Source organism: Drosophila nasuta, chromosome 2R (genome assembly GCF_023558535.2).
Source record: "Drosophila nasuta strain 15112-1781.00 chromosome 2R, ASM2355853v1, whole genome shotgun sequence".
NCBI lineage: Eukaryota > Metazoa > Arthropoda > Insecta > Diptera > Drosophilidae > Drosophila > Drosophila nasuta.
The window spans coordinates 30,522,703-30,666,881 of NC_083456.1; the positions used below are offsets into that span (position 1 = coordinate 30,522,703).

The window sequence follows — 144,179 nt, forward strand, 5'->3', positions numbered from 1 at the left end:
ATAAGCGTTGTTATTAACGCTCGGCTTACCAGCACCAGCAGCAGCATCAGCAACAGCAGCAGCTTCAGAGTCCTCCTAGTTCCCTTCTTCTCCTCCTGTTTGCCTTTTGTCTTCGCTTAAAAGCAACAACAGCAGCAGAACAACAACGACAACAGCAACGACGACGTCGACGACGAATGAATAAATGTAAAATATGTACCGTGCATTTCTTTTGGCATTTCAACATTTTTACTTTATTTGCAATTTTATTTACTTGTCTGCGTCCCATTCAAGCTCTGCCTGTGCGCTTACCCAAGGCTTTAAGCGACAGTGCCAGAGCAGCAGCCAGCAGAGGAAAGAGAGAAAACGACAGAGAGAGAGAGCGAGAGGCGAAAGTGTAAGAGCGAAAGCAAGTCTTCAATTGAATCTAACTTTTAATGTAGCTGTAGATAGATTTGCACTTACTTCGATTATATTCGATACGTTATTCCAGTTGTCGGTGCAGGTATTCAGCAGTCGGTGCCTGGAACCATGCGCTGCCAACCACTTCGCATTGAGTGCATTGTAAATGGAGAATAATTGCATTGAGCATGAAGAAAATACAAGAAAAAAAGTGCAGATTTGCAAGAGCAACGCGAATTGAATTTGAAATTCGCTTTATTATAAAATAATAATAATAATGAAATATATGTAATAATAATTGGAAATGATTTAAGCAGAAAGCTGATTTCAAGAGTTTACATTTAGATTTAAGCCAGCTGTTGCGAAATAAAACGTTGAAAATGTCCGAAATTGAAGCGTTGTGTTTGTGTTTTGATTTCCACCAGAGGAAGACAGCGAACAAAAGAATTGTGCACGTCATGTCCTTGGCATAGATACGCGAACAGTTGTCGCTCGAGCTGATTGCTCCCTTAGCAGTCAGCAGGCAGAGAGCAGACACAGCTGCCAGGCTCAACAACGTTTGTGGCTTGTCAAATTTAAGCTGTCGACCCCGGCCAGGATGTCTACGTTGCAACAACGGGCCATTGATGTGATGATGATTGTGATTGCGATTGTTATGACTCTGCAGCCTGGACTTCTGTTTGGTTCTCTTGGTTCGTTGCTGTTCGCTTCGTGGGCGTTACAACTCCATTGGCGAGCTTGTCAACAAGAGAGCCCAATAATTGCTGCACTGCATCAATGCTGTTATGGCTTTTCCAGCCCCGTTCTGCCAATTGCACCAGACTTCTGCTCAGCTCTGCTCTGCTGTCCTGTCCTACGCTAATTGAATTCAAAGCTGACGTTTATGGTCTCTGGTCCTTCGTTGGTTCTCGTTGGGGGAGCGATGTCAGCCATTTAGTTGGCGCATTAATATTTCAGCAGTTGTGTCCTCAACTAAGCACGCCTTTGTGTATTGTGAACGCCAAAAGATTTGGCCAGCCGACAGTCCTCTAATTTGCCTGTGCTTGTGCTTCTCCTGCTGCTTGTGTGCTTTAAGGTTAAGCATCGACTGTCACATTAAGGCACGCCAGCAACTGCTCAATGCGCCTTCCTCACCCTGGACAGCACTTCAATGGACTCTCTCACTCGCTCTCTCTTTGTGCAAATCTGTGGATTTATGTGGCATTAGTTTTGGCTTTTACTCGGTAGTACTTTTTCCACATGAAGAGCATGCGACTTCACTCTCAACTTGACTGCAGATGCCACAAAAAACAGTTAAAAATTAACAAAAAATGTGTACAACGAATAATCCTCTTAAGGATTATATCTGAAATTAAAAACATTTTCCATTTGTATTTCAAAAGAGGCAAACAATAATCTTAAAATAGCCATCGATTTGCTGAAGTTTTTTTTTGTAGTGTAATATTTAATCTGTTGCTTAACATAGTTATTGAAAATAATTACCAAATATGTTGTGATTTATGCTTAAAATAAGTTTTAAGTTTTGTGTTCAATATTTAACTTTATGCCACATCAGAACTTCACTTTTGCAGAACTTTGTGCCTAGAGTAATGTAACAGGCCGAAAGAGCCAATTTCTACCGATTTGCTTGCGATCAGAAATAAGTGTAGGTTATTAAAGATACATAGAATCAATCTGGTATATTTTGAATTCCATGGTATATTTCAAATGTATTACTATATCAATATACCAAATATAGCCTTCGGTATATTATAGTATTTATTTACAGTATATTAATTTGCTATATTTTAAATGTGATAATAACTTAATCGAAATACCAAATATAGCCTTCAGTACACTTTAGTATTTTTGTTAGTATATTAATTTAGTATATTTTAGATGTGTTATTTTATGAATATACCAAATATAGCGTTCGATATGATATAGTATTTATTGATAGTATATTTCTACCGATTTGGTTGCGATCCGATATAAATGTAGGTTATTAAAGATAGAATCAATCTGATACATTTTGAACTCTATGGTATATTTAAAGTGTAGTACTACATCAATATACCAACTAAAGCCTTCGGCATATTATAGTATATATGGACAATATATTAATTTGCTATGTTTTAAATGTATTAATAACTTAATCGAAATACCAAATACAGCCTTCAGTGTACTTTTGTATTTTTGTTAGTATATTAATTTAGTATATTTTAGATGTGTTATTTTAAGGATATATCAAATATAACCTTCGATATGCTATAGTATTTATTGGCAGTATATTAATTTGGTATATTTTAAATGTATGAATAACTTAATCGAAATACCAAATATAGCCTTCAGTATACCTTAGTATTTTTGTTAGTGTATTAATTTAGTATTTTTTAGATGTGTTACTTTATGGATATACCAAATATAGCCTTCGATATGCTATAGTATTTGTTGACAGTATATTAATTTGCTATATTTTAAATGTATTAATAACTTAATCGAAATACCAAATATAGACTTTAGTATACTTTAGTATTTTTGTTAGTATATTAATTTAGTATATTTTAGATGTGTTACTTTATGGATATACCAAATATAGCCAAATATATGCTATATTATTTATTGTCAGTAAATTAATTTTGTATATTTTATTTTTATACTAAATCGATATACCAAATACAGCCTTATTTACTGTTTCATGATTTTTGTTAGTATATTGATTTGGCCAATTTGTACAAATGTACTGTTATACCGATATACCAATTCTATACTATTTGGTATATTAACTTATTTTTCAGTATGTTAATTTTATTCAAAATGGGAAGCGAGCACAGTCGACTGTAGCTTTCTTACTCGTTTTGTATAGAACTAGAGAAGCATTCCAACAAAATAAATAAATAGTTACTTACACTTTATAAAGATGACACTGAGTAGAGTAATTCGTGTCCACTTCAAACTTGCAAGAATATTGAGTAGTTAATCTTCTAAACTGGGCAGCGATAATTACAAACCTCTCGAAGTGCTTTAGAAAGAGGGGAGAATCTCTAGTGTAACCCATTGAAGGGGCAGCCAAGTTGGATGTGAAAGTTTCGGGACTAATAAATATGCTTTGCAATTCAGCAAACTGGTATTAAATGGTATAAACTGCAGTTGAAAAGTTTGCCAAGAGTTTGCTTCAAATTTCATTGACTTCCATCGGCAGCAGGCAGCAACAGCATTGGTGGGAAGTGTTTTACGAGTAATCCGGAATGCAAGTCAAGTTGCAGAAAGGGGGAAAATTAGAGGAGGGTTGCCGTGTAAATTAATGAAAGCCGACTTAGCTGACCGCCTTTCTGTTGTTTCGATTACACGCTCTGCTCTCAGCGAATGCAGTTAATGGAAGCAAATTTCATTCCTTAGGGGTTTCACTTTTTTTTTCTGCTAGCATTAATATCACTTAATCCTTGGGTAAAAGTTTTTGGCGTTTCATTTGCTGCTGCTGTGGGTGTAATTGAAATTGATGAAAATACTTGTGTTTGGTTTTTTAATTCAGTTTATTTATTTTTAAGTATTCATTAATATTATTAACACACTCAGTAGTTTCGGCTTAATTGTAAAATATATTTACCATTTAATTTAAATTTAAATATAAATTTAAGTTTAAGTTTGTTTTTGTTTTCGATTTTGTTTGCATTTTTGTTTTGGTTTGTAAATCTAACTTTTGCCTTAAAAACAATCAGTTTAGTTTTAGAGAGACAGAATTAGAGTGAGAGTGAGACCGAAACTCATCGATAGCGACAGCGATAGCGACTGTGAAGGAAAGAGACAGAGAGAGAAAGGGAGGAGAATACTTGGATACTCCTAGGAGACAGTTCAATTCTCTGTCTGTGTCTTTGGTTTGCCAACAATTCATTGCGACTCGTTTCGGTTCGGTTCCTGCTCTATTTTTGGTATAATTTTAATTTATTTTATTACGCATACGCAATGTATATTTTGCTAGGCTGCCATTTGGTTTTTCATGTGTGTTTGTGTATTTGATATTCACATTCATATACCAAATGCATGTTTTGTGTATATGAATTATATTTTATTTAAGATTTCATGTCGTTTTTCGTTAGTCGCTCGGTTACTTTAGTTATTTATTTATAACATGTACATACAATGAATTAATTCGTATTATTGTTGTTGCTTCTGCTTCGGTTTCGGTTTCTGCTGCCTTAGTTTTGTATTTTTGGGCCTGTAATTTATTTAACATTTATTCATTATGCACTTGCGAAGAGTTTTGTGCTCACTTTTTCCAGCCCAGCCAGGCTTTTGTTATGGTAATGGAATATTCATGAATTCATATATAAATAGTTGCTAACTTGGCCAGCACTTTGCCTATGCACAAATCTATTATGAAAATTGCATAAATTCAATTGCAAATAGACCCCGCTTCTCTTGGCCAGTTAACTGAGTATTGGCTAATCAATATTGATATCAGTTTTGCAGTAATAAATTCTTGAATATTACACATACGCACACATCCGTGAACAAATTTACTCCTTTCTCTCCACCTCCTTCTTCTATCATATATACTATTTATTTATAGTCTACTTGCTATTTGCAATTATGCTCTTGTCCTGGTTTTACGCTCTTTGAGTCTAAATTTAGTTTTGCCTAGCGACTAAACTTGTTTTACGCCTATCCAACTAGCTTACAAACTAAAATGGTTCATTAATTAAATTTTATTTCAACATTTAAATGCAGTTTGATTAATGGTTGCCCGGTTATCTTCATTCCTCTTTCTTTTTAGTATGTACATTTTGATGTCGAGGCTATTTCATCTTTTTGATTCTCAACTGTTCGCAGATGGGTGTTAATGTATATATATATAAATGTGTGTATGTGTGTATGTGTAATGATATTTACAAAATTCACTTTTTGATTTCAGTTATTTTTTCGATTAGAGCACGGCAAAGGCAGACTTATTTTTTTTCATTGCTATTTTTCCCTTTTACCATTTCCACTTTGATTTCAATTTGCTGTGTTGTATATATATAAATTTTTGGTTGTTTCGGCGCACGCAGACAAGGATATATGCATAGAGGATGCACTTATGTTATACCTTTCGACATTAATACATTTAAATTTATGCTAAAAATTTACAGCTATGTACGATAAAATGAAACGCCCGTGAATTACGATGATGCTCTGTTGTTCTTGTTCGTAGTGCATCAGCGTGAACCAGGGCTGCGAATTCCAGATCCAGGGATGAAGGGATTATGTGTGTGTGTGTGTGTGGTAGATATTATTACTTTTTACAATTACTTGAGCGTGGGATCCAGAGTCGTAAATTCCAATTCGCCGCGCGGTAATATCAGATCCGGGTCTGCAATATACACTTTGGTTGGTTGGCATAAAACAAAATCAACAACAATGGCAAGCAGATGAGAGCGTGTGTATGTGTGTATGTGAGTGTGTTAGTGTAGAAGTGTGTGTGTTAGATGCGGGAAGAAAAATCAAAAGTACAATTTGTGTTTACCGATTAGTTTTGTTTTGCTTATTTCAATGTTTGTTTATGTTTCGATTTGTTTTTTGTTCACAACACTTGCAAAATGACATCATATTTAAAGCAGTTGTAAATTGTTTTGGCAGCAAATAAAACGACAAAATAGAAATGTAGAAAGCAAATGGAAATTGTAACTATTAGCCAAATATCAAAAAAGCGTGACCAACTGTGCGCCGACAAGAGCAACAACAACAACAACGACATCGAGAACAACAAGTTAACAAATGGACAAACGATAACACACATAAACAATAATAAAATGAACAACAAGAAGAACAACAACAATGAAATTGTCAGCAGCATATAAATATTAATATTTTGGCGAGGCAACCCTCGTGTCTGGATCGTAAACATAAAATAATTCAACAATTTCTTAATTTTTATCGCACATTTATGTCCAAGAATTCATTTCACGATTGTATTAGTTTCCGAGTGAAACTTAAGCGCCATCTAGCGTTCGTTTGCCATACTTCTCTCTCTCTGTGTCGCCATTTGTTGTTTACGATTTTGCAGTTTGTTATTTGACGCTCTCTTTCTGTGTGTGTTATATTTTATTATTATCGCCTTTTATGTCACATTTGTGTGGCGTCTTTGAGTCATAAAGACGCACAAACTAAAGCAACTGGCGTCAGGCTGTATCTCACACACACTCACACACACACACACACACTCACGCATACTTTCACGCCATGCCTGGCAGCATTAAAAATGTCAAAAGTCGCAAAAATGTTGCAAAGCCTTCGGGTGCCAAAGGCAACGAAAATAGGGCAAAGAGGTGGAAGGCGGAAGCGTCACGACAAATGAATGAACGTTGCCTCTGACATTGAAGTGCCACACAGAGAGTGTAACCTATGAGAGTGTGCGAGCGTGTGTGTGCGTGTGGCAGCATAGGCCGCATCAACAATGTTGCCAAAGCAAATTGTGCGGCACTTCATGTGGTTCTGCCACAGACATCAAAGTAGATGCCAGGCCAAAGGTCTAAAGCTGAAGCTCAATCTCTAGCTGATGTTGCCATCATTTTTATGGCACGCTTTAAGACGCCTTTAAGTAAACGCTTCAGCCGCAACAACAAATGATGTCTCCTCTCCCTGAAGAAGACGCCGGCTATGCGGACTCTGTCTTAACTCTGTCTAATTAGACGAGTGCCGCTGAAGTGCGCAAGAAACCAACACACACACACATTCAACACTCACGCATAGACAATATGTGTAGCATACATCTTGCGGCACAAGGACGACTACACAAATGTTACCCAGTTGGCGTCCCGACTCTTGACGCGGCGCAGACAAACAAAACAGAACAAGACAAGACAAACAACATCGGCAAGAGACGCAGCAGCAACAATAAGACAAAAAGTCGAGCAAAATGAATGGTGCAACATGAAATGAAACAAATGTGCACGAAAAAAAAGAGAGAAGAGAAAAAAAAGCATACGCAAAAAAGCAAACAAATACACATTCACACACACACACACACCACTCTACATACATTAATAAGCAGAGCTGAAAAAGTCAAACGCATTTTCTCGACTCGACGACAGTAACTCATGAAGAGGCCAACAACAGCAACAGTAGCAGTAACAGGCATCACCTGCCTTTCAATTTACCAGCTTGGGCCACCTTTTTGAGGCACTGTATGCAATTAAAATTGTTGGCTAATGACAACAGCAACAGCAGCAGCAACAGCAGCCATCAGCAATGTCAGCCAGCAATGAGCTCTGACAGGGCGTTGTCAGCCAACTTACAAGTTTTGCTCTCTTATACTTATGCGTTTGCTATACGAGAGTAGCTTACTTGCTGGCCCCCAAATTACGGCGCTAAAAGCGTGCTGAGCTGCTGTCTGAATAATGCTCAAAGCGAGTCCATTACTTCTCATATGAAGAAGAGCAGAGAATTGCCGAAGAAAGCCAAGCAAGATAAGACTTCAAAAGTAAATAAGCAAAGCACAAACAAAGCAGCAAAACTAAAATAAGCGGTATAGAAAAAGAAAGAAGTAAGTAATATAAAATTTAAGAAATAATATTAAAGTAAAAACTAGTTTCTTTTCGAAATGAAAAACAATGTCATCAAATAAAAAAAAAATAGTAAGAAAAGAAAAGAAGTAAATCCTCAAAATTTTAAGAACAAAAATTAAAGTAAAAACTAGTTTCGAAATGGAAAGCAGAATGACAAATGCAGTTTGTGCTGCAGAGCAAAAGATAATCAAAAGTGAGAAGAACAAGTGAAGTGAAAGCGCCGCAAAATGAGAGAACGAAGAAAAAAAAAACGGAGAAGAAACAGTTTAAGCAGCAGCAAGTCAAATGAGAACTGAAGTGAAGTGAAAGTGCAAAGTTAAATGAGAAGACAAACCAAAGACAAACTTGACCAAAAGTGGAAAGTAAAGTGAAGTGAAGTAAAGAAATGAATACAAAAAGCAAATTCATTGTTTGCCACCTTTTGGCAGAGTATTCCCCAGTCGATCACACTTATTTTTTTTGCCTGTGGAAGCAACAGTTTCAGTAAGCAAGGCGCACTTTAGTCTCGACTTCAGCAGTTGTTAGTGTCTTGTAAGCAAGTCCAAGTCAACTTGCTTTATGTACCAACTGAGACTGAGAATGAGTACAAGGGTGTGTGCGTGCATGTGTGTGTGTGTGTGTGTGTGTCAGAGGGCAACTTTGGAGAGGCTTTTGCGAGTAAATACAGACATAAGAAGAGCGTTTGACAGTCAAATGTGTGTGAGTTTGCGTGGGAGCAGATGTCAGGCTCCCTCGTACATAAATTAAAAGTTGTCAGAGAGGAACGCCAAAGAGGAGTAAAAGAAGTGGAGGAGGAGGGGGCGGAAAACGTACAAATACATGAATAAAGCGAATTAAAACGCTGACAAAATCAAATGTGGCTAATTTGTGACTTTTGAGTTAGGCTGAAATTCCCATTAAGCGCAGATGGAAAATGAGAGGTGAGCTGTGCACATATAATATTTGAAATAATATCACGTATACATCACGTCACATGTGCACATTAAATAATATTTGCATTTGCCAGGCACAGGAAACGAAGCGAGACGCGTGCGTATACGTTATTTTTGCTTTTCGCTTCCTTTTTTTTTTAATTTAGTTGCTTCGCAATACATAAATGAAATTTATGCAATTCAAAGTTAAAACAAAGTCTACATACAGAGCACACAAAATAAACAGAGCGCGGAGCAAATTTGTTGCAGTCTCGCAATCTGAGCACACACACACTAATGTGCCTGTTATATTTGCATATGCGAGTGTGTGTTGAGTACTCGTAATATGTAGCTAACTTTGTGCTAAAGAGCTTTACCAGGCAACGAGAGAGCAACACAGATAAATACCAATACAAACCAGAGCTCAACTCAGTATTTGTGATTTTTAAATGCAATATTTAGCAAAGTATAGAATAAAAGGGTGATTGCAATTACAGGGAATTCCATAAAAGCTATAGGAGTCGATAAAGGCGCCTGAGTGTCCTTTAATTGTTAGAAAAAATCTTCTTATTGCCTAGAGGTAAAAGAGCAGAAATCTGCAAACAAAAACTGAGAGGATTTAAATTTGCAAATGCCACACATGCAATAGCAAGCTTTGGTTGCAACAGAAATCCCATCAACAATTAGCAAAATGCCCCAAATTAAAAGAAATTTGTGGCTTTGTTGGCCGAATAAAAGACAGACAGAGAGAGAGAGCAAAATGGCAAACGCATATGCCAAATGTCCAGAGAAAGCCAAAAACTCAACAAAAGACAAAAGCGTTGTCAATAGAGCAAGAGAGGAGAAGAGTGAAAGAGAGAGGGAAGGCAGCAGCACAGACAAAGCATGACAATTGCGATAAATTAAAATGTGAAATCAAGTAAATTCTTGTGTTTTATTGCATCAGTTTTCAAGCACGACAACTCTTTTGCCTTAATTGAAAAGCTGGTAAAAGCTGTGCCAGGTGCCGGTGCTTAAAACGTGTTCTTCCTCTTCTTTTTCTATACATTTTTGTTGTTGTTGCAGTTGTTGTAGTTTGTTGATTTTGTAATTGTTGTTGTTATGCTGCTGCTCTTGTGGCACAGTGCACAGATTTTGTGTTATATAAAATTGAGTTTGCATACATTTGGGTGGCCAGGCGGCGGCGGAGACGGCGACGGCGGATGCATCGGCCGCATTGGCAGCTGTTGCACAAAGCTTGGCTGCAACTGGCTGTGGCATGGCCACGACCACGTCCGACATTGTGGCAGCTGAGGCAGCACTACGATGGTAACGACGATGGCTGCTCGGCTGACTCGCTGTGGCTGTAACAAGCAAAGGTAGCAGCACATCGCCTACGAGTATACGAAGCGGGGGAAGTAACTTCGTTAGATGGTAAATAAGAGGGGGCAAGAGGGGGTTACTAAGTGGAGAGAGAGAGAGAGAGAGACAGAGTTGGGAAACTTGAAAGTTTTACTAAAGTATTTTGGGTGCACTAGGCTTGCCACTAAATATTACTCGTACTTGTATTTACAGCCTGTAGTTTGATGATTAGTTAAGAGCAACCAACAAAGTCAATACAGAGTCAGAGGCAGACAGAATGTAGAGAGAGAGAGAGGGGTGAAAAGGGGAGCTGGTCATGTCAACTAATGGGGGGGAGGTAAACAGGTGAGCTAATCTGTGTGCACACACATTACACATACGCACTGTGTGCACTTCAAGTGCGGTGCGTCCTACTGCCAGGATACTAAAAATAAATCAATTTACGAGTAAATCGAAACTCTTTATAGATCAAAGCTAATTGCAAAATAGATAGACAGAGAGAGGGGAAAAGGCAGTGTGAGAACTACTTTACAAAATGAAATGAGAGCCAATTAGTTGACGCACTAAACGATGACATTTATTCCGAGTTGGCACTCCACAGTTGGCCCCATCCAATCACATTTTCCAGTCGATTTCTACTTTTTGAAAACATGCACTTGACAAAATGAAAAGATAAAACTACAAACTGAATATAATTTTATTAATTTGCTGTGAGTATTTAACTAATCTACATAATAAGTACTCTTTATACTCTAAATATATGTATATACACTGGGCAGGCAATTCATATTGATGATGATGTTTCGCTAAAGTATTTACAGTCGACAAGTTTCAATTCAAATTCAATTCAATTTACGTTTCGTTTCGTTTCGTTTCGTTGCGATTCAATCAACTTAAACTATGAATACAAATTAATATTAAGTGCGTACTCGAAACAGAACTCAAGAGCTAAAAAGCAAACCAAGTGGGATGCAAGAAAAACATAGACATAGACAGAGCAATAGATAGAGAGAGAGAGAGAGATAGGGAAAAGAAAGATAACTAGTAAATACTTTAAACTACATTATATGCTAAGGACAGTCAACGACTACAGTTTGTTGAGTATAGATTTTGGAATAGTACCGTTTAGACTGGGCTGCGCGTACTGTATGAAGCTCTCGGAGATGTAATGATGCGGCCCGGCCACGCCCACAATAGCACCTGGACCGCCCAGCGGGGCAACGCCGCCCGGACCAACGCCACCGCCACACAGATGCGATGTTGCCTGATGCGGAGTGATGCGCGCTCGAATCTCCGCCGCTCTTCCGCCGCCCTCCTCCAGCTCATTCAGCTCGTCCTCCTCAATGTACATCGAGGGCACATCGTTGCGCGCCGGCCTGTGGGAGAGCAATAGAAACAGAAAAAAAAAGAGATCGAGATGAAAAACAAGTCTTACAAATCTATTAAAACTTTTCACACACACACACGCACAGAGCAGAGAGTCAGAGACACGCCCTCACTTTGTTGATGCCAGCAAGTTGTTAATAGTTCCCTGGACGATGTCCACATTCATTTTTTTCTGTTTTGTTTTGTTTTTGCATAGATAGTAAAAAAAACAAGTATGTAAGCTGCAGTCGAGTGTGCTCGACTGTGAGATACCAATGCAAAATAATGCGGTATTAACTTGAAAATATACCAAAATTTACATACCGAAAATATACTGAAAATATAACAAGGGATATTGAATAAAACTAAAAAAGTGCGGTATTAATTTTAAAATATTCCAAATGAATATACCGAAAAAATACTAAAAATATACCGAAGGCTATGTTGTAAGGGATATTGAATAAAAGAAAAATAGTTTGGTATTAATTTAAAATATATCAAATTATTATACCACAAAATTACTAAAAATATACCAATGACTATGTTTGGTATATTATTATTCTGTAAATATACCAAGTTAATATACCACAAAAATTCTAAAAATATATCAACGGTTATATTTGGTATATTAATATGTTTTAAAATATACCGCAAAAATACTGAAATATACCAACGGATATATTTGGTATATTTGTATAGTACTACATTCAAAATATACCATAGAATGAAAAAATACCATAAAAAAGTATTTCCTCAATAACTTCACAAGTTTTCTATGAGTGAGAAAAAAGTTATGTATGTATATCATTATCTTTTATAGTCTCTGAGATCTTGGTATTAATACAGACGGACAGATAGTTGCCTGATTCTGCCTGTTACACTCATTTCCTGGAGGCACAAAGTTATAATACCCTTTTACTGGGTAGCGGGTATAAAAATAAACAGGCTAAGCGATGGCAAAGCTCACCTCAGCTCGCAAGTCAAAGTTGATGTCTTTGGGGAGCAACTGCTTGTGCAACTTTTTCCGAGGGCATTTTTTCAATTTAATCGCGTATACGCAGCGTGCACCTTGGCACATTCAATAAACTATTGCTTATGAGAGCAAACTCTCTTCCCCGGAGAATGCTAATTAAAGCAAACTCTTATCAGTTGCAACTTTGCCACACACACATACACACACACAAACATGCACAGAGTATGTGCAAATATTTGCACTAATACTTTTGCCACAAAAGGCAAATCATTAAAATTTATGCACTGGCGCACCTGAAAATGTAGCGAACGCGAGAAGGGAAACAGTTGCCAGACAGATAGACGGTCAGCTGTTTAAAATGTTGCAAAATTCTCTGTGTATGTAACATATTTATATGTGTGTGTGTGTGGCATGCCACGAGCTGACATAATGTGCTTATGTTTGGCAATGGTCAAAGCCAAAGCCGAAGCTCACAATTTGCAGTGGCAGCATTTAATGACCCGCATTTTCGGGTCGCGCTTTGATGTGACGCCCAATCAACTGACTGTCGCAATTTTAATTAATATTTGGCCAAGCGCACAGTGGGGCAAAAATGAAAGAAAAGTCGAAGGTGCCAAAAAGGCCAGCGCATGAATCAGATAATCTCAGATACGATTAAGTGGCAGCATCAATATGAAGTACAGCTAAATAGGGGAGAGAAGGGAGAAGGTAAAAAGAAGTAGAAAGAGGGGAAGAGGTAGATAGAGGGGAAGAGGTAGGAAGCGGGTAAGAGAGGTAGGAAGAGAGGTGGAAAGAGCGACACACACAAAGTGCGTTGTGGCTGCGACAGCAAGTGCAAGTTTGTCTTTCATTAGCCTCAACTGGCACCTGGCCGCAGACGACAGTTGACAGAGTCCGCAGAGAGGAAGAGACAAGAGAGGTGAGTAAAGAGGAAAGAAGGGAAATGTAGCTGGGACAGGCTAAGCAGCTGCTTAATTATCTACTCGTTGCTGGTGCGACCTTTTCAAAGTAAACGCTGATTTCTTATCTTAAATGAAACTCACTTGGCACTGCGGCAAGCGGGAAAGCGGGAAAGCGGCTTCCGTTTCCGCTGCAGAGACACAGCAGGAATATATGTGTAGCTGTGTAGGTGTGTGTGTGTGAGGAGGATAAAAGGGTGTCGTTCATTTTGATTCTTTTGCCAGCTCTTTTGTGGGTCGTAGTCAGGTGCAGGTTTAATTAATTTAATTACAGTCTAAGCATAATTTAGTGGGCAGTTGCGTGAACTTCGTTTAGCCTTCGTTCGTTCGTTTGTTCGCTGCTGCGGGCTAATCGATTCGACCATTCCAGCCCGGTTGCCTAATGAACCCAGACACCCGTCTCAGCCTCTTTCGATTTCGCTTTCGCTTTGATTAAAGCGTAGAAAACTTTAAAGACATTGATTATGCATGCATTTCGTCTTTACTTTAATTACATTGTATGAGCGCAGAAAAGTATGCTACAATTATTTCCACTTTACTTTGCCTTCTGCTTTTGCCTGCGTTCTACACGTGCGCCACATAAATAATGCTGTAATTATTTCTGCACACACACACACGGAGTAGCAGCCACAGCACGGCACAACAATTTCATTATTAGTTTTTATATACGCTCCACTGAAAACAATAACAGCAAGACAACAAAGGCGGTCGAGAGTGAACATTACGTATACGACTAGCAGACACGCTATGAACTATATTTTATATGCATTCACAAGGAAGTTAAGCAACCCTTTTCAACCACCTCTTACTGGGTATTTAGTGGCACTTACCGCATGCTCTTGCGCACTTCCTGCGGCTCAGGTGGCCGCGGCCGATGCCGACAGACAACAACGATGCCGGCCACGATAATTGACGTCACAATGACGACGCCTATCGCCACAACGGCGGCGAGTATCAGCAGCGTCGATTGCTTCTCCGGTCCGCTGCCAATGCTGGCGCCAGCGCCGACGCCAACCGACGAAAGACCGCCACCGCCGCCCCCAACGCCGCCTCCCTTGCCGTTGCCACCAACGATGCCACCGCCCACATGATGCGTGGTTTCCGCGGGCGTTGGATCCTCCGAGAGTATGGATTCATCTGTAAGAGAGAAGACGAAAGAAAGTGGGTCGCACGTTAGCCATCAAATAGTAGTTTTATATAAAGGAAGAAAGAGGGGGGAAAGGGGAGAGAGAGTCTGCACAATGATTTGTTATTTGCTCGAAATTAGTTTGATACGAGGTTTGCTTTTTCCTTTTGCCATTTTATTTATTTGTTTTGTTTCAAACGCTGTTCGCCGTGCTTTTTTGCTTAACTGATTGCTTTAACTGTGTTTGTGTTTGTACGTGGGGATTTTGTGTCGTTGTGTTGTGTTGCCATGGCAAATTGTGTTGAAAATTGAAATTAGCCAAATTGGGCAATCGACGTGAGGGTCGAGCGACGACCTTGACTCAAGGCGCAAGCTTTAATTGCTGCCGCTTTGCTACTGTTGTTGGCCAATCAAGCATCTTATTGGCAGAAAAGCTTTTGCCAATTATTATGAACATGTGAGAGGCATTGTTTATATTTATTAGATTTGCCAGGCTAAAGATGAGACAGCGGAAATTGCAACTGTTTGCGAGATGATGATCCCTGTGGCAAGATTTATGCGATACATTCGTTTATGTCAGCCCAATCCAAGCGAGTCCAGCAACAGCAGAAGAAGCAGCTGCCTCACCTGCCTCTGTTGTGCAGCATTTCCGTTCCATTTGCGAGTTGAAACAGTGCCAAGAGTGTGTGGCATGTGGCAAGTGGCAGAGCGAGCATTTAAGTGGAAATTGCCTACACCTGCGGCTCAATTTCAGTTTTTTTCCCGTTTCGTTTCAATTTCGCTTAACCAGTTACCAGTTGCTTAGCAAATGAGCGTTTTGGCTTTTGTTGATTGTAATTTTCGGGCAACGTCTTTTGTTTTCCATCTAATAAATGCTCTTGTTATTTTTTGCCATTTTCTCAATTTGATTTTTTTTCGTAAACTGATTTCAAAATCAGCAGCAGCAAAAATCAGCGTCAAGCGTCGACGGATTTGCTATTATTCACACGTAAATATTGTTACTTCACCTTCGTTCCTGTCTTGAGAATTTATTACCACACACAGCGAGAGAGCGTGAATAGAACGAGGAGGGGAGGAGGAGGGGAAAGAAATCCCAGGCAATGTGTAAATAATAGAAATTGCGTAGGCGCCACAGCGCTGCCACTGTTAAAATTTCGCATAAATTATTTGCGCTCGCCTTCGGGGGATCCTTTTGCGTAGTCCTTGGCCTCGACGTTGTTCGTTCGCTTCGCTCTCTCTGTGTGTGTCTATGGCTCTTTGGTAATTACAGTTATTGTGTCGACGCGCACAGTTTCTGGCCTTAATGCGACCGCATAATGCTGACAGACTGACACAGAGACAGAGAGAGTGGCAACTAACCCATTCGATGCTGAACTTTGCCACTGACCTGGCATATAATTGAACATTTGCGTATCAAATACAATTAGGTGCATTAAATTGGGTAATACGTATGTGTGATTTATGGCCGAAGATGGCAGCGTTAAGGCAAATGGAAAACGGCGAAACCGAATGGCCAAACAATGCGGTAGGCGACGCTGAGCGCAACGCAACGCAAAATGAAAATGAAAACGGTAATGGAAATGCAGATAAAAATAAAAATCAGCATGAAAATAATGACAACGTAGTGTTCGTTGTTGCTGCTGTTGTTGTGGTTGTTGTTGTTGTTATTGTTACGCGCTGAGTGCGAATGCCGAATGTTGAATGCGAGGCGAACAATAAAAGCAAAGTGTCTACGGCGTCTGCCGTTAAGCAAAACGAAAATTGAAGCAATTTCGCTTTTGCCTTTGCTCGATGGGTATGAAATAAAGAAAGGCATTGCCAATGACACACACACACACACACACACTGAGACATACACATACACAGCTGTCGTTATGTCGTTAAGCATGGGTAAAATGAAGAGGCTGAAGCGGCACGCCCTTGCGTATACGTAATATGCTCACTCTCTCTCTCTGTCTCTCTGTCTGTGTGCCTTCGCATTGATGGAAAATGCTGAAATGCTTTACGCATCGCTGCATAACTCAGTCAGTGGATTAGAAAAGGGCGGCCTCAACGCCCACACACATACGGCAGTCAGGACATCAGGTTGCCTTTTTCCTTGTTTCCAGCAAGCAGCACACACATAGAAAGTTTTCGCGGCGGCTGATTGAAGACGATTTCCTTGAACTTGCGTTGATTTGAAAATGCACTGAAGCGTTGAATTAGACACAGCCAACAACAGTTGAACTACAAGCAACGGGAGCATCAGCTTCAACTACCCAACTCAGTCAAGTTTATTGGCTCTGGCCAGTGGCAAGTGACCCACAGCAGCCAAGCAGGCAAATTCAGGCTCTGGCAATTGGCGAATATTTTGGCACACTTTACTGCCATGTTTGTGCTCTCTCTTTGGGTTATTCGTTTAGTCGGTTAGTCGGTTACTTGGGCTATACTATACTCACCATATGGTCCCAGTTGTGCAGCCACGCGCACACGTTCAATCACCACCGGCGGCTCGCTGCGTCCCTTGGCGTTAACGGCATAAACTAAAAATTGATATTCACGTCCCGGCTCTAAATTATTCAAACGAAATTGTGGACTGTTCTCCTGCATTCGAAAGATGGGTGCAGATGTAGCCTGGAAAAAAAAAGAGCATATACAAAAGATAAAGTTGAAAACAAAAAACAGGCCATAAACAGAGAATTCTCTTTTTTGCTTGCGAGATAACCAGTTGACAGTCGAAGCGATACACGTATCTCGTGTGTGCTTAATAATATGCTGGACATATGGCCGAGCGCTGTAAAGTATGCTATGTTTATTTGTTGCCAACTTTTGTCGTTGCCCCAAACTTTGGGCACAACACACACAGCAGAGCTGAGCAACACAGCCCATAAATAATTATTCATGCCTAAAAATGTGCGTGTGTGCGAGAAAGAGAGAGAAAGAGATAGAGACACTCGGCTGCTGCAGTGGGACACATTGTTCTGTTCTGTCTGGGAAATTTTAAACTGAATATCCGTTTGCCGTAATGGGACACAATCGAGTGAGCTTCGTTGGTTACGCACAAATTCCCACTCAAGTAAGCGTAAGTAATTTATGTTGTCCTTGCGGCGCATTTGCCACTCGCCTTCGTCCCCTTCTCCTTCTCTTCCTTCCAAGCTGCTGTCAATGTGTCTCCTCTCGCTCTCTCTCGCTCTCTGTCACTGTCTCTGCTTGCCATTTTTATCTAGCGTAAAACTTTAAAGCTGCAAACGTTCAACATTGGTCAACGTTCATGTCCTGCTCGTCATTTCTCTCCCCCTCTCTTTCTCTCCCCCTCTCTCTCTCAGCATCTGCATCTCTGTCGCTTCTTTGCGCTTGGCTACTTTGCTAATAAACTCGACTCGCCTCGCCTCGCCTCGACTGGCTAACGCTGCATGAACAAAACCAAGCTGAAGCCCAAGTTGCCTCACTCCTCAGGCACTTCTCCTCTGCCCCTCTTCCCCCTTCCACACTCCCTGCTTGCTGCTGCTGAAAGCAACCAAACGAAATGAAATGAAATTTTCATATGATATTCTCTTTTACGAGTGACAGAGATAATTTAATAACTCAGCATGTGTTTGGCTTATGGATGAGTCCATGCCTTGCCTTCCCTCCCCTCCCTCTCTCATCCATTCAGTTGGTTAAACTGTGTGCCTTCAACTTGGCAACTTATAGCATTAATTACGTTGTCCTTTTTACGCTTGAGCTGAGCGCCTGCTCCAAAATCATATTTATTAATAATTCAAGCGGAAAAGTCAGAAAGGACAAGCGCACACTAATTGACCAACGTTCACTTCCTCACTCCATATGCGAATATCTCAAGGCAACAATTCAATTGAATCCTTTTCACTCACCTGATCATTCAACGTGGATATCTCATTGTCCGCATTGCCAAGCGTTTCACCGAATTGCCCGCCTCGGTTGCCAGCCGATGATGATTCGCTGGCATAAAGCAAATCGCCGCCCACAACCTCGAGCATAAAGTACTGCGAGAGTCCGCCATCGCTGCCAGCGACACAGACCACCTCGAGGACGGTATCGTTGCGGAGTTCACAGGCCTTGGGTGCCTCGGGTGCATCTGCAAATGGTAGGGATTGATAGTCGCAGTCATAATGATAGTCAGCTGCATTTTGGGGCCAGGGTAAATAAAGGTGTGGCTTGAGGCATGGCCACAGTTTGCATTAATGATGCCGTTGCACTCCAATTATGTAAGTAGATCCTTAGGTGTGCATAATAGATACCCACATCGACACCAGACAACGTCTTGTTTAAATTGCACACAATGTGAGGGAGAGAAGGGATACAGAAGGAGGAGAATTTACTGTACTTACTTGCTGGCAATATGTGGACGAGACATGGCGCCGTCTGTCTGCCAACCACATTGCTGGCCCAGCAGGCTAGAGTTATTAGCTCGGAGTCGGTTTGCGGCAGATACGTCATAGTGCTGGTGAGGCCATTCGATTGTATCCTCGAGTTGAGCACCTGCAACCGAAAAAAGGATTACTCAAAATCAAATCGGGTTTTATCGGGCAATGCAAACATTGTGTGTTCAGTTGGGATTTTCGAAATAACTTTTGCGGTAAATGAATTACTTTATTTATAGTTCAAGCTTTGCACTTTCAGTCTGTATCTCTCTCCGGCTTCTTTGCATTTCAAATGAAAAGTTGCCTAGCAGAAACCACAAACTTCTTTTTCGGCCAGCTGATGCTGCTCGACCAAAGCACAATTTATACATTTTGATTAAATTTTAATTCAGTCACGTACAAAGTTGCCAGTCCCCGAATCTGAGTTGCTGTCCCCAAGTATTTAACACAAGTTTTGCTAATAGCTCTGCACCCTTTTTCTTTCCACAACTAAATCAATAATTTCAACTCAGTCCCCGTTTCTTTGTCCTTTAATTACAGTTCAACTCGAAGTTTTTCGGTATGCAATTGTGAGTTGTAACTTACCGGCGACACGTTGCGTGTATTGTTGTAGGTCCAACTGAATCTCACCGACTCGGGCGGATCGGCGTCCACCTCGCATTTGACCTGTATCGAGTGCATGTTGATGGCTCCAATCGAGGTTTGCTCTGTGCCTGGTTTACAACGCGGCGAGACTGAAAAACAAAGCACAAAAAAAAAAATGAAAACACAAATCGCAAAGGCTCAAAAATGTGAGGGAGATGAGAAAAAAAGAAATCGTTAAGCCGCATAAAAAAGTTTTTCATTTTTTTTTTAAATTTGCTTTTAGCTTTCAAATATGAAAGGAGCGAGCAGGAAAACAGTCTGCACGTCTCTGGAGCTTAGCAGCACACTGAACAGCCGGAGAATACACAAAAAGAGGCTAAATCCAAGAAGGAAGTCGAGCCTGATACATAGCCTTGGGCATAGTAATTAACATGTTTCCGTTTCATGAACGTGAGGACTTTCCAAGCCCGTTGTTGTTGTTGTCGTTGTGCCCCAGCACATGCATAAAAGAGCGCAGAGTCTGTGAGTGTGAGTTTGAGCAGGTATTGAAGAAGATGTTGTCGAGTTTACTTTCACTTGCAAGCTGCCTCTGTAAAATGAGACCAGATACGATACAAGTACACACGGAAGTTGTGCTCTAGCCCAGGGCCAAGTCTGTCTCTGGAAATTACACACACACTCATATATGTTATATCTATATACTTCAGTGCGCCTTTAAAATGTAAGTCACGCCAAGACTGATAAGTATTTGAAGCTTTATTACTTCTCCTCGCTGTTATCGCAGCTCAACGTCTGCAGCATATTGTGCTTCACTTCCTGTTGCACTTGTTGCTCGTGAAACTTTCATAATTTCACAAAATATAAACTACTTAAACTGTCGTACTGCATTTCCGTTTGAAAAATGCAGCAGTTTCCTTTCTAGATATCCGGCCAGGCAACATTTCTTTTTCGCAAAGGTAAAACGAGAATTGATTTCAATTTGCTGCTACTCTGATTTATTTAGTTCAATCGCCGCTTTATGCAATGCACATTAATCACGAGATGAAAAATTTGCCAAGCGCTTGGCCCAAAGGCTCAAAAGGCAGCACAACACACTTCACACTCAAAGCGAGTTGACTTTGCTTCGACTCAGCTCAGCGACTCGACGTGAGGTTTATGAAAAAGTTGGCAGGGCAAAAATTGCCAGTTAAATTTATAGGCAAAAGTTTTGCGTGTAAATCAATGGCGGTTATTTAGACTGGGGGCAACAACAATTTTACAATTGTAAACAAGCACGCGCACGCACACTCTCTCACACACACATACATATACACACTCAGTTATGGGTTTGGCCATGCATCATTTCTAAGCAATTTCCTCATCCGCTGCAAAAGTTGGCAACTTTAATATTTTTTGTCGTTGTTGCTGCAGCAGTTGATTTTATTTTGCAACTTCCGTTTCCGTTCCGCCATGTTATTTCATCATATTGTATTCGCAGTGCTCTGCTGTTGCTCTCCTCTCTCTCTCTCTCTCTATTACAATAAACTTGCAACTATATTGTGGCACATATACGTAGTTGTTGTGTGGCAGCTGGCAAAAGCTGCTTACTTACACTGCACTTTTAGTGTGAGACTCGAGCTGCGCGTCTCCCCCTCGGTGTTCGTTGCCCCGCAAGCATACGCTCCTGCGCTCTCCCGCTCCAGCTGTGTCAAGTGCATGATTTCCGTGCTCTCGCCAGACATACGCATGCCCTGCAAAGAAACAAAAACGAGAAAAACAAACAACCACATCAGCATAAAATATAATATTCGAAACGAAAAGAAACAAATAAGAAAGTTACTGTTGAGTGTGCTCGACTGTGAAATATCTGCTACACATTTTGAATAATGCGGTATTCATTTTAAAATATACCAAATTAACATACTGCAAAAATACTGAAAATCTACCATATGCTGTATTTCCTATATTGATATATTTCTTCATTCAAAGCAAAATTGTGCGGTATTCGTTTTAAAATATACAAATTAATATACTGCAAAAATACTGAAAATATACCAGTATAGTATAATTGGTATATTCATATAGTACTCAATTCAACCCAAAATTGTAGTATTAATTTTAATATATACTAAATTAATATACCGCAAAAATACTAAGAATATACCATATGCTATAATTGGTATATTTATATATTAATTTATTCAAATCAAAGCAGAGCGGCATTTATCTTAAAATATACCAAATTAATATACCACAAAAATACTGAAAATATACCAAAGTCTGTATTTGGTATATTGATATAATATTTCATTCAAAGCAAAACTGTGTGATATTCGTTTTAAAATATACCAAATTAATATACTGCAAAAATACTGAAAATATACTAACGGGAGTAGCTGATATCTCGATATAGTACTTCATTGAAAGCAAAACTGTGCGGTATTATTTTAAAACATACCAAATGTATATACCGTGAAAATACTAAAAATATACCATAGCCCATATTTGGTATATTGATATATTACTCCATTCAAAATATAACTGCGGTATAAATTTTAAAATATATCAAATTCATACACCACAAAAATACTAAAAATATACCAAAGGCTATCTTTGGTATATTGACATAGTACTTCTTTCACATATACCTTCTACCCTATGGATACCGGGTATACAAAGTTGTCAGAGAAAGAGCGAAATATATTGTATAGAAGACGCTGCGAGTTCATTTGCAAATTGTAAATTGTTTTTCTGTCAAAGGCTTTTGATTAAAGTTTTCGAATAAAGACAAAAATTATTGCAGCACAAGCCTCTTATTAGTATAAAATATATTGTAGATAAAGCACTCAATTATTAAACAATTTAAATTGAACACGAAACCAGATTTAACCACATTGAAGATGGGAATTATTTGATATATTTATTTCAGTAGTGTCACAGTAAATTCACACTCGAGTCCAAGCCATTAATTAAACATATTTGTAATGTATTAAATATGGTATATTTAAAATTACCTTGGCTCTGTTTTCAATTGCTCTCAATAACTATTTATTTCTATAAATTTAATGAATATTTTTAAACAGAAAAAAAGAGGCTGCTTCTGTGATATTTTTTTGCCATCATTTATTTAAACATTCCTGCTTTTGTGTCATTAACATACAACATCAGAAGCTAGTAATATTATGATGATACTTGGTAATAATATGCTGCATGCAAAACACTGTCAAGTGTTTCAAATATTCAATTGCAAATCGCATTATGGTCGCTCTGCATTTGAGTGCAGCTTTTACCTCTCATTCAATTGTTGAAATTGTATTTTGCAAGCTCTGCTTGATTTTATTTTTGCTCTCCCACTCTCCCTTCACATTTCTTGTGCCACCCACTCAATTAACTGAAATGCAATGTGGCTTTGCATAAAATAAAATTTCCAAATTAATTTTCCATAATTTTTTCGTTCAACGATGAAAATGAAGTGTCATTTGTGCAGCTGTCAAAACTTGAATTGAATATCGTAAATTCACACGCATTCATATGTATTTAAAATATTTGTAAGTTGCATTTCAATTGTCTGATAAAATACTCTATAAAAAGCATAAATTATTTACGAGTAGCTACATTTCATTTAATATTCAGTAATATTTAAACGCTTATGTTAGAGGGTATCAATTAGTCTAACATTCTCTTTCTGACTTTTTTTTGCTTGGGGAAATATTGAATACAATTTTCATAATATGTTAATTTGCAAAATGAATTAAAATGCAATGTTGTTAACCATCAGAGGCATAGAGAGAAAGCTAATTGCCGATGCATTACATAATGTATTTTTAATGCATTTACTGCCGTCTACTTAACAGCAACATGCACAGCACAACGCACAGCAACTGACAACTGACAACCGTCAACAGGCCGCAGCTATTAAATAAATATAGAAAATATTGTTTATAATCATATTAAAAGTGCTGCCAGCTTAGTTGACATTAAGTATATATTTTTATACGTGAAGTGTCCTTCAGCTTGCAAAAGCAGAAATGTCAAGGGAACAACTCAACTTTGAATTGCATAACTTGATATGAAGGCTCTTGATTGAGCTACACAATTGATAAATTTGTTGTATACATTGAGAAAAATATCTAGATTGAAAAGTAGATTGCAAATTTTCATTCATGATTTTATCTTTTCAAAATTTTTCCATTCTTGAAACCATATTAAACTCTAATTGTATAATTTTGATCTTGATTTAAGAATAAACCTTTAATTTTCAAATGTTAAAATCTTCATTTAAGTTTTTGTTCTTGATCTTAGCACGCTTTTTCTTTTTATGTAGTGGTTGCATATTAAAAAAAGAATTTGTTTAGCTAACAAATTGAATTGTTCGATAATAATATAAAAATCATATGCCGTATTTCATTCTGAAAAGTTTACGGGTTAAAAAACAAATCTCAGCTGCTGCCGGAATTGCGAAAGTAAACTGGCAACAACCAAAGTTGTTCAGTTGTTGCTCTTTTTGCAGCCCTTTTGTGCACATTTGGCGCATCGTTTTTCATAATTTTTGCGAATGTTTTATTTGTGAATGGACGAAAGGTCGAAAAGTCGCATTGCCTTAAATATTGCAAAGTTTTTCTCTTTTTTTTTGATTTTTAGTCACAATGGCTTCAAGTAATTTGTTAAATGTGAAGCGAGAGAGCGAACGCTGGCTGAATAAAGCCAAAAGAAATATGATTTTGTGGTGTGCCATGAAAAATGATGATGTGTTCATGTGAACAAAACTGTCAAAGGATGTCAAAACCTTGACTGTTTAGTTATAACAACGGCACAATACATCTTTTTGGGGGCCGAACAATGATGGTCAAGCTTTGTGGCTTTAATGCGATTATGAATGAAAGACGAATGCCACATGGCCAGAAAGGTTGCTCAGTAGGGGGTGACTGAAATCTGGCTTACATGTCGTATGATTAATGCTTAAATAATTTGTAATACGAACTGGGCTTCAATTAAAGGCATCATGAAGCAATTATGTGCATTCAATCTCATATATCAAGTATACGTTGAAATAGTGCAGAAACTTTTCCCTTCTACCATAGAAGGCATTTTGAGGGCGTGGCCGGCCCACTTGGTAACCCAATAGGCCACATATTTTGCGCCTGGCCGAGTGTTTGTCGAGGGTTGCCCGCAGCGTTTGGAAATTTTGGCGTTGTAAACAATTTCGGTAAATTAAATTAAACCGCAAAGTGTCTGCTTAAGTTGCCACAAGAATGTCGACAGCTTCTCAAACATTCCCCCTAAACCAAAACAATTGATAATAAAAATTGCCAAAGTGTCTGGCTACTTGATAGGCGTCAGCAGTTGTTCGCTCGCTACTTACGTTCTTGAACCAGGAGTAGCTGGTGACCGGAGGCCTCGCATCAGCACGGCACTTGAACGTGACATTTTGGCCCTCGGCACGTGTAACCATACGACTGGGATCCTCGTTGGCCAAATGCACCGACACGGTGGGCGGATCTGTAAGAGAGAGTGAGTATAGAATAGAAATAAAGTATGTAAGTGGAGGAGGCGGCGCGTCAAATCTAATGAGCGCTACAAATAGCCGGATAAAAGTCCAAATAATAAACGCAAATGGCTCATAAGGTGAGGCCCCACAACACAGCCGGTCAGTCAGCCTCTTTGGCCATTGCGTAATGTAGTTAACTCAAGCTGCTGCCGCTGCTGCTGCCGTTGCTGCTTCTCTTGGTCAGTCTGGTGTTGCCTTGGGGGCAGCCTTTCTTTATATTTTCTGCTTTCTTTGCAGTGCCGCTTGGCTGCACATCCTTTACGGGACACACGGCCTGCTCTTGGCCATAAGCCAAATGGGTCTATTAGTTACGGTTGTAAAAATCTAATACGCGGCCCACCGAGAGCGTGAGAGAGAGAGAGTGAGGGAGGAGGCGAGGGCGGAGACTGGCGCCAGCAGCGCGTCATATCCGGCCGCCATCTTGTGTGGGGACAAAACTATGGCGGCGCGTCTCTCGCTGTCGGAGTCGTCAGCAAAAATTGCTGACGTTTATGGTGAATTATTAAAAATGCCGCACAAAATTAAACTGAAATGAAGTTCGGCCTGAGGTCGAGCTTGAGCAAGGAGCAAGCTCCTTCTTGAGCTTCTTCTGAGTGCAGGTAATTTAATTTCGTTGTTGCTCTTTGCCTCTTGCTCATGGCTCGGTGGCACGACTGATTGTTGCCTGTTGCCATGCGACTGAGTGACTGAGTTGCGGACTCGCAGGCAGGAGTAATGTAAATCGGAAGCCGGAAGCGGATGTTGCCAATATTATGGGCGGGCTAGGCGAAAAATGAGTGCAGGAAACATAACAGTGAAAATTTAATCAAGCCAAGTCGAAGCAGTCCGCAATGCAAAAGGCCAACAGCCAACATCCAACGAGCAACAAGCACCAACAACCACAACGAACAATCATGACGACGATGATGATGATGCTGCTTCTGTATGTGTTCGTTTGTGTGGCTGTTGGTTGTGGATGCTGATGACAACATGACTGCATTTCATAAGCCGCTTAGAGCGTACCAACAGGTGAATCTGTTGGCCTTGGGGTCAAGCTAGGCCTATGGGGTGTGTGTGTGCTCAGTTGCCCTAATCAAATTATGTTGCTCTGGCCCTAATACGCTTCTAATTGGACTTGCCTCGGCGGAAAGTGCTTTCAGCAACACGCACACACCAAGACAAAGCTAAAGCCAGCAGCATGCTGACACATAAGCCTCTCACTCTCTCTCTCTCTCTCTATATAGATCTCTTCTGTGTGTGTTGCGTATTGTTGACATAATTGAAAGTATGACCAGAGTTCATTCAGCAGCAGCATCAGCAGCAGCATCAGCAGCAGCAACAGTTCTTCTATGGTTGGTACTTACATGCCACACGTATGATACGTTTGTCCTCGATGGCGCCGCCAGAGAACCAGGGATTCGTAGCGCGACACGTCAGCTCCGCATTGTCGTTCTCCGAAGTCACCTTCAGCGTGAGAATGCTCGTCGTGATATTCGCATCCTGTAGGGGAAAAAATATAACAATAGCAGACATTAGTTGAAGCAGAAGCTGATACAAAATAGTTCCACATAAAAGGAAGCAAATAGTTCAGCCTAAAAGTAGGCAACACCATTGTGTATGGGGCAAACAGCAAATAGTTCAGCTTAAAAGTAGGCAACACATTGTGTACAAGTTGCGTATTGGGAAAACAGCACAAAAGTAGGCAACACATTGTGCACAGCACGAGTATTGGGTAACTTGAGAGCCGACCACAGTTGGAACAAAAGCCATGTGTACTCGTATAATGATGTCTCTCTCTCTTTCTCTCTCTCTCTTTCTCTCTCTCTCTCTCGCTCTATCGTTTTATCTATCTCTATGATTGCGTAAGTCTCTGTGTTATGCACGAGTTGTCCGAGTTGGCCGCCTCGTCGGATTCACGTGTCCTCAGCAGGCAGCATCGAGGAGCATTGAGTTCGAGTTGCAATCTCCAGCCATTTACATGGCATAATTAGAAAGCTAAAAAGGCAGCTCGGCTCCGGCTCGGCCACTGGCAAAGTCGGTATAACTAATGGAAACCGAAAACCGACCAAAAACCCAGAGAGCTGTCCTTGCGGTCGAGTGTCTTTTGCTAATGTCTGCCGACTGGCAAATGAAGTCGGGCCTGATAAATTTGAGGCTGCTGACACACACAAAAAAATAAGAAGAAAAAAAAAAAAAAAGAAAATTGGTCGAGCAGCGTTCACATAAATTCAAATAAAAATTCGCACATTAGTCGAGCCAATGTCCTGGCGTCCACTGCAAATTTGTATAGCTCCTCGACTCGAAACTTTTCGGCAGTGCACTTCATCAAAGTATTCTACAGAAATAGAGCAGCAAAGCGATGGCGGAAGGGAAGGGAACGGGAGGCAGGGAGCCAGCCAGGCGGACGGCCACTTGAAGTCAACTTGTCTGCAAGCTTTTGGCTGGCTGTAAAACTTTGCCCGGAGCTCACGTCGCCTTTTAGGGTCAGCCAGTGGTTGGACTATGTTGCTGTTGCTGTTTGCTTTGGCTGCTCTTGCTCCTGCTGTTGTTGTTGTTGTTGTAGCTGCACTTCAGAGGTTATTAAAGCGTCGCAAAGTTGTCTCTTCTCTCTGCTGCAGCTATCAAATGTCAAACGTAAAAAGCTAAATTTGCCAGGCAGAAAAAGTTGCCGTTGACGTTGCTGCTGGGCTGAGAGTTGTCGTTTGCTTTTGGCTTTTATTGTTCCCCAAATTCATTTGACAATTTGCAGCAATTTGATATGGCAGCTGGTCAGAGTTTTCTACTACTTTTTTTCTTTTTTTTTTGGGTGGGGGCTTTGGTCACTCACCTCTTTGTCACTGTGTAGCGTGACCTCAGCATTGCGGATGGGCTCACCATCCAAGAGCCAGGCAATTTTGGCCGCTGGATACGAACCCCACGATTCGCAGCGAATGGCCATCGGATGTCCAGCTGTGAGTAGATCGTTGGGCGTCAATATCTTCACTCGAATGGGTTTCACTATAAACAAATTAAAAGCATTTCAATGGCATTGCTGTCTAGGTCAGTCACCATCACTGTCACTTTCAATGGCAACACTTACGATGCACCTGCACGGTCACATCCTTGACAACAGGCTCCAGCAGTCGCGTGCCTTGTGCTCGGCACTCGATGCGCGCCCCATAATAGTCTCGTGTTGTGGTGCCAATGAGCAGCTGATTCACCATGACCGTGGCACCCTCCTCGACGGACGTGTGGCTGGTGCCGATGAGCTCGTTGCCATCTCGCCACCAGGTGACCTTGGGCGGGGGTCGACCTGCAAGTGACAACAAGTAATAATGTTAGAGTAGGGTATACTAGACTGTGAGATACCCGCTTCCCATTTTCAATAGAAGCAAAATAATAAAGCACTTAAAATATACCAAATTAATATACTGAAAAATACTAAAATATACTGAAATCTGCATTTGGTACTTCGGTATACTTTTACATTCAATATATACCACTGATAGAAAATAAACTTTGAGATAAAATATACCAAATTAATATACCAAAAAATACTAAAATATTTCAAATTTATATTCGGTATATGGATATGCTTTGACATTCAAGACATACCATAGATAGAATATATACCTTTGGTAAAATATACCAAATTAATTTACCAAAAACTTACACTAAAATATACTAAAAAACTATATTTGGTGCTTTGATATACTTTTGCATTCGAGATATAGCATAAGTAGCAAATATACCTGTGGTAATATATACCAAATGAATATACCAAAATATACTAAAACATACTAAAAGTATTTTTAGTTTTACGACATACTTTTCCCCTCGAGATATACCATAAATTAAAGATATACCTATGGTAATATATACCAAATTATTATATCTAGACAATATTTAGAAATACCAAAAGCTACACTTAGTATAACGATACACTTTCACATTTAAGACATATCATAGATACGCTTTATGGGTTGCGGATATAAACATATTCATAAAGTAAATTCAAGCTTTAATGTTCAAAGCTTCAAAAATACCTCACTATTAAAGTTTCTGATATAAAAATGTTCTTTCTTGCGGACAGACTGACTTTATAGTCCAAGCAACTATGAATACTATTTCATATTATTAGTCTACATCATATGCTACTGAATTAATATACCCTTCTTAACTATAACTTCCGGATATAAAAAGCAAGCCATGTGTGCGAAGGTCAGCTGGGTGCTCAATTGACACAATAGCTGGTTAAATAAAGACTGCGTGGGTCAACAACAACAGCACAGCAGTTGTCTCGCCTGTTTACACAGTTGTCCAGTTGTCCAATTGTCACCCACACAACCAGGCACACACACACACACTCACACACCCACTCAGGTGTGGTAGTGTACTTACCGCCCCGCACTTGACAGCAAAGAAAGAGCTCGTAACCCTCGCGGAATGGTCCCGCCATCTGTGAGATTTCCTTGCCCTGCGCATCAAAGATACGCGGCTCCTCAGGCGGCACTGCAAAAAAAGAAATAGAAAAAAAAACAGTTGAAGGGGGAAATCAATGAAATTCCTGTGCGCTTGCAACTCACCGACTAAAGTCAGATTGTGCCTGAAGTTGCGAGTGGGCGAGTTGAAGAAATCGATGCGACAGCGATAGACGCCGCCATCCTCGGGCTTGACATCCTTAATCTGTAGGCGCGAATCCTTGGGATTGTCGCCGATGCTAAAGAACAAACGTTGACCCAGATCGCTAGCTATGGCCGCATGTGGCGCCAACTTTACGTTGCCACCTCGTGAGTCCAGACTGCAGAAAACAAATGAGAAAAGAATGGTTAAGTGTGAATTTAGTGTGTGGGCGTGGCACAGAGGGAGAAGGGAGAAGAGAAGGGAGGTAGGTGAGCGCTTATTATACATCATAAATAAACATATGCAGGCATCTCTTGGCCATTAGTTTGCGCCCAGGCGCCCAGGTTATCCTGCTGCCGCCCATAATTTACGTCCATAAAAAATGGCGCTCAATTTGCTCGAGTGTGTGTATGTGTGTGTGTCTGTCTCCCTCTCCACTCCCCTCTCTTTGGTTCGTGCCACGTCGCGACTTTGGCAGCTTTGGCGCAAATTGCAGCAATTTGTTGCTGTTTTAGCAAATTACTCTGTTTATTTCGTACGTACGAGTGTCGAAAGTACGAGCTATATACAGCTGAATTGCTGCAGTTGTTTATGATTATCGAGTGGTGGCCAGTAGTTTATACCTGCAGTCAGCAGAGACCGACCCCAACTTTGAGTTTCGAGTCTCGGTCTCCGTTTCGTTGATAGTTTGTTGTGGCACGCAAAAGTTGATGGCGCTCCACTTGAAATGCGTGCGCCACATTGAAAAATTTATCAACTGAAATTTATAAAGCAACTGCTGACCCTCTCTCTTTCCCTCTCCCTCTCTTTCCCTCTGTCTCTGTCGTTCGCTGTGTGAAAATTTGCTACACTTTAGCGATGGCAACTGTAATCGGATGTGCTTTACATTTATTATAACAAAGTGGATTATGACGGCGTGGATGGGCGCATCCTTGCTACACACACACACACTCACATACGTATATATGTCTTCCGGGTCCTGCGCTAAAATGCTGTCGCCGGAATTCAGGCAAACGCACAACACAACAGCAAGAAGTGGAAAAAAAGAAACGATGTGAAAAATGCGCCAAATGTGATGGCAGCAAAGGATGTTGACGATTACTTCACGTTTTTGATGGATGGCTGTCGCCTGCAGGATGTGTGTGAGTGCACACACACACTAACACACACATCTAACACACACGCACACTCGGGTGTAACATTTCCGGTTGTCGGCAACACCTAAAAACAGCGCTTAGACTCTTTCCCTCCCTCCCTTCAGCTAAATAGTTTGGCCAGTCTTTGCAATTGATTTGCGACCTCTCTCGTTTTTTTTTTATTTCTGCTTTTAGCACACTTACCTGTATAACGGTATGCCGGTGGTATCCTTGAACCAAAGCAGCAACTTCACCGAATCCTGCGGCGTTGGCGGCGTCAAATCGCAGGGCAGATCGACGGTCTTCCCAGTTGCGGCCCAAACCAGACGTGCGGGTACTGCAAATAAAAAAAGGAGAAGGAGAAAAGTGTAAGCAAACGGTTCGGTTTTTTTTTTATTAGCAAAGCAGTAATGTAGCTTGTGGAATGGAAGGGGAAGGGGAGGGAGACGGCAATTGAAGTTGTCAGGTAGGAAGCTGGCGCCGTTGATAAAATATATTTATTTCTTATTTGCACATCCTGCATGATTCGGCTGATTGTTTGTTATTTTAACACAATGCTTCCGCTTTTGCGAATCGCGAACAGATACAGGTTGGAGTGTGAGGGTGAGGGGGAGGAGGTGAAGGACACCCACACTGCTCCCTTCCTCCCTCTCCCTCTCCCCTTCCTCTCACTGCTGTCATTGTCTGTTCGACTCTTCCGTTTGCCGGTTGTCGTTGTCGTTTTTCTTGTTGCTGTTGTTCTTTGTCGAGTTTTGTTATTTCCAGCAAAACGCAAACGCAAAACAAAAAATAAACGAGAAAAACTGAAGAAACTTGTACATATAAAAACAAAATATTTCTCTTTATGCTAGGCTGACTGCGGCCTCTGCTTTTGCTGCTGCTTTGGAGTTTTTCGGGGCTCGTGTTTTGTGTTATTTCATTTCGACAGAGGGCAACCTGTAAAATTGTGACATTGCTTCCGCCCGAATGGCTTCTTTTCTTTTTATAAGAGAGCAAACCATATTGGTGTTCAATACACACACACAACACTAACAACAAACAACATTATCCTGGGGCCAACTTACTCACACTTCATTCGCTTACTCATATTCAAACGTGGGCGAACAACGTCTGCTTTAAAAATGTTGCCCAGAAATAATTTAAGAATTAAGTTTTTCTCTTTTAATGGAATTTTGTTGCTTGGCTTGAATCCCACAAAAATTCACTCCAGAGCGAGAGTCGAGCACTGAATTTTAACGACTTGCCCGAACCTTGGACACTGCAAAGCAAAAATGTCAGCAACATCAACATCAACAGCAGCAGCAGCCACAACAGCAGCAGCAGCCAAAGCAGCAGCAGCAGCAGCAGCAAGCACAGCGTTAAAATAGCGTCGCATTTATTTTGCAAACAATTTTAAAAGGCATTTTCAAGCGGCTTTTTTTGTTGTTGCGTTATTTTTATACCCCGCAAACAAAGCATGTGGGTTAGAGGGTTGTTAGGTGAGATAAAAGCAAAGCAATTTCAAATGTTGCTTATATACTTTGTGAGGTAGTTGTCTAAATTAAAGTTGCAAAAAAAAAAAATAAACATCTGATTGTCACAAATCAAAGCATCAGCTGATGCGCCAAAGCCTTAATTAAGTTGGCAACTCCACTTAGCATAGTTCAACTGTTGAGTTTATCGAACGGGTAGTAAGTATCGCCTTGATCCACACAGAGATGCTTTGAGTACTCACTAAGGGCAGCCATCTTCACTTATGCACTTTTTTTTCACTGAGAGCATTATTACATCAGACCAAAAATTTGCAAAGAAAAATTGCAAAAATAAATTTAAAATAATACTGCAACCAAGAAAGGAAAGCCAACAATTTTGGCATCCAAGGTTTTCTTTTGTCGCCAACTTGGATTGGCCGGCTCTAATAGAGAATTTAGAATTGCTAAATTTTCTCTTTGCCACTGATTGGTAAGTAGTGTCCATCTGATTAGACCTTGCAGTAAAATGCTATTTTATGCAGCTTATTGGCCATACCTCTGGCAATTGCACCCGCTAGACCCTCCTTAGAGTGGAATAGGTGTTGCACATTGCGATCCTCGTCTCCCCCCCCTTTTGTTGAACAAGTGCAACTAGTGAAGCGCACGCGGATATTCACCCTAACCTGCAAGCCTAAGGGAGTTTTGGGTGAAGGCGGCGAACCTCGCTGCAAACAACCGGCTAGAGTGGGAATAAGGCGATAATCTTGCGGCAGCGAATCTTCGCTGCAGATTATCAAACGGTATTCGATAGCGGCTAAGCGAAGGCGATACTAGAGACGTTCAAAGGAGCGTAGATCTTCCGGCGAGATCTACGGCTCCACACAAAACCCGCCAGCACCATCTGCATTGGATTGTTTTCGTTCGTAAAATGCACTAAAAGTGCCAACATGGTTTGAATACTTGAAAAATTAAATTGAATTTGTAAATAGTACTTGTCAGATCAACTAACTCATTTTTTCGACTTTTCACACAGCCAACATGGGTACATAGGGATTGATAGCCTGATAACCATAACCTTTTATCATCTTTAACAGCTATCATCAACAATCATATATGCTACGACGGATTCATCGGTTATCAGGCCTGCTAACTTCGATGGAAAGTGCGTAAGTACGGCATAGCCGTGACTGTATTTATAGTTGATTGGGGTTGTGATTGTGAGGCTTTCAATTCCGTGTGTTCCGTGTTGGTATATTTTTCGTATTATTAAGTCATGAAGACAAATATTTAAACAAAACAGATTAACGTAACGATAAATAATAGCTCGATAAATCAAGCACTATTGTTAATTAGAGATAATTTTTATAAACAAAATGAAGTATGTGTATTAAAATACTGAATATTATGGAGAAGAAAACAATGAGGCGTTAAACTTTTAATTTTGATTGGGCACTAGATGTGCGAGCGTTTGAGATAATGCGAAATGAGTACTGTCCCTCTCCCTGGTATTACACTCTGTCTACACTTTAATTTATGATGACTTACTACCCAGTCGAAGCCAAAGACCCACCCCAGCCCTGAACTGAGCCGGCAAGTTAGCTAGACAGAGTAGGCTTAGATGAGTAGAACCTCGTGGTGTTCGTCACATAATTAAATGGCGCCCAACTCGTGAGGCCTATGGAAAATGTGCCCCAAAATAAACATTTCCTCATCAAACTATTCATTCTTTTATTGAAAACATAGATGTATGAATTTTCTGCCTTCTGGATTGGCTGTTTACTGATGAGAACGTCGGAAGCAGACCAGGCGAAAAGAACATACATAGCGGATTCATTAATTGATAGTGTTATCAATGAATTAAACCTGTTAAATGCAATTTTCTGGCCAATAATGTGATTAAGGAAATTTTTTGTAGAATTGGATGAATTTCGATTCTCTACCGAATCATTGTTAGGCCCAGTACACAATATTGTGTTGTGGTATTGAAATCGAGAATTGTTCAGTATTGGTTAATATCGATCTGTTCCTCTTTCAATCACAAACACTCATCAAATACGTTACTAATCAAAGTAGATTCAGACTCTCAGTACACACTTCGCATTGTCTTAAAATCGCATTGAAGGGTAAGTCCCAAACTTAAAAACTTAAAACTTGAACACTATATTATCGCATATCGTAAACTTATTTTTGTCAATTACCTTGTCAATATCGAATACCGTACTAGTTCACATTCATATTTTAATTCATTATGCCGGTTACTCGCAGCGACGAAAACCTCGCATCAGCTAGTTCACTAATTCTTTGCAAAATTTGCAATGATTTAAAATCGTCTGAATTTGAATTAGTAAAACCCCTTGTAGTCATAACTTTCACTCGAATGTATATCCAATTGGCTCAATACTAGCGAAACTTGTCCAACTTGCAAAAAGCCGTGCAGGATAGGAGATATTTTTGGCTCAGAACAATCTGAAGGGTTAAGCATGCTTCATACAGTTGCAGCACCCCCAGTTTCACGCGAAGCCTCGGGAGCCGCTGGTACTAAACCACGAGATCGACCAAAAACAAGAGCTAATCAGAGAGAGAATCTCATGAGAAATGCCGCACAATCTCCTTCTTGGCAACACAGGGCAAGCTTAGAACAAAATGTACCTACTTCCAGGCAGCATCAAAATGCTGCGCGAGAAAGTCGCTTACCCCGAGCATCAACAGGAAGTACAACCACACCCGTTCCAGCTGTGTCTGAACAACGAGTTCAAGGACTTATCACTTCTTCACTCGATAACTTTCGAGCGGAACTAGTCGCTACTATCGCTGATCAGGTTGAATTTGCCTTTAGAAACTTAAATATTGCCGCCCAACCGCCAATAGTTCGTTCCGAGGAACCGCAATTGGAATGGGATAACGAAATTCCAGATCAGAATAACGAAGGATTGGGGCAATCAGGAAATATATCTGGTAGTCTCGATCGGCCTGACCGAATTTCCAGTACCATTGTTAATTGGCATCTTAAGTTCAGTGGTACACCAACTGATATACCAATCGATGACTTTATATATCGAATAAATTGCTTGACCTCTCGTTGTTTGAGCGGAAACTTTAATACGTTGTATCAGTTTGCGCACTTACTATTCTCAGGTCCAGCGTTAACATTCTATTGGAGGTTTCATCGTAGCTCTCATCATAGGAATTGGTATAATCTTTGTTCTCGTTTATGCGAAAGATACCAAAATCAAAGAACCGATGAAGACATAAAAGATAGCTTAAGACGCAGGAAACAAAAGTTTAATGAACCTTTTGATGAATATCTGGATGCGATGTTAAACATAGCAGATACGCTTAATTCTCGTCTATCCGATACCGAATTGGTCTCTTATGTTAAACATAATTTGAAACCAGATCTTCGACATGAACTATTACATGTCCCAATTTCAAATTTAGCTATCCTTCGTAGAGAATGTCACAAACATGAAGAATTCTACTCACAACTGCCTAAACATCAAAATCGATCGAATAACCCCAACCGAGTTATTCATGAGATTGCTTTAGAAAAAGACCTGAGTCAGGCTCGGAAGATGAAGACTCAGAATCAGCAGATGTAAATGCTATGAAGTACTCTGATAATTTCAAATGCTGGAATTGCGATGAAATTGGTCATCGTTACCAGGATTGCCTGAAATCACGTCGTATATTTTGTTATGGCTGTGGAAAACTTGACACATATAAACCAAATTGTACAAAATGTAAAACCAAACAGGAAAACTCGCAGAAGGGTATTCGCTTACCACCAAAAGCGGATATCCGCAATTAAAAATAGAACCAAATTCTCTAGAGTATTCTCAACCACCTGCTATATCGAATAACTTACCTGACTTACAAATTCATCGACATTTTATACCTTATCATTTGCGATTAAGAAAAATACACACATCTCCGAAATCGCGTGCTGCTCATCGTATGCATACATTTTGGTCGAAAAAGCGTGTACTAAATTCTTATAGGATATCAGCTATCGTAAATAAAGACAACGATATACGACCCTTTACTTACCTCAACATTCTCGATCAGCGTTGTTTGGCCTTGCTCGATAGCGGAGCAAATAAAAGCGTGATCGGAGGAAACTTAGCAAAGTACATTCTTGAAAATAATATTAACTATCTTAAATCCAAAGGATTTGTTAAAACTGCTGATGGACAACCTCAAAAGGTCGCTGGTACCATTAATCTTCCAATCGAATATAATTCGACAAAGCAATCGTTTGAGTTCCTAATTGTTAGCGCCATCACGCAAGATGTTATTTGCGGAATTGACTTTTGGAATAAATTTGGAATTTCTGTTAGTTATGTTAATGCAGTAACTGAATCTGAAATTGAAAATGAAACGATACCCAAATTGTCTCTTACAGTAATGCAAAAACGCAGATTACAAGCAGTTGTTGATTTTTTTCCGTCATGCGAAAGGGACGGCTTAGGAAAAACAACACTTCTTGAACATTCTATAGACACAGGAGATAGTACTCCCATTAAACAAAGATACTATCCCATATCTCCAGCTAAAGAAAAGCGACTTTGTGCCGAGATTGACCGCATGTTACGTTTAGGAGTAATAGAAGAAGCTTCGAACTCTGCATGGTCCTCGCCTGTGGTTTTGATTGTTAAACCTGGCAAAGATCGTCTATGTCTTGATTCTCGAAAGCTAAATGCAGTGACGAAGAAGGACGCATATCCCATGCCTAGCTTAGAAGGTCTTCTAAGTCGATTGCCATCTGTTAAGTGCATTTCCAAAATCGATTTAAAAGATGCCTTTTGGCAAATTTCTCTAGACAAAGAAGCGCGACCAAAAACTGCTTTTACGGTACCAAATAGACCCTTGTATCAGTTTACTCGGATGCCATTTGGCTTGTGTAACTCACCTCATACAATGTGTCGTCTTATGGATCAAGTAATTCCCTATGACATGAAGGAACACGTATTCGTTTACCTAGATGATCTATTGGTCATGTCCTCTAACTTTGAAGACCACTTACTGCATCTGACCGAAGTGGCAAATAGATTACGAAAAGCAGGACTAACAATAAATGTTACCAAAAGTCAGTTTGGAATACGAGAAGTAGATTACTTAGGCCATGTAGTAGGAGAAGGCACACTTCGAGTAAATCCAATGAAAGTGCAAGCCGTTTCCGAATTTCCGGTGCCACAGTCCAGACGCCAACTGAGACGATTCCTGGGCATGACTGGTTGGTACCAGCGTTTTATTCCCCAGTACTCAACGGTCATCTTTGAACTAACAGAGCTGCTAAAAGGAAAGAAATTTGAATGGAATGAAGAGGCCCAACATGCGTTCGAAGCAATAAAACATAGACTATGTGCTGCCCGTTTTTGCGTCATCCCAACTATGAGTTGCCATTCATAGTGCAATGTGACGCTTCAACATATGGCATCGGCGCCGTATTAGCTCAACTTGATGCAGAAGGCAACGAACTACCCATTGCATATATGTCGAAAAAGTTGAACAAAGCACAACGAAATTATTCTACAACGGAATTAGAATGCTTGGCAGTTGTATTAGCCATTAAGCGATTCCGTATGTATATAGAAGGCCAATCATTCAAAGTTATAACCGATCATGCAAGTCTGAAATGGTTGATGAATCAAACAGACCTTCATGGCAGACTTGCTCGGTGGGCGTTAAAGCTACAAGGAATGGATTTTCAGATCGAACATCGAAAGGGCAGTCAAAATGTAGTCGCTGACACTCTTTCCAGAGCATTCGAAGAAAATGTAGATGTTGTTGAGCTCGAAATACTACCAGAGATAGATTTAAACTCGGATGCATTTCTCGAAAGTGATTATGTCGAGTTAAAAGAGAAGATGAGCAAATCCAATCTTCCGGATTTCAAAATCATAGACGGATATTTATATTACAGAGCAGTATTGCCTTCCGACGTCAGCGAAGATATTGGCGATGGCTGGAAACTGTACGTCCCTACATCTCTCAGAAATTCGGTGATAGTTTCAGCTCATTGTACCCCAACGTCAGCACATTGCGGCACAGCGAAGTGTCTAGAACGCATTCGTAGGCATTTTTATTGGCCACGAATGGTAGTGGAAGTGCGAGACTTTATTAGCAAATGCGAAATATGTCAAACCTCAAAATACCCGACACAAAATCTAAAGCCGCCAATGGGTATTCAAACAATTAGTGAGCGAGTATTTCAAAGACTCTACATAGATTTCATAGGACCGTTTCCACGCTCAAAACTTGGTAATATTGGAATTTTTATCATCCTGGATCATCTTTCAAAATTCACATTTCTTATACCAGTTAAGAAATTTTCGACTTTAATAATCATTGATCACTTGCGCAACACTGTATTTAACTGTTTTGGCACACCAGAGTTCATAATCAGCGACAACGGCACTCAGTTTAAAAGCCGAGAATTCGCTGCATTTTTGTCTTCGTATGGTATCAAACACATGTTCACTGGAGCATATTCCCTCAAAGTAATGCAGCTGAAAGAGTCAATAGATCCATTAATGCGGCGTTAAGATCATTTATTCGATCAGACCAGCGAGAATGGGATATATATGTTAGCAGTATCAATTGTGCTCTACGCAATAACATACATCAATCGATAGGCGCGTCACCGTACTATGTTGTATTTGGACAACATATGATGACGCATGGTAAAGACTACACAGTACTTAAAAATTTGAATCTCTTAAGTGAAGGAACTGCTCGACTCGATCGTGCTGACAAATTTTCTAAAATCCGTGCTGATATTCACAAATATCTGAAAAAGGCATATGAAAAGAATCAGAGATCGTATAACTTTCGTACTAAAGAACGAACCTTTGAAGTTGGCCAGACAGTAATTAAGCGTAACTGGGCACTGAGCAATATGGCAAACAATTTCAACGCTAAGCTTGCACCAGTCGGCCTTAAGGCACGAGTAAAGCGAAAAATTGGACAGGCCTTATACCTATTAGAAAATTTAGAGGGCAAGGAAATTGGTCAATTTCATGCTAAAGACTTGTGGAATTCAAAGAGTAACTACCTTCTTTCAGATTTTACGTCTTCGATTGAACTCTCGATTAAAATCTGCTGTTGTGAGGTAGTTGTCTAAATTAAAGTTGCAAAAAATAAACATCTGATTGTCACAAATCAAAGCATCAGCTGATGCGCCAAAGCCTTAATTAAGTTGGCAACTCCACTTAGCATAGTTCAACTGTTGAGTTTATCGAACGGGTAGTAAGTATCGCCTTGATCCACACAGAGATGCTTTGAGTACTCACTAAGGGCAGCCATCTTCACTTATGCACTTTTTTCACTGAGAGCATTATTACATCAGACCAAAAATTTGCAAAGAAAAATTGCAAAAATAAATTTAAAATAATACTGCAACCAAGAAAGGAAAGCCAACAATTTTGGCATCCAAGGTTTTCTTTTGTCGCCAACTTGATTGGCCGGCTCTAATAGAGAATTTAGAATTGCTAAATTTTCTCTTTGCCACTGATTGGTAAGTAGTGTCCATCTGATTAGACCTTGCAGTAAAATGCTATTTTATGCAGCTTATTGGCCATACCTCTGGCAATTGCACCCGCTAGACCCTCCTTAGAGTGGAATAGGTGTTGCACATTGCGATCCTCGTCTCCCCCCCCTTTTGTTGAACAAGTGCAACTAGTGAAGCGCACGCGGATATTCACCCTAACCTGCAAGCCTAAGGGAGTTTTGGGTGAAGGCGGCGAACCTCGCTGCAAACAACCGGCTAGAGTGGGAATAAGGCGATAATCTTGCGGCAGCGAATCTTCGCTGCAGATTATCAAACGGTATTCGATAGCGGCTAAGCGAAGGCGATACTAGAGACGTTCAAAGGAGCGTAGATCTTCCGGCGAGAGATCTACGGCTCCACACAAAACCCGCCAGCACCATCTGCATTGGATTGTTTTCGTTCGTAAAATGCACTAAAAGTGCCAACATGGTTTGAATACTTGAAAAATTAAATTGAATTTGTAAATAGTACTTGTCAGATCAACTAACTCATTTTTTCGACTTTTCACACAGCCAACATGGGTACATAGGGATTGATAGCCTGATAACCATAACCTTTTATCATCTTTAACAGCTATCATCAACAATCATATATGCTACGACGGATTCATCGGTTATCAGGCCTGCTAACTTCGATGGAAAGTGCGTAAGTACGGCATAGCCGTGACTGTATTTATAGTTGATTGGGGTTGTGATTGTGAGGCTTTCAATTCCGTGTGTTCCGTGTTGGTATATTTTTCGTATTATTAAGTCATGAAGACAAATATTTAAACAAAACAGATTAACGTAACGATAAATAATAGCTCGATAAATCAAGCACTATTGTTAATTAGAGATAATTTTTATAAACAAAATGAAGTATGTGTATTAAAATACTGAATATTATGGAGAAGAAAACAATGAGGCGTTAAACTTTTAATTTTGATTGGGCACTAGATGTGCGAGCGTTTGAGATAATGCGAAATGAGTACTGTCCCTCTCCCCTGGTATTACACTCTGTCTACACTTTAATTTATGATGACTTACTACCCAGTCGAAGCCAAAGACCCACCCCAGCCCTGAACTGAGCCGGCAAGTTAGCTAGACAGAGTAGGCTTAGATGAGTAGAACCTCGTGGTGTTCGTCACAACTTTTTATAGAATGTAGTGAGTATCATTTGAAAAGTATTTTAAAAGAACTTGACATCTCTCATCATGATGTCTAATCACAACTTTTTGCATTTACATTTTTCAAAAGAATATTTTAAGTCTGTTAAACATATTTATATAATTTTAGCTTACTAAGTAGTCAATAAATTTCTGAACAATTGACTATATTCTACAGTTTAATTTGATTAGTAATCATGATGTTTAATCTCTAAATTTTCCGTTTGAATTTGTCAAAAGAATACTTAAAGACTATCATGTTAGTTTTGATCAAGAGGTTCAGAAAGTTACGATTGTAGTAAAGGCATCACAAAATATATAATATATAAACATGTATATCTCACATCCTATTCATATCTTATAAAGCATATCTTTATATTATTATATTATATTATATTATATTAAATTTCTAAACAACTGACTTATATTCTACAGTTCAATTTGATTAGTAATCATGATGTTTAATCACTAAATTTTCCGTTCAGATTTGTCAAAAGAATACTTAAAAACTAGAGAGTTACAATTGTAGTATCACAAAATATATATAAACATGTATATCTAACATCCTATTCATATCTTAATTACAGCACAACTCTCAGTCGTTCACAGCTTCCCTTAAAACTCAGCTGTCTGTCGTCTTTTTGATGGGGTTATGCGTTGTCTTGCCGGCACTTTGATGTTCAAATGTTTTTGCCAGCGCCGAAAGTGAAGTACAAATTTTATCGTTTCCCCTTTCCTACCCGGTTTTGACCCTCCTCCTCCTCCTACTCTTCTTCCTCCTTTTGCCCATTGGCAGCACGTGCCATTTACCTGCACAAGCAAAAGGATTAGCGAAGCGGCAGCCGCAGCTTCATGCATAAATTTATGCAGCACTCCACGACGCCAGCAACGAAAGTATTAGAAAATTATTGAAATGCCACCTCAGCAAAAAGAGAAGAGAGAAGAGAACAGAGCAAAGAGGCAGCCGCAAAGCCGCAGGCCATTTGTTATATTGCATTGCATACTTTCCGGCGCGCATTCGTTGACAGCTTGAGCAAAATGGCAAACATGGCGGCGACGCTGCTTCCGCTGCGCCACAGCAATTTGTCAACGCTTTGGCTTCGGCTTGTGGCAAGGCTAAGCAAATGTGCAACTGCAAAGATCGTAAATCCTTATGAATGTGCAGAAGCTGGCAGAAGCTTCTCCCCGAGTCGTAAGTTCATATTTGCACAGTCGCAGCTCGCTGTTTATTCCTCTAATTAGAGGCCAATCAAGCAAATTGCAGCCAGCTACAACTTTGATGTTGTCCAGCAATCGCAGCAGCTTTGTGACGCACGTGTGCCCCTTCAGCATGCGCCCCCATTTTACTATCTATTTATAATTGCCTGCGGCAATATTCCCAACTTCCCCAGCTCCCAACACAGAGAGCAACACAAGCGACAATCGTCTGCCCATTTTTAATGATTTACGCATTCGTTTAATTCTTTTATTGGCAGCCCAAGGGACACAGTTGTGGATGACTTTGATGTCTATCGCCCAAATACAGTCTCCGTCTCCGTCTCTTGAGTTTTGAGTTCTCTTGTACTACCTGCCCTTCTTCCACTCTCATTTCCATTTCCCATTTCCCATTTCGTTTTGATGTTTTGTTTTGACACATCACATTATTTGCGTTTATTTTTAGTCCGTGTGTAAATTACTTAACACAAGGGGCGCTGATGCACAATTGATGGAATTCTCGACTACTTCCTGCAGTGGTTTATTATTATTTGAGCATCCGAGGAGCATCGAAGCATCGGTGTGCATTTGACAGCCTCTCAACATGGATCAATTAATATCCATCGAATGTGTTGAGTGCTCTAAGAGTTTATGCCTTCATTTGGAATTTTTCAATCTAATTAAGAAACTTTCGGGAAAACAGACTATAAATAAATAATATAAGCACACATAATATTTGAAATGAAATAAACCATATTTTGTGCTGCGTCTTTTCAGTCGAATCCCTTTTTATGTGTGTCTGTCTTCGGCTTAAATTCGACCCCAATTTTTTTGTGATGTTATCGCAAATATTACGCATACGCAGCGTGTGACTTTGCATGCATAAAAGAGCAGTTGGGAGAAAACATTTTGCCTAGCCAAACAATATGCTTCCCTCGTGGGGTTTTACATGCCACGTGGCGAGGTGGCATGCCCCCTAAACAACCCATTAATTATGCAGACATCGGGCAACTGGCAGCTTCGCACTTTAAACACTTTAAACACACAAACGAGATTGCACTTTAAATTTAATTTAATTAATTTCAAATGGTGTCACTGCAATCCTAAAACTGACCATTGTGCGCGAGTTTAATGAACTCGGCGAAACAAAAAGAAATTGTAAAACAACAAAAAATATTTCGGGGGGAAAAATACAATAATAGAAAATCAACAAAACGTGTCGCAAAATAAACTAGATATCAACGACAGCGTGCCAAATGTAGCACGCAATGTAAACAGCAATAACAACAACAACAACAATAGCAACAACACCGACATCCAAATACAAAATAAATGGCAAGCAAAACAAAATAAAACAAATAACTTGGCAGCCTTTCAATAACAGCGCATTTCAGTGACTTGTTTTAGTTTTCTCTCGCTTCTTTTTTTTCCGTTTTTGTGTTTTTCAATTTCATCAAATCGCTCTTATTGCACAATTTTTCAATAGATTATTTTATTTAAAAGTTTTTCGGTTTATTCCCGCGACAGTCAGACAGATGGACAGACAGATTAAGGGCGTGGCACAGCGTGTTGCGTGATTCTAGCTTACGCCACATTGGCTGTGCTGTGGTTGCTGTTTGTTGTGGTTGCGGTTTCGCCTTCCATGAATACAAATTTTATCTGCTTGTTGCATATTATATGTTAGAGCATAAAAATAGCCAAAAGGTTTAGTTGCACAGGTGCAGAAGCTTAGATGCTCTCTCAATTGTGGGATAAACTCACATGTTTGCTTTTCCGATTGGGATTACATTCATACCGAGCAGAAGGTGCTTAATTGAGAGAGAGGGAGCTTAGAGAAATAAAGTTGTTGAGCTATTCTTTTAAGAATGAATTTATTCTTTAAAGGACAGTTGCTGTTGAGTTGTTCATTTTGAAATGTCAGAAATCTTTAGCTGTTGACTAATGCTTTTTAAATGAACAATAATATTTAAACAAATATATTTCACAAAATATTGTAGAATTACTTTTTTTCAAAGAAACAACTAATTTAAAGAATAATTATGGAATATAACTCTCTCATAGATAGGAAGTGTGCAAAGTAAAGATTTTTTATGAGCAATTACACAAGGCATTCATTAGTCGAAAACTGAATTAGAAGTTGACTAAATAATTTATTAGTTAAGTGCCAGTAAATTCAAGAAATTATAAGTTGAAAAGAGGTTGTAAGAAAAAAAAAAAACAAGAGAATGTTAAGTTGACTGCTTAACGAATAAACTGCATAAATATTAATTTGAAGTGCCGAACATTATATAAATTGAATATTAAAATGAACTGCCAGCAAATTAAAACAAATTGAATTACAAATTGATTAACTATTTGGAGAACAAAATAAAAAACAAGAAAATTGTAATATTCTATAAGTTGATTAACTGTTCAGAGAATTAACTATAGTAAATAAATATTAAGTTGAAGTGTCAACAAATATTAAAGTACTCTTTTTTTTCTCATTTCTCATTGTGAGTAAGGCAAATTTAAGACCATATTTTGAAAGATTCTATCAAGCATAACAGAAACAACTCCACTTCTATATCAACTCACAAAGAACAGACACAATTCATGGCAGAATGATAATACCCTTTGACAGCGCATAATGAGCAAGTCTATTGGCATGTGATTATGTTTGTTAGAGTGTGCGTGTATATGAGTGTGTGTGTGTGCGTGTGTGTGTGCTTGTGTGTGGGCGTGTGTTGTGTGGCTTTTTATGTGGTTGAAGTTTGATTGAAACATTTGCCAATGCGCATAAAAGTCAATTACAAAAAATACGCAAAATAAAAAAAAAAGAAAGTTAATTAAATGAAATTACTATAACTTATGCTTTCAAGGGGGTAACTGTATCTGTATCTATATCCGCATGTGTGTGTAATGTTTGTGTGTAATGGTGTGTGTATCTATGAGCTGCTGCTAATGAAAAGTTTGTTTAGAGCGCTGGCAACTTTGAACTAAATTAGAGGCAATTGCCAAGATAAATATTTAAGTTTCACTATTCACAGCTGCCGCATCTGGAAACTGGAAACTGGCAACTCGCATCTACAGTTGATGCTGTTGCCTCGCTGCCTTTTAAATATTTTATGTAGCTGCCTTTGTCCTGTTACATTTTTTGCCACGCTGCGCCACATTGGGGCAAATTGTTTACATTTAAATTGTACATTATGGCAAACACACACACAGCGAAGTGGAGGAAGGAGGGAAGGAAGGGCTCGACATGGCCACAAAATGTTGCAAGTTGAGAGCGAAAGTGGTTGGCAGCAGTATCAGCATCAGCAGCAGCAACATAAGCAGAGGCAGGCGTAAGTAGTCAAAGTCGTCAGTGACCCTAATGTACTTTCTCACACTTTTGCCATGCATTACGGTCTAACTAACAACAGCAGTAGCAGCAGCCTTTTTATACAGTAAATACACACACACAAATGTGTGTAAGTGTAAGTGTGTGTGTGTGTGTTGGTACAAAGAACTTTTTAAAGTGCTTACTCACACACTTGCACACATTGCTAATATACATGCATGTACAGCAGAGTCAGGCAGTATTTACTTATAATTAGAAATGCCAGCTTGTTTTTAACCTCCTCTTCTCTTCTTCTCTTCTTCTACTCTTCTGCTCTCTCTGTCTCCTTTTTAAGTGCGCTGTTTGTGTTGCTTTCTGTGCATTTCCGGTTGGCAGCCAAATAAAGCTAACAACTTTTAACGGACAACTAAACACACAACTTGTTTTTCCGCCTCCTCTCTGCATTCGGCTTTTGACCGAAAAAAAACTCAAAAATATGTTAGAAATCATTTAACATCACAGGCAAATAGCCAGCACATTTCTCCTCTGCATTTTTATACCCGCTAATCATTTGATAGAAGGGTATTTTAGCTCTGTGTGCCTCCAGCAAAAATCAAAGGCAGAAAGCGTCATCTCGGACCCAATAAGGTATATATATTCTTGATCAGTTGCTTTAGTTAAAAGTCTCGCATATTTCTTACTCAATAGTATATTTGAAATTTATTAGTATTTAATTATACCAAATGGTGATTTATCAGTATATTAATTTTGGTATATTTTAATACGGATTTTAACAACTTTGGTTGACAATCTGGCATATTTCTTACCCAATAGTATATTTTAAATGTATTAGTATGTTGATATACCGAATGGTATTATTTCAGTATATTCATTTTTGGTATATTCGATCGATATTGGTATATGGTATACATATTGCATATTATTAGTATTTTTTTAGTATATTCGGGTCTTAGATGACAATATGACATATTTTATGCTCACTAGTATATTTTAAATGTATTTGTATATCGATATACCAAATTACACATACAGTATATTTTTAGTATATTTTCAGTATATTAAATTGGTATATTTTAATATGGTTTATGGGTGCTCTGTCACTAACATATTTCAGATCCATATATATCATAATATATTATTAGTATTTTATAGTATATTCGGGTCTGAGCTGATTTCGTTAACAATCTGACATACTTTATACTTATTAGTATATTTTAAATATATTATCGATATACCAAATTACGCATATAGTATATTCTCAGTATATTCATTTGGTATATTTTATTAATAACACCATAAGCTTTTATTGAATATGGGTATCTAATAGTCGAGCACACTCGACTTTCAAACTTTTTTAGTTTTGTTTTTGCCAAATTGCTGTGTCGAACAAATTTTTGTTGGGTGGCGCCAGTCACAGATCCGTGCAACGCGCAACCAAGCAACAAATGCGACAAACGCGGCAACTCAATTAGCCCCCAAAATATGTATCTAAAGTGTACATAAATATATTTTGGCAAGAAATTTTGTCAAGCTGTTTATGGCTGACCCAGTGTCGTCGCTTGGCTAACATAGCTGGCTAGTTGACTCGCTTGCCAGCATCAAAAAAGAAACCATTACGCCAATCTCCCCCTTCCACTCCGTTCTCTTCTTAATTTCGATTCTTTTTTTTTTTTTGGCTGTTCATAAATCTTGCAAGTTGTTGTCGCTGTTTTTGCTTCGCATTTTTATACCCTGTAATTAAGATTAAGATTAGGGTTTTCGTGTAGCTCAAATATTTTATATGCACAGATTAGGGCTGATTTTATAGTCGATACTTAGCTTGAAGAGCACTTTGTTTTGATTAGCATTAAGGAAATGTTTCTATTATCTAGTGTGTGTATAATATATATAAGAATATAAAGAAGTAATTAAAATTTGAAAGTTTGGCTGCTTGCGAAAGAATATCTATAAAGAAATGGAATTGTTAGGACTAAATGAAATTGTCATTATGTTTTGTTATTTATTATAGAACTCTAGTCTTTTAAGAGTCAGTTTGTTAAAGAATTTCTACAAAGAAATTCCAGTTTCAGTAATTAAAAAGATTAGACATGGATTAACATTTTCGGAATATAAGTATATAAAGAAGAAATTATTTTTTAAAAGTCTGCTAGTATATTAATGGAAATAACATTGTTGAAAGCTGATATTTTATTTTTATATATAACTAATTATAATTTAAAAGCCTGTATCCAAAGAACATTTATGGTGCAAAATAAAAATATACTTTTTTGAATTTAAGTATTTAGAACTTATTTGAATTTTAAAGTCTATCAGTTTGTTGAACATATTTCTATAAACAAAAAACATTTTCGGAGCTTAATTAAGCAGTAATTTTGTTTACTTATAAATCTAATAATAATTTTAAAGTCTGTCAGTTTGTTAAAGAAATTCTTAAGAGGAAAATTTAAATTATATTCTACATTAATCAGTGGCAGCTGCAGCCATACTTTTAGTGCTGGAATTTGCTATGAAAACGCTTTAAATTTAATGAGAATTGTCGAGTTCAGATATTAGTTATACTAAACATTGAATTCAGCATTTGATATCCGCATCTTGGGATGAGGAAAATGCTCTACATTTAATATGAATTATCGAGTTCTGGCTCAAGTTATACAGTTATACATTCAACATGAATGTAGATTTTGGTAATTGAGTCTTGCTCTAAATTTAATGTAAATTATCGAGCTTAGGCATGACTCATATTTAACATTGATGGCATCAAAGTCTTGGCATAAGATATTCAAGATGGCACCGGAGATTGCCAAAAGATAATCAGCTTTTGTTATGAATGAAATTTTCGATTTATGACTGCATATTGAACACAGTTTTGATAACTTTGGCTTACGAATTGTGTCCCAAACCGAAACAGGGTATGTATTCTTTCAAAATCATGCTCATTTGTTGGCTGTTTCGATGTTGTTGTTGTTGTTGTTGTTGCTATTGCCTTTGCTCTGTTTCTCTGTTGGGGTCAGTTGCTGTCAGTGAAAGTTTTCAAATTAAATTCAGCGACGCCATTTTCAATTAGAAAAGTTCGCTGCCAAAGTTGTTGAGAGAGAAACCCAGCGTTAGCCTCAAGCACGAGAACTGACTCAGTTCAGTTCGAAGTCAGCCGCAGGGGTTGCCACAGAATAGAAGCTGGGAACTCGCACTGCAATCTGTAGGTAGGAGTCGAAGTCGAAGTTGAAGAAGAGAGTGAAAGCTTGCCTCATCGGTAGTCTTTGCCTCATCATCGAGCATTTCAAGCTGTTATCAGTTGTTCGGCTTTCTTTTCGCTTTTGCTGCTGTTTCTCGAGGCCTTTGCTTTCAATTAAAATGCGTTCGCTGTCATTTTGGACGCCGTATTGCACTCGCTACGTGATTTAATAATAAAATCCCAAAAATATTCCAGTCAGCGCTTTGTTGTCCTTGTTCTTGACGGCCATCGACCAACGTCGAACGAACATCGACCATTACGTGGCTCTTTTTGATTTTCCTTCAATTTTCTCTCTTCTGCTTTTTGCAACTGTTGCTTGAGCTCTTTTTGGGGCAGTGAAGCCATTCAACATTAAATTTCATACTGTGCAAGTGGTTCCGCATAGCAGCGATAAATAAGCTGATTACGCATACGCAGTGTGGCCATTAAAGCTCTTAGTGCTAATACCAATTGTATGGCATTATTAATGCATATTTCAGTTACTATTTTCCACCCAGGCCACCATCAATGGTCTGCGATTTTATTATTAAATATTCATAAATATATTACTCGCGTATTTCAATTGAAAATTATTGAAAACATTTTAAATGACCGCAATTACCGCACACACACAAACACAAACACACACACTGGTAACTGATGAGAATTACGAGAATTTCATGTTAATTGCTGCACATTTGGGAATTTAAAAAACACACAGCGAAAAGGACTCTCTGTCGGCCTGACCCAGTGGTTGCTCTAATAGCGCGTAAACTACTTGATTTAAATTGTATAGCACGCATAGTAGAAAGGGCACAAAAGGAGGTAGTGAAAGATAGATATAAAGAGAGAAGGGGTGAGAGAAGGGGTGAGAGAAGGAGGGGGGAGAGAAGCGGGTCACCCAGGCAACGCCCAGGGCATTGCGCAAATACCGAATCAACTGCAGCTTGCACATGTGGCCATGATTTATAAAAATGTATGCGATTTTAATTTTGACCGAATGTAAAAATAAACACAACACAAACTTGGGCGAAAGAACGAACTAAGCATACGCTTGCTTGGCAGGTGAAAGGGAGAAGAATATGGCTGTAAAATATATGAAGAATATATGACATAAATATATAAGTTGGGTTAAATAAAATTTCAGTTTTAACTGCTTCAAAATGTTACCTAATTTTAATAATGAAAAAATACTTATTGACTGCCAAACATAAACTAGCTTTCAAGTAATAATTATAACATAAATATATTAATACCATTTGAAATAAATCTAGAAAATAAATGTCAAATAAAATTGCATTTATTTACAAGTTCAAATTATTCCTCAAATACAAAATAAACAAATATTTATTAACTGCCAAACATAAACATAATTGCAAATTGCAGCGAAATGTGTAATAAATGTATCAAAAATATTTGAGAGAAGTCTTTAAATAAATCGATACAAATTTTTGGTTTAAAATATTGCTTTATTGTAAAGTAATAAATTTAGAAAAGCAGTTTTATATAAACCCATGCTTGAAATATGTCTGTAATAAATGGAATATTAATATATCAATAAGTTTTGAAATAAATCTATAAAATAAAAACGCAAAAGATTGCTCCATTCTTAAGAAAACAACTTTGTCATTTACTTCCCAAACTAAATTTGATTTAAAATTGCAATTCAATCCTGAGGCCATTTGGCCATAAATACAATATAAATATATAAGCAACATTTCAAATAAATCTATAAAGAATGTTAAATAACATTGTATTCTAAATCAAAATTTTGCCCAATTCTTAATTAAACAACTTTGTTATATAAACTTGCTTTGGAATAGCAGTTTAATATAAACTCGTCTGTCAAATTAGTTTGTAATAATATTTGTAAATGTAAGCCAACAAAATATAATTGTTAGTTAGTAACAAATCTGTTTGTGCTACAAGCATTTAATTGACAAATTTACAATGAAAGTTGGCGGAATCGTTTGCCCTTGTTGCCAAAAGGGTATGAAAAATAAACCGCAATGAAAACATTGCACCGCAAATTTCGTGGTGTTGGTGGCGTGAAGTAGGTGGAGGGGGCATGTAGCATGTTGTGAGGACAACTGCAACTGGAAAATAGTGAAAATGAGCAAATAAATTAAAAACGCATACAGCAACAACTGCAACAAGAACAAGAACAACAAGCATGGCATTTAAAAGTAAAATATGGCAACACCATGCAGCAAAACATTTTTGCAAACGTAGCAGGCAGCCACAGCAGCAGCAGCAACAGCGACTGCAACATGCAACACATGCTGTGCAACATGGCCCAAGCTCGTCGTGTAGCTGCAGCGACAATTTTCGGCGTCAAGGGCTGCAAACGCAGTCGCCTGAAACTAGGACAACGCTTGAACAGCAGCAGCAGCAGTAACACAGCAGCAACACAGCAACAGCAACAGCAGCAGCAACTCCATTGTGCTTGGCTGCAGCTGTGGAAGTGGCTGAGACATGGCGCATTATTTACACGCGTGTTTATTATTTTCAATTAAAATGGCCACTGGGCACTTTTCATAGATAAACATGCTCCTCCCCCCGCCATCGCCTGACAGAAACTTTTCTCTCTCCCTCTCCTGTGACTCATGGCTCTGGCAGCAGCAACAACAGCAACCACAAAACTGTGAACTGGGGGCAAACACGCAAGTAACTCACAGATGCCTAGCTACAAATAGTTCTCTCTAAGGGGCTTTTATTTATAGTTCATCTTCAAGTTGTTTCTCGTAAAATTGCGTAAAAATCATTTTTGAATTTGTGCCACTTTCTGAGTTTCGTGAGCAGCCTCAGCCCTATAGTATATTCCTAAATATATTTAAATATATATATAGCGACATATTTGTTGCTATATGTGCATTCGTGCTCACAGAATTTCCCCGTGACACCAGCGAACTTAAAATAAATTTATGTGTTTTTAATACAATTTAATTATGTTTTTTTTTTTGTTCTTTCTCTCTTTTTGGTTGCTTTGCCTTGCATTTGCCTTCACCTGGATTTCTACCCTAAAAAGTCAGCACCCCAAGTGTTTAATTTGCATTAGTTCAGCTAAATATAGCAAGTTGTGTAAACTTCTAGAAATCACAAATTTTTATTGTGTCATAAGTTCTGAAAAATGCTGAACAGTAAATCAACTGTGATAATAAACAAAATATGATTTCAAAAATATCTTTTGGCTTAATAAGTCACAATAATACAATATGAACGTCAAACTGGAATATTTAAAAATATTTCGCTTGAATTATGTTTGCCAAAATTAAGATCTTTAATGCGTAGGGAATGATTTTTGACAGCCTAATTGATTTTATGACAACAGCAAAAAAAAAGTACGGAAGAAAAGTACATACGACTGTGAAATACTTTCCATCTTATAAAAATATACCAAATTAATATACCCAAAAATACCAAAAAAAATACCGGAATATTAAAAAATATAAAAGACTATACCATAGTACCATATTCAAATATACTGTAGAGTATAAAATATACCGAAAACGGTATATTTAGTATTTTGATAGAGTATGTAATTTAAAATATACCATATCGTACAAAATACACCGAATATACTTAGCATATTAATATAGCACTATATTTAAAATATACCATAGAGTGCCAAATATACAGAGTGCCATATTCTAAAAATATACCAAATTAATGTACCGAAAAATACTAAAAAAACATCGGAGTATTTCAAAATATAAAAGACTATATATATTAAATCAATATAGTACCATATTAAAATATACTGCAGAGTATAAAATATACTGAAAATGCTATATTTAGTATATTGATAGATTACTTAATTAAAAATATATCATAGAGTACAAAATATACCGAATATACTATATTTAGTAAATTAATATATTACTACACTTAAAATATACCATAGAGTACAAAATATACAGAGTGTACAATATTTAGTAAATCGATATAGAACCAAAAATACCGAAACTGCTTTATTTAGTATATCGATATAGTAGAACATTACAAATATACCGTAGAGTACAACATATACCAGATATAACAATATCGTTCTACATTAGAAATATACCACAGAGTACAAAATATACCATATTGTCAAACAAAAAATACCAGATGCAAAAAGTTTTTATCTCTGACTATGAACAATTTAGTCATTTTAAAATTCCCCATTTACATGCCTCATTTTCTCTTAATTATCAACTAATTTTATGTGTCAACTGTTTTTTAAATACTTTGACTTCAATGGACAGCAAACTTGTCCGCTTAAAGTAAATGGAATTTACTGCGGTGCCAAAACGAAGTTTCACAATTCAATTTTCAATATGTAAGCAGCAACAGCAGGAGGAAAAAAACAACAAATTGCAAAGAAAATTAAAGTTGATGCGGCGCCACTTTTGGCTGCAAGCACTCAGACACCAAGAGCAACACGAACAGGAGCAACACGAAGAGCCGCAACAGCAACAGCAGCAACAACAGCAACAGCAACATCAGAGGCGGCAACAACACGAAGCGGCAGCAACAGTAGCTGTGACTCTGCAACTGTTACCGGGGCGAAAATCAATTTAATTGCAGCTGACAATTAAATTTACGCCGAATTAACGGCGACACTTTACTTTTTTCGCTCCAAGAGAGAAGAGAAAGGAGAGAGAGAGAGAGCGAGGGCTGCTCTCCAGCTGTTGGCTGTTGGGAGGCCGTGAAGCCAGACAAACGTCGCGCTGATTTCTTGTCAAACAATTTTTTAATCAGTGTCGCTTCAGTGGCGATGTCCTCGACAACTCGTCGAGGAGGCAACTGCTCCTCCTGGCTTGTGATATTTAATTTCGTTTTCACATTTTCACATTTTCCATGACGCTTGGACAAGCTGCCGTCGCCTTCTCTGTTGTTGTTGTTGTTGCTGCTTGCCACGCATATCAGCTGTTAATTGCCTGCAGATTTTTGAAGTCCGAAGCTGAGTCACCGAGTTTTTTTTTTCTTTTCGGGTGCCAGCTGGCCTCAGCTTAATTTGACAAATTCGCATGACTCGGCTCGAGGCTAATTAGGCGCCGCCTTGGCCGATTTCGACTTTGTGTTGGACACTTGGACAGAAATTCCTCGAATCGCATCGTTACATTTTATGCACTCCATATGCATAAATGATAATAACAAACAATAAGCAAAGACAGCAAGTTTGTTGTTGCCATTGCGTAAACAAATAATTAAAATAATGAGGCGCATTTGCAGTTGCAGCTGCAGCAGCTGCGTTTGCCATCGAAGCAAAGCGAAGCGAAGTCAAGCCCTGCGTTTAGCTGGGAACTTAAAGTTTGGCCCATTTTTTTTTGGGCCTGCAATGTGTTGTGCACATGCTGTCGAAGCTTTTAATTGTTTCTTTTGTTTTTGTTTAACAAATATGCGTCAGCTGTGCGACCCCCCAAACAACAACAAATATGTAACTAGAAAGCGCGATTGTTCCTTTTTGTTGCCGCTAATTGATTTATTTACTCTGCGCAGAGTAAAGGGAGGAACGAGGAATTGAGGAAGGGAGTGCGTGTGTGTGTTTTGAAATAAGTAATTTTATGCTAATTTGCCTGTTAATCATGCTGCTCGAATATCTCACACTCCTTCCAACGTTCTCGCCCTTTATTCGATGTGTGGCACAAATGAAGTGTGAACTGTTGGCAGCCTTGTTGTTGTTATCGTTTTTGCTGTCGTCGTTGTTGTTGTTGTGCATTGATTGCTAATGAGCATGAACATTTAGATGATTTAATGCGGCGCCTTTTCACCCCAAAAGAATAACTTGAATGCTGCCCAAAGCTGCTTCTTCTTTGTTTGGGTGTTTGCCATAAACCAAATTTGCAGCAAGTTCAATTCCAGGGCTCAAGTGTCGAGCCCCTTTTGCCCCGTCTTTCAAAGCTCCATTGACAATATATCAAGTATACGCTACGCTCACTGCTTGTAGCTTGTTTATGGCCACGCCTTGCAGCTGAAATCGAGCCTCGGCTCCCAGGGACAACTGCTCTTGGCCTTTCCCCAGCTGCCACATTGGCCAGACTGCCATAACTCAGAGGCGGCGCATTCAATTTGGCTGCAGCGCTGCTTCGTCACACCTCAGACACTCCGCAACGCCCCAAAAAACACTTTGCCATAGATGCTTGTCTATGTGTTGGTGTGTGTGTGTGTGTTGGCCATTTTGTAGCTATTTTATTTTATATTTATTTGGCGCTTCTTTTGCCATTTTGTGTTGCTGCTGTTGCTGTGACATGGTTGCTGTTGCTGCTGCTGTGTTGGCGCTGCCACGTCTGCTGAGCGACAAAATCCGCTTTTACGAGTTTATTTATATGCAAAATATGTAAATTTACGATGCCAACAACAACAAGCAGAACCAGAACGACGTCAGCAAATAAGGCTTGTAGTATTTTATGCATAGTACTGCATACTTTTGGGCGTTGTGTGTTTAGATTTACAAGTGCGATTCCAATAGATCTCCAGCCTCTCTCTCTCATTCTCTGTGAACTCTATTTAGTTTATGTGAACGTTGAGCAGCGACAACAATCACCAACATACACACACACACACACACAGAGACAGACATAGAGATATACAAACTTATGACCACATTGAAGTGAAGCTATGCGATTGCTGAGCAATTTTGACGCAAATGAAATGAAATATTTTTGCGTGTGCGTCCAGCAATAATTTAGATAATTTTTTTGTTTTTCTCTGTTTTCTCTATTTGTTTGTTTGTTTTTTTAATTAAAGCCACAGCTGACAAACTATGCGCAATTTTGTATTGTTATTTATGGTCCGTTGACGATAAATAAATCGAAGCGGCTGCAACTTAAAATGCAGCAAATGTAATTCGCTATAATTTATTTACTCCGACTGATACTATTTATGGCATTTAGTTGTTGTTCTTTCTATCTCCATTATACAATTTTCAATTTGCGACAATTTATGGCAACATATTATGCAAATCCAGAGCCTAATCACCAGACTTGGCAAAGCAACAGAGCAAAGCAGGAAATGCACTCGACTATTAAAGGCTTCTAAGAATTCTAAGATATAAAATAATGCTGTTTATTTTGAACAGCTTTTTAGATAACAACAATATGGAAATATAATTTATAATTCATTTTAAAAAAATATTTACTAATATATCAATTCAAACTACCTTTTTTTAGTACTGCTACAGGGTATTGCAAACGTACTGTGTGTGTAAATTAAAATTTAATAAAAATGCAAATTACACAAATTACAGCCGCTGCCTGCGTCTGCATGCAACGCCCATTTCCGTGCCGCAGGCCACGCCCCCTTGCCGACTAATTTTCAATTAACGCTTAGATAAAAAAAAGCGTTGAGTAAAAACACACGGAAAAGAATGAGAACGCGTGCCAAGTCAAAGGGTCAACATGAAAAGCCAAAGCGGCGAACTCAAGTGGAAAATGTTGCAAAACAATTGAAAGGGAGAGAAGTGGAGGAGGGGAAGTGGAAGGGGAGTTGCTGTAAAATATGCACAAACGAGTTGATTACATGTCTCAAATAGATTTGCCAACAGAAATTTCCAACGAATTGTGTTGCGAATTAGCAGTGAAAGAAGCCAAAGCCGAAAGCCAATGGCAAAAGGCCGTTTTGCTTGGCATGTTCAAGTGATAAATTCAATTTTCCACTTGAACGCCAATACACCCCTTCTCCCCTCCTCTCTCTCTCTCGCAATGTGTGACTAATGGCGCTTGCTTGTTTGGCGGCGGCAATCAAACAGAAATCATAAAGGCGTGTTGCCCAAACATAAACATAAACAGGCGCTCTGGATCGCCGCCTCGAACAAAAGGTCACAGAAGACCGAAACCCCCAAACCCCGCCTCCCCGAACTTTTGGCAAAAGCGCATGCCGGGCAGCGATAAAAATTACAAAAGCCCAGTCCGAGTCGGAGTCCGAGTTTGAGTCCGTGGGGTGCACTGAAGCGTGGCAGCTGCAGCTTGGCCTCTGCCTCTGGGTCTACTAGTCGTATACATGATACGCTGCTGCTGCTGCTAGGCGTGTCGAGGGTCAGTTGAGTTGCCCGTGAATCACAACTCACAAAACATCAACAAAGAGCAGTCACAGACACGCACTTCACTTGAGGTGAATCACAACGGAAATATCCTGTAAACATCAGGAGTTAATGGCATTTAGACTGAGTCACGCAAATGGGAATAAGAATGGGTTAAACTCAGCTAAACTGTGCCTGAATATGTCCACAATTAATTAACGTGACATGCAAGCAAAGTTAACGAATAATATTTAAATATAAATAAACAACTACAAAGTTCCTGCCACAAAATTAATGTTAACTTGAGCAATTAAAAGTTGGAAAAAAACATACGTAAAGTCAAGACTGCAACTGAAGATGCCACAACGAAAGAAACATTTCATTGCAGCGGTTGCTTTTATTTCACATTCCTTTAAGCTTACACTAGAAGAAAATTATAAAGTCTAAATCTTTGTACCAAGAACTTTAAACATGAAAATGTTTATGTTAGAAAATACATCTTGATCTTGAAAAACATTTTATATAAGACCCAAGTTTTTAGTTCTAGTATTTTAGCATTTTTCGCATTTTGTAGAATAATGTTTTTAGTTTTAAGAATTTGATAGAACAAAGTGCGCTTAAAACAAGCAAAATATTGAGAAATTCTTTTTATAATATTATATATTTAATTAGTATACCAAAAAAGCATAACGTTGCGGTATTCTTTTTAAAATATAGCTCATTAATATAGAGAACGATATCTGACATACATCATAGGCATATACAAAATGTATATACTGCTACATTTAAAATATACCATTCAGCACAAAATATACCAAATTGTCAACTTATTTCTTGAATAACATGTTGACAAACTACCTACAAACAATTTATCTTTAGAAATAATGCTTGACCTTACAGTGGTCTAGTTTTAAAAACATAATTTTTAATACGAATGGCTTCAGAAATTTGTCTTTTTTTTCAGTGTATCTCTGCTACCCTCGCTGTTGACAGTGATAGAAAGAACCCTTCAGGAATCAAGAGAATTTAATTAAATTGCATTTTAATGAAAAGCTTTCGCTATTAAGTGGATCAGTCGCAAGTGCTTGGAAGACCCTCTTCCAAACAGTCTCATAGTTTAGGGTATCGATGATGTTGTTGGTTGGGGGCACAAAAAGCTATATAATTACAGTGTAAGAAGTATGGCGGTGACATTTCCACTAAATCCTTGCCAAGCTACAGTTGAGTGATTCGGTTTGATTCAGTCTTTTTTTGACCAGTGGCGTTTTCAGTTGGGCTTTTAATGCGATTTTGGCATGTGCAGACGAAAAGAGGAGAGAAAAAACGAAAAGTGGCCAAATAAAAGTGCTCATAAAATTGAATTTTTTATGAGTGCCTTATGCCCGAAAGGGTTAATTTCGGGGTAAAAATAACCCCCGTGAAGCGAAGCGTTAAGCGAGCGAAAGCAGAACGCAGAAAGCAGAAAGGCAACAGCAAAGGCCAAATCATGTTGACGACAAGAGCAACAAACGATGTTGGTTATTTGGCAGGAGGTTGTCTCGCCATTTGTTGATTCACACCTTTTCAAACGGGGGCATGGCACAACGTTGATTAACGGAAGCATTACTCACTGACACAGAGAAGAGGGGTGAGAGGGAAGTGAAGGGGGGACTCGCTCAATCAAGTGCAAAATGCAAATGCTTCGAGCAGCTAAAAATATCAACACAAAAGGATGTTGTAGACTATAAAAGTGTGTAGCTTGTAAGTGCTGCGAGTCTGTCTCTGTCTGTCTCTTTAACTCCCTCTCTCTCTCTCTGTCTCCCTCTCTCTCCCTTCCTCTCCCTCCCTCTCACCCCCCTCCCTTTATATTCCTTCTTCACTCTCCATTCTTGGTGTTGCATTTATTGCGCTTGTTAGGGAACCGAGACGCAGCGCAAGCAAGTTAAAAAGTCATAAAATGATATTTATTTCATTTCGTTGCCGCGTAATGCGGCACTAACTGGGCGGTGGCTGCCTCGCGGGTGGCATAAGCAGCCACTAAGGCCAGAGCTGAAGCTGAAGTCGAAGCCAGCAGCTGCAGCAGAGTCCAAGGCGAAAAGCAGAACCAGAAGCAGAAGATGTGCTGTAGATTTGCCTTTTATGTGAAATTTATATTTCAGCGCCCGAATGAGCAGCAGCAGCAGCTGTTGAAGAGGGAGGGGAAGAGGCAGGAGAAGGGGCAGAGGCAGGAGTTGAGAGTCGGCGAATAACAAAGAGCGGATCTGGTAAAACGGGGGCGTGGCAGCAGCATTTTCACACAACTATTTGCCGCTTTTATAGAGTTGAAGCTTTGACTTTTTGCCAGTGAAGAAGAACGAAAAAACGGAAAAAAACAACGAAGCTGTAATGGGGGAAAAATGTTGAAAATGGGGAAATGCCGAAAATGGCAATGGAAATGCGAGTGAGCGCCATCGTTGTGGCTTTTTAATGTTTTCTTGTTAAAGTTTATTGAAAAACTTTGGACAGTCACGTTTGAGTAGTCAGCGGGCGCAGTAACTTATAACTCTCCACGAACACATATACATCTATATACCATATCTGTGTATATATTCGTATCTGATCCGTGGCAGGCCAGAAATGAAACAGCTGCACGAAGTGCACGCCCCAACGCCCATGAAAGTGGAGCAAAGCGATTTCAACAACAGCAAGAAAAAAACTTACAAAATATTACATTTTTTCCCGCTTTGTTTTTGGCTCAGAGAAAGAGAGAGGAGGGGAAAAGAGAAGAGGGGAGCAATCATGTTCGTTCATAATTGAAATTTCGCGCTAAACAGGAAGTGGCAGTTACTCAGTAGCCACTTGTTGTTACTGCTCTTATTGCTTATGGCCATGGACAGACAGAGTTCGCATTAGGGCGCGTTGCAGTTTCAGTTCATAAACAACAACGACAAGATACACACAGAGAAATGCAATAGAAATAGCTCGAGCTATTGCAAGTGCAATATTTATGGACGGCGGAAAGTGCATTGAGGCAAATGAAGAGAGCACATGTTTTGAAAAACATTGAGGAAAATCGCCAGCGGACGAGGCCAAGCAGCATCTTTTGTCTTCGCCTGAAATATATTATTTTGCTGGAAACAGCAAACAAAACAACACAAAACATTGTAGACACAAGTTGAAATGGAAACAAGAGCATGGGAATTGGAAATGGGAATGGAAATGGGAGTGAGAGAAATCTTGGCAATTCTGCGTATGCATTGTTAGAGTCGTTATTTTTATTTATTGTATAAGCTGCTTTATTTGCCAGAGACTTTTTCCATGTGCTAAGTTATGATAATGGTTGCAAACACTATGCAAACATAACATTTTTTGTTTACACATAATTTTCTATATATAGTTATAAATTGCTGCCGAGTCATATTTATTTTATTTTGATATAAGATAAGTGCATATTGACAAACTATTAAATATAAAGAGTACAGCTTTTTAATATTTCGAAATGGAATTATTTTATTTGTATTTTGTTGCCACAGATTTTCACAGATTATTACAAAATTAGAAAATAATAAGAAAGAGTATTCAATTCAAAATACTGAAATATACCAGGGTCACTTGGTTACATTCAAGATATACCAGATTGTAAAGTATATACCAAAAAATACCGAGGTACCACATTATAATTTTATATCGTTGTATTCAAAATATACCATATTGTCAAATAACGAGATATACCATAGAGTCATTTGGAATATTTATATACTGTGACATTCAAAATATACCTTTGAACATAAAATATACCAGATTGTTAACTTGTTTCTTGACTAATATGTTGACAAACTATTAAAAATAAAGTATACAGCTTTTCAACATTTATAGCTGTCAGTTTTCAGACTCAGACTCAATTATAGTTAGAAAAAAATAAGAAATAGTATTCAATTCTATGTTTAAATACCGAAAAAATATACTGAACTATTATATGGGCTTTTTTAGCTTTTTCAAAATATATCAACCACTATATTGAAGTTCATTTGGTATAAGTATCTTTTTACTGATATATTAAAAATATACCATTCAGTATGAAATATACCGGATTGCCAATTTCTTTTTGAATAAAATGTTAATAAACTATTAAAAATAAGGCGTATAGCTTTTTAATATTATTTTATCGGTATTTTCTTGTCACAGATTCAAATATTTAAAAAAAAAACTTGTACTATAGAGTTTTGTCGATAATAGCGATAATATACCTAATTAATATACCGAAAAATACTGAAATTTACCATTTCATTCAAAATATACCATTCACTATGAAATATAACAGATTGTCAATAAAAATTTATGTTTTCATTGTTAAAATTAAGATTATTCTATTTATATTATTTTGCCGCATCTTTAAATAAATGAGTAACTAATCTGCTGTCTTTATTTAATATTGTTCTCAGTAAAAAATACTTCATTTTTTGTTTAAATTTGCTTGAGGTTTTCAATAAGTGTAGCTTGCTATCAGTTCACTTTGCAGTCAAATGTATCTCAAAGATACACATTTAAAATGCAGCTTAGGCAGCGATTTAGCCTTAGCCTTTTATGTATATATGTGTTTGTGGGTTAGTGTGTGTGTGTGTGTGTGTGTGTGTGTGTGTGTATTTGGGTGTGTAAACATAGCTGCTGTGCCTTGAGTCGACTCGATACTGTGATTTATACTTTATTTCTTTTGGTCCTGTAATGTTATACCATCTATTGCATTCCTTATAAACTATCTTAGCATCTCTTTCACTCCCTCCCTCTCTCTCTCTGTCTCCCTCTCCTTCTGGCTCTGTCACATGCGCTGCGTATTATTCTATGCCATTTATTTTGCCTCTTTCTGCCGTCGAGCGTTTGCGTTGCGTCGCTTGTCGTGCGTCCTCTGTCGTCTGTCGTCTGTCAAGATGCATCGCCAGTTGTTTCCACTTTGTATTCCTCTCGGCCGCGCTCCCACATCACAGAGAGGGGAATGGAGAGGGGGGTGAAGAACATGCAACAGCATCCTTGCACGTACAGTGTGCACTGTGACATGTGCTTCCTCTGTTATATTTCTGTTCGCTTCGCTCGTCGTCCCCACAATATTTCTGCTGTTATTTTCCACATGTGAAATTGAACTTTGCATCTTGGCGCAACGTGCCAGCTACATGAATTTTATTCTCCCTCTCTCTCTCGCTCGTTGCTTTTTTTTACCACGCTGAATGCCTCATCCGTTTGCTGCACTTGACTTGTGGCGCTTCTCCCCCTGTTTTGTCCCCCTTCCTCGCTCCCTTTTGCTGCTTGTGACGTTGTTTTGACACTGCGAACGCGCGCGCGTGTTTATAAATAAATATATATGTATCTGTATCTGCAGATGTATCTGCATCTATGTGAGTGTATTTCAAAAATATTTCCACGCTTCTTTTGCCTTGCGGACAAACACACACATGTGTCGCACCCTTCTTCTGCTGCCTGCCTGCTTTCTTGTTATGTTTTTCCCTTTGAAGTTCATAAAAATTAACAAAAAATCAATTTACAAGCACAAATGACGCGCTGATGAGGCGCTTCGACTTCAACTTCAACTTCGACTTCGACTCTAAAAATGTTGTTTACATTGCAATTTGAGCATTGCCTCTGATCCGAGCCGCAACCACGCCCCCTTTCCCTCACTTTTGCCCCTTTTTTGTTGCTGAGGGTTGTTCGACGTTAGTGTATTTTCTTTTGTTGTTGTTGTTTCTGCCGCGTGTTGATTGCCCATCAAAACAAAGCCTGCAGCGGAGACACAGCTGGAGATTTGCATAGTCAACAAATCCAGTGCTAATGCCAAAGAGCTTCAGTTCGATAGACGTAGCTCTACTTTAACGTGCAACACAACTACGTGCTACGTGCAACACACACACAAAGTCGACAAAAAATATGTTGTGAACATAAAAATAGCGACGATTATGATGAAAATATTCATGCGACAAACGGAAGCCGTTGCCAAGTGGCAAGCAGCGATTGTCGCAGCGTGTATTCTGTCTATGTTGCATGCCCCATGCTCATATTTTGTTGTAGTTGTTTATGTGGCAATGTTACGCAGCACATTCGACTACCACTTAAAGCATCATCAGGCAAACGTGAGACAGCAGCAGCATGTGGCAAAGTTGACTTTGAATTTGCTCAAACAAAAACTGAAAACTTGAAATGGAAATTTTCCGCAGCTATTCTCAAGTGGCCTGGGCAGCGCCCCGTTTTGCTAATAAAGCAGCACACATAATTAAATTTAATGCGCAGACTAAAGCCAATCTAGCAAGTAGAGAAAGAGAGAGTGAGAGAGAGGGCGAGAATCTAAATCCAAGCATCGAAATTCAATTTAATACAAAATCCCGCGCATCGGCAAACGAAATAGAAAATGCCAGAAATTGTGTCTCGCTCTTTGGGCCACAATTTATGACAGGATTTGGCCCAAAACCGAACAGCAGCAGCAGCAACAAAAGACACAAGACAGATGGATAGACAGACGGACGGACAGACAGACAGACGGATGGACAAATGGAAGGGCAACAGACAAGAGACAACACCCCAAAACAGAAAAAAAAAAAACAAGAAAATATGCTGATGTCGATGTCGAATTATGATTTGTTTTTTTGTCGAGTGGTTGGAGGGAGAAGAAAGAACGGAAAGAGAGTGGAAAATAAGGAGGTGGGGCATGCTAAAAATGTAACAGGGAACAGAGACCTGGGTCGCCATGGGAAATGAGATATGACCCAAGTTGATGTTGCTGCTGTCGTTGCCTCAAGGTTAGCTCAGCTCTACAAATAATCTGAGCGTAAACTACAACAACCAGTTGATGGCATCGTAAAAAGCATGCCATATCACACACGCAAACACACGCACACACACTCAGAGACAGACACACAACATACAACACTCAGACACATTCGCTCGACCTCGCAAATTATAAAGTTGTTTGGCCAAAACTGCTGGCTGGCAAGTTTCCCTTCAAGTTTTTCGAAATTCCCTCAAAAAAAAAAAAGAAGCAAATAAAGAGAATGAGCAAAAAAATGTTGCACGTTTTATGTAACGCACATTGATAAGCATTTTGGCAATCGTTGAATGATTTGCAAGTTTGCACAAAATGCTTGCACAGCCACCATTTTGTGCAAACGTGTGCGAATACCCCGAATCCACATCGAGTTTCCTTCTTTCTCTCTTCTCTCTCTCTATTTTTTTGGCATACTTTTCAATCTCATGCTGAAGTAGTCTGAGTGTGTGTAGAGAACAGAAATCGCACTGACCCCGAAACTGCCCTCAAGCAGAGCTTTACATAACTCAACTTAATATATTTATGATCCGTTGCCAGTCGAAGGAAGATAAGTAAAAGGAGCCCACAAAAAAAGTATGTATTGCAAATCATATAAATATGATTTTCAATCAGTTTTTCATTTCGCCTTTAACTCAATAAAATCAATATCAGACTAATGGAACGCACATATTGTAGATTTTTAGTGACACAGTTGATGTGTTTTTCTATGTTTGCCTGTCCAGCAATTTAAACACAGAATAAATATTTATAATTTATATTCCATTTGTTTTAGTCAAAAGTTTAAAGTTGACTGTAGAAAGATTTCTTTCATATTCAATTGAAATGGGGATACATAAATAAATATTTATATTTCTTATTCTATTTGTTTTAGCTAAAAGTTTATTGTTGGCAATACAGCTTTATTAAAAGTCTTTCACATATTTAAGAACAAAGTTTATTTTTCAGTTTAAAAAGGATGAAAACGATCAAATATTTATAATTTAAATTCAATTTGTTTCACTTTTAGTTTGGGGTTTCTAATTGTAGTATTATTTTTACTGCTAAAAGTTCATGAGAACCTTTAACTTATAATATACTAAGAACATCTCTCTGCTCTTAACTTAAATAGATGGAAACTGAGGAGTTTTTATTCCATTTGTTTTAGTCAAAAGTTTAAAGTTGACTGTATAAAGATTGCTCACATATTCCATACACAAACTTGTTTTTCAATTCAAAAAGCGGAAATAAATATTTATATTTCTTATTCTATTTGTTTTAGCTAAAAGTTTATTGTTGGCAATAGAGACATATAAACAAGTCTTTCACTTATTTAGCATGAATATTTATTAAGAATTTATACTGAATTTGTATCAGCTTTATTTTAATGATTCTAGTTGGAGTAAACTTTTCCGATACTGCGCAAATTTATTAAATATTTTTAGCTTTAAGACAACAGAGAAATATATGAATAACTCACATGAGAAACACTCAAGTTTGTGTCTCAAGAAATTCCTATTTTATTTGTTTCAAGAATTTAAAATTTACAATAGGCTTCCTAAACATTTAAATAACAAATATTGCCTTTTAATTTACGAATTATGTTCGAGTGTCATACTCAACTTCATATTAGAAACATAATAACATCTCACATCTTAAAAACTCTAGCTTCTCTTTTTATACTTCATTTTCTTTTACCTTTAGTTCAGAATTGTTGGTTGTAATATTCTTCTAAGATTGCTACTCAAATAAATAAATAACTGCAACATAAATTGTTGGCACTATTTTATATAAAGTACCTCTAACATATTCAGTTATGTTATAAGCTTGCCCAACCATCAAATTAAACGAAATAAAGTCGAGTTAAAGTGGACAGTGTATTTTCGTGTTCAGAGTTTGCTACGTTTTTGTTGAAGCACTCGTCGTGTAGTTAATTCGTTTGTACTTACTGTTCTTTTGGAAATCCTGTGACTCCTCCTCTGCCAACGTGCTCGCTGGCAGCAGGCAGAGCAGCGACAACAGCACAAGGCAGACTATTGAAACCGTTTTGCCAGTGTCCAGATCCAAGCGCAATCGCAGTGGCAACTGCAGCGTCGTCTGTGGCAGTGGCAACATCAACTGGGACAACAGCAACGTGCACCTTCTGCGTGATTTTCGATGTGTGTTGTGCTGTTGTTGCCGCTGTCCATATGTTCGTGATGTTGTTGTCGTTGTAGTTGTTGTTGTTGCTGTGGTTGGTTGCATGTTTGTTGTTGTTGCTGTTGTTGGTATTTCGTGTGGTGCTGTTATTAAAAACTGCATGGCTGTCATTGCGTTGTGCTCGAACGCAGAGACGCCTCGTCATTTATGTGCAGCGAGAGAGCTTCGAATTTGGCCCGCAGAAAAAAAGAAGAGAAACACAGTCAAAGCAATGAAACTGAAATCGAAACTGAAAACATGGCAACAACACAGCAATTCCGAGTGCCTGATGAAGCTGATGTTAATAAACTCAAACACACACACACACACGCAGTCTGCTGCTGCGTATTGTGTTGTTCGTTGTTGGCTATTTCCGTTTCCGCTTCCGCTTTTGACTTTAATGAAGCGCCAGCGAGCCTTTAGTTGGCTTTGACTTTGCAGAGTTGCGCACATAAAAAGCACATTTCAACTGGAGTATGTGGCATGTGTCCTGCTCCTTTCATTGGCATCTTAATGTCCTTTTACATGTTTATTTGCACTTTTATTGCCTGCAAATAGAAAGAGGGGAAAAAAAACGTGAGTATTTTTTTGGTTGTATGTGATATAAACAGACAACTTTGATCCATTTCTGCTTGTGAAATATGAAAAGTGCTAATAAAATTCTTTACTGACTTCCCTTCGCTCTTACACTCGATCAGAGCTCGTAAAATCGGGTTCAAGGGTTGCGAGTCAAACCGAAATTGGATGTTTTATGCCTGCCGAACGCATCGATGAAGTGTGATTAATGGCGCATTTCAATGTGAGGCTCGTAATTAAGGCAACAGCAGCCATAGATTTATGTTGCTGCCACACAGCTGCCACAGCAACAGCGAGATACACCTTAAACCCCTGAGGGAGGAAAGTACTACTAACATTGTTGTTGTTGTTGCGATGGTTGTGCCTTTTAATTGCGTGCTTAGCGCAGACCTTGGTCATTAAACAACGCATCAAAATTGATAAACTCAACCCTCCCACCCATCCGAAGTTAGCGATGCGTTGCAGCCACGCATGTGTCATGGCTTGTTTGACTTTGGCTGGCTGCATTAATGGACTGCGCCTGGTTGCGACAAGCGCGTTGACAGGCTGCCTCAATGATTCCCCCCAAACACACACACACACATCTGACTCACTGTTGTTGCTGTGGCGAAGGCTCACCTTAACCCAGAAAGCCGCGCTTGTAATTATGCAACATTCTGTGTCTATTGCGTATGTGCGTTTTTCGGTTCGCAGCAGCAGCAGCAGTAAGTCTTAATGAGCGAGGGAGACACGCAAAAAAAAAGAAGAAAAAAACAGAACAAGTAAGAAGGGTACAGTCGAGTGTGCTCGACTTTGAGATACCCGTTACACATTTTGAGTAGAAGCAAAGGGAATTAATTTAAAAAATGACCAAAATTTACTGGAAAAATACTGAAAATATACCACAGAACATACTTGGTAGATTCATATAGTACATCATTCAAAACTTACCACACATTTTAAAACAGTGCGATATTAAATTTAAAATATACCAAAATAAAATACCATAAAAATACTAAATATACCAAAAAAATATATATATAAAGCAAAACAGTGCGGTATTTATTTTAAATTATTCCAAATCAATATACCGCTAAGATACTAAAAATATACTAACAATTCTATTTGGTATATTGATATATTCATTCAAAATATACCATGTCCATTTTGAATAAAAGCAAAAAACATATACCACAAAATACTGAAAATAAACTAAAAGGTAATATTTGGTATATTGGTATATTAATATATTTTAAATATACTATAAAGTGTAAAATAAACCATATGAAAATACTATAATTATACCAAAGGGTTTATTTGGTATATTAATATATTCATTCAACATATACAACAGACTGTAAAATATACCAGATTGTCAACCAAAGCATATTTGCATTTTTCTTACATAACTTCTACAATTTGTAACTATACAAACTATAGTTATTATTGTGTTTACCAAAATATTTTGCTCTGTCTCTTACATACATTTCATGAATACCCTTCTACCCTAAGGCTAACGGGTATAGAAAACAGAAAAAGTTCATAAATTTTTATGAACTTTCGAGAGAATGAAATGTGAGCAGAAGCTTCTCTTCGCTCTTCTTCTGCGTTTCGCATTTGCCATTTGCATTTATTTGCACATTTACGTACATTTCTCTTTTCGACCCCATAGAAAGTTGCTTCCTTTTCGATTCGTGTTACCTGTAAATGAATGAACAAACACTCCAAACGACATCGTCGTCGACTCAGACTCAAACTGAGACTGAGGCAAAACTTTGCTCATTAGCAAATTTCAGACTGGCATCATATGCTACACTCTCCAAACAGAGAGAGGCTCATAACATTAGTAGTTGCTGCTGCTCTTGGCAGTTAGTTAGCATATTTTATTACTGATTAATTAACTTGGCAGCAGCAGCAGCAACAACCGAAGCAGCAGCTGCGATTGTCTTATGTCCTTTAATTGGAAATGTTGTCGGGTTCGGACAGACAAATGGCATATACGAAAAGCGTTGCTAATTATAAAAGTTTGCCCTTCGGGACACAACAACTCGAGGTGCAACGTCAGACAAAACATTTGACAAGGCATCGACAGCTGTGTCTACATATCAACTGCTGGAATAGTCTGAGCTGTTATTTCTCTAATTCGACATATTCATCAACTAATTGAAGTCTGACCAAAAACTGCACCAACATCAAATAGATTTTGTTTATTTTTGGACCTCCGTCCGTATTGATTGGTGGCTCACAGGTGTAGCTCAGGCTTTGGCCTGTAACAACATTTGCTTACAGCTTTGCCAGCTGCCAAGAACATGACCTGAGATTGCGAATGCGAGCCTTGAGCCTTGTCAAATTACCGCAGCCACTCCATCATGTTTAATTCAAGCTCTGGCAGGTGCACAACGCACACAAACAGACAGACAGAGAGACAGACAGACAGAGAGACTGACGGAGAGAGAATGCGAGACGGAGACTGTGTGTGAGATGGAGTGTAAATTTATGGGGAGGGAATGCTCAACTTTGCCATAAATGTTCATCATAATGTGACACAATTTCCTCAAGATTTAACGCTGCATAAACCCAAGGCGAATCAAGCATACGCGCCGTATGCCGACTGCTCAATTCGCATGCCTCATAAAGTCAAAGGCACATAACCCGTTTTATTTCATTTCATATGGGGGTGAAGTGGGCGTGGCAGCTGACATAAATTTTAAAATATTATTATAATAATATTATACTATATATACATATATAGAGAATACATAATAAATTTAACTGCTAGACGCGTTGCAAAGACATTTTTATCAGACACATCGCAACTGACTTTGCTTTAAGATGCAATGTAGTATGCCAGTATGTGTGTGTGTGTCAGTGTGTGTGTGTGTGCTGATGTGTGCTATCATAAGCATGCGTCTGACAAGCATAAGCACCACTGCTGTCACTGTCACAGCAAAAGCAACAGCAACAACAACAGCAACAGAAGCGGCGTTATTACACCACGCGGCATACTTTTAGCGCCACTCAAAGCACATTTCACTTTCCTTAGTCACATGTGTGCGCAAATAAAAGTTGAATTATGACAAAGGCATGCATCAGGCTGCGACAACAATAACAACTATGGCCTGATAATGCGCTCTTCACTGGCTTCTGTCTTCTCCATGTGTGTGTTTACTTAGTGTGCGTGTGTGCGCCGTTTAACATGTCGTATGCGCAATTTGTGAAATATGCGAACGCTCTGCCAGCCAGCATGAGCAATAAGTTTGCTCTTCTCTCTCTGCGTATGTGTGTGTAAGCAATTAGTTGCCTTTTCAGCCGAAATAAAAGCAAAAGCAAATCGTGCAAAAGCAGAGTTCAACTCCCGCTCGGGGCGTAACCAAACAAACAGCAGCTCATTAATATCCTTTATGCGTTTATTACAGCCACCCGGCATCTTATGAAATACATTAATAAATACGTTGCGCTCAGGGAAGAGCAACTACAACTTGCCCAAAATACTAATTAGACAAACAGCAACAACAAAAAAAAATAGGAAATCGACTCACGCATGGAAATCCAAATCAATCAGTTAACGCAATATTCTTAATTGCTCTAATTCGTTCACTTAGCCGAATATCATTTATTTTTGCATCCTAATTGCCAAGCATGAAGCAAAGCCATTCATATCAGCATTCACTTCTTGACTCTCACTCTCTGCGAACTTATTCAAAGAAAATTTCTTACCTATTTAAACATATTTCTACTCATGGATTTTCATCTTGAAAGTTGCTTAGTTTTTCCTGACTAGAAAAATGTTTACGAAATGTTTAAACGCATTCTTTGGCTGGCCCCAAAACAAATCGCTTTTAGACTGTTTAAGTTTTGTTTGGCCATTTCTTGGAAGGACCAAAGAAAAAAGGTTGCTGCTCGTCTAGTCGGTTTCTCTTTTTTCTTATCAAAGTTGAAATTCATTGCTAAAGCATTTCTTTTTATTACTATGATAACGAGTAGGAAATTAAATAAGATCTTTATCAGGGTTCAAGGTGTTTGTTTTAAGTAGGTGCGTGCCTGATTGCTGCTTAATATTGTCTATAAATATTTGTATTCTTCTGGCTTTTAAATATATTTGAGTTGTTATATGTGTAAATATTATGGCAGCTCTACAACAAGAAATAAAGCTACAGTCGAATTTGAATAGACGCAAAACAGAGCGGTATTAAGTTCAAAATATACTGAATTAATAAACCGCAAAAATACTAAAAATATACCAAATACAACAATAATACCGATATTGTACTACATTCAAAATACACCTGATTAATATACCACAAAAATACCAAAATATACCAAAAGTGATGTTTGGTATATTGGTGTGGTGTTAAGTGCGAAATATACCAAATTTATAAACATGAAAAATACTAAAATGTAACATACCATAACATTCAAAATACACCTAATTAATATACCACAAAAATGCTAAAATATACCAAAAGGGATGTTTGGTATATTGATGTAGTGCTAAGTTCGAAATATACCAAATTTATAAACCTGAAAAATACTAAAAATATACCCGAAGCTACATTTTTATATTTATATAATACTACATTGAAAATATATTAAATTTATATACCGAAAAAATACTGAAATATACCAAGAGCTGCATTTGTTAAATTAAAAATATACCAAGATCACAAAATAAAGTAAGACCCGTAAGACGTAGGCTTTAAGTATAGATATGCTTTGAGTTAAGCTTTTCTTATGCTTTATGTTCCTATATGATAATATAATGAACTAAATAAGCCCAATTTTATTATCGTTCATCAAACTCTCCTTTTTGATGCGAATCGATATTTTGCACAAATCAAATTTCTATATATATATTTTTTTCCAATTTCCTCTTTGCTGATCTCCTTCAGTTATTAACCAGACACATGCTCGGCTTTAGCCAAGCGATTTGCAGTCGAAGCCCATTAAATTATGTATGTATGCAAATATTTTTTTGGATTTTACGTCATGCGCCCACTTCAGACACCACTTTTGCACAGAACTCGAGAGGGGATGTTGGAAGAGGGGCGGGGGTGAGGTTAGAGGTTACTGCCAAAAACTGCGGCCTTTGCTGTCATTCACAGGCCACCCTCAAAATCCAGTCAACACCCCACGACAGTGTGATGCTCTGACAGCTTCATATAAATAAAGCAAATGCACAGACAACGCCACAGCGGTTGCTCATTGTTGTTGTTGTTATCCTTGTGATATCCTGGCACTGTGGTTGGCAGCAAATCCACCTTAAATTTGACAACATGCGCGCCAGTCGAACAGGTGACGCAGCTGTCGCTGATTTGCAGTCAACCTCTGACCCCGCTGCTGCTCTTCTTTGTCTTCTTTGGAAGTTAGCCCTCCAACCGCTGGGTGTCAATCAGAAATGCCAAATTATTTATTTAAAGTGGTTGCACGGGGTGAGGAGAGGAGACAGAAGTGAAGTGAAGCGGCTTAAAGTTTTGTCGGAAAGGTTGAACTTTGTTTGATATTAATGAGGCGGCATTTGTCAGCGATGAAATTTTTGCAATTTAAATTAACATCAGCTGCAATTAAATTAAACGTTTTTAATTTTCAAAAATATTTGCACGTGGCATCGCCCCCCGTTTTTCTCCTCGCCCATAGAACGCAAAACCGAACCCAAATTTGAATTTAAATTAAAGTTAGTTTGGCAGGCGGGCCGCATTGAAACGCCTTTTAATCCTTCAATTAATATTCTTCAGCGTCTAACCTTTCATCCCCCCTTTGGCCGGCCAAGAAATGCGTGGCCAAATGTGACCCAAAGTTGCCTGAACCTAAACCCGAACCCTTTTCGTGGTTGGAATTTCTTTTGCTTCTTTTACACAAACAAAACACACAATTATTTAACGCTTGCGACTCTCGCTTACCATTTAATGCATAATTTATCTTTAAAACTAAAACATTTTACTTGCCATAATTAAGCTCGCATTGAGCGAGGGCGTTTGCTTCGCCATCGACTTCGACTTTGCCTTCGCCTTCGACTACAACTGAGTGAGGTTTTTTGTTGGCCCAAGTTTCGGCTTGTCACCTGTTTAATCAGCCAAATTGTAACCGCATCCAATGTAAACAAAACAAAAGGCAGCACGGAGACAGAGACGGACAAAGGAAGTGAACGGGGGCGTGGTTATTTCATTAAAACACATGACAGCGCCCAGTCTTTGTCTTCTGTTTGGTGTCAGAGCAGCCACCACTGACTGACTTTGTTTGTCTTTCATTATTTATTCTCTTATCGCAGCACAAAGATAAAGTCTTTCACCCACACACGACCAGAAAAGAAATGCTTGTAATTAATTATCCCCTTTTTAAAGCAACTATTAAAGTCACCCACACACGTGGCGTATGCGTATTATTTGCAGAGTTAAGCTACTTCTGACAGCTGAGGGAATTTTACCTGGCTCGCTGCTTCTTGTCATATTAATTAGAAAAATAAACGAAAAACCACTGCGAGCGTTGACGAATCTGAAGCAGGAGCAGGTCAAAGTCCGCAAGCGTTTCGAGGAAATTCAAAAACCAATTATAGAATCCACAGGGAGCTGTGCTTCAAGCTGGCCTCTGCTAATTAGCTGCAGCTGGCAGCGGAGTCAACGCGATCGACCACGAAAAAACAGACTGAGCTGACAATAACTGAGCTGTAAAGCGAACGCAATGAGTCTGCTCGACGCTAGATGGCGCTAGCAACAACTCCAGAGTTCCTAGGAATTTTCTAAAAATACAAACCTCATTTATTTGTGCAGCAATTTTAATGAAATTTCTAGCATAATTAAAATAGTTGATGAGATATAAGTAATAGAAATTTCAAGATGATTCCTTAAGAAATGTCAAAGATAATAGACTCGTTTTCTTCTTCTGTTTACAGGGTATAAGCATAGTTTAATTAATATGCATAAACACAAATGCACATTTGGCTTTTTGCGTATGCTGCTGCATTTGTTGATGCGAGTTGATTTTTAATTAGCTCTGGCTAAAAATACGCATCACGAATGTGGAAAAGCGCGCAAAACACATTCGAGATTCTTGACATATTGCCAACAGCTGCAAATGCGTTAAGAGAGAGAGATGGGGGGAGAAATGGTTGAGGCGTAGCCACGCGTTGTTTTCATGGAAAATGCATTCGGGGTTTTCCACAGCCAAAAGTCAAACAGATGGGCGGTCAGCAATTGAATACGAATTGAAATTGAAAATGCAAATACAAATACAAATTCCACAAGGTTGTGTGCTAGCTGCGCTTAGTTATTGTTATCGTTATCGTTATCGGCCACTTAGGCGACAGCCAAAAAGTAAACAATTTAATGTGCAAAGTTTCTGGTCGCTGCGACAAAACGCAAAACAACAAGCAATCACAAGAGGGAGAGATGAAGAAGGAGCTGAGAGTTGGGATAACAAGCCATAGACGAAAGTTTTTTGGGCAATCATTAAAATTCATTTCCTATCGACAGTCAGGACAAACACAAACACACACACACACACATGTTATAGATGACGCAATTTAGTTTGAATATCTATAGCAGAGAGACTCCTTCGTGCTTTCAGCTTCCAGCAGCTGCCATGAAATAGAAATATATATATATATATAGTATATATATATGTATGTGGCTTCAGCTAACCGTAACGTCGTTACAGTTGTGTGTGACAGTGTGTGTGTGTGTGTTTTCACAAGTGCCTCGCAGCGATTTGAATGCGGCAATTCCTTTTGAATTGATCCCAAAAGTGACCTTTGATTCTCGATACGATTTCAGTCATTTTCACATGGCCAGGGCCAAAAGTCTCCAGCGAATTTTACTAGCTACACACGCTCGCACACACACACACACGTACACACATACACAAACTCTTGTGCTAACGGGAACAAGGGCCATTTTGTTTGTATAGTTTAAGTGCCCGCATTAGTGGCGCATATAAATTTTGTCGCTCGACTCGACTCAACAACAATTCGCAGCGCGAAATGCTGAGAAGTGAAAGGAACGAAAGGGGGGACAAGCAAGGAAAGCGGGGGTGGGTGGAAAAAGGGAAAATGCTTGTTTGGGCGACAAAAGCAACGAAACGAAGCGAAAATCAAACTAAAACTTCGCCACATGAAAATCATAATTCAAACGTTCAAATCAGCACACAGATTGTTCCTGTATGTGTCTCTGTCTATGTGTGTGTGCCTTTGATTGTTTAGTGCTGTGTGTGTGTTGGTGTGTGTGTGTGTGTACACAATGGAAACTATTGAAAATACGTAAAGCCTCTTTGGTTGCCTGCTGCCTGCCTAGCGGCATGTCCTTGTGCTGCTTCTGTGATTTCTGCCTCTGCCTGTCTTTGACCCCCATCGCTCTCTCCCTCACTCTCTCTTCCTCTCTCTCGCTCCCCGCGAAAAAAAGGGCAGCTGCTGCTCCACACTTTTTGTCCCCCCTTTTTAGGCTTGGTTAGCGTGTGCGTTTTGTTTTATTGCCTCGCTGACTGGTTGCCAGGCTTTTGCTTTTTGCAAACACTTTCCCCCGGTGGTAAAGGGGCGTGGCCAGCTCCCATGCTTCGCAGCCCATTGTGTGGGGATAATCGAAGCCATAAATAACAGGCGCGAACGCGTTTTTTTTTGCTCTCTCTTCTTGGCTAACAGCAACTGTGACAACAACAACAACAGCTGGCAGCTGGGAGAACAACAATGCAAACAAGCAATAGGCTCCACATGATAACAAAAGTGCCAAAAGTGACAAACAGCGGGCAACTGTCAACCTTCCCCCTCTCTTTTTCCCCCCCTTCTTTCTCCCCTCTCCTTAACTCGTTAGCAAATCCAATTTGTGCGTGTGTGTCAACAGTTAGACTGCACTGTAACAGTTACTGCCATCGCAGTGCACAGACTACGACTCTCTCTCTCTCTCTCTCTCTCTCTCTCTCTCTCTCTCTCTCTCTCTCTCTCTCTCTCTCTCTCTCTGCTAATAAAGTCAGTCAGAAGACGACGCCGAAAAACGCACGGGACACGAAAATCGCATGCGACATGAAAATCGCGTGCGTCACAGTTGTGACACAGTTTTGAGTTTTTGCCTCCTTTTTATACCCGCTACCCAAAGGATAGATGGGTATTATAACCTTGTGGCTCCAGGAAATGAATGTTAAAGGCTTTTGGCGTCTCTTATCCGATTTTTGGTAAATTGAATAAAAACTTTAGTTCTAATAATTACTGAATATTTGGCTGAGATCAGATCAAAATTGTAGAAGTTAATAAGAAATACTTTTGAATATACAATCTGGTATATTTTGCACTATATAGTATATTTTGAGTGTGCAACTATGTCAATATACCAAATATAACATTCGGTATATTTTTAGTATTTTTGTGATATATTAATTTGGTATGTTTTGAATGAAGTACTTTATGAATATATCAAATATACCATTTGGTATATTTTTAGGACTTTTTGTGGTATATCAATTTGGTTTGTTTTGAATGTAGTACTATATCAATAGATCAAATATAGGCTTTGGTATATTTTTAGTATTTTTTTGGTATAATACTTTGGTATATTTTGAACGTGGTTTATCTATGTTTATACATTAAACATGACCTTTGATACATTTTGAGTATTTTTGTGTGTATATGAATTTGGTATATTTTGAATGTGACAGTTTATTAATATACCAATGTATATACCATAGCGTTTAGTATATTTTTGTAATATACTAATTTGGTATGTTTCAAATTTAATGCCCCATTGTTTTACTCTTATGCTCAATGAGTACCGGGTATCTCACAGTCGAGCACACTCCATCGTAGCTTACTTGTTCTGTTTTTGTAGTTGTTATTGCATAAATCAATTAAAAATTTACATTTCATTCACACAATAAATAATTTGCATAACAGCCGCAAGCTGGGGAGACAGCACAAAAAAAAAGTTGCACAAATAAAACTTGAAAATATGAAAAATAATAATAGTAAAAAGCCAAAAGCATGCCGTTGCATAAACATTTTGCAATTAATTATATCGTTCACTTATATAATATTCCGTTATTCTGTTGCATTAACGTTTCGCATTTGCGCATTGCGTCGCACTGCACAGAAATGTTAATAATTTAATTTTTCGACCTGTGAATTCATTTACACTCGGATATTATTCAATTAAACACTCCGAAAAAAGTGCCATCGAAATAATTCAACAGCTGAACGAGTGACAAACTTGCTGCACACGCTCTCTGTATTAGCATATTCCGACATTTTAAGCCACTCAAAGCTCTCCGCGTCAGTGTCAATAAATATGTTACACAATACTCATCGCAAAAAAAGTGAACATGATTTGTCCCACATTTCGATATGTTCATAAATAAATAAACAAGATGGAATTGCAGCAATTTACACATCAATTTAGCGATAATCGTTGCGAAAGTTCTATTGTAAAAAAATTGGGGAAAAAAATATTTAATCTATGTGAACATTTGTGAACAGACATTTGGAAATAGTTCAACAATGAAACATAAATAAATGAATTTATATTAAAAATGCATTTATATTCAATTAAATATAGCAATAATATTAGAAACATGTTGTTGAAGTGATAAGTGAATCAGTTATAATAGAAGGTAGTATGAATGCATCTGTTCATTTTATTAGGAAAATATTTATAGGTACTTCGGAACAAGTGAGAAAGTGAGATACCCGCTACCCCTTTTAAATAATAGGAAAACAGTGCTGTATTATTTTAAAAAATATACCGACTTAATATACTGTAAAAATACTAAAATATACCAAAAGCTAGATTTGCTATATTGATATACTACAACATTCAAAATATACCATACTTATTTCGAATAAAAGCAAAACAGTGTTGAATTATTTTAAAAATATACCATCAAACTACTAAAATATACCAAAAGTTACATTTGGTATATTGATATGGTTCGACATTCAATATATACCATACTCATTTTGAATAAAATCAAAACAGTGCTGAATTATTTAAAAAATATATAAAATTAATATACCAGCAAAACACTAAAATATGCCAAAAGCTATATGTGGTATATTGATATAGTATTCAAAATATACCATACTCATTTTGAATAAAAGTAAAAGCAGTGCGGTATTTATTTTAGAATATACCAAATAATATACCTCAAAAATACTAATATATACCGAAAGTCATATTTGGTAGATTCCGTCTACTCATTTTGAATAAAAGCAAAACAGTGCAGTATTATTCTTAAAATATATGAAACATATACCATGAAAATACTGAAATATACCGAAGGTCATTCGAAATATACCATAGAAGTCGACTTATACCAGTTTATAAAAGCATTTACAAAAAACTCGAACATAATATAATAGATTTCTTGAAGAAAAATATATTAACAAACTTATAAAAAAGAAGATAAATTGACAGCACAATTTGTTAATCATAGATGAGAAGAAAACATTAGTTGAATTAAAGTTAGTTAGTTAGTTTTAGTAGAAGCAATAGAAGAAGTAAAATTCTAAATAGTTGTATCTCTAGCAGCAATAACTTACACGCTGGCTTCGGCAAACATTTATGTTTTTGGGGACACTTTATGGGCGAGCAGTTTGGAGTTCGCCGTCCGCGTGGAGTGAATATTTGCATAGTTGAAGTGCTCACATTTGCATTTGCATATAACCTTGCCCAACGAGAAACACAGAGGTGGGGGAACAAGATGAAGATGAAGACCAAGAGCAAGAGCACGGTAAACATAAATCGCTGCTGTGTCTGGTATAATTTTAGACCTGAGGCGAGCAAGATGAAGGAAGGAATCGGAATACCAGACAAGCGTCTGGGCGGCAACATTACTGGAAAACGCACAAAGCGAAGTTCAGGAATTTCGTCAGAGGCTAAAACGTTCTGGAATTCACAACGTTGCAGGAAAGTTGAGTTGTCTCCGAGACCACATCGAAGAGGGGCTGAGGGACAGCTGTCGATTATCGGCAACTAAGTACTTACTAAAGATAGCTTAAAGTTGAACGAGAAAATCCATTAAGTTTTTGTCAGGAGAGCAAACAAACAAATGAGAGCAGCAGATGCCAAAGGAAATGTTATAAAATAATATTTAAATAAATCAAAATTGGCCGCAAACTATTGCCACACTCGAGACAGAGATAGATATAAATGTATCTCAGCATGTGTGTGTGGGCAGAATTGTTTGTGTTTCGAGGCAAACTATTTACTCACTTTGAATACGACGAGACTGAAGCTGATGCTGAAACAGAATCTGAATCAGAGAATCTGAGCATATTTTACAACGCATTTCCATTTTGCCGCAAAATAAAACACACAGAAGATACACACGTTGCGGCGGCAACAAACCGACAACAGACCTTTAGATTTTTCCATGTATCTTCGAGATACTCGTGGTTGTATCTGTAGCTGACATGGAATATATATATATGTATGAGTGTGTGCATCATTTTAAATACCGAATTTACTTTGAATTCATTTTGGTCAATGGAAACAACTTATTCAATTGTTTTTACTCGAATTTCTCTCTCTCTGGCTCTGGCTCTGCTTTTGCTTTTGCTTTTGCCGTGTGGTTGCTAAGCCACAGGCAAACTTGCCCCCTCGAAAACTGACAGTGAGTTATGGCAGTCTATGGTCAGCATTAGCATCACCATTACCATCAGCAGCCGCATCAGCTTATGCTCTTTAAATCCGCCTTCATCTAGGCCGCTTTTACGCAAAATGCGACTGACATATCCAAAAAATGATTTATGTATCTTTTGGAATACCTACGCGTGGCTCGCTTTAATGAATATACAAATTTTATACACACACAGTTGAAGGAAATTTAATTGTACGCAGTGTCTGAAAATGTTAATAAATGTCAAAAGTGTTTCCACTCAACTGACACAATGAGCAATGAGAAGGAGGAGGAGGAAGATTTTCGACACTGGCCGAAGCTAACTTCAAGACCGAGAGCAAATGTCATTGTGATTGTCATGCCATAATTTCACATAATTTATGAGTTTTCAATTTATCATTTCCGCAAGCCAAATGCAGCCCAGATAAAATGGGGTTGCTTGCAACTCGGCTGCAGTCACGATTTATAATGTTAAATGTCAGTTCCCATTGACTTTTCGGGGGCATGTGAAGCACACATGTGTGTAAAATCGTGGGAAGCCAAGCACTCTCACTCTCAGCTCTCTAAGCTCTACTTACTTTTTCCCAAAAATAAAACCCGATAAAATATTGCCACTTGTCATCGATGAAGCTGTTTTCCCCCACTCTACGGCTTTCGACATGCTTGTCGTGGCGTCATTAAAGTCGTAAGCACTGTCATGTAGCTGTCAATTTCCAAAAATCGCATTAGCCAATGGCATTTTGTTTGAGTACGTACGAGTATGTGACAAGTGTTGCCGTTGCTCCACGACTGTCTATCCACTTAATTCGCTGAGACTTTACTGCCGCCGTAGCTTAACAGGCCGTAAAAAGGAACCCAAAAGAAAAACCCTTACTCTTGCTCTCTCACTCGTTTGTCGTTCTTTTAATCGCAGTCGAGTCACTTGCGGGGCTGCACATAATTAGCGTTTAGACCCTTAAGTTACCTGAACTAAGACCTGTCGCAATTCCATTGCCACTGTCAACGTAAATTTGCATTTTTAGGACGGCATAAAAAGAGGGCTCGGAATGCGGCTAAGCCAAAAATGGCAGCGGCAACAAAATGTGAAACATGCGCAACAACGAATGAAGATAAGAAACACAAGACTCGCCACAAGGATTAAATGTTTCTGGCTATGAAACTCAACTAAACTTAAACTCAAACTAAACTCGACTAGAGAACACTCAACAAGGGACAGGACAGCACTTTGTTAGCTGAATAAAGTGCGGCCAAGATAACAAACATATCAAAGAGCCAAGGAGTTAAACTTTCAACTAAATTAGTTGGTTTAAGCACCAGGTGCTGTTCAATATCGATTAGTTGTTTGCGTATAATTTGGAATTTAATTACAATGTTTAAGTTTTAAGCAGCAGCAAACAGTCTTATTAGGTGAGGGAGAAATAACTAAGATATATTCTAAATTGACTTTTAGTTTTCAGCTTCATAAGTAGATGTATTTTATACACCAAAATTGTGCAGTTATTTCTACATTATGGGGAAATTTAACATATTTGAAATGATCTACAAAAAAGTTGTGCTTAATCAAATGAAATATTAATGTATACCAAATAAAATATATTAAAATTATGACTAGCATATTTTAGGCATATTCTTCCACCTCAAGACTAATCATTTTTGGCTAATTTACAAACAGAAGTACCAGAAGGATACGTATAATAAAATAATTAGATATATTGTTTATTATTTTGTCAAGAACAAGTTTAGCTTTAGTTTATTTTATTTCCAAATAAAAATAAAATGTTCTACACTATGATTTCTGCTTTTAAATTATTCAAAAGTTGAGCTTTATAGAATTCATTGAAGTTTAACAAATATTATTTATTTAGGCTATAACCAGCAGTTGTTTATGTTATTATTTTTTCCCATTAATATTAATATTTTGCTGCTTCACAAAGATAAAGATAAAGATAAACACACACATTTTGTAGGTTTAGTTTATCATAAATTTAAGAATTCAAACAGCCTTGGAGAAAACTAATTTCTTCATTTCTAGTATCAAACAATTGAGCTTAGTTTAATGAATTAACGCATATCAATTATTTAAATTAAAATCTGCAATATTTTTCTGTCACAAGGATATGTGTAACATAAGCACATATTCAGAATATTCACAAATATGTAGTAGTATTATCTTTAGATCAAGTGTAAATTAAATCTATAATATTGTAAATTAAAATAAATGTATTTTCTACAACTTAATTTCTTTGTACTGAAGTGTAAATTAAATTACAACAAATTTCAAATTTTAAATAAACTTTTTACACCATAATTACGTCCGTTTCAATGTTTAAGAATCGTGCTTAATTCAGTTTATTCATTAATAACATTTATTTAAATGTCAAAACAGCAGTTTATTATGCATTTCTGTTTTCGCATCACTATCGATATTTGGCTGCTACCATAAGGATATCAGCCACATAAAGCAGTCAAATCATGCAGGTTGCTGGCATTTTAAATTTCATTCAAAATGCGAATAAATATAGAGAATATTGGTAGCTATCTCTCCGCTGGCATTTCGTAGTGAAGAATCAGAGTATGAGTATGCTGTGAGTGTATTCGTGTGTTGGCGTATGTGTAATGCGTTTATGCAAAGGCCTTGTAAAGTCATAATAAGACTTTCAATACTTTTGGCGCAGAGCAATGAGAAAAAGCAGTTGAAATTGGCTGAGGAAAAAAACATTAGCATACTTTTGAGCGCGGCGCAAAGTTTGTTGTCGAAACAAATTAACCTTGAATACGCACACACACAGAGACAACGCATGGCTGACTCGCAGATTATTATGCAAATGTGTATCTAAGGCAACAATAAGACAATGCCTCAGACTCATTGTGTGTGACAAGAGCTGAACCAGCACACTATGGTCCAGCCGACCACTTTTTGTGGCATTTATTAATAACTCCTGAACTAGATAAGATTTTTTGATGCGGTTTTTTTATTTTAACTAAGGAAGGTCCTTAGAATAAATTTGGAAAAGTAGGCGTGTCCACGCCTACGAGAAATAATTTTTTTTTTAAAAATTTTTTTTTTTCATATGCGGATGATTTTAAAAATTAAAAATTTTATTAACTTTGACCTAAATTTGGAGTGTTATATCATTAAATTTTCATTATTTTAACTTCTGATCATAAAAAATAAAGTTTTTTGCTGGCTTAACAAAATTGCTCCTTGACATACGCTCCATATTATTAAAAGGTTAAGACACAATGGAAAATCATTTTTTGTTAAGCGTTTACCTCTAATTAAAACATATTTATTGATTATAAGGCTATATATATCTGTAAAATCAAAATTATTATAATTTTCAGCATTATCATGCTCAGCAAAACTAAACACATTCTCTGCGGTCGCCTTACGTAGCCAAAAATCTTATCGCCAACTATTAAATTCCACTTGGCAAGTTTAATTCAATTTGCTTTACTATATAGAGTTCCCATTCAAGATCGCTAATATCAGCAGAGCCATGTTTTGCTCATTGAAACGGTCTTAAGATGTCTCATATTTCATGCAATGATTTGACCAATATTTTCCATTTTTATTAGATAAAATTACTGTTTACGTACTCATATCAATTACTACCTATAGCCATTCCATAATAGTTAACAAAAAAAATCAACTTTGCTTTTTTTCTCAACATTGATTTTCATATAACTTATAACTCTGTATTTTTGCAATTGAGGTTATGGTCTATAAATGCAAATTTCACGAACTGTGGTCACATGTGGATGTGGAGACTATATACAATTGATCAAGAATTAATTTATCTACGACACACAATACGTTTCAAGGTCAAACGAGGTCGAAAGACACTTTGTTCAGCTTCTGGAAAATGAGACTTAAGTGCAAATTTGCACTTGCTTGAAGACAAACTTTTACACATCACTACTAAGACATCACAACGACTTGAGACATTTCACATTACAAAACACGTAGTACAAACCCCAATTATTCGAATTCATCACAAATTTTAGTCAAATTAATGTTTTCTTTGAAATTATTGAATATTGAAAACTGCACGTAGAAATGCACTTTTCCACTGCACGTGCTTTTGTTGACAAACAGCTTACTTTAACAGCTGATTTCGCGAAAGTGGCGCCACCTATGCAAATTCTTGGTATGCAACATTGATGGTCAGACTGTTTCTTGTAGAATGCGATCAAAACCTCGATGATATATTAACTTTTAAAAAATTGATTAATGCCAAATAAAGTGGTCGGCTGGACCATAGTGCAGCAGCAGAATTTATTAATTTTAAGGCGACGCGTCTTGTGACGTCAGCTGCTGCTGTTGATGATAAGAGAAAGAACGAGAGTGAGTGAGAGATACGCTCGACAAAATCAATAAGCCGCCTGCTTCTAGCTTTTGCGGTTATTTTGCATGATTAATGAAGCCACGTAATTGATTACAAGGCCACGCCCACTGCGTTTTTCGCCCGCCCCCTCCTGTCGAAGTTTGTGCACTACTTTTTCTTTTTGTGTGCTGTGTGTGCTGTGAACTTCAAAAGGAACAGCTGATTGATGCGTTTTGTGTCTAGCAAAATGGCTCCATGCTGGAGTTACCACATCACGTGATAAGAACAGGCAACAGCAACAACGACGACGATGACGCACGTGCGTCATGTGGCACAGCCAAAGCTGTCATTTGGCTTTGGCTTTAGCCTTAGCTTGGCTTTGCCTCTGACTTTGGCTTTGGCTTTGAGCTTCGGGTTGCAGTTTTGGCTCGACGCTGTCAGCGACATTTGCCAGCCAGGATGCTGCAGCTAGCTCGTTGCAGGTTGCAGGTTGCTCGTCTAGTTACTTATGCGTAATATCTATGCACACTCGCCTTCGTCTCTTGCCTCTTGGCCCTCGCCTTCATCAGCTGTAACAGCAAAATGCCAAAGCCAAGCCCCAAACAAGACAAGGCGCAGCCCCTGCTGCAGAGAGCGTGTATGTGTGGGAAAAGGAGAAAGGAGTGGAGAGAGAGGGGGGGCAGCACTCACCCATTGTTGTGCCATTGCTCGTCGTTGCTCATGCAGGCGCACAATCATCAATCAAAATCAAAAGCCAAAGCCAAAGCACTTCTGACATTAATTTATTCAAAAGGGATACAAGCAGTTTGCAAGCAAGCAAGCATTCGCCTTCTCTGTCTAACCCAGCTATCTGTCTCACTTGCTCACTGGCTCTTCAATTATGAGCGCTTGTCACACACACGCACACTAGCACACTAGTTATTCAATTTTAAAATGGCAGCAACATTCGCATCGAGTGCAAATAAATAATCGTAGCATACATTTCGGCGCCTAATTAATATTTATAAACGATAACTCGCTCTCTCTCTCTTTTTCTCTTCCGCTCTCTCCTGTTCGCTCTGCGCTTTGCATAAATCAAAAACATTTGAATAATAAATACGAATTATGCATTTAATTAAGATTTGCCGCGCAGTTTGCAAAACTCAAAAGCTGTCTCAAGCGCAAAACAAACAACAATTTTCCCATGGCAAAGGGGTTTTTTTTTTGCCCCAGTTTTTTCTTTCATTTCATGTTTTTTCTCTGCATTTCAACCATCTGTGTGTTTTTCTCTCATCGATATCTGCCCCATTGTTCGCCGCGTTGAGCGCAAAATTCTGATTTCTTTGGCTTGCATCAGTCAGAGTCAGTCAGCGAGGGAGCAAGGCGAAAAAAAAGAGAACACTGGAAGAGAAGGCGATACCCAAACCGACGGGCAGACGAATCCAATCTAAATGCAAATGTTCGCATTGTGCTTTTTGGTTCAGGATAATCACATCTGACGCTGGCATTGCCAACCAGCCAACTCCGCAGCCACAGCCAATGCAGGTGGAAATCGCAACACAGAAAGTCAATTAGGCGACTCGCCACTAATCGAAGCTTCTTCCCGATTTCCGTGGCCCAGAGCGCATCGGGAGAAATTCCATTGCCTTCGCCTTTTTATACCCGCTACCCAGAGGGTAGAAGGGTATTATAACTTTGTGCCGGCAGGAAATGTATGTAACAGGTAGAAGGAGGCATCTCCGACCCAATAAAGTATATATATTCTAGATCAGCGTCAAAAGCCGAGACGATATAGCCTTGTCCGTCTGTCCGTCTGTCCGTATGAACACCTAGATCTCAGAGACTATTAGAGATAGAGCTATAATTTTTTTCGACAGCATTTGTTATGTTTGCACGCAGATCAAGTTTGTTTCAAATTTTTGCCACGCCCACTTCCGCCCCCGCGAATCAAAAAAATCGAATAACAAGCGTAATAATTAAAGCTATAGCTGCGAATTTTGGTATATACAATAATAACAATAGTAATTGTGATTTCTGAAAATTTGGTTGCGATCAGATAGAAATTGTGGAAGTTATTAATAAAATACTTTTGTATGGGCAAAAACGCCTATTTCCTAGGCGTCTGAGTTGCTTTGGCCGACAATCTCGTACATTGTGCCGTCTATGGTATATTTTGAATGTGGTACTATATCGATATACCAAATATACAATTTGGTATACTTTTAGTATTTTAGTATATTTTGAAAAAATACCGCAATATTTTGTTTTTATTCTGTCTATGGTATATTTTGAATGTGGTACTATATCGATATACCAAATATACAATTTGGTATATTTTTAGTATATTTTGAAAAAAATACCGCAATATTTTGTTTTAATTCCGTCTATGGTATATTTTGAATGTGGTACTATATCGATATACCAAATATACAATTTGGTATATTGTTAGTATTTTTAGTATATTTTGTAAAAATGTCGCAATATTTTGTTTTTATTCAAAATGGGTAGCGGGTATCTCACAGTCGAGCATACTCGACTGTAACTTTCTTACTTGTTCCTACTGCAGCTGACCAATTCCAATTGTCCTTTATGGCTAATGCTGAAGTTGTCGTTGCCGTTGCCATTGCCATTGCGATGGTCATGTTAATACATATTTCCAATTCAATTGGAAATTTGCAGCACAGTTCGATTCGCTTCGCTATCTTTTCATTCTCTGTCCTCTCTTCTATTGCTTTAAAGACCCATAAAAATTTACAAGCATTGTGCGCCATGTTTGCCTCGACAACAGCGCATGTGTGTGTGTGTGTGTTGAGTATGTTTAACATGGGATAAGCCCCATTTTTCCATGCTCGCTTCATTTACTTCAGCAGCGAGCACAAATTGATAAATTATTGTGATTCGCATGGACTCTGAAGTTTTATTTGGGAGCAAGCGCATAAATTGCATGCAATTAGCTGGGCAAAAACAATTAGCCGAATGTGATAAGCAGCAAGCATAATAATATTATTTATTATCATACACGTAATTGAGTAACGAGACGACAGAAATAGAGAGAGAGAGAGGGTGAGAGTGAGGCGGACAAATGGCAAACACTTAAATCACACAGACATTCGGGTCAATGAATTATAATTGAGACATTCTGCGATAATTGAGCTGCCATTCGCTGCAATTGCGTGGGCGTGGTCGAGCAGGCGAAAGAGAGAGAGAGAGAGGGAGAGAGGAAGAGTGAGAGACGTGTGGCATGACTTTTCAAATGACAAAGCACTCGAAGATAGTCCGCCAAATGATTTCAGTTGAAACACACGCTGAAATGTATGCAAATGCCGCGTATCAGCAAAACACTTTGAAGGAATTAGAATTACAAATATCATTCGTTGGCAACACAACACAAAGTAAAGCAATGGCAATGCCAATGCCAACACAACATTTGCTGACTCCACACAACACACACACACACACACACACACACACACACAAATCGCGTAGACACAACAACACTGAGAGAGAGATTCAGACACGACACTCACACACACACACACACTTATAGAAATAGATGCAAAATAAATATGCAAAATCGTTCGACGCCGAATACATAAATCAGATGAGAAAAGTTGAAATTAAATGCAAACAGTGGCAAAGAAGTAAGAAAGATACAATAAGGTGTACTCAACTGTGCAATACCTGATACACATTTTGAATGAAAGTGAAACAGTGGGGTATTTTTATTAAAATATACCGAATAATATACCGAAAATATACTAAAAAAAAATAATAATGAAAGAAAAGCAGTGCGGTATTAATTTTAAGGTATGCCAAATTGATATGTCGCAAAGATACTAAAAATATAGCAAAAGCTGTATTTGGTATATTGGTATAAAGTTACTATTACCATTTTGAATAAAAGCAAAACAGTGGGGTATTATTCTAAGATATACCAAATAATATACCGCAAATATACTAAGAAATAATAATAAAAGCAAAACAGTGCAGTATTAATTTTAATATATACCAAATTAATACACTGCAAAAATACTAAAAATATACCAAAAGTTGTATTTGGTATATTGATATAATGTTACTATTACCATTTTGAATGAAAGCAGAACATTGCGGTATTATTTTTTGAAAATACCGAATAATATACCTCAAAAATACAAAAATATACTACATGTTGAATTTAGTATATCGATGAGGTACTAAATTCGCTTACCATAGAGGTCAAAACATACCAGATTCTAACCCAAATCAGCTTAAACCCGATTTTAGTAGGCGTTTTTCCCCTAAATTTTTATCCAATCGCAAACAAACTTTTTGGAATTATGAATACTATAGTTATAATAGTCTATATCGAAATTCGCGACTCTAGCTTTAAAATCACAATTGTTATTCAAGTTTTATCAATTTTCGGGGGCGGAAGTGGGCGTGGCAAACGATTGAAATTATCTTAATCTTCGTGTTAACATAGAAAATGATGTCGAAAAAGATTATATCTCTATCTCTTATAGTCTCTGAGATCTAGGCGTTTATATGGACGGACGGACAGACAGATAGACGAACATGGCTATATCGTATATTTATATACTTAAAAGGGTTGGAGATGTCTTCTTCTGCCTGTTACACACAATTCCTGAACACACAAAATTATAATACCCTTCAACCCTACCAAGTAGCGGGTATAAAAAGAGAGACGTTGACGCCGCGTTGAAAACAAATTGAACTTTAAGCCGAGCCTCGTTCGTTGGTTCGTTGTTCTCCTTTAGCATTTTGCTCATTAAAGCGTTCGATAATTTGCAACAATTTGCATGCTACGTACAAGGCGTTGCGTTAGTTGCACCACTTGCGTTGTAAAGTGTACGTGCTTGAAACACCTTTTAATTGCTAAAAGTCGTTGTGCAAACACATCGAGGCCATTTCATAAATTACGTTAATTGCAACATTTGCACAGATTTTCATTTCAGCCGAATGCATTCAGCCTTCTTCTTCATCCTCGTGGTACGTGACACCATTTATAGTAGTAGTAATCGATTCGATTGCCAGTCAATACAAACTGCATCTTGCCACACCTTGACCTAAGCTCTCTTCACAGGGCTTAATGCTCTGTTTGTTGCTGTTGATGATTATCTTACGTTGCATAAACACACACACACACACAGTTTATTTGTTTATTGCCATCAAATTCAAATGCTGTGAATGCAGGATAAGCACGGCTTAAGATGAATATTATCGCAGCATTTAAATTGCTTCGAGCTTAAGAGTCGAAAATACTTTGCAGGATATTCAAAATGAATTCAATCATAATCTATTGCCAAGGCTAAGACTTTTGATTTAGGAAAATATTCATGGCAGCGTTTTAAGCTTAATTACTTAAAATACATGTAATTTGTGCTTGCAAATATTTGTAAATAAATATATATTAATAAAACATAGATTTCAAATTATATTTATTCTGGTTTATTTATATCTTCAATTCAGAATTAAGCTCAATTATTTAAAACACTTTAATCCGTACTTAGAAAGATCTTGAAATAAAATATATCTTTATACAACTTAGATGTAAATTTATGAAATAATCACTTTATTCTATATTCTTCTCATTTATTTATCTTCATTAAACTCTCATTGATTTTATACTTTATTATTCAAAACACTTGTACATTAGACATGTAAATGAATTAAATAGTCTATTATTCTCCATTATTATCATATCTCTATCAGGATTAAAGAACTTGTATCTGTTTGTAGAAAATATCCTGAGATAAAATATCTCTTCATACAACATCGACTTAGACTTCTATTTATTACCAATTATTGGCATTTCCTTATTCAGGATTAAGCACTTCTGCTTCTTGAAATACCTTGAAATAAAATATCTTTTAATTAAGCAGTCTTTTTGTTATCGAATATTATTATTTCTTTGTCGCGATTTAGCTGTTTTTGCTTTCAATTCTTTAAACCACTTGTAATCTATACCTAGAAAATAAACACTTCAATCATTACCTAGAAATATCTTAAAATGAAATATCTTTTTATTAAGCACTCTTTTTATTGTCGATAATTATTATCTCTTTATTCAGGATTACATTATCTTTTACTTTCAAAAACCCTTGAAACTGTAGCTAGAAACATCTCAAGATAAAATATCTTTTGAGTCAACATAAATATAAAAACATTATGCAATCTCTTCTCGATTTATTATAATTTCTCCATCTCTTCGTTAGCTTATTCGTAAAGCAGTTTAATTATCAATCAAAGAAGAGCGTTAAATAAACAAATTTGTTTTTGTGTGTGTGCCAAGTAAAGTCATTTATTCAGCAATCAAATTTCCGTATTCGCGAAATTCTCTGAAATCACTTTATTTTCTCTGCATTCCGCATTCCGCATTATCATTAAAATTAAGCATTTTCTCAGCGGAATTTGTGAAGTTGAAGCCAACAATTTTATTATATTACGTAAATGCAAGTTGGAAAATCATTCGCATTAGTTTGAGAGATTTTCCTTTCACGCACTTGAACAGAAGAGAACAGAAATTGCAATTTTCACAATGGCAAAAATGTGGAAAATATTTTCATATGCTTTTCCACCTGATGTGGAAATCATTGACTTGATCGCGTGGTTAAATAAATAATCAAAACGAATCGAATAGAATCAAATTGATTTCAAAAGCTTTGCATTCATTCATTCAGTCATTGCAATTGTTAATCAATATTGAAAATTTCATAGTTTTTCTATTCTAATTTCCTCCACTTTTCCTCGCACTTTATTTGCAGCGGAACAATTGATGCAGTTTAGCTTCAAAATTTATTATGCAGAAAATGCCAACCGAAATTTCTAATAAAATATATATTGAAAAGTTTTATTGTTTGACTGCACGCACACACAGACACTCACACACACATTCGAAATGGAAGTTGACACTCTTGAACACACTCACACACACACACACACATAGAGAGTGAGGCACTCATACATGCACAATAAATAATATTTGCATTTTCACATGGCAAACATTTTATGTGTTTTTCCCCAGTTTATGCTTTTCTTGTTGTTGTTGTTGTTTTCGTTGCTCGTTTTTGTATTTTTGTTGCTGCTTTTGCTGCTCTTGCTTGCTTGAAGCATTTTGCGCAAAATTCAATTCTATGCAGTTACCTAAATTTTCGAGTTTTGTTGCTTAGTTTGCCCCATTCTTTCTCTGATTTTTCTCTCTCTTTTTTTGGTTCGCATAAAGCTCCAACTTTATATGCACTATTTCTGAATAAGTGTGTGAATTGCAATACGCTTGCTCTTTGGGTATTTTCAGATAACTCTTCCGTGTGTTACGCTCCAAAAAGGAACTAAATATATATATTCTCGATTAGTTTAAATTAACAGAAATGTAAGACACATTCAAGAAATCGTTAGCTAAGTCAATTAGTTTAATTTATAATATAAACTATTATAATATTATATATATAATATAGCTATTCTTCTGGCTTTTATATATATTTGTGTTATGATATTATATATTAACAAATGAGTTAGTTCTGAGAACTTTTTTCATATCACAGAATTTATATATTCTTAATAAGTTCAAGTAATCAGAAATGTAAAGCACATTCAAGAAATCGTTAATTTGGTTTAATTTATAGCATATTAACAACTTGTTGTGATATAAAAACTAATTAACTTAGTTAAAGGTTTTTAAGTGTATTTCACATTTTTGTTTACATTAGCTTATTAAGAATAGATACATTTAAATTCACTAATTGACTTATTTGTTTTAATATCTTTCTATGTTTCAATATTTTCACATTTTTTATATTATTTAATTTTAATTTTGTTAAGTTGCGGAGTCTAAACAATTTCCTAATCATCTCATTCTCCCATTTGTTTGCCATTGACGCACACTTCGAATAAAATCCTTTATTTTTCAATACTATACAACACTTTAAATAAGTTATCTTTATATATTATACAGCACTTAAAAGAAGTTATCTATAGAAATGACAAAAGTGCAACAATCGAACTTGCATGAACTTAAAATAATGAGATAGATACCATAAATAAAAACTTTCATTAAATAGTAAGTAATTATTTTTAATATGTAATATATAAATTAAAAACAATCAAAAAAAGTTATAATAATAATAATTATAGTAACTATACTAAATAATAATTATATAAATATACTATTATAAAGGTTTTATGAAGTTTTCTATTTCAAAAGCCTTATTTTAATGCAAGCACATTTCAAACATACATTCAGTTTAGTTCATTTAATATTTGACTTAAAATTTGTAAAATTCTATAAATTCAATTGAAATAAATCCCATTTTTATCAGTCATTTATTTTTTTTTTTTTTATTCTGCTTATTTACAATCTATCTGATTGATAATAAGTTAATTTTATTTTATCAGTCATACGAATTTTTTTATGTTCAGCTAAATCTATAGAATTCTCCAACACACTATTTTATTACTATTTTATTTTTAATGTCCGCTTTTCTATCTTCCATATAATGATAATACTTTTCATATTATTATCTTACATATTTTCAAAAGAATTTATTTTGTCAAAAATGTGTAATTTAAATACAAACAAATAACATTCTTTTCTCTTTTTGTTGTCTTCTATTTTTATAAATATTTTGTGTTGGAATTCAGCTATTTCTATAGATAACAAATCTTCTTTTTTTTTTATAAATATTTGGTGTTGAAATTCAGCTATTTCTATATTACTCTTTTAGCTTCCAATTCCCAGCCAGACAAAAGTGTTATTTAAACTAACAATTGCTTTATTTTCCCCTTAATATTTGTATTCAAAAATTCAGCTAAATCTATAGAACGCTTTTAGCTGCAACCTTGAAGAGTATTTAATTTTCGGCATGGCCAAAAAGAAAATAAAGAGCGAGCTATACTTTCTTGTTTTGTGCTTATTTCTTTGGCCGAGTATTTTGCTTTGTTTTGTTCATATTTTCAGCGTGTGTGTAAGTGTGTGTGTGTGCGTTTGTGTTTGTGTTTGTGTGTGGGTGCGTTTGCTGTTTTTCTATTTGTTTTAATAGACTGTACAACGTATGTGGAGTCGGCACCGACTTCTGGATATGTTCTGGCTCAGCACAGTTCTCTTCCCTCTTCTCTCTTCCCTCTTCCCTCTTCTCTCTTCCCTCTTCTCTCTTCTCTGTATTCTCTACTCTATGTTCGACTCTTCTCTGGTCTAGTTTGGTGCGAGTCCACGGCGCTGGCTTTGCAAATATCCTGCGGCAGTGGCATTCATATGAGTTTATCGCATGGGGGTGCAGTGGATTTTGTGATTTGCTCTTTTATATACACCCACACACACACACACATGGACATATGTGTGCCATATACGTGTACATATGTGAACCATTTATATGGTAGTAAGAACAGCTACAATTCCAACGCGTAGTCTAGAGATTTCACTTTTGGCACGCTTTGCATTAAACACCGAAAGAGAGAGCGAGAAAGGAAAGGGAAGCAGGAAGGAGACATGGAACACCGCTTAGGCCAACTTAGACAACGATTTTTGTCTTGGCTTATGGCTTGGCAAGCGCTTTGTAGTCCAGGTAACCGCAAGTGGCCTTAAGACAATTGCCTCAACCCGCAATCCCTAGACTCTCTCTCTTGGCTCCAATGTGTCAACAATCTCTGATAGCAGATGCCAGCCACAGAATCTCAGCAAAAAAAAAATGCAATACAATTTGAGCAAACTGCGAGTGAATAGCAAAAGAATAAACCTTGTCTAAGATGCTGTGAATTTAAAGTGTGAAATGCCCTAAGCACAACTTGCAATAATACAATCTTAAAGATACAAAAGCTGACAAACTAAATTCCATTTCACATTATGTTGGAACTGCAGAACTTAACTTACTTAGAAAGAAAAGAAATTGAATAAAGTTTGTCATAAATAGAATAAAAAATAAAAGATAATCCATAGAACTGTTTTCTAGAACACAACTTAAGAATAACTCTTTAAAATAATTCACATACATAACTATTCTTTATAGCATTTACTTAATGTCACAAAAGATTTTTTTATGGAATAAAGTTAAACAATGTATTGCTTAAGAATCAAATGGAATATCTTTGGATAACATCTTTCAATCTCTCCATTTTTCAATCTTTCTGACTCTCTTTACCAATAAATAGTTTAACTTTACAGGAAGGCAATTGCGACATTGATTTCAGATACAAGAAATGAGTTCTAAGTTGCAAAAATTTCCTAAAACAACACTTCAAATAAGTTCTTAATATATTCTACCTAATACTGGAAAAATATCGATAGGAGAGTTGAACAATCGATAGTAAAGTACTACTTAAGTTTGATGAATGCTAATAAGAACGCAAAACAATAAAGACTATAAATGCCTAAAGCAAAAAGAAAAATAAATTTAATTGAATTTCTGAACTTTCGGATTTTAAGACAAGATTTTGCTAATCCTTAAACGTTGATTAAAGATTGAAATCTTTTTTTAAGAGAAATGAGTCCTGAATTTGAAATCTTTTCGATACTAAAACAACACTTCAAATAAGTTCCATTTACATTCTACGCAATACTGAAAAAAAAATCGATAGAAGTGCTGAGCAATTGATAGTAACGCGCTACTTAAGTTTGATGAATGCTATTGAAACATATGAAGTCCCAACAATAAGGATTGTAAATGCTTAAAACAACCAGAAAAATAAATAGAATTGAATTTCTGAACTTTCTGATTTTAAGACAAGATTTTTCTAATCCTTAAGCGATTATTAAAGATTTAAAACTTCTTTCAAGAGAAATGAGTCCTGAATTTAAGAACATTCCGAACCTAAAAAAAGATTTGGCTAATCTGAAAACGATGATTGACATCTTCTTTCCATATTGATTTAATTATTTAAAGAATTTGTAATATAGAATTCTTATTTGAAGACTTTTTCAATCCGAAATTCTTGTTTCAAGTTTTTATCTTAAGATTGAAAAGTTTTTATTGTTCCACAATGTTCCAATGTTCCTCGTTTTAGAACTTCTTGTATAGGATAGTGTCAACATCGAGGTCTAATAACTTTAGTTTACGTTGAATATTTACTTCAACTTTCTAGAAAATTCCACTTCTGAAATATTTTAAAAACGAATTCCCCAACAAACGTATCTCAAATAGTATTTTATACATCTATAGTTTGGAGCTTGACCAGTTTCCTTAAAATGTCAAGAACAAAAGAAGTGCAGGACATTTCTGGGCCATAGTTGTGAGCAGTAATTTAATTAAATAACGAAAAAAAAAAAGGCAGAATGCGCTTAATCCCTTTGCCCTTGCCAAGTTGTGCATTATTCTATATTTCATAGAAAGCGAAAGAAGTGGACAACTTTAAGGCTGCCCCAGAGAGAGAGGCAAAGTAGAAGTTAACTTGCCTCTGAACTTAATGCGTTAGTTTTAACGTCGAGCTACAAATCTCAGGGAGCAACTCACCCAAAAGTATCCTTGCTGGAAGTCCTTGCTGCTTCTGATGCTGATGCTGCTCTCAGTAATCCAAGTGCAGGGTAAGTTTGAGTTTCAGCTTGCGAGTTTATTTTTTATTATGTTTGTATTTTGTGCACAAGCAGGAAAAATAATAAAAGTAAACTTGACTTTTTCTTCTTTCTCTTTTTTTAACTCTCTTTCTATCTCTTTTGTTTTGTGTTTGCACTCGTTGGACGCAGCATTATTATTGTTCTAACGCACTGACCCGCATAAGGGAAAGTCTTCATAAGCAATTTGTATCTTGTAGCTTCAGCTCTTCTGTGTATCTTGTGGATGCACTTTCACTGGACGACGACCAGATGACAATTGTGATAAATTATGACAGCACGCGGCCGCTATCTCGATTGTGGGTGGAGTGTGTGGGCGGGGCAGAGGCTGGGGTTTGGGGGTTTGTATCTTACAGATACAAGATACAACTGAAACCACAGCGCGTCAAAGTGTCATTAATTTTTTGTTCTTTTTCCCTCTTGTGTTTTTCTTTTTTGTTCGAGCTTTTGAGGCGGCTTTTATTTACACTGCTTATTGTTGTTGCTGACGTTTAAAGTGCGAAAATGATTGCGGCAATCGCTGTTGTTGTTGTTCTTGTTGTTGTTGTTGCTGCTGGTTGCTGTCGTTGGCAGCAAATTAATTGATGACCTGCACGCAACAAGGTTCAGGGAAGTGTATCAAGAGGGGGGGGTTGGGGGTTAACTGTTAAATACTGAAGCACATTAATGAGCCAGCATGACATACGCCAATTTCCATATGAATTATTTGCAGCTAGCTATCTCGCTCTCACACACTTGTCCCGGCTTCACTATTGAGCTCGTGTTGTTGTTGTTTCGATATTTTGGTATTTTGTATTTTTGCTTCTTCTCACTTTTTTGCAATTCACTTTACACACTCACACACGCGCGAATTCGAACACGGATATGGACACGCACACACACACACACACGCACGCACACGTACGCACAAAGCGAGCGCAAAGTTGTTGCTTTTGTTAGGATGAAATTTTTTCTTTTTATGCTTGCGGCTGTTCAGCTTCCTCTTCTTCTCCTTGTAGTTGTTGCTGTGGTTGTTGTTGCCAGCAACAATTCTTGTAATCCGCTTTTGGCCTAAATTTCAATTCTTATTTGATTTTTCTGCACTTTCCTTTGCTGTTGTTGTTGCTCTTTGAGCAGCTTCTTACGGTTTTTGTGTGTCTTCTTCTTCTCGTTCTTTTTTTTTTTGTGTGTGTGTTTCTTGCGTGTTTATTTTAACGCGAAATTACGACAACAACAGTGCGCGACAACTGTCGCTGTCGCTGTCCCTTTCCCCTTCCGCTTTTCCCACTTTCGTTTGTCGCTGCCCGGGCAACGACTATTCGCACGCACTGTAACCGGCTAGGTTCGAGAAGCGTCGCAGTTGGCGTCGCTGCTTTGCACGCACCTTTTGGCTGCTGCGTCGGCTGCGCAGCATCCAGCAAAACAATTCGATGGGTAGATTGTGGGGGGAAAGAGGCTCACGCACTTATTTTTGCCTTTTGCCTAATTAGCGCATAAATTGCGAGTCGCTTGTCAAATTTGTTTTTCTTTTCGTTTCGTTTCCTTTTCTTTTGCTTTTACTTTTGCAGTTTACGCACAAAATAAAGCGCGGCAAATCGGCATCGATAATTGCACAGAAACTTTGATAGATTTCACAGAGATAGTAAATCACTTGTATGCGTATTTTATTGCCAAACAATTCCCAATCGAAACGAGAGTGAAATTGTTGTGTATTATTATAACGGGAACTCTGCGCACACTGGGGCGAGAAACCGACAATAATGTTCAAGCGCGCACGTGTCCGGACAACAGCGAATACGAGAGGCGAATGAGAGACTGAACTGAACTCGGTCGCAAGGCGCAGCCAACCAGATCGAGCGGCCAATCGAACCGAAATGTTGCGGGTCCAACCAAACGGACGAGGTTGCAAGGCAATTTCATCAACAAGCTGTAAATATGGTATTTGTTATGAATTGTTAATAAGCGTATGACAAAATTGAGTTGAGTGCATAAATAGCATAAATTTATAACCAGTAAAAAGTGTAACGAGAATTGTTAAATTGCTGTTAATTGCATTGCTTAGACTTGATAGAAGATAACATTACTATATATAGCTAAAGTTCTTCGGGTTATCATATTTAAATATATGGAAATTCTATTTTGAAGAATATATAGTTAATATTTTATATTGCAAACAATTGATAACAGAAACAGCAAATAAATTACCTAACAATTTGTTTTAGAATAAATTCCTGTGCAGTAAAATACCTTTTATGTGTTAAAGCTCACTTAGAATATTTATTTTATTATTTGTTGAGCAATTTCCTATTATAGCTTTATGTTTATTGTCAATAATAAACTTGAACAGTCTCGAATCGCTTTATTGCTATTGAAAATAAACGGATGCTGTGCTCGGTGCTGTGTCGAACATGTTAATGTTATGTGATGCTCGAGCCAACATGTTGCGTGTCGTGCCACAGACAATGTTCGGCCACGGAATTAACGAAGTCGCGGCACACTTATCGGTTGCGTTTCGTTAGTCGGTCGTCGGGTACGCACTCCCACACCATGACAGGGTATAGGGCAGAAAAAACGACGACGCGTGCTCTCTCTCACTCTCTGTCTGTGTGTGTTCTCTTGTATGCAGCAATGGACGTTAGCAACATGTTGCGGCAACAGACTTGACCTTTGGCAACACACTTAACTGTTCATCTATGCAACCAATTAATAGACAACTCGCAAAAGTTGTATCTTCTAAGAGTGGGGTGTGTGTGATTTATTGCAAGCGCTCATAAATCTGCGTTGCCTTTGTTGCGGCAACATAAACAAAAACATGCATAATTTCCATAAATCTTTTATGGTTGCGTGTAAAAAGTTTTGCTGAGGCCAATTATGCGCCTAAAACTAGGCACTAATTTGACAGCAAGTGGCCATAACCCTCTTTGGCAGGTCACTCAACCCAACGCAAGCCAAGACTTGACCACAAATTGAGTTATCCGATGGTCAACAGCATTAATGAACCATTTCCACAGAGAGAGAGAGAGAGAGAGAGAGAGAGAGAGAGAGAGAGAGAGAGAGACTTATGAAGTAGGTTCATTGTTATGTGCTTGGATTATCGATGGTCATCATCGTCATAATGCCACAAGAAGTTATTTGGAGAGGGGGGAGGAGGGAATGTTGAATGCGACGACGGCACACGTGCTGTGACTTTGGCTTTTTTGTGCTTTCACTTTCACTTTCGCTTTCACTTTTGGCTATCAGAGACATAAACGTCAAAGACCTGACGACAACACAGCTCAATTTAATCTCAATTTCCGGTCCAGCTCCTTGGCCAGATAATTTCAATTTACCGATGAAATTCAACAGCCAACCAAAACCATCACGATGACCACAACAACAACAACAACAACAACAACATCTTCATTGTGTTCTTATTATTAAGTAATCAAATGACAATTGATATGTAATCTTAGAGCTCGACTGCCGGCAAATGATTTAATACTTGTTAGCTCAAGGTGAAAGAATTTCTGGAACTTCGTTGAAGAGTTGAGGAAGAGTTATTTATTTAACAATTCAACAGGCAACATTAAGAAATTTCAATTTTTTCTTTTAATTCTTAAGAAAATTTCCTTTATCATTTTTAAATTGATTTATTTAAGAATAAAACTTTACTATTAATGAGTTAAAATAGTTCATAGACAGGACAATTTATATGATAATTTTAAGAAATTATGTTAATGGAAGTTTTACATTGTATTTTTTTTTATTTTATTTTTTTTTTATATTCTTTATTTATTTACAATGTATCTATCTAAAGATAATAAGTAAATTTTATGACGAAGAGACTGACAGAAAAGCTTTGTATTAATGAACAACTTTATTTAATTTTAAATTAAATAAAAAAAGATATATATTTAAAAATCTTTTACTTATTCCTGAAATTACATTTAAATTGATATCATTTTAAATATAATATTAAATTGTTGCGAAAAACCATTTTATTTTTAAAATATATTGGTTTGTCTTCCAATCTAATATTAAATTGATTAAAAACACTTCATAAATGTATTTTATTTAATAATTCTAAGAGGTTGTTCAATACCAAATGGTATAAAAAAAAACTGTATGAATACGCTTTTAAAATTTATTTACCTACTCCTAACAGTTTTTAATTTATTTTTCATATGAAAATTGTTTTCTTTTATAATTCTTTATCATTTCTTTGGTATTCCTTAGGTTTATTTATTAAAAATGTATCTACAAATGAAACTAAATTCGTAAATTTATTATAAATTATTTGTTTTATATTATCCTTATGATATCTTAAGTTTTATGTTATTATATTATTGTATAAGAATTATTGTTATAATTTTTTTTTTGTAATAATGCATTATCCTTTTCTTATTTTAAGTTTTATTTCTGCAATTTTTAAAATATTATTATAAATGAAAAGTTTTATATTGTCTTTTTATCCTAATGTTATTTTAAGTTTTATTTCTTATTTTATTTCTACAATTTATCAATTATTATTATAAATTAGAAGTTTTTTATTATTTTCCTAATGTTATTTTAAGTTTTATATTTTATTTTATGTTTGTAAAATAAGAATTATTGTTATTCATTTTTATTTTTATCTAATCCCATTATCCTTATATTATTTTAAGTTTTATTTTGTATTTTATTTTTATAATTTATCAATTATTATTATAAATTAAAATTTGTATATTACCTTATTATCCTAATGTTATCTTAAGTTTCCCACAAATTTGATAGTCAACTTCATACACTCAACATGTTGCTTTCGTCAAGTGTTGCGCTACACTTGAGACTGGCAACATGTGTGTGTACTAAAATGTTGACAAGCTCGTTGTTGAGTGTCGCAAAGTGCTGCAACATTTTGATAGAACATCTTAGCAACATTTTGCTAGAAATCTTTAGCAACTTAGCTTAGCCACATTTCGACAGAATACTTTAGCAACTTGGCTAAGCAGCAAACTCAAGAGGGGAGAGAGCGAGGAGGTGGCATTGTTGCAGCTTGGGGCAGCCTAAAATGGCTAACAAGCTGTTGCAGTTGTTGTTGCTCTTGTTGTTGTTGTTGCAGTTGTTGTTGTTGGTGTTGCACCTTTAGCGAGTGCCTGCATCCAATTGAAGTGTTTGGCCCTGCGGCAGTTGCAACCTTCGCACTTTTGTTGTGTGCTTGCACTTGACTGCAACACGATGTGGCAAGCAGGCAGCGCAAATAGGATCAAGGATAACAAGTGGACACCCCGGCCCCCTCCCTTTCCTCATCTCCCAATGTCTAACGCCTGAGCACTTTTATGTGGACTGAAAATTGCCTTAAGGTAAAGCTGATTGATTGGCAAATGGACTTGCAGCAGTTAGTGAGTGGTGGAGAAGGGAGAGAGGGGGGAGGAGGCCATTTTATATATGTATGTGTGTGTTAAGTGTATGTGTGTGTGTGTGTGCAGTTGAATTGCGTAAATTGTTTGCCATGCGAGAAACTTTGCTTATTTCGTTTTAATTGCTTCTCGCTGGCGCATGTCAAGACATCAACGCACACACACACACATGTGTATCACTCTTCATACACACACACACGGACACACACATCATACACCCATCACACACACTCTTTTACAGTTAACATCTCATTTGCATTGCGCTGCGGTTGTGTGCGTTTTGCTCTCCTTCTTCCTTGTTGCCTCTTTCCTCTTTCCTCTGTCATCTTCCTTTAACATGCTTCTTCTTACATCCCACACTCCTTTACACTCTTCCCACTCTCTCTCCCACTCTTCCCCTCTCTCTCTCTCCCTCTCTCTCTACAGCTATCTCTTGCTTCTTTCTCTTTCTCAGTCGCAGTCTCTGTGTGCTCATTAAAAAAAGCGAAGCAGCTACGCAGAAAAGCGACATTTGCATAAATTCTGAGTGTATGTGTGTGTGCGAGTGTGTGTGTGTGTGCCAGTATGTGTGTGGATGCCTAAAAGCATGCAGAACGTGCCACTGACACACAAATGTCAGCAGCAGTCGACAGTCAGCAGGACACAAAAGGCAAAGTCAAAACTTGCAAATTTTAATGCATCACAAAGATTTCAACAACTTCCTAACGGGTGGCGCCACCCAGTAGTTGCCCCTGCCCCTGCCCCTGCCCCTGCCCCTGCCTCCTGCTCCCTGTGCCTGCTCCCTGAGCCTGCTCCCTGTGCCTGCCTCCTGTTCCTGCTCCTGTCCCTGCCCCTGTCCCTGCTCCCTGTCCCTACCCTCTTCCTTTCCTCCTCTCTCCCAATCGAAGCAGCCTCTTTTTGCCACCCTTTAACTCCCCCTGGTTTTTAAGGCTCATTAAAAGCCACCAATGGCTCGTCTAATGAAGTTGCTACGTTGCAGCTTGCCGCATGTGGCATGCCGCTTGTGTCCAACCATTCAAAGTCGTCGTCGGATTCAACACTTTTACCTACTTTTGATGTCCGCCCGTTAAAGCGCAGCTCGTTTCCCGTTTTTTTACGCACTCAACTCGAAATGTGATTGACAGCTGGACATGCTGCCCCTGCCACATGCCTCCCCTCTCCCCCTCTCCACGCTGTGTAGTAGTGACTTCTTAATGCCACAAAAGGCGGCAATTTATGAGGGTGTCATTTACAGTTTTTCGGGCGACGCGCAATTAAAACCAAACGGAGAAAGTCGCAGCTCGATTCACGACTCCCGACTCCCGACTTGCCTCTTGCCCCTAGTTGCTGTGCCCCTGCCACACTTCTCTCTCTCAATGGTGTAGATGAAAGTGTAAACTGTTTGCCTGGGCAACGATGGATTAACACATCTCTCTGCCTCTGTTGCCTCCGCTTCAGTTCCTACTCAATCACTCTACGGTCCATTGAGGGTTGACAACCCCCATGGACAATCCGTCTGTCTGTCCGTCCGTCTGTCTTTCCTCCTGGTCGTGACTTTCTCGTCATATAAATCAAACATAATCAACGCCAACTTTCAATAGATATAGAATTTGGTGGCAGATAATAAAGCCGAGCCTGGAGGAATAAGGGAGGGAATGGGGCATATAAATCTAAATTACGAACATACATAAGTATAAACCTAAAAGTGGGAAACTGTCGAGAGAACTCTCTTGCTATCTCTCTCTCTCTCTCTCTCTCTTGCTCACCGCAGGGGAATTCAATTGCGGTGAGAGGGAAATCGACATCGAAATCGAGATGGAGTTGGGAGACTTTGGCTGCTGGTCTTTAAGATAAAAATCTCCTGTTGAGCAGAGTGTGAGAAACTGTCGTTTGTTAATGTTTGTTTTTATACCCGCTACCCATAGGGTAGAAGGGTATTATAACTTTGTGCCGGCAGGAAATATATGTAACAGGTAGAACGAGGCATCTCCGACCCTATAAAGTATATATATTCTTGATCAACGTCAACAACCGAGACGATCTAGCAATGTCCGTCCGTCCGTCTGTCCGTCCGTCCGTATGAAACAGAGACTATAAGAGATAGAGCTATAATTTTTTTTTGGACAGCATTTGTTATATTTGCACGCAGATCAAGTTTGTTTCAAATTTTGCCACGCCCACTTCCGCCCCCGCAAATCAATAAAATCGAATAACACGCGTAAATTTAAAGCTAGAGTTGCGAATTTTGGTATATACTATAATTACTATAGTAGCTATGATTCCTGAGAATTTGATTGCGATTAAATAAAAAATGTGGAAGCTATTAAAGTAATACTTTCTTCTTACTGGTGGTCTGAGTTGCTTTGGCTGTCAATCTGGTATATATATACCATATATAACATTTGGTATATTTTTAGTATATTTGCATTTTTGGTATATTTTGAAAATAATACCGCAATATTTTGCTTTTATTCAAAATGGGTAGCGGGTATCTCACAGTCGAGTACACTCGACTGTAACTTTCTTACTTGTTAATATTTGTGTTTGTTGTTGTCGTCAGTTCTTTGACTCTCGTTAAACGCGCTCTAATGAGGCACAGCAAATGCGGCTGCAAATCGGTTTAATACTCAATTTTCAATTGCAGCGCACAAAGGGAAAACTTTCGGGGGGAAGTCGAAGGAATGAGGAAAGATTCTCCTCACTTTTATACCTGGTCGCAACACCAAAGAGACAAACTGTAATGTAAAGTGTCAAAAGAATGAACCTTATGAAAAGTCATTGACATCACGAAAAACAAGAAATGAGAAGAGAAGGGACAACAAATGAGGAGAGAAGGGACAACATCGTTGAGAACAACAGGACTCTTGTGGCACAGGACATGGGACAGGACGAACAAGAAGTGCGTGTGGGCGTTGACAACGTGGCTGAAATGCTGCGACACACCTTGAAGAGATAGGGAGGAAGAGAGGGAAGGACAGAGAGAGGGAAGAAGAGAGACAGCGGTACACACCATCTCATTTGTGGTCATGTTGGCGTGTCAAGAGTGCTACAACAACAACAACAGCAGCAGCAGCAACAGCAGCGAGAACAACAAACAAGGGCAACAGCAACATCAACTCAACCATATGGCAACCATTTGCCTGCTTATTACGAGCAACTTTAATTTAATGTGCAGACTAAGAAGATACCCTGTTGTAAAAAATTTAAATATCATCAGATAGGGAAATGCATAAAAAGGTAATAAAAGAAGAGCCAACCCTCTATGTTTAAAGTTGTGCTATAAAAATAACTTGTATATATTTTAAATTTACGAAATTTTTGAAAATATTTAAACAGTAAAATATGAAGAAGCAGTAAGTACGAGTAGTAGAATTAAGTATGCCGTTGAATATACAAATAATAGTTACACAAGAGAATCAATTATTATGAAAACTATAGGCAAGTTTTAACCCTATTAGACCCTTCACCTTCTAGTAGACTTTTTAGAATTCTTGTAATTAATGGATCATAGTATACATATGTAAATAGAAGAGTTCTTGTGTGAATCACAGAGTTCTTGTGTGAATCACACAATTTTATATTTGAAATTGTATTTTTATAAATCTTATGTTCAAATAAAGCCATAAAGTAGAATAGTATAATAGACCCTTTTAGACATTTTGAATATTGAAGAGTCTAATATCATATTATATTATCGTATCATATACATCATAGTATAATAACAAATCAAATAAAAGTGAGTCATATGCGAAAATTAATCTGAACAATTGCGTTCCTATTTCGAATTCACTTTCAAATATAGAAACATGAATATAGTAAATATTTTAAGGCTAAACTAATGAAGTAAATACCATTTAAGGACTATAATTGTGAAGAATAGGTCTACTAAATTATTATAAGTAAATAAATAACTAAATTCGAAAAAGTAATACCTGAATTTATACTTCCTTCAACAACTTTGAATGGCATTCTTAAGTAATAATAATAAACTTAGATGTGCGTCATCATACCCTCTCCGCCATTCACGCCAATTACAGGGTATGCTTAAAAAATGCCTTGTCTCGTTAGTTGTCGTCTGCCTGTTCAGTTCAGTTCAGTTGAGTTCAGTTTTGTTCTTGTCTGGCTGTCAGCGCATTCTCTGTGCTCTTGTTTGCTTTTCCTCATTCCCCCGCCTCACCGCATATTGATTTTATAATTTTCAATGTGTTTATAATTAGCCACACCCACAAACAGATCCTGCGGCCCCTTCCGCTCTCTCTCCTTCTCATCTCTTCCCCTCCAGGGGGCCTGTCACAAACATTTGACATTTGCGAGTGTTTTTCTTTTTGGCTTTGAGCCTGATTGGCTGCGTCCTTGACGTCGCCCCCAATTTCAAATGCCCATTGTCAGCTCCCTCCCTCCCTTCCTCCCTTCCCCCTCTGCCGTCGTCGGACTGCCTGCTGACAGCTTTACACCTTTCAGGCCTAATCAGGAACGAGCTCATTTAGCGATAATTAATAATCACCTAGCAACTGGCGGGATTGATAAAAAAAAAAAGAAACGACAGCCAATTAGCTGTTCCCCAATTCCAGGGTATCAACAAACAAGGGTGTGTGTCTGCCTTCCCCTCCTCCTCCTCCGCTCTCCTCTCTGCTGTCTGAGTGTGTTGCCTGCTTCTGTGTGCGGCATGAAAAGTGCCCAGTGGCGAGTTGCGAGTTGCGAGTTGTCCATTAGAGCTGCTCAGCGGCTGTCTGTGTGACTTTTCAACTAATACTTGCACCTTTCGCGTGTGGCACAAACAACACAATGCTGTCACAGTTCTGCTGTCGCTGCCTCTCTTTCGCTTGCTTGCCACACACACATTGCCAAGTGTTTATTTCAGTCCACTTCAGCACTCTTCATGCCACATGTGAGGTGTAAAGTTTGTTTATGGTCAAGTGGTTTGTCTTTTATATATATACTGTATATATGTTGCACATATAGTTGGAAAAAAGGCGAGTGGCAAGCACTGAGACTGGGGCAGAGTCCACTTTGTTGACACGACACTAATGACCACTCGGATCTTATCTCTGGACTTTCAACTGCCGCTTGTTGCTTTCTGTTTGCTGCTTGCTGCTTATTGCTTGCCCCAACCGTGTGCGCCAAATGTGCACCAAGTGCCACAAATTGTTGCACACAAATACATAGTTTTGCATACTGCATGTGTGTGTGTGTGTGTGTGTGTGTGACGGAATAAAAGGCAACTTGCGCATGCAACACTCGCATTTACAACTAAATTTCATTGTTGCAGCTTTTTCAAATGCAAATTTGCGAGACTTTTGTTAAGAGAAGTGAAGTGAAGCGCATTAAATACACTTTGAATAACAATTTACTCCGAAATGTGGTTTCTATTTTTAGCATATTTTGAATGTGTACCAAATATAGAATTTGGTATATTTTTAGTATATTTGCGTTATACTTATTTGGAATAGTTCTGTATTAATACCTATCGGCTTTACTAAATATATAATTTAATTTGTTTTTAGTATTTTATGGTATATTTATTTGGTATATTTGAAAAATAATACCACACTGTTTTGCTATCATTTAAAATCATTAGCGGGTAGCTTTCTGACTTGTTTTAAAATGTGTATTTGACTTATTTAAAAGTCAACAAAGAAAAGATAACAAATAAAATATTAGCATTTAAGAAAATTTTCTATTTTTCAAGATAATATTTGAAGTTATTATATTTGAATCTATTCCTAACATATCATAATAAATGAGAAACTATTAGGAAATATTTATGAATCACTAAAATATATTTGAAGTTAATCAAAATACTAAAAATATACTAACTTGATAAATATAATTAAATTTCTATATAAACGAAAAAAAAAAATACTATTTATAATTATTAATTTACAATTTTGAAAATATACCGAAAAAATACTAACTTTTTAAATACTTTTAGATTTCTAAATGAACTAGAAAAAATTAAAATACTTTTTATAATAACTGAAATTAATTTACAATATTGTTAATATACCGAAAAAATACTAACTTCTTAAATATTCTTAAATTCCTAAATGTACGAACAAGTGAAAATACTTGAAATTGATTATAAGATTAAATATACAACCTCTAACTGAATACTTAACAGCATTAGGATAACATGCATTATCCCAAGTTAAATACTAATTAAAATACTAAATAAATACTAAGCTGTTGAATACTTTTAAATTTGTATATACGCGAACATGAGAAAATGTTTGCTTATAGATATAGAAATGAAGATATTATATATCAAAAATATACCAAAAATTTACTAACTTATTAAATATTGTTAAATTCCTATATATACGAACATCAGAAAATACTATGTTATTTATAGTTATCGTAATTTGAATAAAATATTGAACTTATAAATATATAAACCTAATTGTTCGCAACTTATAGATAGAATACAAATTTGGTTATAATATTAATTTAAATCAAATTAATGTAGAAATCAAAAACTACTGTTTACTGTTTTGGATAATCTTGTCAATAAAGTATTTTATTTGTTAAATAATCATAATGACTCTATAAATATGTCACGCTCTTCAAGATACTTTTTCAAGATATGAGAAACTGTTGCAAAAGCTTTAAGACTTGCCCTCAATAGTGGAATAGTTGCCTTTGGTTAAGTTCCTGAACTCATGTTGTAACTCTCTCGACCAATTTGTAAATATTTGACCATAATTTTGTCAACAGTCATTGTGGTGTTTTCCTTTTCCCCTTCTCCTCCCCATCCTCGAACCATTTTTGCCGTCACTCTCTTTACTTTCGCTCCTTGCTCGTCTCACATATTGAAAAAACGTGACAAAGCTGGAATTTCTTAGAGAGATTTTGGTGGGAAACTCTTGGAAACTCTTGGCTAATAAGAATATGCTATAATCCCAAAGTGTGTGTGTGTTGGTGTGTATGTGTGTGTGTGTTTGTTTAAGGATACACAGTGAGTGGCTGGATATGAAAATATTGCTAGTGACTAAATTATTTCCAACATAAACGAGAAGCGGAGAATTCAATGTTTATAAAGGGCATAATGAATGCAAATAAGTTAAATATGTGCAGGTGTATTTAAAGTGTGTTAGTGTCTGTCTCTCTGTGTGTGTGTGTGCAACAAAATTGGGCAACTTGCAACTTTATAGTGCTGTGAGGTGGATGAGCATCCTTTTTGGCGCTCACTCGAATATTTTTGGTGTGTTGTCTCAACGCGTTGTCTGCTCTGCTCTGCTCTGTTTTGCTCTGCGTCAGCTCAGCGAAAATGCTGAAAATGCTGAAAATGAAATAACTCAAACAGTGGCAACACCAACAGCAGCAACAGCAACAGCAACAGTAGCAACAGCAACAAGGACAACAGCAACAAGGACAACAGCACGCACTTTATTATAGAGAAATGTTTCGAAATTTGAAGCAAGTGGACTTAATTCGTGTACACACAACACTCACAGGTTGTTCGACACTCTCTGCCCCCTCTTCCCCCTTCTCTCCCTTCTCTTCTCACCCACTATTTAGCTCCATCAACTATGTATGAGCGAGTGGAGTGAAGGGGCAGCAAGGCAGCATCATGTTGCCATGCCATGACAGTGCCACAAAAAAGTACACACCCTCCTCCGACTCCACCTCCACCTCCACCTCCGCCTCCTCCCCTTCAGTCTCTAGTGGCAAACAACAAAAAATAGACTAGAGCCCAGCATGGAATTTCGATTGGCAGCATTTTTGCGTATCTACCTTTCTGCCTCTCTCTCTCTCTCCCTCTCTCCCTCTCTCTCTGTATATTTGAATGTTGTGCGGGTGTGCAACTGTGTGTGTGTGGGAGTGTGTGTGTGAGTGTGTGTATTTATGCGATATATATGTACGTGCGTTTCACAATCTTCAATAAAACTGTTTGAGCTTTTATTTTGCGCTTTTGCAATACCCTGCAATAATTGACAATGCTTGGAAAGAGAGTATTAAACTAAGGAAGAGGCAAGAAGTTAAAGAAGTATTTTTTGATTTAGTATTTTAAGTATGTATTATTTGTTAAGCATATTTACAGACGTTTAAAATTGATTTTGTATTTATTAAGTATATTTATACATTTTTAATATAGTTCTCAATCTTGCAGTCGCAATTTGGTATCAGTTGATATTTTCAAGAATTTTTATACATGTCTTCTTTTCTACTATATAAACTACATATAAATTTCGTGTATTTATATTATATAAAAAACAGGCAATGATAAGAAAGGTATTCTTTAATTGAAAGCCTGTGTTTTATTCTCAATTTTACTATCCCAATTAAATTGTTGTCATACCTAAGACCTAAAATTCAGTATCATTTTATATGCAAGTACTCTCATTATTTTATTTCTTTTTAGCTTAGTGTTGCTAGAAAAAAGACAGCAATTTAAAAATCCTTTTTTCAGTATCAACTCTATTTTAGTATGATATATATCTCTCTCTATCATTCAGACGCAATTTGGTTGAAGTTGTTAAATCTGCCTCAATTTAAACTAAAAAAATTCTTATAACTTTCTATGCAAGCCACACTATTTTCTTTTATTTATACAAAATACATTTATTTTTTTATATATTCTGAAAATTTGATGAAAATCGCATGATAAATAAAAGAGTTATTGGTAATGTTACTCACACTACTTTGCAGCATGCAATTGCTCTACTAGCGCCATCTATGGTTCAATAGGCAGCTAGTTAGCAATTAATATGCCTACTCTCAGCATTTGATGACTTCAAACACATTTAAATGCATCTTCGCAGTATTTACAGGGTATTTTACAGTCACACACTCTCTGCCACTGCAGATTCTATTTTTGTTTTGTTATTTTTGACTGCGCTTTTCATTTGTTTAAAACGCAAACTATTGTGTCGAGTGGGCAGAGGCAGAGGTAGAGAGTGTTGCGTCCGCTGCATCCAGTCAGCTCTAGAGCTCTACCTCTATTTGGAGTTGTCCCCGTGCCACTTCCCTTCCCCTTCCCCCTCTTCCACGCTTGCCATCGTTTTGCCGCGCAACTTTGTTGCTCTTTTTTAACGCTTTTGCCATTGCCCATTGTATTTGTTGGCATTTTTTATGCCGTAACTGAATGTGCTAGGTCGTTGCAAAGAGGTTGAGGAGCGGAATGGGGAGGGGAAGCTGTTTCAACTCAACTTCAACGCGACTCTGTTGAGAGAGAGTAAGGACTGAGGGACTGGGGCCACTTTATTTTCATAGTCCGCCTCTTTCACAGCCGCATAAAATGCAACAACAGCAAATTGGAATGTGTAACCGCAACTCGTAGTTAATTTTATTTATTCGCACAGCTCAACGAAGTCCTTGTTGCCATTTCCCTTCCCCCCTCTCGTGGCTCTTCTAATTGTCAATGGCTTTAAAAAGCCAAAAAGAGAGAAGCGTGTGTGTGTGTGGGTGCGGCTTACTGTGTATATGATTTAGGCTGTGGAATAACATAAATTAGGCAAATGCTGTAGATAAATTAGCGAAACAATTTAATGGCCTCAGCTGAATGCAACGGCCCCGAACGAACAAACAAACGAACGAAGCGCATTGTCCTCTTTTTCCAAATAACTCATAAATGTAGGGGATGAGCAGAGCAGAGGAGGGGAGAGGGAGCGATTCGAAGGACATTCGGCAGCTGGTCAACTGACATCTGGTCCTGCGTGTATTTATGCCATAAAATGGAATACAAATGGATTGAGCTGCGACCGCCCGCTTGGATCGTTTTCAACTGATGCTCAATACTCATATTAATTGCCCTGTTATCCCTCCTTCTCCCTTCCCTCTGCCCTTCTGGCGTTAATGCAGTGTTTGCTCTGCATTGTTGTCCCTTCATAATCACAGTCAAATCGATTATATTCGAGAGCTGGGAAATTGAAACAGGTGCTGCTCTGCAGGACACCAAATGGGAAATGGGAAAGAAGCAAGCCAGCAAAAGCGGCTCGATGTTATTTAAAAACATTGCAAACTTCGATTCGGTTCGCGTTTCGGTTCGATTCAGGGATGTGTCCTTTGCTTCCTCTGAGCTTTTCCGTTCGCTCGCGAGTCGAACGGAAATGCAAACGTGCTCGCTGTGTGGCGCAAGGACAATTTATTGACAGACAATGCCTTTTAAAGACATGCACACACACACACACACATCTTTCATCATTCCTCACTCGCATAGCTGACGCATATTTTTGCACACACACAAACACACAACAAGTAAGAAAGTTAGAGTCGAGTGTACTCGACTGTGAGATACTCGCTACCCATTTTGGAATATAAGCAAAATATTGCGGTATTTTTTCAAAATATACCAAAAATACAAATATACTAAAAATATACCAAATGTTATATACTGTATATATATATATATACTGTAGTTATTATTATTATATGAAGCAAAATATTGCGGTATTTTTAAAAATATATATATATATATATATATATATATACTGTAGTTATTATTATTATTATTATTATATAAAGCAAAATATGCGGTATTTTTTCAAAATATACCAAAAATACGAATATACTAAAAATATACCATATGTTATACACTGTATTTATATATATATATATATATATATATATATATATATATATATACTGTAGTTATTATTATTATATAAAGCAAAATATTGCGGTATTTGATCAAAATATACCAAAAACACAAATATACTAAAAATATACCGAATGTTATATACTGCATATATATATACTGTAGTTATTATTGTATATACCAAAATTCGCAGATGTAGCTTGAAAATTACGCTTGTTATTCGATTTTATTTTGATTTTCGGGGGCGGAAGTGGGCGTGGCAAAAATTTGAAACAAACTTGCTATGCGTGCAAACATAACAAATGCTGTCAAAAAAAATTTATAGCTCTATCTCTTATAGTCTCTGAGATCTAGTTGTTCATTCGGACAGACGGACAGACACACAGACGGACACACGGACATGGCTAGATCGTCTCGGCTGTTGACGCTGATCAATAATATATATACTTTATAGGGTCGGAGATGCCTCCTTCTACCTGTTACATAAATTTCCTGCCGGCACAAAGTTATAAAACCCTTCCACTCTATGGGTAGCGGGTATAAAAATTGCGTATACGAAACATGCAAAGAATTTGTAATTAAAGCATTCCCAAGTCCTCGCCTCTAGTTGCCTTGCGAAGCAATCAATTTAAGCGGATTGAAACTTAGGCAACTTCTTCTTCATTGTCAACACCTGCAAAAAAGCAGACAATTTGTCTATAAGCTGTACATATATATGTTATAAAGGAGTATTCTGACCCAATTGATTGTGGCTATAATTAAACGCCACCTTGGCTTGTTTTCTGGCCCTTTTTTTTGAGTTGGCAGTTTTCTTTTGGTTTTGGCTTTTTTCTGGTTCTGTTTTGCGGCCTTTGAAGCGACGCTTTTCAATTTTTAATCGATTCGAGTTTAAAAAATAAAACGACACAATTTTGCGACCCCGGCGGACAGCTGGCAACTGCCACAGGGCAAGTGGCAAAGGGGCAAGGGGCTAAAAGGGGCAAAGAGGGAGCACAGGTCGCACAGCTGCGTCGCTTTATGCCCGAATTACGCTCGATTTATGTTTATCTTTGAATTTACGAACCGGTTCAGCTGTCGCCCGCTCTCACTCGCTCTCGCCTGCTTCCTCTTGCTCTCTCTCTTTTCCTTTTCCTTTAGCACTTCCCGGTTCACAGCTATCGAGTGGCGCTACCTTTCGGGTAGCTCCGCGTTTCAGATGGGTTCATTCCACAGCATTGGCAAAGCATTTTAGTTAGCCAATTGAGTATTATTTGTATGGGTTCAATTCATGTTGTAAATTACCCACATATTGTTGTATTTGAAAAACATATTTTACACTCTTTCTTTAAAAGAAAAGTCAACATTTGACTTATAATACATATGCACTTCGAATTAGAGAATTTTTTTTTTATATTCAGATAGTTTTGAAAACTATAAATTCAACATTTTTATCTTCTTATTCCTTTTCTAATTCATTTTAATTTGTTGTCACAAAAAATGTTTTACATCATTGATTTATTTATTAATTTCTTTGCATTCGTAGCTTAAGCTTATGAATTATTTTCTTTTTACATTTTACAATTTTCAACTATGGTGTTTTTTGTTATTATTGATTTTAATTTTAATGCAATTATATAAAGTCCACAAAATAGCGTGAAATTTGCAATATTGACAAGCTATACGTCAAAAGAAGCGCATTGAAAGAGAGACTGTCGAAAGCACAGCATCATTATTCAAACATGATTATACATGGCATTTAATTTTTAACACTTATAAATCATCGCTTATTTGTTGAAAACATTTTTATGAGTTTTACTTTTGAATTAAATCAAACATTTGAAACCAAGCATTCATTCAATTATATTTGTTTATATCCTATTACTTTTATATTACATTTTTGGAGTTACTTGCTGCTCTAATTAAAATAAATAATCGAATCATTCTATTAGTTTTTGATGAGTAAAGTATTTACTTTATTTGGTACAGGTATAAGAATTCATATTAATGGGCTCTTATTGAAAAATGGGCAGTGAGTATTAAACAAAATATTCTCCTCTTCTTTTTATACCTTGATTTAGCAGTTATTAAAAACTTTTAATATTTACAACTTATTTATATAATTTAGTAAAAAATTAATCCATTCCATCGTGTCATTAATTTTTAAAGAATCTAGTTAAGGAGATGCCTGAAAAATCAATCTATTTTTCTCTCAGATGGTTATACCATTTTTTTATGAATGAATTTATTGATATACTTCTTTCTATAACTCTGAACAAAATGTAACCATTCGATCATCTCAAAAATGCTTGTAGATACCTGTAAAATCTTCTCTCTCATTTTCAGGGTATTCTCTCAGCTTGTGCCATTTTTAATAAATTAATTATTCTTTTTACTTGAACTCTTTATTGAATTTAAACATTTAATCACCTCAAAAATGTTTCTAGAATAAAGTAAGATACCTGTAGCATTTCCTCTCCCATTTCCTTGAATATTCTAACTAATTGATATGAGTTTTTATTATTAACACATTTATTTTTTTACCGTAACTCTATGTTGTACAAATCCATTCAATCACCTCAATAATGTTTCTAGGATCAATTAAAATGCCTGTAAAAATTGTTCTACTAATTTCTATATACCTCTTTTTTATCAATATATTTTTGTTTTTACTTTTCAATATAACTCTAATTAAAATTTAAACATTCAATCACCACAATAATGTTTCTAGAGTCAAGTAAGATACCTGTAAAATCTTCTCCCGTATTTTCCAGGGTATTCTCTCAGCTTGTCATGCCTCGGTGCATCGCGTTTCCTAAACCGTTATTGCTTTCATTGTGTTTACTGCCATTTGCGGGCATTGATTTGGCTTGGCGGTTCAGTTGAGTTGAGTTGAGTTGAGTTCGCTTCGCATCGGTTTGGTTTGGTTTGGTTTTGGCTGGGTTTGGTTTCGGTTCAATGCGATGCGGTTCAGTTGAGTTTGAATTTCGAGTTGGAGTTGGGGCTGAGAGTTTGGTGTTTGGCACTGGGGCAATTGTTGGTTTTCTCTGTTGGTTACGTTTTGTGACCTGGCATCCTTTTTATTTCATTTTCGCTTTATTCTGACTCAAATGGCTGCAGTTACAACAACCTTCCTCCCCCTCTCTTCCCCTTCAGATGAATGCATCGAATTGCGCTTTAAGCACAATTCAAAGTTTAAACAATCTCGTCAGCTTTTAGTTTTTAACTGCAGTCTGTTATTATATTTCTGTATTCTACGATTTGTTAACTCTTTCCACCTGCTGCTAATTGCACTTTTCGATTTTGTTTTGTATTTCCGATTTCCGACTTTCCTATTTTTTCAAGATTTCGTTTCGATTTTTGCTCTCGTATTTTTGTTTGATTTTAATTCGTTTATTGCCAGCCAGCGGGTGCTGCATATTTTCTCCTGCATTTGTTTTCCATAAGTTAAACAACTGAGCATCTAACACTTATAATTAAATTACCATCTGGTTCAACTGCAGCTTGCCTTTAGCCTGCCACAGCAACAACATGCAACATTCCATGCAACAACAGCAAAAGCTAAGCTGCAGCTTCTGAGAAATAAAAGCAAATAAATAGAAACTGGTAACTGATTTTTGCTTCAAAATTTAAAATAATATGAACAATGTTTAAGGTGAACTTTTGCTTAATGTTCAAAGAGAAATTTTCAAAGTTCTCTACAATATTTCAAATAACGGGTTAACATTGAATTCATTTGCTTAGATTTAATTAGATTTGTTAAACGATTTTGACAATAATGATTACTCAATTTTATACTAATTTAAATAATTTAAACTATAAACTAACTACAAATATTTTGTTCAAAATAAATACAGTTCACTCTAAAAATTGTTTCAATTCGTAGTACAGTTTAATGTTGCCAGAAATGTTATACAAAAGAAACATTTAGTTGAATTTATAATTTATTTTACTGAAAACTACAACAATGATAGCAGAAATGATTTTTCAAAATAAAAAATAGTTCAATAATGATGTAGAATACAATTAATATCATTATAAAATCGAAGGACACATCACTTTATGCTACATAACATTTAATATGTAATATGAAAAACGAGTAGGAAAGCTAGAGTTGAGTGGGCTCGACTGTGAAATACCCATTACCTATATTCAAAAGTTAAGCAGTGCGGTATTATAAATATAAGTATTAAACTTTTAAAAATGAATATGTCACAAAATACTGAAATATACTCATGGCTATATTCGGAATATACGTATATATATATATATATATATATATTAAAAATATACCATAGAGAACAAAAAATACCAGATTGTCAGCTGAAATAATAAAGACCCATATTAAGTAGGCAATTTTGTCCATATTTCTAAAATAACTTTTACAACTTGTATCTGATCGCAACCTAATTTGAAGGAATCACAAATACTTTAGTTGTTATCTTACGTACCAAATGTATTATTATTCTTCAAATATACCAGATTAATAAAATAATAATAAAATATACCGAATGTTATTTTTGATATTTTTATATATTACTACATTCAATATAAACCAAATAAATATACAAAAAAATAGTAAAATATACCGAATATCATATATATCACCAAATCAATATACCAAAAATAGTAAAATATACCTAATGTAATTTTTGGTATTTTTATACAGTACTAAATTCAATATAAACCAAAAATAAATATACCGTAAAATAGTAAAATATACCGAATATCATATTTAGTATAGCAAGATACCATAACATTCAAAATATACCAAACTATTAATGTGATTACTTGAGTAAAGTGACGCTTATTACATTTATTTGTATACTTCCTTTACTCTTATACATTAAAATTCTGTATTTGTTGTACCCATTAGGATTAGGTAAGGTTCCCAATGATCCGCTATTGAAAATTAGACATTTTCTTACACTATATCATCTTAAATATACTGAATATATCTTAAAATATACTGAATTAATATACCTAAAATAGTAAAATGTCCCTAATGCTATTTTTGGTAAATCTATATACTAATATACTATATAAAAATATAAACTATTTCGAGTAAAGTGATTGAATGAAGTGAAAAATATTTAGTCATACTTTTATACATCTTTTACTCTTACACATTGTAATTCTCTAATTTCTCTTATTACATTTATTTTTATACTTCCTTTACTCTTATACATTGTAGTTCTCTAATTTCTCTATCCATTTACCCAATGAGCCGCTAATGAATTTTACACATGTATTTTCACTCTCCCCTCTTTCGAAGGCATCACAAATTTATAAAATTTATAGCACACATTTAAAATGCGTTCCGCATAGAGCAAACATTCAGTTTGTCGCTCTCATTGGAGAGTTAAGTACATGTTGTTTTTTTTTTTGCCTCAACTACTCAGAGTAGAAAAAAGCGAGCAGTTAGAGGCCAAAGGCCAAGAGGCAGTCGGCAGTTGGCAAAACCGGAACCGGGCCAAGTTAAGAGCGAGTGCACTCAACGGCTTCGTTTGGCTTGGCAACGGCAAAAAGCGGGACACGACTTTTCAGCTTTGGCATCATTTGCCAAGCGTTTAAATGTAATTAATTAATTGCATTCTAGTTTATGCACTTTTTCCCTCCTCTTTCCTCTTTCCTCTTCTCACAATTGTTGTTTAATGCGCTGCATTCACGCAGCACTCGCATTATATTCAATGTGATCTTTATGAGTGTTTCACATGACACTCAAAGTCGGTGAAATTTGTTTTCCCAAAAATTTACTGCGGGTCTCGATGTCCATTCGCATAATTAAGCCGTAAAAGTAATTGGGCCTTAAGTGGGCAACTTTTGAGTATAATTTACAGACCCCCTCAAATGTATGTCCCCCCAGTATCACCCGCTTTTCTCGCTTCTATCCGGATGAAGCTCACATTTGGCACATCATTTTTGGCAATCATAACAATAAAATCAAATGTCAAGAACTATCTGAACTAAGCCCCGCTGTGGGTCATCCTCACAAAAAAAGAAAAACTGACTCAAATCGCATACATAGAAAAGTTGCCAATGCATTTTATGGACTTTTTACGACTTAAAACTTATGTGGCGGGCGCGACGAGGGCGAAAAATTCTCGTCTAATAAAAAGCCAGCAAACGAAATAGACGTGGCCAATGAAGAGCATAACAAATGACATACTTATAAATATGTGTATGTATCTGTGTATCTGTATCTCGTATCTCGCTTCACTTGCCGATTTTATGAGCTCAACACACGGACAGAGGACAAAAGGTTCTGCCACAAAAGGGGTCAAAGAAGGAGAGGGAAAGACAGAAAGCGAACTAGTTGTACCTTGTTATTGTTGTAGCCAACGTCGTCGTCGTCGTCCCAGTTGTTTGAGTTTTGCCAAAACTAATAAAATTAAATTGAATTGCTTAAAAAATTGCCAAAAATGAGGCAAAGTGTCAAAGGGGCGACGCCAGCACCCAAAAAATGGTTATGAACCAGAGACGCCGCAGTCGTGTGGCATGTGGCAAGATGGCATGATGACACTTCCCTTTCTCTTTCCCTTTTTTTCCGGCCTCTGGCAACGTGCGCGCATTAAGGCATTTTGCCTGGAATTGAATATTGAGTCAAGGGTCTTATGGCAAAGTAAGAATGAAATCCTTAAATTCATTGCTCTGCCGAAATATTCATACCCTAAACGACAAAGCTCACATATCGAAATGACCGTGTTTTTCATATTTTTTCTACTCCGTTAAAGGTGGGAAAAAAGAGAAACCTAGAAAAATTAAAAATAAACTGCATCTCATTTATTTATTGATTTTAAAAGAAAGAAATTTCAAATCAAACTCATAGTAACGTTAAACAAATTTAACTGTTATTGAAATTTATTTTAAGTGTGGACGGGATAAATAATTTAAAAAAACAGTCGAATAAAAACAAAAGTATAAAGCTTATTATGTTCAAGAAAGAAAACCTTGCTAAAAATCAAGACTAAAATTTTTGAACCCAGATTGTATAATCTCGAAATTAAACCAAGAAAGTATATTCTTAAATCAATATTCAAATTCTACAAGAAATCTAGATTGCGCAATCTGGAAATTAGAAGATTATAATCTTGTTTAAAAAATTAAAAAATATTAAAATTCAACCAAGAAGGAAAATCTTGAAACAAAATTTTCAATCTACTTTTCATATAGAGAATTTTTTTTGCTTTGAGTAGTAAACAATATTTTTCAAGATCAACTAATCACTAATTCAATTTAAATATAAAATGTTATGCATTCTTATAGAGAAATATATTTTCTTTAAAATTCATTTCATTAGTGAACTAATAATAATGCTATTTAAAAAGTAATTTTATTCAACTGATTTACATTTTGGTTTTGTGCATCATTTTTAGCTCGGTTCTAATATAGGAATATGAATTCTCTAATGTATTCTATTTATAGAGTGCACTTAATATTTCAAAAAAATATATCTTTCTCATTTCACTTGTAAAAAAAAGTCAGTCATATGAAAATATATTGAAGACAAAGTTAACACATTACCTATCTTATAAAATTTGCATTGAAAATGATTTATGAACACATAATTAATTCTTTTTAATGTTTCGTATATTTCTCAGCTGAATTAAAAGTAAGAATGCAATATATAATATATCTATATTTAAATTTAAGTACAGGGCATGAAATTGTTGTATTTTTATTTTACTAATATATCCAAAAAATATTAATAAATTTGTAAGTCGAGTATGAGTTCTCCTTTTATTTTTTAAAGATAAATCTTTAAGGGTCGTAAGATATGCATAAAATTTAAACTTAAATTTTAATTAACCTATTTACATCTTCTTCAACCTTTTCCATATTCCTCAAACACGTTTAGAGTATGTGAAATTGATACATATTGCAAAATTTTTGGGTTTGCCTGTCTGCCTCAATTGATGCTGAGTTGGGTGGGGCGACAAATTGAATTGCGCTGATTGGCAACGTGGCAGCTGCGGGGAAGCAGGTGAAGGAGAGGAAAGAGGAAAGGGAAAAGGGGCATTAAGCAGGGGGAAGGAAGGTTCTTGGCCCGGCCGCAATATTAATGCAATTAAGTGCAAATCGAAGTCGGCGTCAGCATCGACATCGACATCGACATCGGCATCGATATCAAGCGACAGCGACAGAGAGAACGAAAGCGACACGCGGCGTCAACGTCAGCGTTGATATCCTTGTTGATATCAACGTTGGCAATGTGACGGTAAACGCATCAGCGAGCCCGATAACGAATTTACTTGCAAATCCAATCAAAAGCATGAAAACGATTTCATCAAAACACTTTGCTGCACACGCCGCGACGCCTCGCGCCCTGAGTATAACTGTAATTGCAGCCAATGCAATACATGTATGCACACTGAGAGAAAAGACAGGGTAAGTATAGAAGAGGATGTAAGCGAATGCAACTAAAAAGTGAAGACGTTAAGTGGAAATGTTTAGATAAGTTTTACAAAAAGAGAGAAATAGTTAGTACAAATATTTGAAAAGTAATTATAATTATACACTGGGAGAAAAGTTAGTAGTTAAAGAAAACGATCTAAAACAGTTCTAAAGAGTGCAGATGTAAAATATTTGAACACGTTCTATAAAAGAAAGAAATAGTAATAACAAATATTTAAATATTAATTATAATTATACACTGGGAGAAAAAGTGGGGCAGGTATGGAAAAGGATATAAAAGAGAGCACTAAAAAGTGCAGATGTAAAGTGAAAATATTTAAATAAGTTCTATAAAAGAGAGAAATAGATATAGAGAAATATAGAAATAGTATTTATAAGTATACACTAAAATATGGGGTAAGTTAAGAAAACGATATAAAAGAGCGCAACTAAATAATGAAGATATAAAGGGGAAATATTTAAATAATAAAATACATTACAAATATCTAAGTAGTTATTATAATTACACTAAGAGAAAAGGTGGGATAAGTATAGAAAGCGATATAAAAGAGAGCAACGAATAGTGAAAATATTAAGTGGAAATATCTAAATAAATTCTATAAAAGAGAATACAGTTATTTGGATAATGATTATAATCATACACACTGAGACAAATAGTGAGGAATGATTAGAAAACTATTGAATGAAAGCATTGAAGTATCAAGATGTAAAGTGGAAATATTTAATTAGGTTTTATAAAAGAGAGAAAAAGTAAGTAAAGATATTTAAATAACACTTAGAAAACACTGAGAAAAATAGTGAAATAAGTTTAGAATACGCTTTGAAAAAATATGCTGAAGTTTAAAGAGGTCAAGTAAAAATACTTTAACAATTTCTTGAATACAAACTTTACAAATTTTGAATACTATTTTTATATATATTTTTATATATTTTAGAATGCATTGAAATCTTTATTAAAATTAATTTTTGATACAAAAATAGGCATACATTTCATGTAAACTGATTAATTCAAAGTTTTATTAATGTAATACAAAGTATATAAAGTAAACTTAGGAAGGACTCCATGTTTAAAAAAGTATTGTATAAAACTATCGATACTCATTGACAGTGTGCCCAGATGAACACTAGTGGTGTGGCCAGATGCATATCTAACTTTTTTTCTGTTCTTATCAATTTTTATTTTTTGGGGAATGCGTGTTTTTTGAATGAATTTAAATCTTTCTAACAAAATTAGGAATACAAAAAATGTTTGTTTCATTATTATTTCTTTTACAAATTCATTTATATCTTTAATTAACTAAATTTTCTCTCAGTGGTTGTTTGGCAAACAAGCGAATGCAATTTTTAACTAGACTTCTCGCTGGTGAAATAAAATCTGTGTCATATTTCCATAATTAGTTGGCTGCCTGACGTGATATTTTATGGTTTTACAACTGCTAGTCAATTCAATCTATGAATCAATAGCACATCCACATTCACATCCACATCCACATCCATATATTGACAACCACACAATGCGACACTTTTCAACAAAAGCGAGCTACATGGAAATTCAATTTTAATTCAGTCATCGATGTATTAGAGTGAAAGTTTTTGATGGAAAAAAATGGAAAATGAAAAAAAGCGAATTATTACCACTGCAAAATCTAAATAAATAAATATTGAGTATTCATTTTATTATTATATATACAATATAGATTTTTTGTGTATGCGCAATTCAATCAATCAACTTGTCAGTGGGCGTGGCAAAGGCGAGAGAGCAATGGAGCGACTTATTCATTTATTATGATGTGAGGCGTGAAATAGTTTTGCGCGTTGTTCAGCGAGAGTTAAAGTTGGAATTTAAACATATTGAAACATCAGTCGAGTCCCCACGACTTTCCTCCCGTTTAACTTGGCTGCTGCAAATTAGCATAGCCTAATTGAACACAAATGGCATCCAATTTCAATGTAGCCCAACCCAGTTGTCGTCGAGTCCCAGTTACTGGCACGCCTTTGGCACTGGCCGTGAAACCGAAACCCATCGAATCGACCGACTCGACTTGAATCTAGTCGGAGGAGGAGGAGGAACAGGACGCTGTAAAGGGAGACGGCGTCCGTTTGCAATTTATGGTGCCATAGTCGACCCACCACAGAGCATAGAAGAAGAAGCAGACAGAGAGACAGACTGAGAGAGAGAACATTTTCCATTGCTGACTTTTGAGCAATCAAATCGAAACCGAAACGTTTCGCCAAACCCAAATGACTCTCTTTGGTGCGCTTATTATGATATATGGCCAGTGGTCACTGAACACTGCTCAACTACTGGTCAACTTGGTGTCTCGAGCATTCGAAATGGATATCTACATACATTGTATACAACGAAGTACGAAGGGAATGGAATGAGGAACGGGATGAAACCTCTTTGCTAGTGCCTCACAAAATATGGAAATTTGATTTTGCAGTAATTAAGATGCAAGCACTCAGCACTCACATATCTGACCGAAAAGTACTCACCACTCACTCTCTCTAGTCATTTCAGCATTCAATCTGTCATACGAAATGTATTTGGATTACCCATTACACAGTGAGTGCAAAGTGTATGCAAACACCTTACGCCTTGCCCCGCCCACACACTTCTTCAGTACTTAGTAAGAGCACTAACAATTTTAGCCGAAGGCTTGCATTTTTCTTTACTTTACTTTGCTTGGCAAAAAACTATTCCGATGCACTTTGACACAGAGTGCTCGACTAGCTAATACCCTGTATACAAGTATTTTAGGTAAAGTAAACCCATTAAGGCTTTGAAAGCTGACAAATTGCTGAATTAAATTAATGTGCAAAGGGAATAAGATTGGGCTGTACAGTGGCGTCGCATTTAGTAAGCATGCAAGCAGTTGCCAACGTTAATGCATTGCTTTTAGGTTTGAACTGCTTGCCAAGCTAAGTGATCGCTGAGTGCAAAGTACACTAAACAAGCAGTGCAAGAAATTAGTGCAACACAGTGAATATATTGTTGATGATTATGGGAAGTTGTTCAATGAATTAAAATTCATAATGAATGCCAATTATTACAGTGGCGTCGCATTTAGTAAGCATGGCTTTTGCAGCTCAAGTGTATGCAAGCAGTTGCCAACGATAATGCATTGCTTTTAGTTTTGAACTGCTTGCCAAGCTAAGTGATCGCTGAGTGCAAAGTACACTAAACAAGCAGTGCAGTAAATTAGTGCAACACAGTGAATATATTGTTGATGACTATGAGATGTTTTTCAATGAATTATAATGTATATTGAATGCGAATTTATTAATTTGAAATGTTATGTCAATGTCAATGTTGGTTTCATATAAAATGTTTATTATAGTAAGTACCCCTCGCTTTTTCTTTCCTTCGCTTGTTGAGCCTAATTACAGCAAGCAGTGCATTAGAAATGAAACATGCCCACAAAAGCAGGCTGCTATGTAACGCATTCTTATTTGAATATTTTAAATATGATTTTATTAATAGGCATTCAACTTCTCTCATTTTTGTCGTCATCGTGTGCAGGGTATTGAAAATTGAAAAATGCATGAAAAAGTGGCAGAACTAACAGTTTATTTTTTTCACATTTTGCAAGAAATTTTTGATTGCAAATTTGTGTTTTTCTTTTGCTGCGAACGAGTAATTCTTTTGCAGTTTACCTTTTCACTTGCCTCTCGCATTCTCCGCATGCTGCATACCGTTTTCCACTTGCTGCATTCCACACTTTCCACTTTATACTTTACACACTTTGTTCATCGACGAGGTACGCACAGCCTGCCAAGTTATCGCACACTATACAACAGAAGAACTGAATAAAAAAATAAAGTAGAGAAGGAGGAGGAGCTAGAGGAGAATCTGCTCAGCTGCCAGCACACATTACCATTGATTAACACACTCATCCAATACTGGGGCATCGAAGCATCGAAACTTTTTTGCACAGATTGAAATACAAAGTTTTTGCTGAGCTGAGCTCAGCTTGAGCTTCTCTCTCTCTCTTTCATTCTTTTCTCTCTTTTTGTTTCCAGTTATTTGATTTCACATTTTGCACCCTGCCATTTATATCTTTCTTAGTTTATTTCTTCTTGGCATTGAGAAAACTCTTTTACATGAGAAATAGATTTGCCTCAGCAGATGTGCAGTGGGGAGGGGAGGAGAGGGGAGTGGACTGATATTTTCATAAATCAGCAATAAATATTGAACATGTCACTCGCAGTTGCAAAAGCATTTTAAAGACCTTGGAAAACTTCATATATCAAATCAGCGGAATGAAGTTGGCCACCAAACTTTTTTTTGGGGCGCTGCATTTGACAAACGCACTTGAGAGTGCGGAAAGGCGGCAAGAAGTGGGCATGGCCGTGGCTAATTAATGCCGAATGTGTGCCAGCAACTCGACTCTCTAAAGTTGTTTTGTTTTGTTCACTTCCGATTCGCCATTCTCTTTTTTGGTTTTTGCTTTGCCTGCCAGTCAGAGGCTCAACTTTTTGAGTTCAACTCCGTGGAGTAAAATTTTTAATGGACCAAGCATTTTAATTACTTTGCCAGCACACACACACACACACACACACACACAGAGTTCGAGTTGTATTAGTGTGCAGCGCTGTGCTTAAGCTAGCGGAACATAATTACTCGTCTCCAGTGCAACTCCCGGAAGTCAGCGGCAAAGAGGCAACGTGGCAACGAGGCAACGAGGCTGTGGCAGTGGCAACGTGGCAGTGGCAGCTTCAGCCGCAGCATCACCGGAAAGTAGAATGCTGCATTTTGAGTCAGCCAACGGGTGAGAAACTTGCCATAAAATATTTATATGGCATGCAAAGCACACACACACACACACACACACACACTTACAAACTAGTTATATACATATACTATACCCACTTACAAACACACATATATAACAACTACACATATTATATAGCATTGCAAACTCAACCAGAGAGTTGCGAGTGAAAAATCAACGCGCTGGATTAAAGTTTTCTCCCGCTCTCTCTCTCCCGCTCTCTCCCTGTCTCTTTCTCGTTTTTATTATCAAGCTCTGTTTTATATTTTTTACAGCCGAGTTTGTTTGAATTTTGTTGCTAATTAATTGCAAAAGTGTGCAAATTCCGTGCATACCCTGTACACAACTAAAACATTCAGTTGCCAACTCGATCCGCCAACTTCAACTTCAACTTCAACAACTGCAATTGACTTAAAGGCAAACACAAAACTTTTTAGTAATTAGAAAATAAAATTAAATGATTTAACATCACGGTTGTCTAATACTGTTTTTATTTTAATTTAATAATTCAAAAAGAAAGAAAGAATAAAAGTACTCGAAATTAAATTCAATATTTCTTAAATACTTCACTTCAACAAAACTTTTAGAAAATAAAATGAAATGATTTAAAATCACGGTAGTCTAATAGTATTATGACTCGGTGAATATTCCAAGTATCTATTAAACTTAATACTTAAATAAAAATAAAACAAATTAATGATTTATGTGGCAAAAGAATTTGCAGTTAACATTTTCTTAAATTGTTAACTTTAAACAAAACTTTTAGTAATTAGAAAATAAAATTAAATGATTTAACATCACGGTTATCTAAAATTCTATTTTCGATTTAATAATTTGATAAAAAAAATAAAGAAAAAAAAGAGTATTCGAAATGAAATGAAATTTTGCTTATATACTTAACTTCAACAAAACTTTTAGAAAATAAAATTAAATGATTTAAAATCACGGTATTCTAATAGTGAATATTCCAAGTGTCTTTGAAACTTAATACTTAAATAAAAATAAAAATTAATAAAAAATCATCATGGCATTTTCTTAAACTGTTAACTTCAAACAAAACTTTTTAGTAATTAGAAAATAAAATTAAATGATTTAAAATCACGGTTGTCTAATACTGTTTTTTAGATTTAATAATTCAATAAAAAATAAAGAAAAAAGATAATGTTTTTTTGTAGAAAAAGCACTTGAAATTAAATACAATTTTTCTTAAATACTTAAGGTGAATATTCCAACAATTTTTTAGATTTAATGTTTAAAAAAAAATAAAAAGAATAATGTCTTATGTGACAAAAGTATTTGCAGTTAACATTTTCTTAAATTGGTAACTTCAAACAAAACTTTTAGTAATTAGAAAATAAAATTAAATGATTTAGTATCACGATTGTCAAGAATGTTTTTTAGATTTAATAATCCAATAAAAAATAAAAGAACAAATATAATGTTCTTTGTAAGAAAAGCACTCGAAATTGAATACAATTTTTCTTAAAGAGTTAAGTAGAAGAAAACTTTTAGAAAATAAAATGAAATGATTTAATATCACGGTAGTCTAATAATGTTTTTTAGACTTATTAATTCCATATAAAAAGAAATGAAATTCTATTTTTCTTTTAGAAATCTTTTTGAGATGGTCAATAGTTTTTAAAATTTCAAATTACAATCAAAAAATACAACATACAATTTATTTCAAATTGAAAATGCTTTTTTCTTAAATAAAACTGTTTCTTTTGTGCCTCAAAAACGTAATAAAGTTCAATACACCAATTAAACTGAATAAAATATTGACAAAGCGAAAATTTCAAATTTTGAATATTAATTACATGAAAATGAAAATTCCAAATTTCACTTCGAAACTTGAACTTTAAATTTGTGAACTTTGCAGCCAGGAAAGTGTTTAGTCGATACAACGTAGCGTTTAACATTTGATCTCGACTTTTGATGTGGGTGTTGCTTTTTTTACAGCCTTTTCTGCCCGCACTTAATATTTTATTTTGCAACAAGAATAAGCCACAAAATGTTGCATGCACCTTTCACTTGTTTGAATGGGAAAGTGGAGCATGCTGGTTGCGTTTAGAGTTGCAAAAATGTGAAATGGAAATAGAAATATTTCTGGTAAGTCAATGCACTAAGCGAAGCTGAACCCAAGGGAGACACACCTGCAAATGAGTGTGTGTGTGTGTGTGTGTGTGTGTGCGAATGTTTGTTTATTCATTTTGATATCAATTTCAGTCGATAGACACTTACGCACGTGCAGTGATTAACGAATGTAGTTCGCTGGAGCGTGAATGGCTCATAAAATATTTGTCAGCTGATAGGCATAAGTTAGCAGTTGCCCAGCTCCGCAAATAGCTGAGGGATGTAGGGGTAGGGGCGGAAGGGGGGCGTGGCAATTAAAGTCAAACTGTGTACATATAAAGTCAGCAGTTGCTGCCTGCCGGTCATAATGGTTCATGGAATCCATTTGCGGCTAAGCAAACATATAAAATGACAGAAGCAAGCACACACACAAACAAGCTGAGGGACTGACTGACTGACGGATTGATGGACAGACGGACAGACGGACAGATGCCCCACGGCAGGTTGTGCCATGGCTATTGCCATTTTGTTTGCTCAGCCCGCTTTGACGCTTTTCATTTTGAAAAATTAACGCGTGCAATAATAGTGTGAGCTTTGAGTTTGTTTTGCCCAGCGCCTGAAAGTAGGCAGCAACAAATTTTGTGCATGCAGCACACGCACACACACACATACACAGAGATTTTGGGAGTATCACGTGCGGCGACATTTAAACAGGCAATAGAACAATGCATTAGAGAGAGGGTGTCGCATGATGTGTGTGTGTGTGTGTGTTTTCTGTGGTCTCTTTTGTCCATCGCATCGCCACTCATAAAAGTCAAACTATTTTTCAATTTCAAATTTCTGTGCTGCAGCTACAAATCTTCTTCACAGCATTGTTGTTGTTGTTCGAGCTGTAGCTGTTGTTGTCAGAGGCTGACCCACTGCCCATAAATATGCTGCGTGCCAAGCGACGACCCAAAGCATTTTGTTGCCACCTTCCCCCCCCCACACTTCTTCTCTCTTGCCTGTAGTACATCAAATTGAGAGCAACTCTCCGAAAAACGGAGCAAAAAAAAGAACAGAAATGTAGAAAAACGAACAGCAAAGGAGAACTAGCAACGATTTTGTGGCGTGTCGTAGGCAGCCAGGCAATGCAGCAACAACAACAACAACGAGAACAACAACAAGAAGAAAATAATAGCAAGTAAGAAAACCACAGGCGAGTGTGCTCGACTGTGAGATACCAGCTATGTATTTTTGATGAGAGGAAAAGACTGTGAAATTAATTTTAAAATATACTAAAACAATAAACCGCAATAATACTAAAAATATACCCAAATGTATATTTTGTATATCGATATACTGTTACGATTACCATTTTCAATAAAAGCAAAACATTGCGGTATTTTTTAAAAAATACACCAAATTTATATACCGCAAAAATACTAAAAATATACCGAATGGTATATTTAGTATATCAACATAGTATTACAATTATCATTTTTAATAAAAGTAAAACAATGATGTACTATTCTTAATATATACCAAATTAATATACTAAAAAAATACTAAAGCATACCAAAGGCTTTATTTGGTATAACAATATAATATTACACTTATCATTTTCAATAAAAACAAAACAAGTTTTAGCAAATTAATATACTGAATAAATGATATACTAATATATACTAAACTCTATATTTGGTATATCGATATTAGACTACATTGAACATACAGAAAAGAGCACAAAAATAGCAAAATAGTGCGGTATTATTATAAAAATATACCGGCAATATACTAAATAATACAAAGGGCTATATTTGGTATATCCATATAGTATTAATTAATTAAAGTAAAACAATTAATTAATTAAAGTAAAACAATGCTGTACTATTCTTAATATATACCAAATTAATATACAAAAAAAATACTAAAACATACCGAAGACTATATTTTGTATATTCATACACCATAACGACATTATAACTAACATTTCAAACAAAACCAAAACGTTCCGGCATTATTCTTAAGTTATACCAAATTAATATACTGAATAAATAATAGAATATACTATTGGCTATATTTGGTATATCGATACTAAAAATACATATTATACATTCAAAATATACCATAGAACACAAAATATACCACATTCACCCAAATAGTGCGATATTATTTTTAAAATTTACCAATTTAGAATAAACAAAATATACAAATGTCTTTATTTAGTATATTAACACACATAGTTCTACATTTAAAATATATTATAGAGTACAAAATGTACCACATTGTCAGTTAAAGCTACTCATAGAGATGCTTCCTTCAGCCTGTTATACTCGTAAGTGTATGTCTAACTCCTGCAAACACAAAACTATAATACCCTATAACCTTTCCGGTAGCAGGTATAAAAAGTGCACACAGCACGCATCGTGTTAGTCGAGAGTGACCTCAAAGCCAAGTGCCCGCCTCTGCAGACAGAGCTTGGACTGCGACTGCGAGTGCGAGTGCGAGTTCAGCTATTGTATTTGACGCAAAAATATTCATGGCAAAGAATGTACGAAGAGAGATGGAGGTCAAAGTAGGTGGCCAAGACCGAAACGACTATTGGCCATTTGCTGGACCAAAAATTCGTTTCAACTTGTGTTTATTTTGAAAATTTTGATCACGTTGCCACGTCGGAGGCGGAGTTGGAGTTGGAGTCCGAGTTGAAGGCAAAGTTGAAGCCAAAGCCAAAGCTTTGCCACTGGCTGACAAGCACTTTGCCTCGACACTCGACTCTTCACATTGTTGCTGGCCACTGTTTAAGCCTGGCCAACAACAGCAGCAGCTGCTGCTATCTGATCCGACTGGCGCAAAAGAAATTAAATTACGCATAAAAAAATAAAACGCTAAATGCAAATTTGCATTTACAATGTGGCCGATGCATTTTAAAAACTGCTGTCACTTAAATGGACACACAGATAGATGGCCTGACACTCCCCTCTCTCTCTCTCTCTATCTCCCTATCTCTCTCTCTCTCTGATGGACAAACAGACAATCGGTCAGACAGGTGTTACAGGTGTGGCACAGTACTTAAAGCCCACATGCAACATTACCACAAGCGTGCCCCTTGGGGGACGGCGTTGTATGTCCATAAATATTTACAGCATTTTTAAAACAATTCGTTGCCTTTGCTGAATTTATGCGCTTGCACTTAGAGAAATCATTTGTGAATTGCAATACAAAATTATTTGATAAATTTCTATGAAAGTTCTAATAAATTGAAACAAGTTTGTTGTGGTTATTTTGTGTAGATTTTCAATGCTATTTAATACTATAAAAATGATTTAAATTGAGCTAGAATTGGAATAAGCTTGAGCTTAAAATATAGCAAAAACAAATTGCAGAAAATGATTTGCCATTGACTAAAATTTTATACAAAATTTCTTAAGTTAAAATAAATATAGTCCACTTCTTTTTGAGTGAATTTTCAACTCAATTCAACACTATCAAATTGCTTAAAGTTGAGCTAGAACAGGTCAAAACTAAAGCCTTAAATATAGCAAAAATAAACTACAGATTAAAATTTGCAATTGACTAAAATTCAATTCAAAATTTATATTACTATTTTATTTCAAAGCTCTCATATATTAAAACAACTATATTACACTTTTTGTTGAGTGAATTTCCAACTCAATTCAACACTATCAAACTGCTTAAAGACGAGCTAAAATTGAACTCAGCTTAAGCCTAAAATATAGCAAAACGAAATGCAGCAAACTATATTTTACTTTGGCCTTCGATTTTCGTATTTGTTTGAGCTGCTAAATTTGAGTTTCTATATTAAACCGAAGCTTATGATCAAAGCTTAAATAGGTCAATACATTTTGCTGCAAAATAAACAAGTTATCTCAGAGAAAATCGTTATTATGATAGCCTGACAACTCTGCTTCACTTCATCGAAATGACCTAATACTCTACTTGATTTTACACTTGACCATAAATCAGACAGGAAATTGTATACAACTCGCATTTCTGTTTATAACTCTCTCTCTCTCTCTCTCTCTCTCACACAGCAATAATATTGGTTGCAGTCGATATTACACTTGCTTTATGGCCATTAGACTATTTGCAATAAACTTTCGAGAAAATTGTGTGGCTGAAAGCACATCAAATACGAATGGCACTTTATCAATGGTTGAATTGATTGATTTTAAAGCTTAAATCCAATCGCAATCGCAATTGAAGAAGCGCAGTTTTGTGAGAAATATTTGCTCAGTGTGGTTTTGGCCCCCGCATCTGGCGGCATTCACAGGATTTTGTGGCAGCGGCATGTGAAAATGCAATTAAGTTGTAAATATGTTTTTGTGTATTTAAATGGAATGGGGGCGCCCCTTTGTTTATATCGCTGGGGTGTGTATTCAGATCGAGGATGATATGAAAACTGAAACATAACGTTTCCCAAGAAATCTGAAATCCGAAACACGCGGCTAAATAAAATGCAAGTCACCAAGTAAAAGATGATGCTGGAAAAGCAGAGAGAGAGAGAGAGAGATAAACAAAAAACAGCATAACAAAAAAAGTAAATAAAAACGATTAAGTTAAGGGAAGAAAGCTGAGCCATGGTTAGTTGAAGTTTTCTGGCTTAATTTCTGATGCAAAAAACACAGCACTCAAGTAAATAAACAAAGATGAAACTAAAATAAATAAAAAATACAATTTGTTTGGCTATGATAAATTTGAATATTGTTTTCAATGGAAATCAACAAAAGGAGTTATTAAAATTGATTAGCATTTATAGCAGAAATGTAGCCAATAAAAATCTTTTATATAAAATATGAAAAATATTTCATTTCTAATCAGTCAATGACCTTGTAGCTGAAAAATATTTAAGACACTTTGAATGGCATTGCATAATTTGCAATTGAGAAAATTAATTCTGTGGAATTTGATCAAAATTTGAATATAAATACAGCAAGCGAGCTATGTGCATAATAAACAAGCAGAAATGATTTAATAAATGCTCTTCGCTGTGGGGGTTAATTACAGTATATATATATATATAGAATTTCGTTGGTGCCACACACAAATATAATATCAAAGAGGTAAGGAATGAGTGTTTATATTCGTGTTTGTGTTTGCGTTTGCTTTCGCTGTGTTCATATTTCCGAGTTACGAGCATAAGCGCATCTTAAGCGCCACTTTGCCACTTCAAATATTGTTATAATAGCTGGAAAATAATTCCATACTTTCGCTCCTTCGTTCGTTTTATGATTGATGTCAATGTCAGGCAAATATACTGCTAATCATTGCCAGCGACATGGCTCTTTTGCAGCCTCATAACATCAAGGCGATGCCTATAAGTTGGAGGCGTCGCGTCGCCTCGCGTTTCACTGTCAACATTTTGTTCGCCGTTTCTGTTGCTGTTGTTGTTGCCTTTTTGTGCTCAAGTGACACGTAGAGCTGCAGAGCTGCTGCCATCAACTTTGGCTGATGCCCCATAAATGAATGTACTCGTAACTTGGCAGCACCAAGATGACGTGGCGCCTCTGCAACTCAGCCTCAGACTGAACTGAGCAGTAAATACATACATATATAGTAAATACGCTCAAGTGTATCTTTGTGTTGTATCTTTTGTGTCTTTTTCATACCAGCTATCCATGGGGTAGAAAGGTATTATAAATTTGTGTCCAGCGTCAACAGAAGAGACAATCTACACATGATCGTCTATCCGTCTGCCTGTCTGTGCCTTTTAAATCTTGGATTCAGAGATTATATAGGCATGAGCTTTAATATTTTCGATAGCAATTGTAAGTTTTGTTCACAGATCCAATTTGTTTTTCGCCCACTTCGACGCAACTGTTTTGATTGCAACTGTAATATTGATATATTGATATACCAAAAATAGCTTTAGTATTTTTTTTTTCAGAATATAAATTCGGTATATTTTATGAATATTACAGATTTGTTTTGCTATTATTAAAAATTATAAAAATAGTATTGTAGTATATCAATATACCAAATATAGCCTATAGTATGTTAGTATTTTTATTGGTATATTAATTTGATATAATTAAAGAATAATACAAATGTTTTGATTTAAAATTTTAAATTAAGTACTATATCGATATACCAAATATACTCTTAGTATTTTGTCCATATATCAATTCGGTATATTTCAAGAATAATACAGAAATATTGTTTTATTATTATATTTTGAATATTTTCGATATACCAAATATAGCCTTTGATATATTTAAGTATTTTTTCAGTATATTAATAAAATATAATTTAAGAATGATACCACAATGTTTTGTTCTGATATTTTGAATGCACTAGTATACTGATATACCAAATATGCCCATCAATATTCTTTTGTATTTTTTTGAAAATATTAAGTTTATTTGTAGAACATTGTAATGTTAATAGTATATCAACATACCAAGCATATCCATTAGTATATTTTAGTATTTCCCTCGTATGTTAATTTGGTATATTTTAAGATTAATACCGCAATAAATGAAAGTAGTAGTATATCGGTGTACCAAATTTAACCTTTGGTATATTTCAGTATTTTTTCGGTATATTAATTTGTTTTTTGCTTTTATTGAAAATGAGTAGCGGGTATCCGACAGTCGAGTACACTCAACTGTGGCTTTCTTACTTGATATTTTTTTTGTTGCTCGTGCTGAGCAATTCATGAAATATTAAATACGCTTTGTGAGGCATTGTTGAAATTAAATGATTCCAAATAATGTGATTATTGTGCCTTGGCAAAAGCAAGGCCATTGTTTGGGAGACAGTGACTGGGCTGCACTTCAATCTACAATCTTTAATCTTCAATCACTTGACTGATGTCGCTATGCTCCACTTGTGCACGCCTGATTGAGCAACAAACGAAAATGATGCCTGTGTGTGTGTGTGTGTGGAAATTTTATGATTTTTAACATGGCTGCTGCTTGTCTTTTATTTTCCCCTCGATTCATTTCTTTTCTTCGTTGCTTATTGTTGCGAGCAAGTTAGTCAATGAGGAGGAAAATCAAACGACTAATGACAACAAGGAGCCAGGCAGTCAGCTGGCCAATTAGGTGCCTGGTCATGTGCATTGTGCATATTGCATTCGATGCTTTATCGCAATATCTTACATAATCAGAGCATGCACTAATTAAACACGCACACACTCACAGACTTCTATTCGTAGTTGCTACAGTGCTGAACGGGTCATTTCGCAATTAAGCTGCACTTGCAGCAAACTTTGCAGTCATGTATCCTCTATTCCTCGCTTTCCCCCTCTCTCTCCGTGGATGCTGCTGATGATGATGATGAATGAGTTAAGCGGCCGTTGCCGCTCTCTAATGAGATACTTTTTCTGCGTATCTTTCAGTCTCGTCTGCTCTTCTTCTGGCTGTCCCTCAACTTGTCTCGATTGCGCTCGTAACTATGTAATCTATGGCATGTCGGCGTATCTATCTGTATTTGTGTATCTACGAGCTCACTCTCTTTGCCAACAAGTATCTCCATCTCTATCCAGTATCTGTAGCTGTATCTGTATCTTATGCCACATGCGTGCCTCGGCACTAATTGCGTCTAATTGAATTGCAATTGACCGTGAGTTGGCGTATTTTTCACTCTCCTCCTTCTCCTCCTCCTTCTTTATTTTTTGCCGTCGTCTCCGCTCTTGATGAAGATTTACGCAGCTGCTTTGATTTGTGTCAACAAAGACGACACGCCGGCAATCGCAATCGCATTCCAACTGCCACTGCCACCGCCATCAACACCGCCACCGCCACACACATTCACATTCCCATTGAGATTTTCTTTTGCCGCCAGTCAATCATTTAGTTGTGGCGCCACAACAATGAGTCGCAACTGCATGATTATGATATAATGCTCGCACATACTTCGATTTCACATCTCTGTAGAGAGCTGTTGCTTTGCCTCTACAGTTGAATTCATTTCATTTTACAATTTCATTGTGATATTTGTATTAATCACCTAATACAACTTTTTTCACTCATCTTTCAGGTTAAACGTTTTATGAATCATAAGGCCCATTGATCAATGGAAAAATGTGATTGCCTTTTAAATTAGGATCTTAAAAGTTATTCCAGAATTTATTTTATACTGCAAAACTAAAGCTGCAGTTGTCGAGTCTTTGGTGGGAAATCTGGTATAGTTTTTCTGCTGTAGTAGTATATTTAATAACTAAATATAATTTTCAGTATATTTCTGAATATATATTAATTGATTGATAATGTGGTATATTTTTACTGTTATGTTATATTGGTATACCACATATAACTTTTAGTATTTTTCTGTATATTGTTGACAATCTGTTATATTTTTATATAAATATATTTTCAGTATATATGTTAATTGATTGACGATTTAGTATATCGATATACCAAATATACTATTTAGTATATTTCTGAATATATATGTATTGATTGGTAATCTGGTATATTTTTACTACTATAATCTCGTATATTTTTACTGTTGTAGTATATTTTTACACCCAAATATACCTTTCGGTATATTTCTGTACAAAGATATTGATTTATTGTCAATCTAGTATTTTTACTGTTGTAGTTTAGTACTACTACTGAAAGGTTTTTCCAGTTTATTAGTATATGATAACAGTACAAATACTGATAATACCTTTCAGTATATTTCTGTATGTGTATTGATTTGACATATTTCGACAAATAAATGCGCAGTCTTTTGCTCTTATGAATAATGTGTTGATTTCTGACATGTTATAATTATGTTAATGTTTCTTAAAATATATTTTCCAAAAACTTTGTCTTTATACACTGAATTAGTTACCCGTTTTAATTGAGATGATACGCTTAACCTTTGTTTAATTAAAGTTATTTTAGAGAAAGTATTTCTAAAAGCGGTGCAGTTTTTAATGTCTCAGCTGTCACATTACAAAACCAACAAAATACCTTATTCCTAATCGATTTTAAAACCTCTTTCCCGTTCACTCCATCAATCAGCAATTATGGCTATTATGATAAACACACTCTTCTGCCTTTTCAATATTTAAAAGCAAAAATGTTGATTTACATAAACTGTTTATATTACAATTTGACTTTGGAATTTTCAATTATGCTTTGCTTTGTAATAAGATATCCTTTGTTTTGGGCGCCACCCTCTCGTCAGCGTACACTTCATCCTTTTAGTTCGTGTTTTTTTTTTTGCCATTGCCATTCAGGACTTGCGCTTTTTAAATACCATTATGGAATAGCTTACGCAGTCATGGTATTTTTGCGAGTGGCTCTGCTGGAATATTGCTCTTCATATTCTGACTACAGCAATTATTATCTCTTGCTGTAGTTGTTGTTGTTGTTGTTTTTCTCGCTGGCTGTTTGTTGTTCGGAATCCTTTCATTTCATTTACTATCATTCTTCTTTTATTATCCTTGTTATCTCATGTCCCTGCTGCTGCTTCATCCTTGCCATTGCGTTGTTTTTCATTCGCAGTGTCATTGTCGCTGCCTTTTTTGCCGTCATTTCTACCACCTCAACCGCCACCGCCTCCTGCTCCTCCTTTTCCGCCGCCACCTCCTCCATTTCCTCCGCCATTTGCAGTGACATCTTCTCCATCTTGAGCTCGTTTTTCGCCATCTCTTTTGTCACTTTTTTGATCTCTTTTATTATCATTATCGTTGCTCTGGGATCTGCCACCGCCTCCATCACCTCCTCGACCACCGCCACCACGCCCTCCCTTGCCTCCTCTGCTGCCTCGTCCATCTTCTCCATCTTGACCTCTTTTCTCATCATTCTGCTTGTCATGTTTTTGATCAGTTTTATTATCACTGCCAGTGTCTTTGGAGCTGCTGCCGCCATCGCCACCTTTTCCACCTTTTCCACCACTTCGTCCAGCTCCTCCTCCGCCTCCTCCTTTACTTCCTCCTCCACCTCCACCCTTGCTACCACCTCGTCCTCCTTCGCCTCCTGTTCCTCCACTTCCTCCCTCTTCTCTTTCCTTGCCACTACTTCGACCTCCTTCACCTCCTGTTCCTCTCAATAAAGTCTATTAATTCTTTAAACATATTTAAACCACACTTAAAAGCACTTTTAAGCCATGTTGCAATCCATTTATAAATAGCTTAAAAAGTGCTGTAAAAACACAATTTAAAATGTTGCTAAACTATATCATCTTACACAACTTCTCGACAGTTGATTGAAAGTGAAATTGTCAAAGGAATATAAAAAACATTCTTTTCTCTATTTAAGTTTACTATTTCAGCGTGCGGTTCTTTGTTTCTTCGTGGTAATTATTGTCAATTTATACTTTGGTCGTGTTGCACAGTGTTACGAGTATTTTCAAATAGACAATGGAAATTCGTCGCCACAGTTAAACGCCTTTTCTTTTGGCAAATTAACAACTTATACGCCAAAAGTTTTGCCAACAAAGTTCTGCTTCTCCGTGCTGTTCTCTGTTCTCTCTTCTGTGTTCTGTTGAAAGTTGTCAGAGCACCTGTTCCCGCACCTTCCGGAGCTAACAAAGTTGCTTTCCCCCAAGTGGTTGGCGCTGCTTAAAGGAAATATGAAAAATCGATTGAGGAAACCCCGGAAAAAAAATGCTAAAACCAAAAAAGAAAAATGCGAAAGAAAAAAAACAACGTGAAAAACACGAACACAACGAAACTTGTGAGCTTTTCAATTTTATGTGGCATTGTTGTTGCTGCATACTGAAATTTATGTTTACAACTTGCAGGCAAAAATAAAAATTGTATTTTTATGACGCTGCTGCTCTGCGCAGCAAAATGAAGGGAATGAACACTTTTTTGCACAAAACGCAATAAAATAAAATATTGTTGCAATGTTATGCGGGGAGGGCTAGAAAAGTGTCACTGATATGTCAAACTAACAAAACATAAAACGGACATAAACAAAATCAGGCCAAGCCAGAGAAAAATAAAGGGAGCAGGATAAATATTTAAAGTTATCTGTGAAAAGTTGGCAAGTGGCAAGCGAGGCAAGACGTTTCTCACTTGTTTGTCTTTGCTTAATCTTTTGATAGAAATTTGTATAGCAAAGTTGAAGTTGCCACGTTGCCTTGCCACGTGCCCGCTGCCACCTGCCACTTGCTACAGCCAGCCAGCATCTGTGTTCAGTTTTTTTTGTGTTGTTGTGTTGTGTGCAAAGTTTTGTGCATTATTTTCAGAGCGGGAAAGCAACAACAATTACTTGGCACACGATGCTTTTGCTGTTTTTTTTGCCATTGAACTTACATTCCCCAAGGCACCTGGCCAAAAACTTTGCAACAGATCAGCTCGACAACCGCCACCGCCACCGCCTCATCATCATCATTATCCTCATCATCATTATCTTGAACAAGGAGTCATCATTATCGCTGTGTCTTGTCACTGCCTTGCCTTGCCTTGTGCTTAGCTTGAGATTCGCTTATAATTTACAATCATGTCCTCAACGAACTTTGATCCTGATTTACACACTGACAATGCTGATGTCAGCATTAGGTGCCCATCTCAACTCAACTCAACTCTCGCTTTTGTGTCTGCTGTCTGCTCTTGTTATTTACAACGTGCTCCAAACAGTCGCACAGTTAATTTGCTACCCCAATGGCTTTTGTGTATGTGCTTTGCTCTGCTGCGGTTTCTCTACACTACGCTGCGTATACGTAATAATTGGATGGTCAAGCGAGTTCACATAATTAGAGCCGCCACAGGCGACACACACGCGACTTCGAACTAATGCATTCGATGACCTCGAACTTGCCATGTTCAACACAATTTCTATTCGGCTGTTTTCAATAGCGCGTTGTATTGTTAATTTATAGCGCTTATTAAGTGTATAAGCATTAGATTAATAGCTATGTGTGTAAAGGAAAGATATGTGTTTCGGTATAAATAAATGTTTGAGGAAGTCTCTTTCTCACTGGCTATAAATAAAGCTAGAATTTTTGGCTAAAAGAAATTTTTTTACTTTACTTTTTAGTGCCAAAGAAGTTTTGATTTTAAAAACATATATAAAATTAAATCTGCAATTTTAGTATAAACTTTAAAACTAAAATGGGCTTAAAAAAACTTTCTTTATATTTGTTTTTAATTAAAAATTATAATCTTCCAAAAGTAAAGTCTCCAAGCAAAGGTCAAAAGTCACACCTAAAAACAACGACAAAAGAAGCTTTAATTTAGACTTAAAATAAATTTGCAAAATTAAATCTGTATTTTGAAATCAAATTCTAAACCGAAATTGATTAAAAAAAGAACACGTTTATTTTACATTTTATTTCTAACTGCAAAAGTACTATAGAATAAAATTCTTTAAATAACAAAAGTCCCACACAAAAAGTAAAAGTAAATCAACTAAACAATAACAAAGAAGCACATTTGTGGCTAACTTAAAATCAAATTTTAAAAGTAAAAAACTAAAGCGAAACTTAAAAATCAAATCAGCATTTTTCTAAGGAATTTAAAACCAAATTCGATTTCAAAATACGTTACTTATTTTTAATTTAATTTCCGAATGAAAAGCCAAATGTAATTCCCTTAATTTCTTTCTCACTCATAAGCCTAAAGTTACATGGAAAAAGAAGTCAACAAATAATGCCAACAACTTTGCAGCTAAAGTTTGTTTAAAAAATGAAAGTCTACCTTCCAAACTGAACAACCTGTTGATTGAATGCCACCTCCCATTAGCATAGAAAAAAGTCTTTGCCACGTAATTACGTGGTTGCTCAGTTCTCAACGCTCGCTTTTTGCATTTTCAAGGTTCTCCTCTAGGCTCATTTGATGCGCTGCAATTTGAGAGAGAGAGAGCACTTTTGGGCTGACAACTTTCACTAACTAGTGCAAGCTTTTTTTTTATTTGACAATAAAATGTAAAATTAATTTTGCCCAATTAATCAGGCAGGCAGCCGTCGGTTGCCTCTGCGTCTCCTTTGCCAGCTTTGTTGGGTCTCCAAAGCTGCCACAAAAACTCTGCATGCCGTCGCCCTGCGGCAATTGTCAGTGAACTTTCACAAGTTGCCACTGTAAGTGGATGCGAAATTTTCATTGCAATTAAATTTAGCACAAAAAAGGCACAAAAAAAAAAACGGGAAAAATTGTCGTGTAACTGTCAGCGTGGCAAAGTGGTAGAGAGAGAAAGAGATAGAGAGAGCGTAGAGAGAAAGAGAGCGAGCATAGTGAAGTGAAGTGAAGAGCTCGCCAAAATGTTGCCATTTGCATTGCCACTTAAACACACATAAAACGGCGACACATATAAGAGGCAGGCAACTGCAGTGGGTGGCAGCAACACACACACACTACACACACACACACACACACACACACACACATACACGACACACACGTGTAGTTGCAGCTGTCGGTCGACGGCACGCAAATCGAGTCAAGTTGAATAGGCGGAAGTAGAGCAAGAAATGCGATTGCCAAATTGAGTTGAAGGTTTCGCTTGACTGTGTTTTGTTTGGCCAAAAAACTCGAAGCGCTCGAAGAGAGAAAGCGCCCTTTTGCTGTCTCAGTCGATGTTGCCGTTGCCGTTGCAGTTGCAGTTGCCGCTGAAGTCGCTGCCGTTCACAGGCACTTGGCACTTTGCTGCAATTTTGTAGTTTTGATAAAATTTCGCAAGCATATTAAAAAGTTTTGCGCAACTTGGTTTTTACTTTTGCACATGCCATACAGGCAAGGCAGTCCGGCCTGTAGGGGGGCGTGGCACTCTCTACACATGCCACTGACAGGCAAAACTGGAAGTGGCAAGTGTGGCAGCAGCAGGAAGCTGCACCAGCCACGGCTTGTTTGCTGCCAAAAAAAACTAAAAAAAAAAGTATTCTCAAAAATAAAAAAGCTGCCAGCAGTGCACTTTGCTTTGCTATTTAATTTTGCAGCTCAAAGGCTTCAGAAACTATGAGGCACGATGACAAGGGGCATGATACAGAGGAGGCGACATTCATTTTGCATGGCACAAACTTTCGCAACTTGTTTATGTGCAACTCAGACAACAAATTAAGTTTGTCAGCGCAACGACGATGACAAATAATAATAAAATCGAAATGAAAACAATCAAACAAAAACATCCAAAGCAACAACAACAAAAACTGATCTAACTAATTAACAGAAGTTCGGGGAAAATCATTTACAATTTCTGCTCATAATTTCAACTATAATTGCCGCAAAATGAACTGCACACAATTTATTTACAATATTGTTTATCAAGCTGCAGCTGCAGCTGCCAAATAATGCGGCAATTTAAACTCGATTGAGTGTTGCATACTTTTGTGCGCCATGCAAAATTCATTTCCATGCAACAAAAGCGCATTTAATTTAACATAGCTAAACAAGTTTCGACAATGTGTATTATTGAATAAACCGAATGCTTTAAACTTTAAGCCACCCCCAAAGCAACAAATTTTTGGTAATACGGGGCGTATGAGTATGCGACAGGCAATTGCACAATTGTTGACCTATTTGCGTGCAGCACAGAGTCAACTCTTTGCTAAAGGTTTTCATTGTTCAACAGCTTGTTATAATAATGCAACGAATTGATTGTTATACTTCGGTTGTTACTTTTAATATCTCCACAAAAAGTGTAGAAGGGTAGTGTAGATTTGTGATCTTGTAATTTTATAAATTAATTTGCAATCAAATAAGAATTGTATGTGTAACGGCAAATATAGTCTGCGGTTTATTCTAAAAGATTTTCAGTATATATTTTGGTATATTTTGAGATATATGCCCAATTCTGCAAACAAGTATATAATATATATTGGTATATATTGAATGTAAGAGTATATAAATATACCATATATCTTCATCGGTATATTTTTGGATATTTTTAGCTAATTTATTTGGTATTTTTTAATAATAATACCGTTTGATGCAGTTGGTTATATGGTATATATTAAATGTAATGGTATACAAATATACCATATATAGTCTTCGGTATATTTTTTAGATATTTTCAGTATAAAAATTCGGTATATTTTAAGAATAACACATATTTCTACAGTTGTGTATATGGTATATTTTGAATGTAATTGCATATCAATATACCAAATATATTCTTCGGAATATTTTACAATATTTCTAGCATGTTATGTTGGTATATTTTAAGAATAATATCGATTTCTGCAGTCGTGTATATGGTATATATTGAATTAAATAGACTGCAAATATACCATATATCTTCTTCGGTATATTTTCGATAATTTTAGTATATTATTTTGGTATATTTTAAGATTAACACCTATTACATCAGTCGGGTATATGGTATATTTGGAATGTAATAGTATGTCGATATACCTAATATTGCCATCTGTATATTTTAGTATATTAATTTTGTATATTTTAAGAACAATACCGCACTGTTTTAAGAAATAGTTTTATGTAACAAAAATACTGCTGCACTTTATATATGGTATATTTTTAATGTTATAGACTGTGCCTTTTGTAATATTTGAGAACATTTTCCGTATATTGATTTGTCATAATTTAAAAATAATACAACAATGCTTTTCTCTCATAGTAAAGCACACTCAACTGCAACTTTCCCACTTATTTTGGCTGCTTACTTGCAACATGTCAAGAGTTCACTTCGGTCAAAAGAAATTGCCAAAAACTCAACAAATTACAGCAACTAACTCTAAGGTTGTGACTGCTATTAAAATGTGCATTTATTTCGTTGAATTACGCTCGTTATTGTGCCAAAGCGTGCCATTGACACACGCCTCTCACACACACGCGTTTAGTCTGCTGCTTGTCTGCCTGTGTGAATTACAATAACAGCAAAGCAACAACAACAGCAAAAAAGGGGAGAAAAGGAGTCACCGCTTTTGTGTATTGGTTTGTACGTTGCGTGGTTGTGTTCTATTTCCCACACACACACACATACACACATCGAAAACATACAATAAAACTGATTGCATTGGCAAACGCTGCTGTCAGACAGGATGGAAAGCGCGTGGCTGCCTGCATTTGATGGATGAGTTTGAAGTCATGAAGCAGATGTGACAATTCAAATACCAAAACTCAACGTATAACATAGCGAGAGGCGAGAAAAGTGTTGTGCGCGAAAAAATGCATCGAACAATATAGTATATATATTGTATATATATATGAGTCACGGTTCGACGAGGAGTCACGAGTTTTTATTGAAATTGAATTGTTGATAAGTTTTGTCAACAAAACGTTTGACGAAATGCCCTGGGATGATGTTCAAGGGGGCGTGGCTGTCAGGGGTTGACAGGAATTGGCAGCGGAAGTGAGTGCTAGGGAGGGAAGCTAACGTTAGAGCTATATAAAAACATCACAGCACATTCAGCTGCTATAATTGATTTGTATGTTCTCTGCATTTTTTAAGCCCCCTCCTGAAAAAGAATGCAAAAAAAGTGAAGAGAATTTCCACTATTGAATAACAAAAATATTTGCTTAAATATTATTTTCATTTTTGTACGTAATGGCTTGCGGTTAAATTAATAAATAACATGCACAAAAACAATATTTTTTTTCCTAAATTATTAATTCTTAATAAAATCGAAGTTTTTCTTGTTTTAATTTTGTTGTTTTTAATTAAGAAAATGTTGAATAAAGAGGTTAACAGTTTGATAAACGTTCAAATGAGAAAAGTTAGAGCATGAAAATGTTTGATTACTTTAAGAGAATATAAAGACCCTTACTTGAATGAAAAAATAATATTTGAGTTAGGATGCAGGCAAAACTAAATTAGTTAAATCAAGAAATTGCTTGAATTTAGTTGGTGTTTTGGTTGTTCAATAATCATTCTCAGATAATCTCTTTCAAATAATCAAATCTCTTGCTAACTTTTGAGCATTAAAATTACGTATAAGCAATGTTGCCTCCGTTGTCTTAATACAGGCAAAACTTAATTAGTTAGATCAACAAAGAGCATGAATTGAGTTAGTTCTATATTTTGGTTGATTAATAATCGTTCTCAGTTAACAACCCAAAAGGTTTCAAATAAGCTTTTCTCTTGTTAACTTTTAAGCACTAAAATAACGTATACGCAATGTTGCCTCTGTCTCCGTTATTCAAGCAAGAAATTGCTTGAGTTAGTGTTTTCATTTGACTGTTTAATAATCGTTATGAAATAACAATACAAAAGACTTAATATACTGCTACATTTTAGGCACTAAAATAACGTATACGCAATGTTGCCTCTATCTTCTCCTTACAGAGTTTTAGTACACAATAGAGTAGGCAACCAAGAACCAACATTCACAGCTACATTTGTTGATGCCTTCATATCCTTAAGCCGTTGCCTTGGGAGCAACAAATGTTGCCAACACCGGAGCCACAATGCGTTTAATTTGCGGCTGCCGCACGTAAACAGAAAGCGGCAACACAAACTGAAATACAAACTGTAGCACAAAAAAAAAGAAGGTAGAGCAAAAGCAAGAGCAATAGTAAGAGCAGGCAGCACAGAAAAAAGAGAGAAAAATAAGGCAAAAGTCGAAGTTGTAGCAGAGAAGTTGACACAGTCAACTGAACTTGGCGTAACCCACATTGGGGCAAGCGAAATCAACATGTTGCTGACCCAGAGTCGAGAGAAATGAAAATCAAGAGAGCGAGTCTGCGCAATGTCGATAAATTTTAGGAGATGCAGCAGCCACAATTGTGAAACTGGGTGCGTGGTTTTTTTGTGTGTTAGCTGGTAAATGGTCATTACTCAATACAATTTCTCAATTGGTTCGAACACGCGAGTGTTTGGCAATAAAACGCCAAATTCTTGTCTCTGTTAAATGAGTTGAATTCGAAAGCCAAACACATGAGTCCCATAATTACACAGCAGGCAGGCTCAGACATTGCAATGACATTACAATGGAAACTGATTTGTGCCGACTAATTGAAGGCAGACGTTAACCCATTTGAGTGGCCTCAACTTGGCAAAACAAAAGCCAAAATGTAAGCACATAAAAATTTGTCAAATTATGCCAGAGTTTCGAAGAAGAAAGTTATTCCTCCTGTCGCACCTGAATAGCCAAAATTGTCTGTCACACATTAATCAAGGCACGTGAAGCAAAAACAAAGAGAGAAGGCAAAGGCAACAACTGAGCGACGTCTCTTCTTTTTGGAAATTTATGTGCGGCAATTAATTGTGGCGCCTCTGGAATTGCAATTGGAACTGGGAACATTCCGAAGCTGCTGCTGCTGCTGCTTTAAAGACTTTTAGCCCAAAACACTTGTTTCGCTGCAATTTGCAGCTCATTTAAATTGCATGGAACCGTAAATCACGCGCTTCAACATGCAGCCAGAGAAAATTGCTGCTTGCGGCTCACAAATCAAGCGACAAATTGAAAAAAGAATGAAATAAAAATAAAAAATATATGAACATTGCAAAGCGAAATGAAAAGAATGCTTGACAACGCCGCAGAGTTATGACTGTCATAAAAAAAAACGCAGTACAAACGTTTTGCTCTTCTCGACGGCCCAGTTTTCGCTTTTAGCCGCGTTAACAGACACACGCTTAATCACAATCGTTAAGCAATTCACAGTCGCATTTAATTAAATGTCCAGAATGATTGAAAATTGAATCCTTTTGTTGTTCGTTTGATATTCTTTGGTCAATTCGC

At 36.9% G+C, this 144,179-nt stretch overlaps 2 protein-coding genes across 5 annotated transcripts; both read right to left on the reverse strand.

The window, feature by feature from the left end:
* Nucleotides 1–4,021: 4,021 nt before the first annotated feature.
* Nucleotides 4,022–96,324, reverse strand: LOC132785489 (sialoadhesin). Of its 4 annotated transcripts, XM_060791610.1 has the most exons (19): nt 94,451–96,324; nt 65,331–66,107; nt 30,974–31,106; nt 29,597–29,811; nt 29,412–29,522; nt 28,111–28,323; nt 27,859–28,028; nt 26,396–26,531; nt 24,867–25,003; nt 21,117–21,255; nt 19,526–19,674; nt 18,908–19,058; nt 18,431–18,654; nt 17,018–17,192; nt 14,284–14,590; nt 11,279–11,532; nt 9,979–10,188; nt 5,864–5,928; nt 4,022–5,710 (listed from the first exon to the last, which is right to left on the reverse strand). In XM_060791610.1, exons 2-18 carry the CDS (start codon nt 65,689–65,691, stop codon nt 5,921–5,923), a joined length of 3,093 nt encoding a protein of 1,030 aa, XP_060647593.1. In that variant the 5' UTR covers nt 65,692–66,107; nt 94,451–96,324; the 3' UTR covers nt 4,022–5,710; nt 5,864–5,920. The 4 variants fall into 4 exon arrangements, with proteins under 4 accessions (XP_060647593.1, XP_060647595.1, XP_060647594.1 ...); XM_060791612.1 differs by lacking the exons at nt 5,864–5,928; nt 9,979–10,188; XM_060791611.1 differs by lacking the exons at nt 5,864–5,928; nt 9,979–10,188 and having other exon boundaries at nt 4,022–5,722.
* A 38,698-nt stretch (nt 96,325–135,022) lies between these two features.
* On the reverse strand, nt 135,023–141,170 carry LOC132785204 (uncharacterized protein PF3D7_1120000-like). Its single transcript, XM_060791197.1, has 2 exons — nt 141,162–141,170; nt 135,023–135,637 (listed from the first exon to the last, which is right to left on the reverse strand). Exons 1-2 carry the CDS (start codon nt 141,168–141,170, stop codon nt 135,023–135,025), a joined length of 624 nt encoding a protein of 207 aa, XP_060647180.1.
* Nucleotides 141,171–144,179: the final 3,009 nt, after the last annotated feature.

What these genes read in the sequence shown, in the direction of transcription:
- LOC132785489 (XM_060791609.1), bottom strand. Translation starts at nt 65,691, where the DNA reads ATGACAGCCATGCAGTTTTTAATAACAGCACCACACGAAATACCAACA. An exon ending in ACAGGATTTCCAAAAGAACA is followed by an intron (nt 31,107 to 65,330) that starts GTAAGTACAAAC and finishes TTTTATTTGCAG; the next exon opens with TACCCGCACGTCTGGTTTGG. An exon ending in GCTACTCCTGGTTCAAGAAC is followed by an intron (nt 21,256 to 24,866) that starts GTAAGTAGCGAG and finishes GTTTCTTTGCAG; the next exon opens with GGCATGCGTATGTCTGGCGA.